The 144,179-nt window shown below is 39.8% G+C and overlaps 1 protein-coding gene across 1 annotated transcript; it reads right to left on the bottom strand.

The window, feature by feature from the left end:
- Positions 1–36,443: 36,443 nt before the first annotated feature.
- KLHL14 (kelch like family member 14) lies at positions 36,444–134,406 on the bottom strand. Its single transcript, XM_060121001.1, has 8 exons — positions 133,478–134,406; positions 106,426–106,547; positions 58,068–58,157; positions 50,043–50,121; positions 42,621–42,811; positions 42,381–42,539; positions 39,229–39,386; positions 36,444–36,680 (listed from the first exon to the last, which is right to left on the bottom strand). Exons 1-8 carry the CDS (start codon positions 134,404–134,406, stop codon positions 36,540–36,542), a joined length of 1,869 nt encoding a protein of 622 aa, XP_059976984.1. The 3' UTR covers positions 36,444–36,539.
- Between the last annotated feature and the right edge of the window lie 9,773 nt (positions 134,407–144,179).

Below are 144,179 nucleotides of genomic sequence, written 5' to 3'. Positions count from 1 at the left end.
TGAGCAGGAAGTCACAGTCAAGGGCAGAGATTGGATCGTCAAAGATGGAGAATTGGTGGTCTCCCCAGTTCTCCTCCAGTGTTCATTTCCAGTACACTATGTGGTCTGTAATAGCTACTTGGTGGAGGAGAATCAAAGGCTTTAGGCTTCTCCACAGGTGCGAGTGTGCACGCACACACGTGGACAGCAATCTTTTATGGGCAAATGCACGTACTCAATTACTTCAGGGTCTACGGATGTTTACCTTTCTGATTCATATATATATGAGCACACACACACGATATCCTGTTACCAGACTTCTCTGTACAGGTAGAACACCTTGTATGTTTTCTTCTGTTTTCACCTTTGTAGATGACTTGTTTCATTAATGAACTATCTCCATCAGCTTAATATGCACCAGGACAACAGAGCCAAGAATCCTCTCAAACAACTTCTATTAGTGTTTAGAATGTACTATAAAAGTGATGGTGAAAATTCATTTATATTTCCTGAGCACAGTACCAGCTGAAGTTGAAGGAAGGTGGTCCAGGATTGTATTGAGTGCAAAGGGAAAATGAGGTGGAGAAAAACTTGCCTTGGATAGGAATTTCCTTTTTTGTGTGGTGGTAGAATGGGGATTAAGGAGGACGGTGAGCACATTGATAACTTACTTTTTTATTACAAAAATTTATCCACCTGATTTTTTATTATAGGAACATTCACAACTTATTTTTTTATTAGAAAAGTAGGGACTTCCTTGGTGGTGCAGTGGTTAAGAATCCACCTACCAATGCAGGTGACATGGGTTCCAGCCCTGGTCTGGGAAGATCCCACATGCCGCGGAGCAACTAAGTCCGGGAGCCACAACTACTGAAGCCCGCGCGCCTAGAGCCCGTGCTCCGCCACAAGAGAGGCCACCGCAGTGAGAAGCCCGCACACCGCAACGAAGAGTAACCTCCTCTCATCGCAACTAGGGAAAGCCCGGGCCCAGCAACGAAGACCCAACGCAGCCAAAAATAAATAAAATTTTTAAAAAAAAGAATAGTAAAACATACTTTATAGGAAAAAGAAATACAAATCAGCACACCCCAAAATTCACCTCAGTTTAAAAATACATTGGGATTAGATCTGCACTGAAGGATCTGTGCCACCTATTAAGAGCAGTTATCGTTGGGGAGGGATTGCTAGTTCAGTAATTTCATTTTTATGGTTCGTTTGGAGAGAACCAGAGAGTTGCTTTAAAAATGCTGTTAAATTAGACCTGTGTGAGAGACAACTGTAAACTACTTGAAAAAGAAGAAAAACAGCAAAAAATCTGTGAAAACCTAGAAATGTGAAAACCTAGAAATTAGAGAAAATGCTAATCATGTCCCAAGTTCTGTAAGCTTCTTTTTCCCTTTAAAGAGCCAGACTGGAATGGTAGACAGCACTACATAGACATGTGCAGGCGCACGCAGCGCTACTGGCATTTGATAATCAAAGAGGAGCCTATGGCTTTATAGCAGCAGATTATCAAATACATGTGCATTTGTATATTTTAAATTGTGAAAAAATCTTTAAGGTACTTTGTATCTTTTTTTTTAAAACTTAATTGACTGTTGGACCACTTGTCCTACTCTTTCTTTCCACCTTTCATTCTATAGAATAGTAAAAAACATAATCTAGTCAACCCGGGCAAACTTCATCACTTCTGGTTTTCTTAGACTTTCAGACTTTTTTTTTAAGACTTTCAAATTTTTTTAAATTAGATTTTTTAAGGTAAGGTAACGTAGATTTACATGCAGTTGTAAGAAATAATGCAGGTAGGTCCTGCGTCCTCTTTATCCAGTTTCCTGCCACGGTAACATCTCGGAAAACTAGAGTAAAATATCACACAGGATACTCATGATGATACAGTCAAGAAACAGAACATTTCATCCCCACAAGATCCCCTCTGTTGCTGCTTCTCTCCCACCCCACCCCCTCCTTAATTCCTGACAACCACTAATCTGTTCTCCATTCTTTTATTTTGTCATTTTAAGAATGTTATATAAATGGATTCACATAGTACGTAACCTTTTGGGATTGGTGTTTTTTCACTCAGCCCAATTCTCTGGAGAGTCATTCAGGTTGGGGCATGTATCAAGAGTTCCTTCCTTCTTATTCCTGGGCAGTATTCCATGGCATGGATGTACTGCACTTTGTTTATCATTCACCTATTGAGAGATATTTATTTTGGCTATTTCCAGTACTGAGTTATTATGAATAAAGCTGCTGTAAGCATCAAATACAGGTGTTCATGTGAACATAATTTTTCAGTTCTCTGGGATAAATGTCCAGGAGTATACTTGTTGTATTGTATGGTAGTTGATCACTTAGTTTTTCAGAAAGTGCTGAACTGTTTTCTAGAGTGGCTGTGCCTTTTCCCATTCCCACCAGTAAGGGATGAGTAATCCACACCCTTGCTAGCATTTGGTGATGCTGCTATTTTTACATTTTAGCTGTTCTGATAGATGTGTAATGCTATCATTGTGGTTTTAATTTGTGTTTCTTTCATCGTTAATGATGTTGAGCATCTTTTCATGTGCTTATTTGCTATCCGTATGTCTATTTGTGCCTTTTGCCCATTTTCTAATTGGGTTGTTTATGTTTTTACTGTTGAGTTTTGAGAGTTCTTTATCCTGGATACTAGTCCTTTGTCAGATATGTGCTTTGTAAATATTTTTTCCCAACCTATACCTTGTCTTATCATTCTCTGAACAGGGTCTTTTATGAAGAAAAGTTTTAAATTTTGATGAAGTCCAACTTAGCAATTTTTCTGTTTATATGTCATGCTTTTGGTGTCACATCTATGAACTCTTTACTTAATCCTGGATCCAAATATTTTCTCTTGTTTTTTTCCTAAAAGTTTTATTTTCTATTTAAGACCAGGATTCATTTTAGGTTAATTTTTATAGAAACTGTAAAACTTAGGTTGAGTTTCTTTCTTTCTTTCTTTTTTTCTGTGGATGTCCAATTGCTCCAGCACCATTTGTTGAAAAGGTGGTTTTTCCTCTATTTTTGCTTTTGTCCCTTTGTCAAGAATCAGTTGGGTGTATCTGTGTGAGTTACTTCTGGTTTCTCTGCTCTGTTCCACTCACCTATGTGTCTATACCTCAGCCAGTACCACACAGTATTCATTACTGTAGCTATATAATACATCTTGAGATTGGGTACATTCTTGCCTCCCTAAAATGGAAAAACTCAGTATTTTTTTCCTATGTAGGAAAAAAATCCCAATTCTTCCCTGTGAGTCTTCTTTACTACTTACATAAACCCCTTTACTTGTGCTCATTGAATGTGTATTTCCCCACACCAAGCAATTCTCTGAAACACCAGCTGTTGTGTTCTATGACCTTGCAGAACACATTTATATATTCCAAAAATTTTTTCTTGTAGATTTTTGGAATTTTATACGTGGACAATCATGTTTGGTACAAATAAGGACAATTGTATTTCCTCCATTCAGATCTATATGCCTTTTCCCCCCCTTTTTTGTCTTACTGCATTAGTTACAAATTTCAGCACTATGTTGAATAACAGTGGTGAGAGTTGAAATCCTTGCATTGTTCTCAGTCTTAGGAGGGAAGCATTCAGTTTTTCACCATTAGTGTTTTTTTTGTTTTTGGTGTATTTTTTTTTTGGTAGCTGTTCTTTTTCTTTTTTTTTTTTTTTTTTGCGGTATGCGGGCCTCTCACTGCTGTGGCCTCTCCCGTTGCAGAGCACAGGCTCTGGACGTGCAGGCTCAGCGGCCATGACTCACGGGCCCAGCCGCTCCGTGGCACGTGGGATCCTCCCAGACCGGGGCACGAACCCGTGTCCCCTGCATCGGCAGGCGGACTCTCAACCACTGCGCCACTAGGGAAGCACGGTAGCTGTTCTTTCTTAAATTGAAGTTCTACTATGTCTATTTTTCTGAGAGTTTTTATTATTAATGATTGTTAAATTTTGTCAAATTCCTTTTCAGTTTCAGTTGATATGATCACATGTAGGATTATTGGTTGTTCTTCACTCTCCACTACTGAGAAGGAATTCATTCTTTAGGACCATGACATATATGGCTACTGCTATCTGCCCTGAAGCCAACGGTCCTGCAATATTGTCTGGTTATCAGGTCCTTGCAGGTCATTCTACATCTTTCTCAGGACACTTGCTATTCAGTTCTAACAGTGTTCTTTCAACTCCTTTTGCTTTTTAAGCTCGCTTGGGAGTATAGAAAAATCTAGAGGCTCTCCTATACGACTATGGGGCTAGGACTCTTGGGTGTTTATTGGGGTAGCATGGTAAGGGTGGAGAAACCAAAATTCTATTAAGAAGTCTCAATTCAGGCCTGTCCTTGTTATGTGTGGGATATGAAGGCCTCATATTATAAGTCCAACTATACAGAAGCTATTAAAGCAACTATCAAATTCTTAAAGATATGTCCAACCTTCTTACCTTAATAAAATAACTCTATAATGACAAAAAATAAAAATATGCATAAAAATATGTTTTGTATATGACTGAAAGTCAGCAAAATATCTAAGGTGGCTGAATTTAATTATTATTTTGCATATATGTGCATTTTATTGATGGGCCAATGAGGTTTACATAAGTAATAAGATAAAGGTACACACAGTTCATATATTAGTATATCTCTATTTCATAAAATTTGTTTTTTGTGTACTCATTTCAGCAAAATCACTAGTTATGTTGTTATTACCAAGGTTTTCACATAATTTGTATTCTATTGATAACAAGGCTAAATGTTACAGTCTTTTCAAATGCATAGTGCTTCTTATGTAGTTTTCATTAATTTCAATTTGGATAAACTTTCTTCTGCTGAGACAATAGTAAATGAATTTATCAATAAAAAATTTTAAGGATGTATCTATATTTATATTTCCACATTTCAGTGGAACCCTACCTTATATGCTGACAAAATAATAATTTGTAATATGCAATATTATTGCCATGTTTAAAGGTGATATATAAAATCTGTGTTTACTGCCTAACTGGATTGTTTTGCCCCTTGAAGTTTTGCCCCTTGAAGATACATATATATGCCTTCAAGGGGCAAAACTTCAAGAATTGAGTGTCAATCCTCTTTACACAAAGGGGAAAAAACATATATATATTTTATACACATAAAATATAAAATCACGAAGGATTATTTCTGCAATTGTGGGAGTTGCTAGGCAAGTCTGAAATCCATATAGTAGGCTGTCAAGAAGAGCAGGCTGGAACTCTCCTGCACCAGCTGAAGATGAAATCCATAGGTGGAATTTCTTATTTTTCTTCTTCCTTCTTCTTTTCTTATGGCATTTCAGCTGATTGAATCAAGTCCAGTCCAATATCTTACTTAAAATAAATTGATTATAGACTTTAATTACATCTACAAGATACCTTCACAACAACACAGAGATTAGTGGTGGGATAACTGGGGTCTTCTTGTCCTCCATAATTTCATGAGCCAATTTCTGTAATAAGTCTTCTCATATATATATTTCTCCTCTTGGCTCTGTTTCTCTGGAGGACTCCAGCTAGTACAGCACTTTTAAGAAAGTATACATATTACATTTACTCTATAAAGTTTCTATGGAGTTATAGAGGACATTGCATCAAAACCTAACTCTGGGAGTAAATTCTATTAGTCCCATTCATCCACCTTCTCTGCCAATCTCTGAGCGCTACAAGGGAGACCCTGAGTCTTATTCACTTTTGTACTCCAAAGCTCAGCACAGTCTTGCTGATAGACGATGAATTCAAATTTCAATAAAAGAAAATGACCATAGTTAACATTTACTGAATGCCTAAAATATTCCAGGCAAAGTTCTAGGAACTTCATATATAGCCAACCCAGTGTCTTGGTTTGCTGGGACTGAGGGGTTTCTGAGATATGACACTTTGAGTGGTAAAACTGTAAAGGTCCGAGGCAAATTGGGATGGTTCATCATTCTGTCACATGTAATAACTCAAAGCAAACTGTAGAGTAGTTTACAGTCTTTAAACAATAAAACATTGTGGACTTATTATTGTCCTCAAATTACAAGAATACTGAGAAAAGCTCATTAGCTGTTCTTAGTCCCACTGAATCTTCAGGTTTTCAGTAAATTCCTTACAGGCAGCAAGTTCTTTAAAAGTGCTTTTTTAAAAAAAAAACCCAAAACTTTATTTTATATTGGAGTAGAGTTGATTAACAATGTTGTGTTAGTTTCAGTTGTACAACAAAGTGATTCAGTTATACATATACGTGTATCTATTCTTCTTCAAATTCTTTTCCCAATTAGGTTGTTACATGATATTGAGCGTTCCCTGTGCTACAGTAGAAATATGATATCGCTTATGTGCGGAATCTAAAAAAAATTATAGAAATGAACTTATTTACAAAACAGTAACAGACTCACAATCTTAGAGAATGAACTTATGGTTAGGGGGGTGGGGTAGAGTGGGGGGGCAGGCGGGAGGGATAGTTAGGGAGTTTGGGATTGACATGTGCACACTGCTATATTTAACTCAGTGCTTTGTGATGACCTAGATGGGTGGGATGGAGGGGGTGGGTGGGAGGGAGGTTTAAGAGGGAGGAGATATATGTATACATATAGCTTATTCACTATGTTGTACAGCAGAAATGAACAAAACATTGGAAAGCAATTATACTCCAACAAAAAAAATATTTTTTAAAGGATAACCAACAAACACCTACCGTAAAAGTACTTTTTTTTTTAAATTACAAAATCTGTGTTTTCCTCAAAATGTACAATAGGACAGGATTACAGAGCACTCTATTTCTATATTTGGGAATATATTTACTATTGGTAGAGGTTTTTTGGGCTGTTTCATACATTATCTCATTTAACTCTGACAACAAATTCTGGGGGTAGAAATTACTATTCTCTTTTATAGATGAGGAAATGGAGGCTCAGAAGAGTAAAATAATCTACTTCAAGTCACAGGCAAGTGGCAAGACAATGAACAGTGCAATTGCAGCTCTTGCCCTTTCTAAGGCTGCACACACTGTCTCTCAAATAGTAGAGAAATCTGATGTGAAGAGGGCATGTCCAAAATGTATATGCCAGTGGTTCTCTAATCAGAATCCCACCTCCAGGCTTCACCAGGATAAAGAAAGGCGCTGCTCTCTGGTCCCTAATTCAGTGGGGGCGCATATTAGGTTTTCCAAGGATGCTCTGGCTTTTTGCTCTGGAAGCAGGACAGGGCAGGCTCGGTGTTCTATAGAATGCACATACCTTTGGGTAGAAAGTAGAGATCTCAGCTTCCATTCAATCAACTGGCTCCAATTTCCATGAGTGTTTGGGGAGAAGTAAAGTGCCCCAGCGCTCTCTACTACAAATTCCCTTTCAAGGTCTCCCCCTAATTAATTCATAGTCTTTGCTTTCACAAGTGTTTGAAGGTTATAAGTCACTGGACCCTTTTGCCTCCTCAGCAAGACCTCTGGGAATATGACCCTCACATAGAGAAGACGTGGTGTAACTGTCATGAAAACGTGCCACTCTGATCTCCTGCTGCAGGGAGCTCACTTGACTGACAGCACCAGAGGCTGTGCTCTGAATCTGTCCCTGTTTGTGCCAAAGTCCTCATGGACTACTCCCAGCCAACGACCGTGTGTGTCAAGGGTACTGAGACAGGCCTATCAGGAGGGGAACTTTTGTGAAGTGTTGTTGGCACCAGAACTTTCGACTGGCCTTCTTCAAACCTTAGAGATTAGCTGGAGGCTGAGAATCTTCCTACCCAGCTTTCCTTTTTCCCTCCCCCCTTTACCATGGTCAGACATGAATTGCATTCTTAAGGTTCCTCCTGTCTCCCCTGCTGCCTTCCCCTTTTCCCTAATAGACCTTTTCCTCAATACATCTCTTTCACGTCTATACCTGTCTTGGTGTTTGCTTCTCAGAGAACCTAAACTAACACATACAGGTACTGAATACCCACTGTCTTCAGTTTTGAGGACTTAGACAAAATTCTAATCTGAGACAATAGGAAAAAATTGCATTTAATATCCTGCTACACATGCCATGGGTTCAAATTTTAGAGTATTTGATTTAATAACAGATACCTGAAAGCAAAGCATTTTTGGCGGTGGGGGGAGGTGAGTGGGATGGAGAGTATATTTGTATCAATAGAACATTTGAGGAAAAATCATTTAGTTTGGACAATTCTCCAGTTTTCCAGCTCGGTTTACTTGTATAAATGGAAACCATATGGACCTAAAGAAAACCGAACAATAATAGAAGATGGTTGTTTTGGGATGGTGAAGGCAGTTATGTGGCTTCTGAATTTATCTCTTTCTCTTACTAATGATGGTGTTGAATACAACCCTTCATCTCTCTGCATTATGCTGTCTTCATCTGAAGAGTGTAAAATATTTTCATTATACCCAAGAGAAAAATATTATCACTCCCATTTTGCAGATAATGAAACTAAGGCTGAGAGAGAAGAATTGAACTTGCCCAAGTTAACCCAGCTAGGAAATAATAGAATCAAGATTTGGATAGAAGGGTTGGTGGCTATAGTCTTTGCTCTTTTCATCCATTTAAAACCGTATTCAGTAATCTTTAATGTGTTTGCAATGATTAATTTATGGATTTATACACTTGAAATTAAAAGATAACACTTTGCCTAAAAGCACATTTTAACTGTGCATGGATTTTCCGTCAGTGAAAGGAACTACCTTATTGGACAATTGTAGTTTATTTTTCATTGGCTGCTTTACTGAGCCTCATCAAATGTATTTGCTTCGCAGAGCTGCAGTGGATTAATCCTGAATAAGTAATTTGGAAATGTTTTTATTCATTTCTATGGAAACCATCTATCTGGATTTTCATATATCAAGATCATAGAGATTTGTCCCAGTCCAACTGCAATCTTAGTTACAGCAGTGTCGGCTTACATATGAAGGGTATAGTTTTGCTCTGATGGCCCTTCAGAAATCTGTAATTGGTGTGGAACACTGACACTAACAGAATGTGTCTTATGAGGTCCTGTGAGTTAGGCTGCTGCAGATTAGTGGAATCTTTCTTGATGGAACAAGTCCTTTGGAATTTATTAACACTCTCTGCCTCGTCCATTAACTACTCACTTCTCACACACTCCATCTGGTCTTCCTTTGCTAGCGTTTTAAAGAGTCAAACCTGAATCTGAGACTTAATTGACATCCATGGTGATATATACCAGACATATTCCTTGGCTTTTTATCCCCAAACAGGACGTTTGTTTTTCACTTTGGGATAACAGTACTACTTTTATATATTTTACTTCTACAGAGTAAGCTCCTATCTCTTTATTCTCAGAATACCTCATCTTGCCTCCAGTGTTACTTTACTCCCTACCCGCCCCCCCCCCCAATGGTTTTAGGGCTTTTGGAGCCAGTGTCTCTTTTCTTCTTCAGATTGCTGAGAGAGTTGTGTGTTTGTGTGGGGGTGGAGACTGGGGCTGTGCAAGTGCAGACCACCTGGAGATTATGAACCTTGTTTAAAGAAACAATACTGTGAGGGAGGGCCTATAGGTCTAAGAATTACGTTAGAATTTTAAGCCACAGATATGAATCCTGGGAGAGTGTAAAATGAATATGCAAGAAGACATGTCTATTATCTATTTATCTATCTATGTATCTTTTTATCTATCATCTATCATGTCCATTTGCCTATTTATCTATCATCTCTCTTTTTTCCTTTTTTCTTTCATGTGCAATAATTTCTTAAAACATTGATTAGCTACAACAGATTTATAATTTGTAAAACAGCATCTAATATGCCAAAATATTATCAACCCAGAAATACTAGGCTTTTAATGTAGAAAGAACTCATGCCCATTTACATGAACTTTGTTTATTCTGTTTTTTGTTTTTTTTAATTTTTATTACACCTACTGGTAGTATAGCTACATCACCTTTCTTCTGGTATATCCTTATATTAAAATTTGTCTCCTGTTAGGATCATAAAATGAGGTTTTTTTTTTGCGGTATGCGGGCCTCTCACTGTTGTGGCCTCTCCCGTTGCGGAGCACAGGCTCTGGACACGCAGGCTCAGTGGCCATGGCTCACGGGCCCAGCCGCTCCATGGCATGTGGGATCTTCCCAGACCGGGGCACGAACCCATGTCCCCTGCATCGGCAGGCGGACTCTCAACCACCACGCCACCAGGGAAGCCCAAAATGAGTTATTTTTAAACCAGTCTGACAATCTTATTCTTTTACTTGGTGTATTTAGTCCATTTATCTTTAATGAAATTACTGATATATTTGGTTTTATATCTCTCATCTTACTATTTGCTTTTAATTTGGTCTGCTTTATATTTTCTTTTCCCTCCTTTCTTGCTTTTTATAGAATTGATTAAATATTTTCAGTATTCCATTTTCCTCCTATTCATTCGTTAATTTTACAGTTATTATTATTATCATTAGTAGTTGTATAATGGTTAACCTAGAGATCACAACATGCCTTGATTTATTAAAATTATATTTTATCTCTTTCCTAATACTGCTGGAAATTTAGAACATTGAACTCTATTTACCACTCCCTCCTGTCTTTTGAATTATTCTTTTTATACATTTTAATTATATATATATTTTAAATTTCACAATTTTTTTTGTATGGTCAATACTCATTTATAGTTACCCACATATGTATCCTTTTCTGGATTCTTAATTCTTGTTTTTTTCCATGTTTCCATCTGTGATCATTTTTTTCTCCTGAAAATCTCTCTGGTATTTTTTTTAGTGCAGACCCACTATTAATAAACGTCCTCAGTTTTTATTTGTCTGAAATTATCTATTGTTATTTTCAATTTTGAGGGAATTTTTTTTTTTTAAGAGAGATAGAAATCTGAGTTGGCTTTTGTTTTCTTTCAGCACTTTAACAATGTTATTATAGGAGCTTTCCTGGTGGTGCAGGGGTTAAGAATCTGCCTGCTAATGCAGGGGACATGGGTTCAAGCCCTGGTCCGGAAAGATCCCACATGATGCATAGCAACTAAGCCCGTGTGCCACAACTAATGAGCCTGTGCTCTAGGGCCTGTGAGCCAAAACTACTGAGCCCGCATGCCACAACTACTGAGGCCTGCATGCCTATAGCCTGTGTTCTGCAACAAGAGAAGCCACCACAATCAGAAGCCCACGCACTGCAACAAAGAGTAGCCCCTGCTCACCACAACTAGAGAAAGCCCGTGTGCAGCAAAGAAGACCCAACACAGCCAAAAATAAATAAATTTATTTAAAAAAATGTTATTATAAAATCTTTTGGTTTCCATCATTTCTGTCGAGAACTAAGTTGAAAGTCTCATTGTTGATACTTTGAAAACAATATAACTCTCTTCTCTAGCTGTTTTTAAGATACTTTGTCTTGGAGATCTTCAAGATAGTGGAGGAGTAAGATGTGGAGATCACCTTCCTCCCCACAAATACATCAGAAATACATCTGCATGTGGAACAATTCCTACAGAACACCTACTGAATGCTGGCAGAAGACATCAGACTTCCCAAAAGGCAAGAAACTCCCCACGTACCTGGGTAGGGCAAAAGAAAAAGGAAAAAACAGAGACAAAAGAATAGGGATGGGACGTGCACCTCTGGGAGGGAGCTGTGAAGGAGGAAAAGTTCCCACACACTAGGAAGCCCCTTCACAAGCAGAGACGGCAGGTGGGAAACTTCAGAGCCACGGAGGAGAGCGCAGCAACAGGGGAGCAGAGGGCAAAGGGGAGAGATTCCTGCACAGCAGATCAGTGCTGATCAGAACTCACCAGACTGAGAGGCTTGTCTGCTCACCCGGTGGGGCAGGTAAGGGCTGGGAGCTGAGGCTCAGGCTTTGGAGGTCAGATGCCAGGGAGAGGACTGGGGTTGGCTGCATAAAGACAGTCTGAAGGGGGCTAGTTTGCCCCAACTAGCCAGGAGGGAGTCTGGGATAGAGTCTGGAACTGCCGAAGAGGCAAGAGACCATTGTTTTGGGGTGCATGAGGAGAGGGAATTCAGAGCACTGCCTAAATGAGCTCCAGAGATGGGAGTGAGCCATGGCTATCAGCGTGGACACCAGAGACGGTCATGAGAAGCTAAGGCTGTTGCTGCAGCCACCATGAAGCCTGTGTGCAAACACAGGTCACTATCCACGCCTCCCCTCCTGGGAGCCTGTGCAGCCCGCCACTGCCAGGGTCCCGGGATCCAGGGACAACTTCCCCGGGAGAACACACGGCGCGCCTCAGGCTGGCGCAACATCACGCCAGCCTCTGCAGCACGCAGGCTCACCCTGCATTCCATACTCCTCCCTCCCCCCGGCCTCAGTGAGCTAGAGCCCCCTAATCGGCTGCTACTTTAACCCCATCCTGTCTGGGCAGGGAACAGACGCCCACAGGCAAACTACACATAAAGGCGGGGTCAAACCAAAAGCTGAACCCCAGGAGCTGTGCCAACAAAGAAGAGAAAGGGAAATCTCTCCCAGCAGCCTCAGGAGCAGCGGATTAAATTTCCACAATCAACTTGATGTACCCTGCATCTGTGGAATACATGAACACAACGAATCATCCCAAAATTGAGGCAGTGGACTTTGGGAGCAACTGTAGACTTGGGGTTTGCTTTCTGCATCTAATTTGTTTCTGGTATTATGTTTATCTTACTTTAGTATTTAGAGTTTATTATCATTGGTAGATTTGTTTATTCATTTGGTTGCTCTCTTCCTCCTTTTTTTAATATATACGTATATATATATATTTTTTTCTTTTTCTCTTTTTCTGAGTGTGTATGTGTATGCTTCTTTGTGTGATTTTGTCTGTATAGCTTTGCTTTTACCATTTGTCCTAGGGTTCTCTCTGTCTGTTTTTTGCTTGTTTTTTTTGTTTGTTTGTTTTGTTTTTAGTATAATTTTCAGTGCTTGCTGTCACTGGCAGATTTGTTTTTTGGTTTGGTTGCTCTCTTCTTTCTTTTCTTTTTTTAATACTTTTTAATTTAAAAAATTTTTAATAATTATTTTTTATTTTAATAACTTTCTTTCTTTCTTTCTTTCTTTCCTTTTTTCTCCCTTTTCTTCTAGCTGTGTGGCTGACAGGGTCTTGATGCTCTGGCTGGATGTCAGGCCTGTGCCTCTGTGGTGGGAGATCTGAGTTCAGGACATTGGTCCACCACAGACCTCCTGGCTCCAAGTCATATCAAACAGCGAAGCTCTCCCAGCGATCTCCACCTCAACGGTAAGACCCAGTTCTACTCAATGACCAGCAAGCTACAGTGCTGGACATCCTATGCCAAACAACTAGCAAGACAGGAACACAACCCCACCCGTTAGCAGACAGGCTGCCTAAAATCATAATAAGGTCACACACACCCCCAAAACACACCACCGGATGCAGTCCTGCCCACCAGAATGACAAGATCCAGCCTCACCCACCAGAACACAGGCACCAGTCCCCTCCACGAGGAAGCCTACACAACCCACCGAACCAACATTTGGTGTCTGGGGGCAGACACCAAAAACAACGGGAATGATGAACATGCAGCCTGAGAAAAGGAGACTCCCAAACACAGTAAGTTAAGCAAAATGAGAAGACAGAGAAACACAGAGCAGATGAAGGAGCAAGGTAAAAACCCACCAGACCAAAGAAATGAAGAGGAAATAGGCAGTCTACCTGAAAAAGAATTCAGAGTGATGATAGTAAAGGTGATCCCAAATCTTGGAAATGGAATGGAGAAAATACAAGAAACGTTTAACAAGGACCTGGAAAAACTAAAGAGCAAACAAACAATGATGAGCAACACTATAAATGAAATAAAAAATTCTCTAGAAGGAATCAACAGCAGAATAACTGAGGCAGAAGAATGGATAAGTGACCTGGAAGATAAAATAGTGGGAATAACAACAGCAGAGCAGAATAAAGAAAAAAGAATGAAAAGAATTGAGGACAGTCTTAGAGACATTTAGGACAACATTAAATGCACCAACATTCGAATTACAGGGGCCCCAGAGGAAGAATAGAAAAAGAAAGGGAGTGAGAACATATTTGAAGAGATTATAGTTGAAAATTTCCCTAATATGGGACAGGAAATAGTCAATCAAGTCCAGGAAGTGCAGAGAGTCCCGTACAGGACAGGAGAAATCCAAGGAGAAACATGGCAAGAAACATATTAATCAAACTATCAAAAATTAAATACAAAGAAAAAATATTAAAAGCAGCAAGGGAAAACAACAAATAACATACAAGGGAATCCCCATAAGGTTAACAGCTGATCTTTCAGCAGAAACTCTGCAAGCCAGAGGGAGTGGCAGGACATATTTAAAGTGATGAAAGGGAAACATCTACAACCAAGTTTACTCACCCAGCAAGGATCTCATTCAGATTCAACAGAGAAATTAAAACCTTTACAGACAAGCAAAAGCTAAGAGAATTCAGCACCACTAAACCCGCTTTACAACAAATGCTAAAGGAACTTCTCTAGGCAAGAAATACAGGAGAAGGAAAAGACTTATGGTAACAAACCCAAAACAATGAAGAAAATGGTAATAGGAACATACATATCGATAACTACCTTAAATGTAAATGGATTAAAGCTCCAACCAAAAGACATAGACTGGCTGAATGGATACAAAAACAAGACCCATAATACGCAGTCTCCAAGAGACCACTTCAAACCTAGGGACACATACAAACTGAAAGTGAGGGGATGGAAAAAGATATTCCATGCAAATGGAAATCAAAAGAAAGCTGGAGTAGCAATTCTCATATCAGACAAAATAGACTTTAAAATAAAGACTATTACAAGAGGCAAAGAAGGACACTACATACTGATCAAGGGACCGATCCAAGAAGAAGGTATAACAATTGTAAATATTTATGCACCCAACATAGGAGCACCTCAATACATAAGGTAAATGCTAACAGCCATAAAAGGAGAAATCGACAGTAACACAATCATAGTAGGGGACTTTAACATCCTACTTGCACCAATGGACAGATCATCCAAAATGAAAATAAATAAGGAAACACAAGCTTTAAATGAAACATTAAACAAGATGGACTTAATTGATATTTATAGGACATTCCATCCAAAAACAACAGAATACACTTTCTTCTCAAGGGCTCATGGAGCATTTTCCAGAATAGATCATATCTTGGGTCACAAATCAAGCCTTGGTAAATTTAAGAAAATTGAAATCATATCAAGTATCTTTTCCAACCACAATGCTATGAGACTAGATATCAATTACAGGAAAAAATCTGTAAAAAATACAAACACATGGAGGCTAAACAATACACTACTAAATAACCAAGAGATCACTGAAGAAATCAAAGAGGAAATATAAAACACCTAGAAACAAATGACAATGAAAACACTACGACACAAAGCCTATGGGATGCAGCAAAAGCAGTTCTAAGAGGGAAATTTATAGCAATAAAATCCTACCTCAAGAAACAAGAATCATCACAAATAAACAACCTAACCTTACACCTAAAACAATTAGAGAAAGAAGAACAAAAAAGCCCCAAAGTTAGCAGAAGGAAACAAGTCATAAAAATCAGTTCAGATATAAATGAAAAAGAAATGAAGGAAACAATAGCAAAGATCAATAAAACTAAAAAGTGGTTCTTTGAGAAGATAAGAAAATGGATGAACCATTAGCCAGACTCATCAGGAAAAAATGGGAGAAGACTCAAATCAATAGAATTAGAAAAAAAAATAGAATTAGAAATGAAAAAGGAGAAGTAACAACTGACACTGCAGAAATACAAAGGATCATGAGATTACTACAAGCAACTCCATGCCAATAAAATGGACAACCTGGAATAAATGGGCAAATTCTTAGAAAAGGACAGCCTTCCGAGACTGAGCCAGGAAGAAATAGAAAATATAAACAGACCAATGAGAAGCACTGAAATGGAGACTGTGATTAAAAATCTTCCAACAAACAAAAGCCCAAGACCAGATGGCTTCACAGGCAAATTCAATCAAACATTTAGTGAAGAGCTAACACCTATCCTTCTCAAACTCTTCCAAACTATAGCAGAGGGAGGAACACTCCCAAACTCATTCTACGAGGTCACCATCACCCTGATACCAAGACCAGGCAGAGATGCCACAAAGAAAGAAAATTACAGACCAATATCCCTGATGAACATAGTTGCAAAAATCCTCAACAAAATACTAGCAAACAGAATCCAACAGCACATTAAGAGGATCATACACCATGACCAAGTGGGGTTTATCCCAGGAATGCAAGGATTCTTCAATATATGGAAATCAGTCAATGTGATAAACCAAATTAACAAATTGAAGGAGAAAAACCATATGATCATCTCAATAGATGCAGAAAAAGCTTTTGACAAAATTCAACACTATTTATGATAAAAAGCCTCCAGAAAGTAGGCATAGAGGGAACTTACCTCAATATAATAAAGGCCATATATGACAAACCCACAGCCAACATCGTTCTAAATGGTGAAAAACTGAAACCATTTCCACTAAGATCACGAACAAGACAAGGTTGTCCATTCTCACTATTATTCAACATAGTCTTGGAAGTTTTGGCCACAACAATCAGAGAAGAAAAATAAAAAAGGAATCCAAATCGGAAAAAATGAAGTAAAGCTGTCACTGTTTGCAGATGACATGATAACATACATAGAGAATCTTAAAGATGCCAACAGAGCTAATCAATGAATTTGTTAAAGTGGCAGGACACAAAATTAATGCACAGAAATCTCTTGCATTTCTATACACTAATGATGAAAAATCTGAAAGAGAAATCAAGAAAACACTCCCATTTACCACTGCAACAAAAAGAATAAAATACCTAGGAATAAACCTACCTAAGGAGACAAAATTCCTCTATGCAGAAAACTATAAGATACTGATGAAAGAAATTAAAGATGATGCAAATAGATGGAGAGATATACCATGTACGTGGATTGCAAGAATCAACATTGTGAAAATGAGTATACTACACAAAGCAATCTACAGATTCAATGCAATCCCCATCAGTGGCATTGCAATTGGCATCAATGACTTCCCTGGTGGCATAGTGGTAAAAATCTGCCTGCCAATGCAGGGAACACAGGTTCGAGCCCTGGTCTGGGAAGATGCCACATGCTGCGGATCAACTAAGCTTGTGCACCACAACTACTGAGCCTGCTCTCTAGAGCCTGCAATCCGCAAGTACTGAGCCTGTGGGTCACACTACTGAAGCCTGCATGCCTAGATCCCATGCTCGGCAACAAGAGAAGCCACTGCAATGAGAAGCCCGTGCACTGCAATGAAGAGTAGCCCCTGCCCTCCACAACTAGAGAAAGCCCACACAGAGCAACGAAGACCCAGCACAGCCAAAAATAAATAAATTTATAAAAAGGAAAAAAAAAAACTACCAATGGCATTTTTCACAGAACTAGAACAAAAAATTTCACAATTTGTATAGAAACACAAAAGACCCCGAATAGCCAAAGCAATCTTGAGAAAGGAAAATGGAGCTGGAGGAATCAAGCTCCCAGGCTTCAGACTCTACTACAAAGCTACAGTAATCAAGACAGTACGGTACTGGCACAAAAACAGAAATATAGATCAATGGAACAGGATAAAAGCCCAGAGATAAACCCACGCACATATGGTCACCTTATTTTTGATAAAGGAGGCAAGAATATACAATGGAGAAAAGACAGCCTCTTCAATAAGTGGCCCTGGGAAAACTGGAGACCTACTTGTAAAAGAATGAAATTAGAACACTCCCTAGCATCATACACAAAAATAAACTCAAAATCGATCAAAGACCTAAAGGTAAAGCCAGACACTATCAAACTCTTAGAGGAAAACATAGGCAAAACACTCTATGACATAAATCACAGCAAGATCCTTTTTGACCCACCTCCTAGAGAAATGGAAATAAAAACAAAAATAAACAAATGGAACCTAATGAAACTTAAAGGCTTTTGCACAGCAAAGGAAAACATAAAGAAGACAAAACGACAACCCTCAGAATGGGAGAAAATATTTGCAAATGAAACAATTGGCAAAGGATTAATCTCCAAAATTTACAAGTAGCTCATGCAGCTCAATATCAGAAAAACAAACAACCCAATCCAAAAATGGGCACAAGACCTAAACAGACATTTCTCCACAGAAGATATACAGATTGCCAACAAACACATGAAAGGATGCTCAACATCACTAATCGTTGCAGAAATGCCAATCAAAACTACAATGAGGTATCATCTCACACAAGTCAGAATGGCCATCATCAAAAAATCTACAAAGAATAAATGCTGGAGAGGGTGTGGAGAAAAGGGAACCCTCTTGCACTGTTGGTGGGAATGTAAATTGATACAGCCACTGTGGAGAACACTATGGAGGTTCCTTAAGAAACTAAAAATAGAACTACCATACGACCCATCCATCCCTCTACTGGGCATATACCCTGAGAAAACCATAATTCAAAAAGAGTCTTGTACCACAATGTTCATTGCAGCTCTATTTACAATAGCCAGGACATGGAAGCCACCTAAGTGTCCGTCGATAGATGAATGGATAAAGAAGATGTGGCACATATATACAATGAATATTATTCAGCCATAAAAAGAAATGAAATTGAGTTATTTGTAGTGAGGTGGATGGACCTAGAGTTTGTCATAGAGTGAAGTAAGTCAGAAAGAGAAAAACAAATACCGTACGCTAACATATATATATGGAATCTAAAAAAAAAAAAAAAGGGTTCTGAAGAACCTAGGGGTAGGACAGGAATAAAGACTCAGACGTAGAGAATGGACTTGAGGACATGGGGAGGCGGAAGGGTAAGCTGGGATGAAGTGAGAGAGTGACATGCACTTATGTATACTACCAAGTGTAAAATAGATAGCTAGTGGGAAGCAGCCTCATAGCACAGGGAGATCCGCTTGGTGCTTTGTGACCACCTAAAGGAGTGGGATAGGGAGGGTGGGACGGAGGGAGACGCAAGAGGGAGGAGATATGGGGATATATGTATATGTATAGCTCATTCACTTTGTTATAAAGCAGAAACTAACACAGCATTGTAAAGCAGTTACACTCCGATAAAAATGTTTAAAAAAAAATAGAATGTGAAAACACTTTGCACCTTGTAAACCCTGAAGGAAAATACACATTCAGGTATTATGATGAAATGAGTAAATCCAACATCTAGCCTGGCAAAGATACATTAATATCTGGCCTCAGCCTCACTTTCAAGTCACATTTTTCTTTGCTACTCTGTTCATTGAGCAATATGAATCTTTGCTTTTCCAAAAAACAGCTATTCTTTTCCATCTTTGCCCTTTTGCTTGCACAGTTTCTCCACAGAGAATGCCATTTCATGCTCAACACAATCTATTAAAATCCTGTCCTTCAAGGTCGCGTTCAAACTTCACTGCCTTCATTAAGCCTTCATGATCACGACAGTCCTACGTGATGTTTTTCATCTGACTTCCTATGGCTCTCCTACTTTATGTATTCCACACTACTTGTAAGATTTTATGTCTTACTCCCTTACTAGATTCAGTGTTCTTTGAGGTTAGAGATAATAAACAATATGTCTTTGAAAAAACCATGAAATATTTATTGAATAAAGGTACTGTGTTTTTAAATTACTAAAATAATATAATCAAGTTATGGACATTTTAGGAAATACAAGGGGATGAAAGAAAATTACCTTTACTCCATCATGCAGCACAATAGCTTGTCTTTTGGGGTCCAAACTCTTCCCAGTCTTTTTCACTTGCACTTTTGCATTCTGTACCTCTGAACTTATATCTTTATCTCTTAAATTTTTAGCATTTCATGAACATGTTTCCACGTGACTAGGTAGTCTCTATGGTCATTTTTAATAACTTCATAGTATGCTAAACAAACATTCAAAGATTGGCAAATTTTGATTTATGTACTGGTGACACATACAATCGTCAGACAGCATTCTTCTGTGTTCTTTCTGATTCCCTCCCACTAATTTCACTCCACAGTTCGTGTTCTCCTCAACTATTAATATGGCTTCACCATAGCAAACTCTCTGAAATACATGAAAGCCCCTGGCTCTCCAGAGATATTGTTTATTTAGTCATCTCTGGTCCTTTTCCTCATTTAACATTTCTAGTGAGATTTCTGCAACTCCTCCCCACAGACCTCTAAGCTCTGCCAGAATAGTTGTGGTACATTGTACTCTCCTTGTGAAAGGACTTAGACCACCACCAAGATCTCACTTCAGGCCAGATGGCATTCATATAGTTTGGCAGGAAGTTCTTTACTTGTTCTTACAAGTTTGTCTTAAAAGCAATTCAGACTATTAAAACCAGCTGGGGTTGGATGCCATATTAAATTTATTCATTTATTTTCCAACATGATTGGCCATGTTAAACCAACTCTTAGGAAAGAAAGAAAAGGAAAGAACTTTAAAGCCAAAGGCCCTTGAGGCTATGTGTCTGATGAGAAAATGTAATCCAAGTCTCCCTAGACCATCCCTAGGGTGGTCATCATCTTTTCTAAATCCTTAGAATTTTTACTATCTATACTGTTCACATAGCACCTATCACATATTTTATTATATTGATGATGTTGTATAATATATTTATGGATAGTTTTAAATAATCCCCTTGGTGTAGAATAGACAATGCCTGAAATGGGATGTTTCCCACAATGCTTTGCCCACTGTGGAGCTCAGTAAATGAGTAGTGGTTGATTTTAGAAGTATTAGAATCCCTGGAGTAGCAGAGTCATTTTTGACTCAGGAATTTTATGCTCATATTCTTGAAAATGTAAGTTGTACATGGATTTTCTCAAGGACTACTCTGACCGCTGCCAATATGACAGACCCTGCAAATAGCCTTTGACTGTGTGTGCAAGCTAGTTGCCTTTGTCATGTTAACCATGTTTCCCCTATTTAATGACTGTGAAAGCAAGAATTTGTATGAAGAAACCCTTGTTTCTTTGTATAAAGACCTCACTCTTATGAAATTCTTTGTCCCAGTACACAAATGGGATAATACTGGTGTAATTCTGGCCCCCAGCTCAGAAAACATATACAAATATTGCTTCCTGGGTGATCTCTTCACAAGCAACAAGGATGAGTATGTAAGAACTCTCTTGGTATCCCCAGAGCGTTATTACGTTTTATACTGTCAGTCTTTTGTTCATTTATTCCTTCCACTGTGGACAAAGCTCTATGATGTTCCCTGTGAAGGATATAAATATACGTAAGTAACTATAATGCAAGGTGGAAGTACAATAATGACATACAAATAAGGTGATGTGGGAACTCCAGAAAGGAAGAATTTATGTCCAACTAGGGAAATCAGGGAGTCAGACTGCGGCAGAGGAAGTATATAAAGTCAGTCCTGAAGAATAAGTAGAAAATAAATGGATTTGTTTTCAATTAATGTTTGTAAGATAATCCTTGAAAATGCAGTAAATAACAACTAAGCCAATTTCATATGGAAAACTACTAGATAAAAGATTTTATAATCATCTCTAGATTAGTGTATTGAATGGTGGTATAATTGATGAAGAAAATGAAAAACTGTGAGGGCAAGGACTTTATATGTTTAGAGAGAATGACTTAGTCCACAGCAGGCCAAGACTTCCATATTTTTCAAGGCGTTAGAGAGCTATAAAAGCAATTAGGACTAGGTGAACTAAAGATCTAGAGAGGGAAGCAGAATTCTAAGGTGAGCTGATGATGGCCAGTATTTTTTTCTCTGGGGACATTTTCAAGTCCTGGCCACGCGTTGATCAACCTTGGCCCAGGCGGAGGACCAATCCTGTGGGAAAGAGAAGCCAGCTAACTTTAGCTATCACACAGAACTGGGGTGATACAATGAAAACTTGAGGAGCCCTAAACACACAGCCAACTTTCCCTGGAGGGAAATTTCTGGAGTTCTGGTGTTGTACAGGAGGATGGGGAACTAGGTCAAAACTTCTAGAAAACAGGAAATTGTTCCCACAATCTCACAGCACTTAGGAATTCAAGACTTGCCAGGTAAAGAGAATTGCTTCAAATACATGACTGCCCACCCCCTTAAGACATTTGAAAATTTTAAAGTTGTATGAGTTGGAATGATAAAAAGTTAAGTTGAAAAGTGCTAAAGGGAAGAGTTGAATTTTCTTTGGACTTCAGGGCCGAGGAGACAAAGAGCAGAGTCTCAGCCAAAAGCCTAGGAAGACCTGCACTAGGAAGATGGACCACAGCCAAGCTCGGTCCATATTGAATTGAGATAGTCACCTCCGCATTCTTCCTGCATAAAAGAAAAGGAGGAAGCCTGCTCTAATGGAACATAAAATTATATCCAGTCACTACAGTACATTATTTAATACACAAAACAGTGTATTCAGTCAAAAATTCTTAGACTTGAAAAAAATACTGCACCATATGCTTTATAACCAATAGAATAAAAGACAATAGAAATAGACCTTCTATTGATCCAGATTTTTGAGTTAGCAAACAAATTACTATGATCAATACGTTAAATAAAATATAGGAAAAGTGAACAAAATAAATGAAATAATGGAGAATTTCACCAAAGTACTAGAATCTATTTTTTTAAATTTATGCTTACCAGGAATTTCCTGGCTGTCCAGTGGTTAGGGCTCCGTGCTTCCACTGCAGGGGGCATGGGTTCGATCCCTGGTTGGGGAACTAAGATCCTGCATGCTGTGCAGCACAGCCAAAAAAATAAATAAATAAAAAATTTAAATGTTTTAAAAAATAGATAAACTATGGTTATCAAAGGGAACATGTTGGGGGGAGGGATAAATTAGGAGCTTGGGATTAACATATACATACTACTATACATAAAATAGATAATCAACTAGAACCTACTGTATAGCACAGGGAACTCTATTCAATACTCTGTAATAACCTACATGGGAAAAGAAAGTGAAAAAGAAATGATATATGTATATGTATAACTAAATCACTTTGCTGTACACCTGAAACTAACACAACATTGTAAATCAACTATATTCCAATATAAAGTAAATATTTAAAAAAAAGAATCAAAAGTTTATTCTAAAACTAAAAAAATATTAATATCTTAAAATATGAACTCAGTGAATGGAGTTGACAGAAAATTAGACACAGCAGAACACAGGACTGAAAAACCTGAAGAGAGATTAACAGAAAATATTCAAAAGGAAGCACAAAGAGAAAAAAGAATAGGAAGAACATACATATAATAAAGTGAAAGAGACTTCTGGTACATGCTTACAAGGTCTAACATATGTATCATTACAGTCCCAGAAAGAAAGAGAGATGACGGAAAAGCCATATAGGGCTTCCCTGGGGGCGCAGTGTTTGAGAGTCTGCCTGCCGATTCAGGGGACACGGGTTCGTGCCCTGGTCCGGGAAGATCCCACATGCTGCGGAGTGGCTGGGCCCGTGAGCCATGGCTGCTGAGCCTGTGCGTCCGGAGTCTGTGCTTCACAATGGGAGAGACCACAACAGTAAGAGGCCCGCGTACTGCAAAAAAAGAAAAAAGAAAAGCCATATAATAAGGTATATTGGCCAAAAATTTTCCAAAACTGTTAAACAATGTCAACCCACAGTTTCAAGAAGCTCAACAAACCCCAAGCAGGAAAAATAAAAAGAAAATCACACCGTACATTATACTAAAATTCCTGAAAACCAAAGGAAAAAAAATCCTTTTTTTCATTGTATGATTTTCTTTTTCAAATTTCTTTTTCATTGAAGTATAGTTAATTTACAATGTTGCATTAGTTTTAGGTGTAAGCAAAGTGATTCAGTTTTACATACATGTATATCTATTTTTTTCAGATTCTTTTCCCTTATATGTTATTACAAAGTACTGCGTCTAGTTCCCTGTGCTACATAGTAGATCCTTGTTAGTTATCTATTTTATACAAAGACAAAAGTATCCACTTTTTTAAACATCTTTATTGGAGTATAATTGCTTTACAATTGTGTGTTAGTTTCTGCTTTATAACAAAGTGAATCAGCTATACATATACATATATCCCCATATCTCCTCCCTCTTGCGTCTCCCTCCGTCCCACCCTCCCTATTTCACCCCTCTAGTTGGTCACAAAGCACCAAGCTGATCTCCCTGTGCTATGTGGCTTCTTCCCACTAGCTACCTATTTTACACTTGGTAGTATACATAAGTGCATGCCACTCTCTCACTTCATCCCAGGTTACCCTTCCCCTTCCCCATGTCCTCAAGTCCATTCTCTACGTTTGCATCTTTATTCCTGTCCTGCCCCTAGGTTCTCCAGAACCCTTTTTTTTTCTTTTTTCTAGATTCCATATATATGTGTTAGCATACGGTATTTGTTTTTCTCTTTCTGACTTACTTCACTCTGTATGACAGACTCTAGGTCTATCCACCTCACTACAAATAACTTAATTTCGTTTCTTTTTATGGCTGAATAATACTCCATTGTATATATGTGCCACATCTTCTTTATCTGTTCATCTATCAGTGGACACTTAGGTGGCCTCCATGTTCTGGCTATTGTAAATGAAGCTGCAATGAACATTGTGGTACATGACTCTTTTTGAATTATGGTTTTCTCAGGGTATATGCCCAGTAGTGGGATTGCTGGGTCGTAAGGTAGTTTTATTTTTAGTTTCTTAAGGAACCTTCATACTGTTCTCCACAGTGGCTGTATCAATTTACATTCCCACCAACAGTGCAAGAGGGTTCCCTTTTCTCCACACCCTCTCCAGCATTTATTCTTTGTAGATTTTTTGATGATGGCCATTCTGACTGGTGTGAGCTGATACCTCATTGTAGTTTTGATTTGCATTTCTGCAACGATTAGTGATGTTGAGCATCCTTTCATGTGTTTGTTGGCAATCTGTATATCTTCTGTGGAGAAATGTCTGTTTAGGTCTTGTGCCCATTTTTGGATTGGGTTGTTTGTTTTTCTGATATTGAGCTGCATGAGCTACTTGTAAATTTTGGAGATTAATCCTTTGCCAATTGTTTCATTTGCAAATATTTTCTCCCATTCTGAGGGTTGTCGTTTTGTCTTCTTTATGTTTTCCTTTGCTGTGCAAAAGCCTTTAAGTTTCATTAGGTCCCATTTGTTTATTTTTGTTTTATTTCCATTTCTCTAGGAGGTGGGTCAAAAAGGATCTTGCTGTGATTTATGTCATAGAGTATTCTGCCTATGTTTTCCTCTAAAAGTTTTATAGTGTCTGGCTTTACATTTAAGTCTTTGATCAGTTTTGAGTTTATTTTTGTGTATGGTGTTAGGGAGTGTTCTAATTTCATTCCTTCACATGTAGCTGTCCAGTTTTCCCAGCGCCACTTATTGAAGAGGCTGTCTTTTCTCCATTGTATATTCTTGCCTCCTTTATCAAAAATAAGGTGACCATATGTGCGTGGGTTTATCTCTGGGCTTTTATCCTGTTCCATTGATTTATATTTCTGTTTTTGTGCCAGTACCATACTGTCTTGATTACTGTAGCTTTGTAGTAGAATCTGAAGTCTGGGAGCTTGATTCCTCCAGCTCCGTTTTCCTTTCTCAAGATTGCTTTGGCTATTCGGGGTCTTTTGTGTTTCCATACAGATTGTGAAATTTTTTGTTCTAGTTCTGTGAAAAATGCCATTGGTAGTTTTTAAATCTTTTTTATAAATTTATTTATTTTTGGCTGTGCTGGGTCTTCGTTGCTCTGTGTGGGCTTTCTCTAGTTGTGGAGGGCAGGGGCTACTCTTCGTTGCAGTGCATGGGCTTCTCATTGCAGTGGCTTCTCTTGTTGCCGAGCATGGGATCTAGGCATGCAGGCTTCGGTAGTTGTGCCCCGTGGGCTCAGTAGTTGCAGATTGCAGGCTCTAGAGAGCAGGCTCAGTAGTTGTGGTGCACGGGTTTAGGTGCTCCGCAGCATGTGGCATCTTCCCAGACCAGGGCTCGAATCCGTGTTCCATGCATTGGCAGGTGGATTTTTACCACTATGCCACCAGGGAAGACATTGATGCCAATTGCAATGCATCAGTGGGGATTGATGGGGATTGCACTGAACATGTAGATTGCTTTGGCTAGTATAGTCATTTCCACAATGTTGATTCTTGCAATCCACGAACATGGTATATCTCTCCAACTATTTGCGTCATCTTTAATTTTTTTCATCAGTGTCTTATAGTTTTCTGCAAAGAGGACTTTTGTCTCCTTAGGTAGGTTTATTCCTAGGTATTTTATTCTTTTTGTTGCAGTGGTAAATGGGAGTGTTTCCTGAATTTCTCTTTGAGATTTTTCATCATTAGTGTATAGGAATGCAAGAGATTTCTGTGCATTAATTTTGTATCCTGCTACTTTACCAAACTCATTGATTAGCTCTGGTAGCATCTTTAGGATTCTCGATGTATAGTATCATGTCATCTGCAAACAATGACAGCTTTACTTCATTTTTTGGACTCCTTTTATTTCTTTTTCTTCTCTGATTGCTGTGGCCAAAACTTCCAAGACTATGTTGGATAATAGTGGTGAGAATGGACAACCTTGTCTTGTTCCTGATCTTAGTGGAAATGGTTTCAGTTTTTCACCATTTAGAATGATGTTGGCTGTGGGTTTGTCATATATGGCCTTTATTATGTTGAGGTAAGTTCCCTCTATGCCTACTTTCTGGAGGCTTTTTATCATAAATGGTGTTGAATTTTGTCGAAAGCTTTTTGTGCATCCATTATGATGATCATATGGTTTTTCTCCTTCAATTTGTTCATATGGTGTATCACATTGACTGATTTGTGTATATTGAAGAATCCTTGCATTCCTGGGATAAACCCCACTTGATCATTGTGTATGCTTCTTTTAATGTGCTATTGGATTCTGTTTGCTAGTATTTTGTTGAGGATTTTTGCATCTATGTTCATCAGTGATATTGGCCTGTAATTTTCTTTCTTTGTGACATCTTTGTCTGGTCTTGGTATCAGGGTGATGGTGACCTCACAGAATGAGTTTGGGAGTGTTCCTCCCTCTGCTATGTTTTGGAAGAGTTTGAGAAGGATAGGTGTTAGCTCTTCTCTAAATGTTTGATTGAATTTGCCTGTGAAGCCATCTGGTCCTGGGCTTTTGTTTGTTGGAAGATTTTTAATCACAGTCTCCATTTCAGTGCTTCTCATTGGTCGGTTTATATTTTCTATTTCTTCCTGGTTCAGTCTCGGAAGGCTGTGCTTTTCTAAGAATTTGTCCATTTCTTCCAGGTTGTCCATTTTATTGGCATATAGTTGCTTGTAGTAATCTCTCATGATCCTTTGTATTTCTGCAGTGTCAGTTGTTACTTCTCCTTTTTCACTTCTAATTCTATTGATTTGAGTCTTCTCCCATTTTTTCTTGATGAGTCTGGCTAATGGTTCATCAATTTTTTATCTTCTCAAAGAACCAGCTTTTAGTTTTATTGATCTTTGCTATTGTTTCCTTCATTTCTTTTTCAATTATTTCTGAGCTGATTTTTATGACTTCTTTCCTTCTGCTAACTTTGGGGCTTTTTTGTTCTTCTTTCTCTAATTGCTTTAGGTGTAAGGTTAGGTTGTTTATTTGTGATGTTTCTTGTTTCTTGAGGTAGGACTGTATTACTATAAACTTCCCTCTTAGAACTGCATTTGCTGCATCCCATAGGTTTTGGGTCATCGTGTTTACATTGTCATTTGTTTCTAGGTATTTTTTAATTTCCTCTTTGATTTCTTCAGTGATCTCTTGGTTATTTAGTAGTGTATTGTTTAGCTTCCATGTGTTTGTATTTTTTACAGATTTTTTTCCTATAATTGATATGTAGTCTCATAGTGTTGTGGTCGGAAAAGATACTTGATATGATTTCAATTTTCTTAAATTTACCAAGGCTTGACTTTGTGACCCAAGATATGACCTATCCTGGAAAATGCTCCATGAGCCCTTGAGAATAAAGTGTATTCTGTTGTGTTTGGATGGAATGTCCTATAAATATCAATTAAGTCCATCTTGTTTAATGTTTCATTTAAAGCTTGTGTTTCCTTATTTATTTTCATTTTGGATGATCTGTCCATTGGTGCAGGTAGGGTGTTAAAGTCCCCTACTATGATTGTGTTACTGTCGATTTCCCCTTTTATGGCTGTTAGCATTTACCTTATGTATTGAGGTGCTCCTATGTTGGGTGCATAAATATTTACAATAGTTATACCTTCTTCTTGGATCAGTCCCTTGATCAGTATGTAGTGTCCTTCTTTGTCTCTTGTAATAGTCTTTATTTTAAAGTCTATTTTGTCTGATATGAGAATTGCTACTCCAGCTTTCTTTTGATTTTCACTTGCATGGATTATCTTTTTCCATCCCCTCACTTTCAGTTTGTATGTGTCCCTAGGTTTGAAGTGGGTCTCTTGGAGACTGCATATATATGGGTCTTGTTTTTATATCCATTCAGCCAGTCTATGTCTTTTGGTTGGAGCTTTAATCCATTTACATTTAAGGTAGTTATCGATATGTATGTTCCTATTACCATTTTCTTCATTGTTTTGGGTTTGTTACCATAGGTCTTTTCCTTCTCTTGTATTTCTTGCCAAGAGAAGTTCCTTTAGCATTTGTTTTAAAGCTGGTTTGGTGGTGCTGAATTCTCTTAGCTTTTGCTTGTCTGTAAAGGTTTTAATTTCTCTGTTGAATTTGAATGAGATCCTTGCTGGGAAATTTTTGTTGTAGATGTTTCCCTTTCATCACTTTAAATATGTCCTGCCACTCCCTCTGGCTTGCAGAGTTTCTGCTGAAAGATCAGCAGTTAACCTTATGGGGATTCCCTTGTATGTTATTTGTTGTTTTCTCTTGCTGCTTTTAATATTTTTTCTTTGTATTTAATTTTTGATAGTTTGATTAATATGTGTCTTGGCATGTTTCTCCTTGGATTTCTCCTCTCCTGTATGGGACTCTGCACTTCCTGGACTTGATTGACTATTTCCTGTCCCATATTAGGGAAATTTTCAACTATAATCTCTTCAAATATGTTCTCAGTCCCTTTCTTTTTCTCTTCTTCTTCTGGGGCCCCTGTAATTCGAATGTTGGTGCATTTAATGTTGTCCTAGAGGTCTCTAAGACTGCCCTCAATTCTTTTCATTCTTTTTTCTTTATTCTGCTCTGCAGTTGTTATTCCCACTATTTTATCTTCCAGGTTACTTATCTGTTCTTCTGCCTCAGTTATTCTGCTCTTGTTTCCTTCTAGAGAGTTTTTTATTTCATTTATAGTGTTGTTCATCATTGTTTGTTTGCTCTTTAGTTTTTCTAGGTCCTTGTTAAACGTTTCTTGTATTTTCTCCATTCCATTTCCAAGATTTGGGATCACCTTTACTATCGTTACTCTGAATTCTTTTTCAGGTAGACTGCCTATTTCCTCTTCATTTTTTTGGTCTGGTGGGTTCTTACCTTGCTCCTTCATGTGTTCTGTGTTTCTCTGTCTTCTCATTTTGCTTAACTTACTGTGTTTGGGGTCTCCTTTTCACAGGCTGTAGGTTCGTCATTCCCGTTGTTTTTGGTGTCTATCCCCAGACACCAAAATTTGGTTCGGTGGGTTGTGTAGGCTTCCTCGTGGAGGGGACTGGTGCCTGTGTTCTGGTGGGTGAGGCTGGATCTTGTCATTCTGGTGGGCAAGACTGTGTCCGGTGGTGTGTTTGGGGGTGTCTGTGACCTTAGTATGATTTTAGGCAGCCTCTCTGCTAATGGGTGGGGTTGTGTTCCTGTCTTGTTAGTTGTTTGGCATAGGATGTCCAGCACTGTCGGTTGCTGGTCGTTGAGTGGAGCTGGGTGTTAGCGTTGAGATGGAGATCTCTGGGAGAGCTTCGCTGTTTGATATGACTTGGAGCCGGGAGGTCTGTGGTGGACCAATGTCCTGAACTCAGATCTCCCACCACAGAGGCACAGGCCTGACGCCCGGCCAGAGCACCAAGACCCTGTCAGCCACACAGCTCAGAAGAAAAGGGAGAAAAAGAGAAAGAAAGAAAGAAAAAAATAAAGTTTTTAAAATAAAAAAATAATTATTAAAAATTAAATAAAAATTAAAAAGTAATAAAAAAAGAAGAGAGCAACCAAACCAAAAAACAAATCCAGCAGTGACAGCAAGCACTGAAAATTATATTAAAAACAAAACAAACAAACAAAAAAAACAAGCAAAAAACAGACAGACAGAACCTAGGACAAATGGTAAAAGCAAAGCTATACAGACAAAATCACACAAAGAAGCATGCACATACACACTCACAAAAAGAGAAAAAGGAAAAAAAATATATGTCTTTATATAAAAAAAGAGGGAAGAGAGCAACCAAATGAATAAACAAATCTACCAATGATAATAAATACTAAACTAAGATAAACATAATAGCAGAAACAAATTAGATGCAGAAAGCCAACCCCAGGTCTACAGTTGCTCCCAAAGTCCACTGCCTCAATTTTGGGATGATTCGTTGTATATTCAGGTATTCCACAGATGCAGGGTACATCAAGTTGATTGTGGAGATTTAATCCACTGGTCCTGAGGCTGCTGGGAGAGATTTCCCTTTCTCTTCTTTGCTCGAACAGCTCCTGGGATTCAGCTTTGGATTTGGCCCCGCCTCTGTGTGTAAGTCGCCTCAGGGTATCTGTTCCCACCCAGACAGGACAGGGTTAAAGGAGCAGCTGATTAGGGGACTCTGGCTCACTCAGGTGGGGGGAGGGAGGGAGGGGTACGGAATGCGGGGCAAGCCTGTGGGCAGCGGAGGCCAGCATGATGTTGCACCAGCCTGAGGTGCGCCATATGTTCTCCCAGGGTACCCTGGAAGTGGGATCCCGGGACCCTGGTTCCCGGGACCCTGGCAGTGGCGGGCTGCACAGGCTCCCGGGAGGGGAGGTGTGGCTAGTGACCTGTGCTTGCACACAGGCTTCATGGTGGCGGCAGCAGCAGCCTTAGCTTCTCATGATCGTCTCTGATGTCCACGCTGATAGCCATGGCTTGCTCCCATCTCTGGAGCCTGTTTAGGTGGTGCTCTGAATTCCCTCTCCTCATGCACCCTGAAACAATGATCTCTTGCCTCCTTGGCAGTTCCAGACTTTTTCCCAGACTCCCTCCTGGCTAGTTGTGGCACACTAGCCCCCTTCAGGCTGTCTTCATGTAGCCAACCCCAGTCCTCTCCCTGGCATCTGACCTCCAAAGTCTGAGCCTCAGCTCCCAGCCCCTACCCGCCCCAGTGGGTGAGCAGACAAGCCTCTCAGGCTGGTAAGTGCTGGTCAGCACCAATCCTCTGTGTGGGAATCTCTCCCCTTTGCCCTCTGCTCCCCTGTTGCTGCGCTCTCCTCCATGGCTCCGAAGTTTCCTGCCGGCCCACCTGCCATCTCTGCCAGTGAAGGGGCTTCCTAGTGTGTGGGAACTTTTCCTCCTTCACAGCTCCCTCCCAGAAGTGCACGTCCCATCCCTATTCTTTTGTCTCTGATTTTTGTTTTTTCCTTTGCCCTCTCCAGGTAAGTGGGGAGTTTCTTGCCTTTTGGTAGGTCAGAGGTCTTCTGCCAGTGTTCAGTAGGTGTTCTGTAGGAGTTGTTCCACATGTAGATGTATTTCTGACGTATCTGTGGGGAGGAAGGTGATCTCCACGTCTTACTCCTCTGCCAACTTGAAGGTCTCATCTCCACATTCTTTACATACGATTTTCCCAGTAATGTTTTGAAGATGAGATTATCACTCCATATACAGATGACAAAACTGAAGTTGGAGAGACTAAATGATTTCCCAGGGTCACAGAGCAAGTTCCTTCCCCTAGTCACTCTTTCCAGTGGTTCATTCAGAACAACAATATAGCATTTGCCATAATGCACCATCATTAATTGTTCACTTTCCCCTCCAACACATCCTATTTGCATTTGGAAAAATCAGTCAATCTACCAGGAATTCCTATGAGACTTCAAATGATTAAGAAATTTATTTTGTGAGCAGGAGAGTATGGTGGTTTGAGGTGGCCTAAGATTAAAGCCTTAGTTTGAAACCTTGTTCTGTTACCTATGAGCTGTTTAACTTTATCAGATAGTTTACCCTTTCTGAGCATGTGTCCTTACCTTTCACATACAACTAACATTTACTTTATAGAGCTGTTTAGAGGAGTAAATAAGAAAACATGTATAAAATGCCTAGTAGAATGCCTGGCCCATAACAAACGTGAAGTTAGTGGAAGTGTTATGTTTGTTATAATATTGCTGATATAACTTTGAATTCATAACTAAACGCTATTCTATTCCTTTTCCCTAATTTAGTTCAATCACTTCCCAAATGGCCCAGATCTGAGGGACTTGATGGGAAGCCAGGAGCCTGCCTTCTCTGTAAATGTAGGATGCCTCCGTCCTGCAGCCAAATGTTCACCTTCCCTCCTGCCTATTGCCATATGTCATTTTTTTGTGCGTAGGGGATTTGGAAGGTCACAGAGGAAGAGTCCACTTAATAAGTGAAAAAATGGAAGGAGAGGTCACAATCAAGGATCACTTTGCCTGAAGTGATATAATTCCCCTGAGCCTGAATAGACAGTCTTAAATGTCAACTGACTGCAGCCATCTTGTTTTGAACATCTTCAGTGAGCTGAAAACACTAAGGTAATGCTGCTCCTCGTGTTAGTGTTAAGAACTGACATTTACCAAGTCCTTAATATATGCTAGGCAACAGCCTGGAATAGAATGGAATAAGCCACTCAAGTTTCAATTTGTAGAAGACTTTTTCCTTAGTCCTATCCCCTTGTGCTGCATTCTTGAAGCACATTATCAGGACCTATCTCTAGAACTGAACCCTGTGTTTTTGCACCAAATAGAGCCAGCCAATAACGCCATTAAGAAACCCCACCCAATATGTGGCCCATATTTAATGCTTGATGCAGAGCAGCCCTTTACAGCTATACAAATCAAACAGACTAACTACTTGGATATTTTCTTCTTTTTTTTTAATATAAATTTATTTATTTATTTTTGGCTGCATTGGGTCTTGGTTGCTGTGTGTGGGCTTTTCTCTAGTTGTGGTGAGCGGGGCCTACTCTGTTGTGGTGTGCGGGCTTCTCATTGCGGCGGCTTCTCTTGTTGTGGAGCACAGTCTCTAGGTGCGTGGGCTTCAGTAGTCGTGGCACACGGGCTCAGTAGTTGTGGCTTGAGGGCTCTAGAGCACAGGATCAGTAGTTGTGGCGCACGGGCTTAGTTGCTCCGTGGCATGTGGGATCTTCCCTGACCAGGGCTCGAACCCGTGTCCCCTGCATTGGCAGGTGGCTTCTTAACCACTATGCCACCAGAGAAGTCCTATTTTCTTCTTATATGGACCTTTCTGCTGCTTCTTATTGCCATTTTATTTTCCATCAAAGTTCCAATGTCCTCTAGGTCAGGCGCTTCTAGAAAGTCAGGCTTGATCAGTCATGGTCTTCCTCCTACCTCATCTATGGGAACTCAGTCTGTTAAGATACCCAGCAGTGTGTATTAATTGGCTTTGGTATGCTTTACCAACCTTATTTTAGCTGGTTTGCTTGTTCATTTAAAAATATTTTAACCTAGAGAACCAGGTTTAATCAGAAGCCTGGCATTTACAGTGATGCCTCTTGGGATATGTTCAATAAATACTTGGTATTACAATGTTGATAATGATGAGTTTGTTAAGTGATGTAAGTGTCAAGCAGCTAGGAAAATAGAAATTTGGCCCTTACAGGGGAGAACAAACACAGGTACTAATTTTAAGACCACAGACACAGCCTAAGTAATTAAAAAATCTGGTCCTATACTCACTCCTCCAAGTTTAGCCAGTTTTAGTTTAGTTATGAACTTAAAATAGGTGATTCCTTGGGATTAGGAAAAGGCCAAGTATATTTGCTTAACTGATCATGATAACTGGTCAGCACTATAGCTTTTGGGGCTTCACAGTATATGAAAGAAGTTCTGCAACAACTAGCCATTGGTTCAGGATAAGAAGCTACTATAGAGAAGGGCCTTTTCTGCTATGCTACACTAGCATGGAGAGCTGAAGATTCAGTGGGCAAAAGAAACTCCATTACTCTTGCTTCTGTAGAATACTACAGAGGGTCAAATGACCCTCTAATTATCAGTTCAATCATTAATAATGGAATATTTGGCTGGGAAGCATTAAATTCTTTCTAGCTTTCAGGCTCTTTACCTGGAAGCTTGCCCAAACCTGTAGCCACGTGCCTCAGTTACTCCTATTGTCTTCCATAGCCCAGTCCTTTCCTTGCCCTGCACAGCCTCTTTTCCAGATTTCTAAAAAGAAAGTAAAATGGAACACTATATTTTTAGATAATTGACCTAATTAAATATGGGATTCATTTATCCTAAGGGTGCAAGTATTGTTTAATGCATATGGTGCTTCTAACAATTTCTGTCTTGGTTACCAGATCTTAAGTATGCCTTATTGCAACACTCTTACAGTGGAAAAACCAGATTCAATTCATGATTTTTAACTCACGACACTTTTCTCTGAAACATTCCGTAATTTTTAACATTGTTCGTACTACATACATACTACATACTGCCAGGAAGCTGAATAAACTTGTAAAGTATATCTGCAGAATAAAAATATTTATGCATTTACCTATTACAAACCTTCAAACAAGTTAATGTGTAGATTTATAAACATGCTTTGTAAGTCAGAATGGGAGAGACAGTTGAATTAGTACATAAAGTTTTTATTTAAAGTTTTCCCCTTCCAAGCAAGCTTCATTTACACATTCTAATACTGTACAAAATTTACATTCTCTGTGACTTATTTATTCACTTTTCACTTTCTAATAGTTTGTGCCTTTCTGAAATACAGAAAGCTTTACTTATAGTTCTCATAAATGCTTTTATTTATTTTGGCTAGAAATAAAAATTAAATGAACAAATCCAAGGAAAGCAAATACCCTTGTATAAATGGTGACTTTCAGAAGAAATGGGGACCGTTGACGATAAAAGGTTTTGAAGGAGACCTTGTATTCCTCATGACGTCAGATGGGATTTTCTCACAAAGTACTGTAACTTTTCTTTTTTTCTATATACTCATATGCGATCAAGGAAAAAAGAAATGAAAGTTGATTGCACTGGATATATATATATTTATATATATTTTTACAATGGATCCTTTGGATCTGAACATACAAATAAATACAAAAACAACAAAGATTGCACTTTACTGTAGAAACGGCATTGGATTCTAGTACACCCATCCATCTGGACATGCTCCACGGTGAAAACTTATCACCAAGACATTTTTAACCTGTGGCTTCCCTGTGAGGTTGTTTTTGAAAGACACACTTGTTGAGGGATTCAACAACATCTCTGGGTGATTCACAAAATATTTTAGGCTTTGATTTATTCCTAACTATTGTTGTGTCAGCTCTGAAGAGCTTGAAAAGTAAATCCGTGTTCCTGCTAGTTTTTCTGTTTTGATGGGCCGCATGGACACTGTCTCATGCTCTCCTGACCTTCTGCTCTTAAATTCCTCATGCTTCTCAAGACAGCTAGCTATTGCTCGCTTAACTGAGCCCAGGCGTCTCTGGTGATAACAAAGAAATGTGATGAGTTGCGGGAAAGAAGGAGGGTCCGTCATGGGCTTTTCTAGAGCCATATCTAGAGCGTTTTTTAGAGCCGAAGGTGAGGAAGAGGGAGAGGTATTTTGTTAGGAGCTATGGTTTGCTCCTGAGGCTCTTCAAGTTGTGTGTTTTAGGGACAGAGAGAAAAGGGGACAGTTCTTCAGAGAAATCTGTCTTTTCGTCCCTGAATTTCCGAAAGCAATCTCTCAGTTTTCATTAGGGGTTAAGTTTGGGCCAGATGTGCTATTTACAGAATATTCAATATTGCATGACTGTCTTTGTCAGTCCTATATTTTCGAAGCAAAGACCAGGTGTATTCATGACTTAATATGCTGCTCCAAATGAGAAAGAGTGAGCCTCTATAAACTGAATGGTGACACACCGTATTTTGTCTTAATCTTTCGGATAAAACTGAGGACACAGAAATTATGACTCTGGCTAGCCTGGAACCTACAGGGCAGAAAGCAATTGCTACAAGAGCCAATATCTTTCTCTTCTACATTCCCACGAGGTGCTGTAAGGGGCAAAAGGTATATGAAATGAAGTTATATGGAAACAAAAATGTTCCTCTTTAATCTTTTATGATTTTCTATAACTGTGTTGCCTACGGAATCTGTGAAGTCGCCACAGGTTAGGAATACAGAATCAAGCGGCAATTTCTGTAATGCAGTGTGAGTCTTTTGGTGGGTCAAATTTTGAATCATTCATGAACACAATATCCCCAAAACTTCAACATAGATCACATGCAGGTAGACTACAATGCACAATACTGATCTTAGGTCTCTCTGGGGGGCACGCTCCTGTATTTTATCTTTCTCCTTTTGAAAGTTGAGATCCATGTGAGGAGTTTTTATAAAGCTGGGACAAGTTAAAACCAGTCTGAAACGGAAGAGTCTATCACCACAGGAAGTTCGGTGTAATCTGAGTTACAGACAGAGTACCTGTTCAAGGACAGGTCTTCTTCTTTTGTAGCTTCTTGTAAATCATCAGAAACCAAGAATGGAGTTTCGGCAGTTGTACCATTAGGATGTATTGTTCCTATTATAACAGGGATGTCACCTGTCATTGCTTCCTAGAATGCGATACTGTTCATTCCAGGGTTTCCTGGTGTTATTTGTTGTAAGGTACACAGGCAGGCAGGATAACCGTTGCACAGGCTGGGCCTGCCAGTGGTTCTGCTACGTCTCCTTCAAGTTCTGTCCAGCTGCCTTTTTCTGGACAATAGCATATTGTAGATGACTTGTAGGCTCCCTGGAATGGCAGAGAAGACAGCCTTTAGAGAATTACCACAGCAAGCTTATTTATCACATTTACATTAAGAAGACAATATTTTTTCTCTGCTCTTGCTAAAAAAATTCCAAATGAAAGCAATGGATCTTAAACCATTGTACTCTAAGGAAAAATTTGGGATTGGCAAGATTTCAAAATCTGGGTTTTTGTATGGGTGTGTGGCTAATAATAAAAGTCAAGCACCTACAACACCCTAGATGATTTATAAATCCCTTATGATAACTTACCTCAAGTTGGAAATTATCCCTCTGGTTTAAGTTTTTAAAAAAATTTATCTTTTATATTCTGGTTTTTTTTTTTTTTTTTGCGGTACGCGGGCCTCTCATTGTTGTGGCCTCTCCCGTTGCGGAGCACATGCTCCAGACGCGCAGGCTCAGCGGCCATGGCTCACGGGCCCAGCCGCTCCGCGGCATGTGGGATCTTCCCGGACCGGGGCACGAACCTGTGTCCCCTGCATCGGCAGGCGGACTCTCAACCACTGCGCCACCAGGGAAGCCCTATCTTAAATATTCAAATAAAAGAAGTAAATTGGATTTTAGATTGTCACCTCACTTTTCCATTTTTATCTTATTACTATAGAGAATCAGAGATGGGGTTCAAAACCAGTTTAAAATAAACTGGAAATGAAGACGTGCCAACTTCTTCACACATTGACTTACTTATTTTGAAAAGGCCACATGAGAAATAAAAAATGTCTTTAATCTTGTTTCCTTTGTCAACCTCTGAGGCTAGTGCTTGTATAATATTTCCCTTCCTAAACCAAAGCAGCTTTGTTTTTACCATAGGCAAGAAACAAACAAAAATCCCAACCAACATAGTCGTTTTCTGAAAGTGTATTCCTGGTGTCTGGTTCTAAACATACATACTCTTGCAGCTATCAATTTCCACTAGCGAAAGAGCACATGTACCAATATCTAGTGATATATGTCAATACACATTCACTTCCAAATAACTAATAGCTTTTTAAAGCTCCTCCAAACTTTATATAACAATCTTGTTGGATGCAAAAGAAATAAAACTAATTAATATTATTAAAATCCCAAATTAATCTTATAAAACCAACACACATAAATAGGAAAATATAGGAACGGTCATCATTTAAAAAGTGACTGTGTAGACCATTAGACCCTATGTGTCTTCTGATGTGATGTTATTTGAATTACACAGCCACCTCCTTACGTGTTCTCGCTAAAATAAATAAATAGACAAATAAATAAATAGATAAATAAATAAATGGTACATAAATAACAAAAAAATTTAAAAAACAGAGAAAAGCTGAACTTAAGCCCTTATCTCTAGCTTCCAGTCTATAGGAAATAGGGAGACAGAGGACTATTTTTAAATGACAACATAGGAAATCATTAGGCAATTCGAGAGTATCAGATATTCTATAAGATAACTGACCTTGCTTTTTCAACAAGACAATGGCATGGGACAGGAAGAGGGGCAGGAGCAATCCTCCAGATTGTAAGAGATGTATGAGATATAATAACCAAATACAAGTGAGACTTTTTTTTTTTTTTTTTTTTTTGCAGTACGCGGGCCTCTCATTGTTGGGGCCTCTCATTGTTGGGGCCTCTCCCGTTGCGGAGCACAGGCTCCAGACGCACAGGCCCAGCGGCCACGGCTCACGGGCCCAGCTGCTCCGCGGCACGTGGGATCTTCCCGGACCGGGGCACGAACCCGTGTCCCCTGCATCGGCAGGCGGACTCTCAACCACTGGACCACCAGGGAAGCCCCCAAGTGAGACTTCTTGGATCCTGATTTGAACATATCAATTTGAAAAATACATTTTTATTCAAGTCAATGGGATAAACTTGAAAATGGATTGCATATAAAGGAATTATTGTTAATTTTACTGAGTGTGATAATGATAGTGTGGTTACATAAACAAGTGATTTTTTTTTTTAGAGGAATACTGAAGCATTTAGGGTGAAATAACATGTCTAGAATTTGCTTCAAATTGCTTCAACCAAAATTTTTCAAAGGGAGGGTAGATGAAGTAAGTACTGCAAAGCACTGATGGATGTCAAAGTTGGATGGTGCGTTAACAAGGGCCCATTGAACCCTCAGTTTTTGTGTATGTTTAGAAATTTTCATCATAAAGCGAGGGGAAAGTGGAAAGCAATGGCAAATTACATAATCCTAAATAGAATTTGTGGGTAACTGAACAATTAATTTCCATTTTTTATGCTTAGCTGGTCAGAAACTTTTCACTCTCCCAGTCAAACAGTTTTAATAGAACATTTGTAAAAACCACTTCAGTCCAACTTTTAGTTGGAGAGCATGGGGGTGGGAGGGAAGCAGAGAGCTACCGGATACAATTGACCAGATAGCAAGACAGCTCTACAGCGACCGCACTGAGTTTATTTTACAGCTTAAAGCAATTTACTGCGTGCGTATAAACATGTTACTCTTAAAAGGTACTTGTGTGGGTGGTAACACATTTGGAGAGAAACAAAAAGGAAGCACAAATAAAAAGGAGGAGGAGGTAAATGTGGTCACTTACCATACTCCAGCTGTATCCTCCCACAAGGTAAATGCTGTCATCTAGCACTGCACAGCCAGGACCACTGCGACCCTCCAAAATGGGAGTCTGGAGAATATTCCACTGGTCACCTTTTGGGTCATAGCATTCCACGAGCATTACATCGAGGTGGGAGAAACCTAAGTGACATAGCAAAATGGAGTCACCAAAGAATAAACTCTCAGGGTCCCAATTTAAGGCTAGGGCTTCTTTTTGCAAAAGGACTAGGGCCAAGAAGTAGACAATTGCGTCTTTGAAGACACATGTATAAGCTGACTGGTGAAATTGGGAGACATGTCGGAAAGACCTAAGAAACAAACAGACAACCCTCCCGCCCCCGCCACTCCACCTCGCCACTGACACTCCAACCCTGATGCTCTGGATTTCTTCAAAGCAAAAATGCCTGGCTAGATGTCATTGGTAGAAGCTGATTTACCTTGGAGTATCAATAAAGGTTTATTTAAACCTTATTTAAAAAGATTTAAAATAGTAATAGCTAAAGCAAGCATTTTATAGACTGCTTACAATAAGCTGTTGTTTTCTAAGTGCTTTGTATAAAGGAGCTCATTTAACCCCCTCAAGCATCCTATAGATACCATTATATTCATTTTATAGAGGAGAAACTGAGGAACAGAGGGAGTTAATGACCTGAGTTAGTCATACAGCCATTAGATAGGCTGAGATTTGAATCCGGGTGAACAGGCTTCAAAGGTCACACTTTTACAGACTAAACTTTATTGCTTTTCTTAAGTGAATATTCAGTTCTCTCAAAATCTTTTACTTTTTTCCTTTTTTTTACAGTCTGACTATATGTGTAAACAGCTGTGATGATGTGAATGGTTTCCAGTATCTACTAAGGATCCAGGTTTAGAGTAGGGGGCTATCGTCCTCTGAAAGACTCTTCCCACTTTTGATAAAATTTCTCAGTGGCTGGAGCAGTAACTAGGTTGCAGAGAACAACTCATTTCCCCAGACTCCACTGAAGCCCTGCCTTTCATTTAGGGAGTGAAAAATCCTTAATGGGAGCTTCAGGGTCACCGAGCAGGCCAAACCCTTAAGGATTTTTTTTTTTTAATGGTTAAACACATGCTATGAATGTTGGCTAGCTGACAATCACAACACATATGGTAAATTAGTCAACATACCGGTCTCTTCAAAGTAATTAAAGAGATAGGCCAAAAATCAGAAACATGTTCACTCTTGAAGTGGTGGACAGACTATTTCAGGCCACTAACTTTTTTTTTTTTTTAACATCTTTATTGGAGTATAATTGCTTTACAATGGTGTGCTAGCTTGTGCTTTACAACAAAATGAATCAGTTATACATATACATATGTTCCCATATCACTTCCCTCTTGCGTCTCCCTCCCTCCCACCCTCCCTATCTCACCCCTCCAGGCGGTCACAAAGCACCGAGCTGATCTCCCTGTGCTATGCGCAGGCCACTAACTTTTTACATAAAATAAATCGCATAAGGGAGCAACAGAGCAATGTGCTTACTGCGACCCTGTGATGTAATCCTTTCCTTTAACATTAAGAGTTTGATGATAATTGTTGAAGCATTTATATGAAATGGGGATTTGGGCAAGTTTCCCTAGTGGCATCTATGAGGATATGTGTGCCTTCTCTGTACCGAGTACATACGTTGACTATAACCCTCACAATTACCAAGGAAAGGATAATTACTCCTTTTTTACAGACATGAGGTAAATGTCTAGAGTAAGATCACACAACTCTAAGTACATAACCAGGATTCAGACCCAGGCTTAGATGCAAAATCCATACTCTTTCCCCCTTTCACAATGTCTTCCTGAGCTAACCTAATTCTGATGTGCATGTGCTATTTTTCATTTAGGTTGTCATTACCTAAGTCTTTTCTGTCCAAGTATAACCTTAAATACTAAAAGTTCCTAAAATATGAGGCATTCTTTGTGCAAAAGAAGTTAGTAGAAGTCATATTTTAATGCAGAAAGCTACAAAGTTAATATAAAATACTTTGATGTAAAGGAATGAATGGAGTATGGATTGAAATGAAAGAGCACCAGTGAAAGCAAAAAAGAATGAAATGGGAAGCGTCTGAAGCAGTAAAGATAAATTCCCTTCCACTGAGGAGACCTCTAAGGTGAGAAGCAGATCTAGACCAGAATATTGTCATTTCTGATTGAATAGGAACTTGGAAATACTTATTTAAAAATTATACTTGTCCAGTATTTATTACATTTAGGGGTAAATATGTATTATGAAAAAGAGAAAAAATGTCTATATCTAACTCATGGTTTAAGATGGGTATATGACTGGAAAATAAATGCACAGAATCGCCTTATGTGCCATACCCAGATGGCCTGTTTCTCACTTTGTTCAATTTCAAAGATCATGGACAGTCAGAGCTGGAAGAGATTTTAGAGAACAACTTGACCACCTTCTTCATTTTCAGATGAGAAAATGGAAGCTCAAAGCAGTTCAATGATGTTCTCAGTATCACAGGTCTCTCCGCTTTCCTGTCAAATTCAGTGTTACACACATGCACACAAACTACAAAAAAGTTGCAGTCACATACATACACGAGGAGGGAAACAAGCCAAAATATGGCCCTAAAAAGACTCTGCTTTAAATGTTACTGATTAAAAAAGCAAATGGAAAGAATTGAGAATCATAGATGGCTCGATATTCAACCCTTCAAAGAAATAATTCTAAATTTAGACATGAAATTCTACTGTTTTCTTTAAGAAAAATCACATACACGCTTCTTTGTGCTTCTCTGACTAAAGTTCTTTATGATTATTACAAAAACAATTTTCTGGAAAAAATCCATTACTATAATTTTGGTGATAAGGAATAATTTATTTTACTGAATTCATTGTTACAAAAAATTGTGCTTTTCAGTTATTAATGCTCTAGTTTTTTAAATTTTCTGTAGACATCATTATTCATTTCTTTAATGTATGTGGTAACTTCAAAATAATCCTATCTGCAGGAGAGCCAAAATAAGTGCTTGCCCAAGGGTACTGCTAATTTGCAAAGAGTAGATTTCATTTGGTCAACCTTTTTACTTGGTAAACTATGATTATCTAACGAGAAACCCCCTTAGCAAGAAACATGAGATGCAAATGTTATTGTGATTAAAAAAAAAAGACCTTTCAAATGATTTCCTCCAATTGCATACAAGCGATCATTCATTACAGCCAAAGTGTGGATGGCCCGTTTTGTGTTCATATCTTGTTTTCGAGCCCAGACGTCCATGACGGGGTCATAGCAATATAGCCATGGGACATATTCTCCATTGTGTACACCCCCTGTGAATTAAGCATAGACACACAAGTCAAGAAAATGCCTTGGAACTGAACTTTGTAACACAAAGTGGATGAATGACTTGCCTGAAATGTATATTTTCCCATTGTGCACTGCTCCTGCATGAGCTGCCAGAGGCTGTGGCAAGGGGGACACATAACGCCATTCATTTGTTTCTAGGTTATAGCACTCCACGCTGGACAAGTAGCCAGTTTCATTCCGTCCACCAATAACGTATAAATGTTTGTCCAACCGACATGCATAGAAACTGGCTCTTCTACAATGAAAAAAAACCAAAAAACAAAACAACCCAATGTAAATCACAAAAGGAGCCCAGTCAGTCACGGGAAGCGAGGACAGCCTGCTTCAGAAAGGGGTGCAGACCTTTGGAAATTACACGTATAGCTCCCTTCTAAATCTGAGACCTTGTACAGCAACCATCTGCAGTGCCCATGCTGGTTAAGATTATGGATACTAAAGTCACAGTAGAGGAGAAATTCACGAGCTCTTTGTTTCAGCTCTTTTATCTTGCTTTTTATACACTGTTAAAGTGTTCACTAATGTTTGGGATATTTGGTACCTTGTAAGGATATCACAGCTCAGTAAGACAAAGTGAAAAATGAGGTAGATAATGCAACAATAATAAATTATCTTGACATTCACTTTCTTTATGGTCCTTCAAGGGTCATTGTTCCCAATTTATAAGAGAACTACATCATCAAAATTTTTCTTCAATTATCATTTTTTCTTTTTTCCTCCCAGTATGACTGCAAATAGAGAAACTTTTTCAACTGAATATAGTGTTGAAATCTTGCTCTTATATAACCCATATTAGGAACTTCATCTATGTAGCTTTTGGTGTTGATTCTCACGAACCTCTAAGGATATTTTAAAGTCTCTTTGCAAGAGAGACTATTTATTAAGTTATCCCACCTGCCATCAAAGGCAAAAGACATGCATGCTGTGTTGAAAGGACTGGAGACAGGGAGGCCAGTTCTGAGGGAGAAAATAATCTAGGAGTAAGAGATTGAGGACCTGAATTAGAATTTTAGTAGAAGACATGAAAAGAGGTGATGCAAGATATTTTAAAGGAGGATGTAAGGCTTAGTTACTAATAATATATGAGAGCTGAGGGAGAAAAGAGGTTGGAAGAGGACTCAAAGATTTGGAGTTAGAATGACTAGGTTGAAATTTTAAGCAAGTCCTTGACCTTTTGCTTCTTTTTTTCTCATTCACGCTACTGGAATAATATACTTCATAAGGATAACATATGGTTCAATACTGAAAAAGTACAATCGTAAAGTGCCAAGCACCTCAGAGAACATAATTTATATTTATTGAACTAATGGTCTTTATAAAAATTGATGCCAAGACTCTTGGGCCACGTCAACAGCAAAATGAGGAGCCCTAGAGGTTTTAAATCAGGTAAACCTATATTGTTTGGAGATTTTCCAAGTTGTGTTTCCTAAGTGTCAAAACCTCTGGGAAGCAGTATATAGCATCTTGATGAACAGTTTGTTCTCTGGAATCAGACTGCCTGGTTGTACGACTTATTGGGTGTGTGGGCTTTGACATGTTACTTAACCCCCTCAGCCTCAGATTACTCATCTGTAACATAGAGATTATGATGGTACCTTCCTCATGGGGTTATTTGTGAACACATGCGTAAAGTATTTGTCATAGTGTCCAACGGTTTGTTCATACTCAGGAGCTATCGGTTGATATTATTTGGATAAAAAGGTTTTAAAAATCAGCTATCAAGATGCTTGCATATAAACTTTTCCGAATAGTATTTTAAGTGATGACTAAATTCTTCAGTGTTTTTATATAATTTATACCATAAATGTATGGCATAAGTTATGGATGGTGATCTATGCAGTTTTATTTTATTTTTTCCAGCTTTCCTGAGGCATAATTGACAAAACTGTAATACACGTAAAGGGTACAAGGTAATGATTTGATTTGCACATTCACTGTAAAATGATTTTCACAATCAAATTAATGAACACATCCACCAGCTCATGTAGTAACTTTTTTTCTTGTGAGAACACTTAAGATCTACTCTCTCAGCAAATTTCAAGTAACAATACAGTATTATTAACTGTAGTTACCATGCTGTACATTAGATCCTCAGAATTTACTTATAATTGAAAGTTTGTACCCTTTGACCAATCTCTCCCCATTTTCCCCACCCTTATCCCCTGGCAACCACCATTCTAGTCTGTTTCTTTAAGTCTGACTTTTAAAATAAGATTCCACGTATAAGTGATATCATACAGTGTTTGTCTTTCTCAGTCTGGCATTTCACTTAGCACGATCACCTTCAGTTTCATCCATGTTTGTCATGCAAATGGCAGGATTTCCTTCTTTTCTATGGCAGAATAATATTCCATTCTATATATTCACCACATTTTCTTTATCTGTTTATCTGTCAGCAGACACTTGGGTTGTTTCCATATCTTGGCTCTTGTGAATAATGCTGCAGTGAACATGGGAGCGCAGATATCTCTTCAAGTTACTGATTTTGGTTCCTTTGGATACAGTATATGCGAAAGTGGGATCGCTAGATCGTAAGGTTCAGTTTTTCTGGATAGTCCTAGAATTGTTAGCATCATTGATAGCTTGAGAGTAATATTTTGGCTATGTTTTTTTTCCCTATATTTTCTTGATGGTTTTGAAAGAAATACGTGCTGTGCAGAACACAGAAAGATGATGAAAGGAAAATGAGAGAAGGATAAAAGTAGGAAGGAGAATAAAGAGCAAGTGAGATAGATTTCATTAAATAAGGGTTGTTGTTATCCTGGGCCCATGTCTTCTGAGGGATATATGAAGCTCTGAAATTGTAAAAAGAATTTTTTAATAAAATGTCATATATTATATATATATATATATGTATATATGTGCATTTTTGGAATATGTTTGGAGAAAGACTTTGGGGGGAAGTTTTTAATCATATTATCAAGGGGATTAACAACCTAAAAAATTTGGGATTTCCTGGTGTAAAGAAGTAAAAACTCATCTAAATATAAAATTAGGTTTAATAACAATAGCAAAATTAAGTGCACACAGATGGACCACTGGTTCCTTCCATTTCTCTAACCAGATTTCAATTGCTCTCTTATTGAATATGATAGGTCAAGGTTATTTTACTAGCGCTTTTACCTTCTCAAGTTAAACTATTTGATTGAAAAGACCGACTCATGTCTACAAAAATTTGTACTAAAGTAACACAGATATTTCTTTGCATCATTGACACCAGGGTAGGTCAGTATCCCTCTTCCATATGATTCTATGACAGGTTTTGGAGTGTCTGAAATAATTAATTTACTAATTTTACTAATAGGCTATCTTTAGTGGGCCAATCCCATAGTTTGGACCATGTGGGTAACATACTATATTCTGAGTTCTTCTATGTATTATGTACTATATTCCGGTTTAGAAGAGAAAAATGTTAGTCATGACAAGTATGAAAATCCTCTATTTAATGAAGTTTAGATAGTGGAGAATAAGAGAAAGATCTTCTTTTGGCAGTGTGAAGTCCTTTTATCTTGTCTAAAGTTCAGTTTTCTCACTCTTTCTGTTCTGGTTCCTTCCTTCCTCTCTTAACCCGAGGGAGCCTGTCGGAATGCTCAATTTTTAGCCCAGGCGTTCTTAATCTGATGCTCCGTGTACTCCTAGCTTTATCCACACAGTGTCACTGTTAGGTTCTGAACGGGGGAAAAAAAAAATCAGTAGGTTTCACTTCCTGACTAAAAGTGCATTTTTATGCAGAAATTTTAATAGCGAAGGTTCTGAGTCTCTGACTTATTCCCTTGCATGCCCAAAGTGAGAATTCACGAAATGCATTATAGAAACACTGGATAGTTAATGGTCTATCAGCAACTGTGAACATTTGCTCGAGGCTAAAATTTTACCATACCAGGTCTCTCCTGGGAATGCTTCCTGCCCCACCTACCCACATGAAGAGCACACCTGATTAGGTTGTTTTATTTCGGGGGAAAAAGGAAGCTCAAGATTATTGAAGATTTTTTAATGGAATTACACTATTTGTATTACAAATTGTTCTTCTCTCCCTCCTCCACCCCTCCGCCCCCTGTCCCAATGCCAGAAAGGATATTCAATGAATTGAGATAAGTTTAAAAAGACTACCAATGACCTCTACAAATATACTTTAAACCTGTGTTTAAAGAACTTTAAAAGTTCTTTCTGACCCTTAGGTCAGAAAACTGAGATTGTATCTCAGTTTCAACTTTTGACTTCTACCATCAGGTTAAAAACAACAGATTTTAAAAAACACAATATTGTCTCCCATTGTTTCTTGTAAGGCTGCTAGAAACATAGTATTTAAATTTGGAAACATCTTTGTTGTATTTGCTTCCAGGTTTTCACCTAGTCTGTGAAACTTAAGCTTTGTTACTGGTGCTCTCCAAATGGCTTTTTCTCTCCCTCCCTCCCTCCCTTCTTTTTCTTTTCTGTTTCCAAGACTAGCTAGGGGGTAATATCTCCACAAGAATAATACCTAAAATGTCTACTTTTTTTTAAAACAACATTAAAGTCACCAAAGCATTTTTATTGATCCAAGTGTTCATTTTTGCCCTCTTCTTACTGAAGAATCAAATCCTAGATCTGAGAGCAAAACAACTCATAGCTTTACATTTATCTTTGTACTTTTGTCTAATCACTTCTGTCAGTAACCCCATAGGCAGCAGGCATACAACTCTTGAGTTGACCTATGGTTGAGTGAGGCTGGAGGTCACGTGCCCATTTCTCTGCTGAACTGGGAGGGTGTTCTGCACTTTTATTATATTCTTCTGGAAGCTCTGATTAGGTAAGATAATCCTAGGAATTTGCCCAGCCAGCTCTGTGAGAGTGGGTGATCCCAGAGGTGGCTTTCAATGTGTTTCTATTATTCTCAATCAGTTTGGTAACTTCTCAGCAGTTAGGCAGCAGCTAATGGAAGGAGGGAGGTGGGAAACTTCTGGTGAGTTTGACTAATGGTCCAGACAATGCAAAATTAACTCAATTAAATGTCTCAAGAAACCTCTTTTCTGATCTGAAGAGTATTTCATATATTTTAGTATTTTTTCCCTTCTTTGTTGAATCACCAATTAAACCATGCTGGTAGCTAACTGTACTTGCTATGTTGAATGGAAGCTCGGCGATGACAGAAAAATTTCATTTTCAGTTATGGATTGCTGCCTAGGTCAACCAACCCCTAGGAGATATGGAGCTAGAAGATTGACTGGGCATTTGTGAGATCTGCCTTTTCCCATTCAGCTCTGGAAGGAGCTCTTTATTTGGTCTATCGAGTTGATTGTTCTAAATCTAAAAAAAAACTTCTTTTACTAGGGACCTGACATGATGTACCATAATGACTTCGAAAGAAACGTTAAACAGTCCATCCTGTCAACGGTGGCTGCCAGGCGCCGACAGACCATGGCAGGTCTTTTTATCAGGTCAATGAGCTGCTAAAAATTGTCTAAGTAGGACCCTGCCATGATAGGCCATAATGCCTCAGAGGAAGTCATTATAGAATATCAAGTAAACAATACACATTTTAAAAAATTACTAATTAGGTTTTGCAGCAATACTTCTCATCCTTAGGGGCTCTACAGTGAGATAATTGACCGTGACGTGAGTTATGCCTCCCAAACCCAAGGCGTGAAGGTTAATTATCGTGGTGAACAGCCCCCAGCAAAGGCGACCATAGTGATGAGATGCTGACATTTCAAACATGTTATTGATGTGTATTTTTAAAATGTTTTTTTAACAAAATTTTTTGGAATGGTTTTGATGAAAGGGTAAAGTGATGCAGCTACAATAACAGCAACTAGAAAATAACCCCAAAAGGAGAGAAACAAGGTACTTTGGAGAAAGACATCAGGAGAGGCTTTTATATATACATGTATACACAACAGGAGGATTGAGAAGTTTGTCAGGGTACTAATTGACTCAGAATAATTTCTTGAGGTACCTTGCAGCTAGACATTCCTAACAGTGTCTATGGTCCTTAGACTACATTGTGCCTCATCATTTTCAATGTATAGCTTTTAGTCTCCTGAAAGAGAGTTTTAATATGCTTATATGGAATGGGAAGTTAGATATTGTTTCTTTATAGCAGAGATTCATACTCTCTTTTTGTAGTAATGTACCTTTTTGAGGAATGGTATGATTGGAAAATTTCTTTTTAACTTTGAATTTATGATTAAGGATTTAACTTGATCTCAGGGTAATCTGATTAAATGTTTAAAGAAGGAGATGTTAAGGTTAGGAAGGAAATAAGAAAGAAAATTATTTCTTAGTCCAATCGAGAAGAGGAAACAGGTTGCAGCTTATCCTTACTATTATATTGGAAAATTTGCTCAAGAGGATGTTGAGATATTATTTGAAAAGAACCAAGTGTTCAAACTTTAGTATGTGAATTTACATGTGCCTATTAAGACATGGTGTCCTGCCTAAGTAACAGTCAGGAGAACTGAATATGTATAAACATAGTTGCCTTATTGTCCTTTGATACTAGGAGAACTGGCTGAGATAAACACTGCATACATTAAAAATGAGAGGACACTTGGCAAAACTCTTTTATTTCTAAGCTAACAAATCAACTGTTTTTGAATGTATGATGGGGAGATATTTGAGGAGGTAAATGCAATGAATTTGAGATTGTGAGACCTAAAAACATCAATATTGAAATTTCTGCATCAAAGTATATACATATCATTGTGAGAATGGTGTTTTATATTTCAATGATAAGATTTAAATATATTATAACTAAGAAGAGTGGAATAGCCAGTGAAATTGTAGCTCTGTTTGTTAAAAAAAAAAAAAAAGCAAAAACCAATTCAACGTGGAAAAGGAAGACAAGTCATGGAGAGCATTATGCTAAGTGAAATAAGTCAGACAGAGAAAGACAAATACTGTATGATATCACGTATATGTGGAATCCAAAAAATACAACAAACTATTGAATATAACAAAAAAGCAGCAGACTCACAGATACAGAGAACCAACTAGTGGTTACCAATTGGGAGAGGGAGGGGGAGGGGCAAGATAGGGGTACGGGATTAAGAGGTACAAACTATTAGGTATAAAATAAGTTACAAGAATATATTGTACAACACAGGGAATACAGCCAATATTTTATAACTATACATGGAGTATAACCTTTAAAAATTGTGAATAATGATTCACACTTATATATTGTGCACTTATATTGTATAGAAACTATACTTCAATAAAAAAGTGAACTTTAACTAGTAACAAAAAAAGGAAGACAAGTCATACAAATTTTTTCTTCCTCCATTGGGACAAATAATTGACTTATTTGATTATTTTTTCCATTGAGTTAATAAGGCAGTTAGTCTAAGTTGGCCAGGCCAGGTTTTGTATTTGACTCCTGTGACTTTCACTGGCTCTGTTTAGCGTACCTTATCATGGAAAACCATTCAGCATCCTTGCTTCCAGTAAAGCAGCCACAAATGTTTCAGACCTAAGAAATAGACACTTACCTTTCTTGCATGGGCGGAAGTTGTATCCAGCTATTAAATCGGGGATCATATCTGCTGACAAAATTTGTACTGTGTTTTCCTGTAAAAATATATTTGAGACACTTAAAACTTAAATTCCTTTGTTGTTTTGCACATTTAAAAGTATTTTATAAGATGCCTCTGTTCTCAGGTTTAAGAAACAGATGAATTAAGTAGAGGGACTAACTAACACAGTATGAGAAGTGATAAGTCAGAAGAAAAATTTATGTGCCTCTTCAAACGTTTTTCCTTTTTTTCTTCTTTTCTCCTCCACTTTTTCTGTGGGGTGGGGATGAGTTGGAATAAAAATAATTCAACCATAATAATAAAAGCAAGTATGTTTATCAGACTACCAAAGTTAGGGTAAAATTTCTGTATTTTGGTGTTTATAGGTTTTAAAAACATGAAGTTATTGTCTATACATAATCAGTTCCAGAGACTAACTTGTGTGATATCTCTGGATAGAACCTTTTTCTAAATGATCCAAGAATTCTAGCAGTGGAAGAGTCCACTCTGTCTCCAGGGAAACAATAGCAATCACTACCATAAGAGTTTGCATTAGGAAGTCAGTTGTAGGCTATGACCGTCATGCAAGTTCTGTTTGTGCATTTGGGGAAAGCACAGTTGCTGTGATGTATCACAAGTACATTTACTGAAATGGGAAACATGCGTCCTCAGAGCTGGTTAACCAGCTTATCTCCTCTGTTGAGCCTAAGAAACACAGTAATGCCTCCAAGGTATGAAAATGATTCTTGTTTTACATACAGATTGACACCAAAGCAAGAAATAGGAGCAAAAGTGTGTATTCCATTTTCTGTGTAGCAACTGAGATGATAGTCATCTAAAGCGCCTGAAGTCTTAACTCTAAAAGTATGTTTTTCATTAATGTATGTGTAACTAACCATTGAAATATAGGTACCAAACTTCACCACGGGAATAAACAGATAGGATTGTGTGTGTGTGTGTGTGTGTGTGTACACGCACTCACACGGGCATGTATACACAACACAATTATTAATTGCAAGAATATATATTGAGCGCTCACTATGTGTCTTATGTGTTCTAGGTTCTGGGAATATGCTGGTAAACGAGAAAGACAAAGTCCTCGTTCTTGTAAATAAATAAACACAGACTTGTAAATAAATACATATATAATAATGCTATATATTCTTTACCAAATGCCAGAAAGAAAAATAAAGCAGGGATTGATAGAGGGGAAGCCAGTTTCAGTAGGGTGGTCACCTGCTCACAGATATCTTCTGCAAGCCACGCAAATATCTGCAGAATTAGCGTCTCAGGCAGTGGGGAAGGTGAGTATAAAGTCCCTGGGCTGGCCATGCATTCAAAACCAGCAAGAATGCTGGGGTGACTTGGACAGAAGTCGAAGTATATCAAGGTCCAGACACGGTGTGTCTTGTGGACTGGTGTCAAATTTCGTCTTTTGTCATAAGAACATTAGGAAGTCACTGGAAAGTTTTGAGCAAATGAGAAACATGGCCTAATTTACCTCTTATCATGATCACTCTGGCTGTTGTGTAAAAAACTAGACCGTACAAGGGCTGCTCTGGAAGTGGGGGACCTGTCACGAGGCCATCACAACAGTCAAGGCAAGAGTGGCTTGAGTGGAGGTGGAAGCAAGATATGGTCGAGTTTGGGATCTATTCTGTGGGCACAGCCAATACAATTTTCTGATAGATTGAGCACTGGTATAAGAAAAAGTGAGTAATTAAAGACGACTGCTAGGTTTTTAGCCAGCGGAACTGGATGGAATGTCGTGCAATTTGCCGAGGTGGGGAAGACCAGGCAGGGGTAGTTGGGGGGTTAGGGAGAGAAGCCATGAGTTCTGTTTTGGATTTAACCTTGAGAGGACTATCGGATCTCAAAGCATAAGTGGCTGGTAGGCCACTGGCTAAATGAGGCCGCAGGTGCAAATTTTGGAGTCATTAGTCAAGAGATACTGTTTAAAATCAAAGAACAAGATGAAACTCTTTAGGGAAAGGGTATGGAAATGGAAGATAATGAGTGCTGGAAATGAGCCCTGGGGGAGAAGAAGAAAAACTAGCAAAGAAAAGGAATTGTCAGAAGCAGGAGGAAAAGAGGAGTGAGCGACGGAGAACGGACCATAGGATTTGGAAACATGGGGGTTGGTGGTGACCATGACAAGCATTGTTTCAGTGGACAGGAGGGCATGAAAGCCTGAGTGGGGACTCCTCAGGAGAGACGAAGATGTAAGAAAGCAGAGGCAAGAGGATAAGCAATGCTTCTTAGGACTTTTGACATGAAAAGAAGATTATAGCAGGAAAATGCAGCATCGAGAGAAAATTTTATTTAGTTCTTGGTTGTGTTTTTCAATTCAGAAGTACCCCAAAGTCCTTGAGTAGGCAAAAGGGAATGAGGAATAGGCTTTAAGTTGGAGCAGAAACAGTAAGAAGAGAGATATGTTTTATCTAAAATATACGGGTAGCAATGGATTTGGTAGTAGCAAGATGCAGATTTTATCTTTTGATTGCTTCTGTCCTCATTGGACTAAAAAGCAAGGCTATCAGCTGAGAGTGAGGAGGGAGGCTTTGGAGAAAGGTATTTGAGGAGAGAGAAGGTGTGAAATAATTAACTCAGAGGGTGGAAGAGTGCATTGACCAGGGAAACTTAGTGGAGTTGGCTAGTAGCCAGCATGGTTCATTAGTAGCCAGTAGCCAGCCGTATGGTTTTCTATGTCCAGACTTAGTTGCTCAGGGGGAGGGGAGAGGTGGAAGAAAGTTGGGTTTAACCAGGACCAGGGCTTTACCAGGCAAGTATCATAGGAGAGAAGGACACGAGGGCTGCAGGTGTATGCACTAATGTGATTATAAGGATGGGCAACAGAATATAAGCTCAGTAAGGAGGGAAGTAAGGGCATGAGGGGATGATGGACAATGAAAAAGTGGTAGGGTAGAGTGAAGGAGGTGGCATTTGCAGGATAACAGTGGGTAGCTGCCACATAAAGGGGCAGCAGGTGGTAAAATCTGAAGACATCCTTTAAAGTGGTGAGTTTTAAGGATGTGGGAGTGGCAATGAAGAAGAAGTAGAAAAGCTATCAGCCTCCAATAATGTGAAATATAAGGGCGGGGGTGGGGAAGAGAACCTAGTCCCCATTGAAGAGGGTGGCTGGGAAAACAGTCCTCTCAGAGAATAGCCAGGCTTTGATTAGAAAAGAAGCTGAAGGGACCATTTAGGGAAGAGTTTAAGGATTATAGGGATCTTGTTGATGTGAGATCATCAGTTCCAAGGATTGCATGGGAGGGTTTGGATGGCCTGGTTGGGTGGTAAGTCAAGTTTTATTTGGGGATTACAGTAAGAGTTGGGGATTGCAGAAGGAGTTAAGAGTGCCAGGAGTGAGTATGACCCAAAAGACTTGGATCCCACAAAGGGAGGCTCCAACCCAAGGAAGGATTATGTCTAGAGTTGGTTTATAAGTAAGCCTTTGTAGAATTTGCAATCATCTCCCTGTAGAAAAAAGCCATTCTTGATAGTCAGGTTTCAAGGTTAATTCCCAAATGTATCTGAAGATCAGTGTTGTTAAGAGGAATGTAGAATATACACGCCATTTAGAAGAGTGTTTCTCTGTGAAGTCTGGTTTAGAATTTCCATTTGGAGGAAGACATCTGCCTCCTTTCAGCTATGGGACAGATGCCGTCACATGCTGAGCACTGGTGGTGGAAATCAGCTATTTGCTTTGCTTATTGGTGGGAATGCCAGTGGCCTTCACTCAGAGAAAAGGCTAAGCAGGGACTGGTGTGATTTCGATGGAAGATGAAGAAAGGGTTTCCAGAGGCAGAGTCAATGGTGTGAAAAAAGGGCAAGGATGGAGGATGGGAAGATAAAAAGAAGAAAAATGTTCTAAAGTTGGCAAAGGATGTGCAGAGGGGATAATAAATGTCAGAAGGAATGAGTGTGGTAGAGTGAGGAAACTGAGATAAAATGGGGATATTCATTTCTTCCTTGTGGCTTTCGTCGACACTACTTAGAAGCTTGAGAGGGGTAGCCACATGCAATAGAATTTTGGATTACTCTTCACTCCTTTGGTTTCTTCTCATCTTTTCCATTTTCTTCTAACCCTTCCTCCACTTCTTCCCTTTTTTTGATGATGTCCTGTCACCAGACCCTGTTGTTGACTATCATTTGGGAGACAGGTAAAATGGGGCAGGGGCGGCAGTTTTCAGCCAGTGGTGGAGGGGAAGGAAGCAGGATGAAAAGGAAATCACCTGCAGGCAGTTTTTTTGGGAGTCAATCATCAGTAAGTGACAAATGTAAATTGGTTCTCTGTAAGTTGGAGCACTGAAGGAATATATGCATGTATATTAGCATATTACAACGCAGTCTATCACTAATGACATGAAGGGAGTTAATAGGAGTTAATATCTATAGCTGAGTAGAAACAAAATGTATGTATCCTGCTTATATTTCCAGTAACTCATATGTTTTATGATTTCAAATTTTGGTCCTGTAATCAAGATAATCAGTAAATAAAATGATATTTGTATTTTATGAGTACATATTTGTGTTTTATGAGCATGTGTTGAAATGTACATTTTTGTATTTCATTCAAAGACATGCATCTCAGGCACCATTTTCATAAGAACTAAAGTTTAACTTAAGATTTCATCTTTGGAACTGATGTATACATAACATTTAAACTCATGGATTTTAAATTCTTCCTCCCTGTCAGTAGTGAAATTAAAGCATGTTGTATATTATTATAGGATTGCTGTTCTTTCTTTTTTTTTTTTACGGTACGCGGGCCTTTCATTGTTGTGGCCTCTCCCGTTGCGGAGCACAGGCTCCGGACGCGCAGGCTCAGCGGCCATGGCTCACGGGCCCAGCCGCTCTGCGGCATGTGGGATCTTCCCGGACCGGGCCACGAACCCGTGTCCCCTGCATCGGCAGGTGGACGCTCAACCACTGCGCCACCAGGGAAGCCCAGGATTGCTGTTCTTTATAAGCTTTGGTATCAACTGCTTCCTTTTTAGTTGTATGAGGTATTATAAAATGAAAATCCTATAGTTTTGAGATGATGGTGTCCCTTCATGGTTTTCTAAATGGGAAATAATGAAGAGGTCTTTGGGAGCCAGTAAGAGCCACTGTCCATGGTGATACAATACTGATTTAATTTCACAAGATCAAAGGCAAATGCACAATTGTTGTTTAATATCTAACTAAATACATATGTTTATGTGAGGTGGCGCGTGTGATACACTGGTTAAAGGCTGAGGCCCTGGAGTCACACAGACCTACGTTGGAATCACTCATCTTCTTGCAAGCTGTGTGTCCTGGACAGTTGTTTAAACTCTTAGGGCTTAGACTCCTCATAGTAAAGCTAGAGCAATCATGCAACAGGCCTCATAGGATGGTTGTGAGGATTAAGTGAAATGATGCAGATGAGTGCTTAGCAAAGTTCCTGGGAAATAATGACTACTCAATAAATACTACGACTAATACCGAAACGGTCAGCTGTGGTTGACCAGATGGATGGAATATGAAAGTCCATGGAAACCATTTAAGGGATGGTGGTGGATGTGTGTTTTGGTACCTAGCTGAGATACTTTTACCAGTTCCCTAGCTGATGGTTGTTGGTTGTTCATGGTCACAGCTGCTCCCTCTCTAGAGAACTGCCCTCAGCTGAACAGGCCACTTCACTGCCCACCCTCACCCCCACCTGGGGGAAGGCCTCAGCCAATGACTGATTGGTTGACATGAGGTACAAAAGACTGGCCTGCTTGCCTCACAGTGTGACCAATTATCCTGTGCTTAGGAGATGCTAATCAGTGGCTCATCAGCACTTACCCCGATCTATACTAAATGACCTCAAAGGCGAAACAAGTCAGGGACGGAATGACTCAGATTTGCAGGTGGAACTCCCAAAGTTCTAAATAAGGGTCTTACAGAGAGAGAGAGTTGTGAGCTGCTAGGCCCGTATGGAGACTAAAAGTAAACAAAATATAGTAATTAAAGTTTTACTAAAGTTCAATTTTGAGCCTCCTGGCGGCTAAAGCAAAAGAGACACATTAAATCATATGATTGGCGTTAGAAGTAATTGTTCAAAGCACACCATGCCTCAGTACTTTGGTTTGACAAGGACTTGTCACGCAGGTCTTCACATAGAGCACGCTGAGTGGTGGCAGTGAAAGGTGCCCCCACAGGAAATGCAATGCTGTGCTTTCTGTAGTCTTTTCTCACAGCATATTTGTTGAGGGATTTAAACTGAATCACTGCTCCTCTCAGGAGTCGGGGGGAGGTAAATCAGTGAGGTCCAATGGTGTAGTTTTATGGGAATCTGAATTAGCTCAATGATAAAATCTCGATTCTCTAGACTAGAGGAAGGAATATGTCCCTTATACTCGCCCCTAATCCCCCCACCCATCCTCTCGGTTGTGTGTCTGATAGAAGTTGAACAGTAAGCAGTGGCAGGTTATTTTGGGCAGGGGTGGGGGGCAGGGGTAAACCCAGGGAGTGGGTTTTCTGTGTTGCTGATTAAGGTCTGTCTCACAGGAATGGGAGGTTCATAGTGATTTGTGAAAACTGAGTTGTCGCCCCAAGACTGGTCTTTTAGCAGAGGCTTATCCCACGTGGGAACGGAGGTGGGCTGAGAAAGGACCATCATTAGAAACAGGACTTTCCATGGGACTTTCCTGGTGGTCCAGTGGTTAAGACTCTGCGCTTCCACTGCAAAGAAACAGGACTTTCCAGCCTCGTCTTGTCATGTGTTAGTCTTCATTTGGCCTTCAAGAAAACAAACAAACAAAACCCCCAAAACGAAGTTCTGCAGATTCTTTTTTAGATAAACCTGCTGGCTGTGTACTGTTTCCTTACAAACGCTCTATTCTGTTCAAATCACTTCCTCGGAAGAAGAGGTTAAACAGGAAATGGAGAGTTTACAGTGGGTTGTATATGGGCCAGGGTTTTTGTTTTGTTTTGTTTTAACATATCAAATCAGTCATTGCAAAGATAAGTTAGAGGAGAGATACTAAATATTTTAGTTCCAAATCTGTTTCTCCCAAAGCCCTGGAACCATCTTTCCAAAACTGAAAGATATGAACCAACAAAGCTGATCTGGAGAAAGAATGTCCCTTTCCCTTCAAAGAAATGTTCTTGGAGGGTGGCCTGGGTTGTTTTCCTTTAAGATTTTCTAGAGTGAACAGATGTAACAATTTTCTATAATTTACCTTTGTGCAGATGCTGAAAGAGAACATTCACCATAAAATATATGCAGTATATGTAATTTCAGCTGACTGTTCTGGGGTTTTAAAGCAAAAATGTGTACCTGCAAGCTGTTTTATGGTTTCTCACTCATAATGATCTCTGTTACACAGAAGGCTACAACTGCAACCCCTCCTTCACGTGCAAGATTTCCAAAAATATCTTGATAATTTTGCGTGTTCTGCAAGGCGCAGTGTACTCCCTACATTAGACTTGGGAAGTGTATTCAAATGTTGACTTTCTCTTTGTGATACAATTATGAAGTAATCGCATCAACAGGGAAGATGGTGGATAATCTGTGGACGAAGCCCTTGCAGAAGATGCAGCAGCCAGAACAGGTGTCAAGTAATAAACGCTGCAAAGGCACTTCAGCTCAGGTCATGTACAGCGTGACAGCAGATAACGCTTATGTATTGAAACTGCATATTATTATCCTGATACAATGGGAGAAAAGTGGTGGAGAAGGTGGTGAGAATTCTTAATAGTTGCCGCTTGCTACCTCCCTTGAGGGAGTCTGGGCTTACACTGGTGGCACTCCTCAGGGGATGGATCAGGAGAGGGGCTGGGCATCACGGTGGAGCCAAATCCCCAGATAGTCCATGAGTGAATGCACTGCTGCGTGTGTCCTCTGCCAGCCCACTTCACCGACTACTTCGTTTGTCCCTGCTGCACAGAAATATGTTTTCCACGGTAATTACAAAATGGACTGCCGCTGGTACCCCTCATCACACACAGGCGTGTCGAGCACCTACTGTTAAGTGGTTCAATAGTTACCATTAGGGTTCCATTGGTCCTCTCCGCCCAACACAAACAGGAAGTTTTCCACCTCCACAACGCAGTGATGGGCACTGTTGTATGGCATAACTGGAATTGAGAAAAAAAAAAAAAGACGTATAAAATTTTCCATCTTAGGACTTGATACCTTGGCTCACTAGTTATGTGCTTTCACCAAAATGTATAAAACGTGAGACTAAGTCAGAAGGAAGAAAAGCACGTAGACAAGCAGAGTGGGGCACCCACCAATCCACAGTAGCTCAGCGGTGTGTTCCCAGCAATTGCCAACCCCACCCCTTTTGATTAATTTTACATAATGTTATTCTGCAAATTAGTCAAGAACAACCTGTCGGGCTGCTTTCAATTCTTAAGTCCTCCTCACCTGCCTGATGATGGGGATCGTGCAGTCTACAACCATGACTGACACTCCCAAATGGTCAGGGCTGGGGCTGGGGTTATTGCTTGGAAGAAATAACCCAGCATCCACTTGGAGCCATTAAGCTGCTCTGCCCAAACTTGGCTCGCTGGCAATCTTTCCACAAACAGACTCAGGGTGCTTGGTTGCTTTCTATTCCACAGCAACAAGCAAGCTGAATTTCCATACAGTGTTAAGTTTTTAAATTAAGGTCCTGCTGATTTAATGCCTTCTCCAAATGTATACGCTTAATTTCCTGTACAATGTCATTAGCAGCACAATCACACATTTTCTATCTATCTGCTTAAGAGCTCTTCTGGAACAAAGATAAAAACTGTCAGGAACATCATAAATACCCATTCCCCTCGTCCTGCCCTGCTCTGCCCCAAATGTGGTGGCTGTGAGGAGGGCGGAGTGATTCAGAAACCCACCAAAGGTTTCGCTGCATCTGTTCTCATTTACATTTTCTTTGGGGACACACACAACAAGAATAGGACACCCCCGTCACCCCGTGTGCAGTGCAGTGTCAGTCTCTGCTATTATTATATCATATGGTGAATGTAAACTTACACAGCGTTCGTTATCATATCACAGGCAGTGGTTTGGGCCCAGTGACACCAGTAGGAAAAATGATGTCCTTGTTCAGCTCATCATATGGGCACCTTAAATCTAGGTGAGGACAAATGGGGAGGTGATATGCATGTTCAGGCAGGGAACTTATTGCTTGACACGGATCAACAGAGCACTTAAGAAACCAGTGCAGTGGGAAATCAATATGAGTCAGGGCCAGCTTATACTCTGTACTCTTTTGCCAATGGAGAGAGAGAGAGAGAGAAAGAGCCTATCTTATACCCAATTTACTTTGGATGATATATATCTCATTTCACTTTGTTTTTATTATCTTTTTTCTCAGAATGCGCTTATGCTGGCTAAGATATGTAAACAAAAATAAGGAGAAACAGGCATAGCTTTGAAACCTGTAACACAGCTTCTGAAAGAGCAAATCAGGTCGTTTAAGCTTCATATTAAAAGATTTTAGGAATTTTCATTATTTTATTATGTATTCACTTTTACTGTGAATATTCACTATTTTCGAACTTATAGCCACAAGGGAGAAGACATTGGAAACCCTGGATTTCTGGGATCATGTAGAAATTGGGTGTGCCATGGATTTGTGTGGCCCATGAATGAGGTCAACTGATTTAGGGAGTCACCTCAGCAACATCCTTCTGCCCCTCAACCCTTAGTTATCTCTTTGGAAAATGCTTTTAACCATATAGCTCCTGCAGGCATCACTTCTCAGAGTCCATTGGGGCAGAGTATGTGTTGAGTTCACGCAGCAACTAAAATTGGGTGACTGGATATGTTTGGAACATCTTTTTTTCTTTTCTTAAATTAACTCATCATTGTTTGGATTATACCAAACACAAAACTATGCTACCCATATATTATGTATATTGTGCATTTTGTGAACAGCCTGGTGCTACTCTGGTTTATCACAATGCCATCTGGGCAGTAAACTTACAGCATTGTCACCTGTAAGCGTATACTCATGAGACATGCGTGTAAGAACAGCGGCCACTGATACAACCAACTTACTTTATGACTACCAGTCTTCCAATATTTACTTAAAATTTTTGGTCAGTTCAATGCCCACATTTTATAAGTAATAAAAAATCGTATTATCTTCTTTTTAACCGGAAGTCCAGCTTTATAATAAAGCACAGACTCTGAAAATAGAACAACAGTTGTGTTTGTCCATTTACTTGCTCCCATTCAGGCAGAAATTAAGTGAAGGAAAGAATACATAATGTATTCTTAAGCCTCTTTCTCATTTGATTACCTCTATTGTTATGCTTTATGCAAACAAACGAAATTATTGCACTAAACTAACTATTGAAACCTTCAAAATACGAGAAGGTCTTTGAAATGCTAACATAAAGGCTGCTTGAAGATATTCTCATTTATCTACCCATTTTTACTCGTTTTAAAACCTTGTATGCTATATTTCTTGGCTCTTTCAGCATTTTCATTCCTGAACTGTTGTCTCTTCTGATTTATTATTTACTCAACTCTTCTGAATTGAGAGGCTACAAATACACACAGATAACTTTTGGGGATTATCCTGAATGTAAAATGCTCCAAATCTATTAGAAAAAAAATCGATGTGAAATCAATGTTCGAGTTTTGCAAAAGACCTCATTTCTTTGACTTCTGATTAAACCTGAACGAAAGCAAAATAAAGGGCAGTGATCAAGAGAAAACATCTGCTTAAAATGGCACTGGGTACCGCAATTATTGATTATCTTTTAAATAACAAGGAAGACATGCCCTCTCCCTTCCAGATTTCTCTAGGGATGCTCGCCGGCCTCGCCCTCACAAGCAGGTACCGGAGGAGAAGTTTGTACTCCCTGTTCATATACAGCCCGGTGTGAGTTTTTAGCGTGTCAGTCAGTGAGTTAGAGGGAAAGGGTAAAGAGAAGCTAATCAGGATGAAATGAGATTAAAGGCTGTCTAATTTTACAGCAACTGTGATCCATCAGCCACTGTGAAAGTGACAGTGGAAATGAATGATGGAGACAGACAGGTGGGGCTGTACATTTCACTGATTTATCCTCAAATGCACTGGGACTTATTTTATTGAGTGAACATGACCGCATTTATCATGACTGTCATCTAAACCCACTTCCCTCCATTTAAAAAGGTCACTTTACTCACAGGGAGGAGGAGAGAGGCACTTTCAAATCAGATTGAAAATCTAATAACACGTGTTCATAAGGCCCTTTGTGAAAATTCTCAACTTTATTAAACAAACTCGAAGTGCTAGAAGGAAAGGGGGAAAAAAGCCAGAAAACTGAAAAGGAAGAAACCTTTGGTCATCCGAGGGAGCACGTTCATTTAGTCTCTAAGTTTGAAGCAATTTGTACCATTTTTGCCTTTCCCACTCCAAATACCTGCTATTCTATTCTAGTCTGGGAAATTCAATAAAACATTTACATTTAATATTTTTAATTAAGAAAGTAGGAAGCAGGCCATCCTTGGAGAGGATACTAAGTCACAGTATTTACTCTGCAGAATGACTAATCATCACACACTCAATAGATGTTAGCCATTTTACAAGTTGAATCTCTGCCACAATTCACTTACATACCTGTTAAATGTTTTCCCATAATGTTAAGGCCACAAAAATCTCAGTGACACAAATTCTTTTGCCCCTCCCTGTACAGTGACATGAAATGTACTGGCATGTGGTACACAAAATTGGTCTTTGTGGATATGAAAATGAAGAGTCAAACTCTCAGAGTATTTTGTGTTACTTTTCACAATAGGAACCACCATTTACCAAACATTTACTATGTGCCAGGCATTGTGCAGGTGTTATATACTTAAGCGTATATGTAATTATATTTATATATAGTTACCTATATTATATCTCTGAAAATAGAACAGCACTTATGATTCATTCTTACTTGCTCCTAATCAGGCAGAAATTACATGAAGGAAATAATATATGATATTATAATACATGATAAAATATATCTATATTTTATTTGCCTATATCTTTCATTTAATATAACGAACTATTAGGGAGGCATTGGTCATTCATTTTATTTCTGTAAGAAATCCTGAGGCCTTGAGAGGTTAAGTCACTTGTTGAAGGTCAGACTCAGCTAATGAATGGCAGAGATAGAATCCAAACACAGGGATATCTGGATCCCAACCCATGCTCTCATCCATTTCACTCTACTGATTTTCAATAGGTATGTTCATCCAACCAGCAAGTAATTACCGAGTACCTGTGTGTTCAATGATGGTGTTCCTGAAATTTCTGTATAATTTTTTGTTATTGAATCACTTTTAAATGTTTCTTATTTTCATATTTGAAAGAATCCATAATAAAGCAAGTGGACCTTCCTTTACATTTTTTTTCTATAAAAACACATATTCAAATAGTGGATTTTCTTAAAGTAAGACACATTTACATGTATTTGATGGAGCCAGAAAAACACTGACCAAATCAGCTAGTTAAGGATGGGTAGAGTCTATTGGCAGAGGGTTTCTATTTATTTGTTGAACAGCGAGGGCATATTTCAACCTTGCAAGCAGATTCAAAGTATCTTGGGCACAGAGGCCCTTTTCCTGGCATATAAAATGTGCAGGGGTCTTGCTGCACTTACGAAGGCCTTGTTCTGCTTAAGATTCACACTCCTGTTTCCTCCCATATTTTATATCTGAGGAATATATATACCCCTTCCAACAGAAAGTATAGGTATCTTTTGCAACCGCAGATGTGCACGAACATCCAAACGAGATTGCATAGGGCTATGACAAGTTTATAGCATTGTTAAATACATGGCTGTTGAATGTTTATCATTTCAAGTAACATTTATGAGGTCCTTGATTTCCTTTTGGCTTCAAATACATAAACTTACAAAACTGTCAAATATGACATAATTTTTTGGAAAAAGTAATTAATGCCCATGTTTTGTAAAAATACAATCTTATAAAAAATAATGATATACAGGAACAATAAGTTTTCCTCTTATGCCTCTCAGCCTTGCAGTTCCCTACTGCAGAAGCTACCCCTGTTATTGTGTTCTTGGATTTTTCTTCCAGAGAGATTATATATACGGGTCATTTTTTAAAAATACAATTGACACAGCATTCTATGAGCACACTGTTTAGTACCTTGCTTTTTTGCACTCAAGAATACATTCATTTATTCATTCCTCACCAATCAAAGACCTGTTCAGCTGCTACTGTATGTCAGGCAAGGTTCTACCTGCTGGGGAGGTCATGACAGCATCAAGGAACGTTCTAGTCAGGGGAAGCATGTAATAAACATGGACACAAATAAATAGGCACTTTTGTTTCAAATGATAAGTGCAATGAAGAAAAGTAAAGCTGGGTCCAAGGAGGGGAAGGGACAGGGTGAGGAATTTTGAGAGTAGTCAGGGAGGGCTTTCTGAACAGATGACTTTTGAGCAGAGGACTGACAGAAGTGAGCAAGGGAGCCATGCAGGGGTAGTGGTAGGCATAGATGCGGGAAAAGCAAGTGCCAAGGCCCTGGGGCACAGGTGTGGAGTGTAGCAAGAACAGCAAGAAGACCAAGAACAGAAGCATCTGAGAGGAGGTCTCGGAGGGAGACCGAGGCCGGATCTGTGCGGTGTGCAGTCTTGGTCGGAGGACGACACTTGGATCGTCTACCGGCCCATTCTTTTCAACAGCCATACACTGTTTCACCCGGTGGGTGTCCTATAATGTGTCCCAGCCCCTTCTGATGGCCATTGATTAATTCACTCAGCAAACATTTACTAAACACTCATTATGTGCAGATACTTTTCTGGTTGGTAATAAAGCAACGAATGAAGCTGACAGCATCCCTGCTCAACGAGACCTAAATGACAGGGAAAAGAAGAATGTAAACTAATACACAGTGGAATGCACAGGAACACAGCCAGGCGATGACAGACAATGTAAAAAGGAAAAAAAATAGGACAGTGTGTTACAGAGTGAGTGCCTGGCTAACGCTCTAGCTGAGGTGGTCAGGGAAGGTCTCTCTGGGGACTGGCGTTGAAGGTAAATTTTGAAGGTTGAGAAAGGGCCATTGCAAGAAAATAAGGGGAAGGGATCCATGCAGAGACCCTGAAGCACGAATGAGCTGGATGTGCCTGAGCAGCCCAGAGAAAGCCTCTGTGTCTAGAGCACCGAGGGTGAGGGCTAGAGAGGCATGAGAGAAGTCAGGAGGCAGGCAGAGGCTGGGTAGATGGGTGTTTAGAAGCCAGGATAAGGGGTGTTGATTTTATTCTTAGCATGATGGAAAGGCATTGGAGGGGTTTTAGCAGCAGCAGGACATGATCTGATTTATGTTTTAAAAATATCACTCTGGCTCCTAGGGATGTTGTAGGAGTGAAAGAGGGAAAAGAGGAAGATCAAGCAGGGCGCCCCTCCTGTGGTCCAGATGAAGGATGATGGAGGCTGGATGAGGTAGGGGCGCTAGGGCTGGAGGGAAGGGGATGTGTTGAAGGTTGCTGCTATTACAAACAGTGCTCTGCCGAGTGTCCTCATGGGTCGACCACACACACACACGTGCATTTATCTGTAGGATTAATTCCTCCAAGTGAAATTTCTGGGCCAAAGGATTGGGTGCGTTTTACATTTTAATGGATGTCATCACATCGTACCCCTTTTTATATTTGTACCTTTGCCAACACGGTAGGTGAACAATTGGTGTCTAGTTAAAATTTAAATCTCCACTCATTTGTGATAGAGGTTGAGCATCTTTCCATATGTTTCAAATCCATTTGTATGGTATACATTTTTCTGTTGGTTTTTGACTTCTTGATATCATAAGTTGCCTATAGTTACGTGATTTCTGTTCTTAAAGTGTTCTTTTCTATAGAATTATCTAAACTGGCAAAATAAATGATATTTTGGAAGCATGGTATTGCTAGAATATATATTTGTGCAATATTTACTCATTAAAGCAAATTCAAATAGTAATTACATGCTGTTGAAAACAAATATAACCTGAAAGAAAGGTGCCTCCGTCTAATGACATTGAAAGAGTATTTCTTGCATAGGATTGTAGAGAAATTTTTTTCTTACATCTTCTTCAATTTTATAGTAAGTATAATTGAGAAACATAAATGTTTAAAAATTTACTAGTTTAGGGCTTCCCTGGTGGCACAGTGGTTGGGAGTCTGCCTGCCGATGCAGGGGACACGGGTTCGTGCTCCGGTCCGGGAAGATCCCACATGCCGCGGAGCGGCTGGGCCCGTGAGCCATGGCCGCTGAGCCTGCGCGTCCGGAGCCTGTGCTCCGCAACGGGAGGGGCCACAGCGGTGGAAGGCCCACGTACCGCAAAAAAAAAAAAAAAAAAAAAAATCACTAGTTTAATCCTACCATCCTGTCTTTCTGCAAAGATCTAGAAATTTGGCCATTGCTTCTCTGGAGGTAGAAACACACACATAGTCAAACATCTTACATGAAGCACGCGCTTGATACATATTATTGAATAAATAATGCATAGAAAAGGCTCTGTTACTTTTTTTTCTGTTGTATATGGATGGTTACTATCCCTGTAAGCTGCAAATAAATGGAAATGTTTTGTGCATTTGGGAATGACTTGATCATTATGGACAGTGAGTCTGGAAAACCAAATCCCGTAAGAAATTCACATGGTCTGAATCCTGTGAAGAGTTGGTGAAGGTTCTGAATTAACCCAAAGGTGGCCAACACTTTCTCCTCACTCCCAACTTATTCTGCACACACAGAGCTGGGTTCCCACAGTCCCACTGGAGACAAAGTTGTTGAAGTGAGTTCGAAATGTATAAATCTGAATAGAAGTGCCTATGCGTTAGGTTTTGGAGGCTATGCAAGAACAAGAGAGTTGGCTTCTCTTTCATAATACAAAATTGTATCTAAGGGAGAGTTTTCCTGACAATGAAAACTTGCTTTGTGACTCTCTCCTCTGTGCCACTATTGTAGTAAATGCATGCCTTTACCCTATACCTGCCAAGTCATGATACAGTGTATTACAGTCATCTCTGTCTTTTGTGTGTCCCACCCTAAAGAATCTGTAAGCTCCTTGAGGCCAGACTGTGTCATTTCTATAGCTTTATGACCACCACAATGCCCAGTACATAGGATAGTAGAGCCTTAGGCATGGCTACAGATTTTATGCCTAATACAGTAATTAGAAATATTAATGAATCAATAAATGTTAGTAGCATGAATGAGTGAATGCTATAACTAAGAGAGACTGTGGCATTTACTTCTTTGGAAGGTGTAAAAAACGTATGGGTACCAGAAGATGTGAAGGAGGGAAGAAGTGAAAGAAAGGGAAGAAAGGGAAGAAAGAGAGAAAGATATATGCCTTAGATCAGGATTCTGTGGCATCTAGGATGGATGTCACCCTATATGCAATACATGTGTTAAACAAAGGAGGTTTGTAAGTTCTTCAAAGACTGTGACATAGTTCTTTAGGATCTGTCATAGGCCTAATTGTGCCAAGGTCAAAGGTTTTCAGTAAATCCTTGTTGATTTACAGTTTTAGCTCTGAGCACTTAAATGGAGGGAAAGGCTAACAACCAGCAGAAGCTGAGGGGACTTAAAATAAGACTTCTATTAGCTGTTCAAGCAAAACTCCCTTTTCAAATTATGACTCTATTATTACAACGTGGTGTACCAACTGTTTTATTTTGTTTAGTTCTTGATATGATCGTTAGAATTTTAAAATAGTTTTATTTTCACTTTGGGAAAGTAAAACATCTTTAGGAATGAACACTGCAATTTCTTCCAAATGCTAGGTGTTTTTTTTTTTTCCTGTTTTTTAACGTGTGTTTTCAGAGACACATTGATGAAACATGCTAGTGCTTTGATGTTTGTCCTTTCCTAAGTGTCAGTACAGTGTCTTCCTGATCATGTCCTGGGGGAGTGAGAAATTGCACTTTTCATTGTTCTACACCTAAAAAGGCTCAGTAAAAAAGAATAGTCAACTCTGTAAATGAATTAAAGTAGAAGATCAACTCATATTATTTAAACGTGTGAAAATAAGATCCTTGACAATGGTCGAAGGAGCCAGGACTATTTATACTGTGAATGATATGCCAACAGGATAGCAAAAATGATCGTAAAACAGCTTAAATTCTCTTACATGATGGCCCCATAGTTACTGATGGCGGGAAGAAGGAAATGGATATGGTGCGTAGAATGAGGATGTGTAAAGAAGCATTTTCTGATGTAGATCACACATACTCAGGATTGGAAAGTGAACTCTAGTGGTTCACTTTAAAATCCAGGAGACAGCAAAAGAATCTACTGACCTCTTCATTCATTTTTTCATTCAAAAATTTGTATTGAGGAATTAGTTATTGTGCTAAACTCTGGGACACCATTCCTATATTTCAGAGCTCACAGTGCAGAGAGAATAAACAGAGAAATCGAATACACAGTGTTCTAGAAGAACAACAATGGAAGCACCAGGGAGGAAGTGACTGTAACTTCAGGGAGGAAGTGACTGTAACTTCAGGGAAGAAGCGACTGTAACTTCAGGGAGGAAGTGACTGTAACTTCAGGGAGGAAGCGACTGTAACTTCAGGGAGAAAGTGACACTTAAGATAAATCATAAAACCAAGACGGGATTTTCCAGGTTGTCACAGCAGCAAAAGTCATTATCAGTAAAAGGAACATGGATTCAACAAATACTTATTGAGCTCCTACTATGTGTCAGATCTTAGGCTAAGTTCTAGGGATATATTTTAATTGGATTATTTTTATAAAAATGATTATTAAAATTAGATCAATTTCCAAAATGTCCTTAATACTATGATCACTATACTATATCAGCTATTATGTTCAGGCCAGAGAAAATGTGTTTGGGGAACATGAGAGCAAATAAAAAGGGTGGACTGTTACCTCTGCTGTCCTTTTGGGCAGCCTATTCCTCGACTCAAATTCCCTCTGGAGCACTCTCTCCTTAGACAACAAGCAGTCATGGCCTCTACCCTAATTGAATTTCTCCTGGTATGTGGAGCCACCTGATGGTTCTGGAAGCAGTTGGTAGGATTATCAGAACAGTGAGCAACACCGTCGTTCCTTTCAGACCACCCCTCACGGCATTTGCGCTCGCAGTTTCAGTACGTCGTGCTATTGCACTTATTTGATTTCAAAGGACATTTCATTGCAAAGATCCAGAAAGATTTCTTATATACTCCTCCATGGTCATTTCATGGTGTGTGCATGTGTGCCTTCCCATGAACCCATGTGTATGTGTTGGATCTGGGAAGCACGAGGGCAGGCGGGCTGGGCAATGAAGACTGTACTGAGTCAGTAGCTTATAACACACAGGGGAAGTGATCTCAGGAGATGAGCTCCTGGTCTTGGCTATGACAAGGCCCCTAGAACCATCTCTTGAGAAACTTCTGAAATCTGTATTGCTGGAAAAAGTAGACAACTTTTTGGAGCTCTGCAGATCCAAACAGGGAAACACGTAGGCAATATGATGAATAGTGAAGTTCCATTTTCTCTTTTTTGGGCACCATTTTTTACTGGTAAAGCTAGATAGTCATTGAATGTTAAGTGATATTTACTTATGAATATATTTATGAACGTGCATGAGTATCTGGCACTTTTCTTGTCTTAGAATTTAGGTTGAGACCCTAAGGCTGAAGCTAATCTAAAGAGTTGTGTCGGGCCTTTTGGCGGGTAAGTGCTGCATGAACCAGCCTCTGGGAGACTGACCATCTAAGTTCTTGTTACTCAAAGTATGTTGCATGGACCTGAACCATCAACCTCACCCGGGGGATAATTAGCAGTGCAGAATCTCAAGGACCCCCCTGGACATCCTGAGTCAGACTGTATGTTACAGACCCCATGGGTACTCTAAAGTCTGAGCATCCCTGAGCTAGGACAGGCTGGTCCAGACCACCTGCGCTGGAATCACCTGGGCCCCATCCCAGACTCCTGGGTCCTAGGCCTGACCTTCTGAATCTGAATTTCTAAGGTTAGGTCCAGGAACCTGAAATTTCAGTATGCTTCTGAGATTATTCTTAGGCACATCGACAGTCACACTAATCCCAAAAAGACTTGGTCCAAACAGTCATGTTTAAATTGGGTCAGAAAAACTGAACTCCTTAAACTGTTTTGGTAAATTACTTCCTTCCGTTTCTATGGAAAGCAGCACTTTCGTAAGTCAATGTCTGGTGGATAGTTGGTGCTCAATAAACGTACCTTTGTTGAAAAAAAGAAAAAGGTCTGTGCCAGGCCACTGATGCCAGACTTTCTAAAAGTGGTTCCTAATCTGTGTCTCACTGGTCATGTGACTGTGCGCACGCACGCACGCACACGCACACACACATTTTGTCTACATATACAATGATGTGCAAGACTATTAGTGGGTAGGGATTTTTTTTTTTTTAAGAGAGTGGTTGTGGGAGACTGTGGAACCACTGGGCATTTTCCATCCACGGTGAAACAGAATTCTCCTCCTATCCTCCACCCCAAAAACAAAAGCAAAGGCTGGTGGAAGAATCTTGGGCCAGATGTCTCCGTGCTTCCTGGGGCTTGGCCAGCAAAAGGTGAAGTCTGAAGACAAGAGGCTGGTGGGAGCCGTCTGTGATGGGAGTGTGAAGGGAGAGAGCGGGGGCAGACGTGGCCTGCATTTCTGGGTTTGGTGGAACAATATCACCCAATACCTCCCTGTGGGCTGAGCTGTGGGTCTGTTTGGTTACAACTGCCATGAAAGGACACACACCCCCACCCAAGAAGATTAATTGCTAGTTCAAGGTGACCTTAACAGAAGCTATATGGTAGACAGTGGGAAGTCTTCAGAAAAAGGTTCACAGCAGAGCCCATAAAGACAGCTCATGAGAAAACAAAGTCAGCGTTACCGCATTTACTTCCTGAAAGCCAGGTTCTAAAAACACCAGGCAAATAAGAGCTTTTCTCCCTTTGCCTTCCCCTCCTCCAGCTCTATCTCTGGTTAAACCAGACTACTTGCATGGCTGATTTCCATCCAAGGGTGGGTCAGCCTTTCTTACCCTCATGTCAATGTCAGTGTGCAGGAAAGATTTAACACAGCAGGCCCGAAACCGCTATCCTTAGAAAGGCCTGGCCTTTCCTAGAAAGGTTGGACTTTGGCCGATGTTAGGGAACTTAGATTTCAAGAGTGTTCCCACAACCTTAACTAAGAGTGGCTGTCTGTGCCCAAGTTGTACAAAAAATGGGATTTATGCTGAGCGCCTGCTTCTGGGAGTATGGAGTTTTGGTATGTGCTAGGCAGATGTCTACCTAACCAGCCCTCAATAAAATCTTTGGGTACTTAGCCTCTGATGAACTTCTCTGGTAGATAACATTTCACAGGTGTTGTCACAATCGGACACTGGAGGAAATAAATGCATCCTGCGTGACGCCACTGGGAGAGGACACTTGGAAGTTTGAGCCTGGTTTCCTCTGGACTTTGCTCCATGCACCCTTTCCCTTTGCTGATTTGCCTTATACTTCCCTCCTGTAATAACTCATAGCTGTGAGTATGACGACATTCTCGTCCTGTTGGTTCTCCTAGTAAATCACTGAACTTGGGGGTCAATAGGGGACAGAGAAATTACAAGCGTATTTAGAGAACAAGGTTTCTATTGAACATCCCAAGACACCTGGGGCTGCTTTAAGAACTTCCTGAGGTGTAGCCACAGGGAGAGACGAGACATCCAATAGAGAGGTTTCGGAAAATCTGTGGTTGGAAAAAAAAGAAGTTGTCTTCGGTTGGCCCCATACGTGAAGTTCTTTCAATAAACTGATCGTGGATATACATATGCGTGACATGACTGCTTCTGGACTCTGGGTAAGCATGGGCTCCACATTTCCTCTGGTTGGAATCAATGTGCAAATCGCCTGAAAACCTGCTAATGCTCAACACTGTCTCATCGTAGGTACTAGAGGCTTTATTGGATTATTTGACACTATGGCCCTTTTTATTTTCTTGGGAAATGTGCAGTCACTGTATTACTTGAAACACTAATACAGACACATAGGAGACCATCTGTCAGGAGTATACAGTGGTCCAGGAGCTTTGTGGCAGAGAAATCCGGAGAAAGGAGCAGTCACTGGGCCTGGGCTCCGTCGGGTAGCGATGTACAATCTTCAATCTCTCCCCAGCCATTACATCTTTCTGCTTTCTTCACAGGGTGCTTTGCCTTATCTCTTTTTAAAAAAAAAAAAAAAAAACCAAAACAAAGAAAATGCAAACTTCTTTATCCCACTGCTCCTTCCAGGTATCCTTAGAGCACCCCATCCCCTGGACCATAAATCTGGGCTCATAATCACAGTCCTGGGCACAGTGAGCGCTTGGTCTTGAGATGGTCCCATGACCCAGCCAGGCCCTTCAGCGGGGGTTGCGCCTTGGCGCCGACAAGAAGAAACCTTTCCTTTCTGATCACAGATCCTGGTGGGGCAATGGAGAAGCAGGTCTGAGCAAGGAGAAGTGAGGAGAAATGAGAGGAGAGAAGGAGTGAGGAGAAATGAGACCACAGTTTTGAAATTTTGTTTCTGCATCGTCCATAAGGCCCGTCCCTGCCCTCCTGGTTATGTGGCCCATGTATCTGTTTCCCCACTGGACTTTTATGAAAGCCCCCAACAGTCTCCTTGCTTTCATTCTTGTCCCCTTTTGGCTTAATCTTCACAGAACTCTCAGAATGATCCTTCAAAAACCAAACCAGATGAGGACATTCACTTCTTGTCAGTCCTTTCCTTACTTGCCATCTACCTTAAATAAATGTTAAAGTTTTCAGAATGGCCTACGAGGACCATATGGCCTGGCTGCTGGCCACCTTTCCAGCTGCCTTTCCTACCACTGTCCCCTCCCCAGTGGTGCTCTGGTCATATTCCTTCCTTGGGAATCTCCCCAACATCCCAAACACATTCCTGGTTGAGGGACTTTGCACTTGCTATCCTCTGCCTCATATGTTCTTCCTTTGTGTATTCCCATGGCTAACTCCTTCACTTTATTCAGTGTCTACTAGAAAGGGAGATCTTCTCTGACAATCCCACTTAAAAAGCATCCCTGTACAGCAAAGTAAATCAGTTATACGTATATATATATCCACTCTTTTTTAGATTTCCTTCCCATTTAGGTCACCACAGATCATGGAGTAGAGTTCACTGTGCTATACAGTAGGTTCTCATTAGTTATCTATTTTATACATAGTAGTGTACATATGTCAATCCCAATCTCCCAATTCGTCCAACCGTCCCTTCCCTCCTTGGTAACCGTAAGTTTGTTCTTTACATCTGTGACTCTATTTCTGCTTTACCAGTAAGTTCATCTGTACCATTTTTTCTAGATTTCACATGTAAGCGAAATAGTTAAGCAAGTATACTCCAATAAAAATTAATAAAAAAGAAAAATAAATAAATAAATAACCCTCTAACTCAAAGACCAAGTTGGAGTGGATCTGAGATTTATCTCCCACTCCCTTGCTTGGTGCCCTGAAAATAAATTCTGACTTTGCCACAAAAAAAATAAAAAGCCTGCCCTTTCATTCACCACTCCTTCACCCTGCTGTGTTATTCTTAACAGTTCTTAACTGTCCGACAGATCTTTTGTTTATAAAATATTTTCATACTAATATATTAGCTGCATAGGTAGGCAATATACTAATATATTAGCTGTGTAGGTAGACAATATACTAATATATTAGCTGCGTAGGTATGTAGGCAATATACTAATATATTAGCTGCGTAGGTAGGCAATATACTAATATATTAGCCATGTGGCTGCATGACTGTCTTGTTCACCACTGAACCCCTAGTGCCTAGAAGAATGTCTTGCACACAGAAAGAAGGCTCCCGATAAATATTTGTTAAGTTGATGACAAAATAGTTAAGTTAGATTGAATTGGATTTCTGTAACTTGCAACCAATACTTTTAAATGTCAGATGGAGAAAGTAAAGTAACTTAGTTAAGGTAGACTAACAATGTAATAAGCATGTGGCTTTAGCTCCTAGGTTCAATATTGGAGACTTACGTGCAATTTGCCTTTTAAAATGGAAGACAGTAGAGTGTCATACAGATCTAGGTTTGATATCATTTAACTGTGTGAGTTTAGAAGTCATGGTTTTCTTCATCAGTAAGATGTGGATAATAATATCTACCTCACAGGGCTATTGGAAGAATTCAATTAAATTGGATAACTTATGGAATGCACCAGGCTCATTACAGACAAACTATAAAAGTTAGTTCTTTCATTGTTCCTTTTCCTTCATTCCTCCTTCAAATATTCTTACGTCGTTTTACTTTACAAAGAACAAAAACAATCTGCAAACAAGCAAAATTCCTTCACTTGCAATATTAACAAGTTGACAAAAGCATGAAATTGGTAAAGCATGGATTTGATATGGAATGGACTTTAAAACATAGTTTTGGCTTATTGGGGTAGAAATGTATGGTCCCCAAAAGATTCACATTTGGATTGTGGCTGGGATGAAGTGACACAGGTCCCCATATTATCAAGAGGTATGTTGATGATCCTTATGTGGTTTAAACTAACTTCCTAACAACACATGTTTTGTGAAGATAAGAGATTTCATTTAGTTTTTACTTAATATATATCAGACATCTACTGTGTGCTGTGTATAAAACAGGGAAGAATCCAGGGGCTCATGTCCAATGGAGGAAAACTTTATGTGCACATGAAAATATAATGCAAAGTAGACTGTAGTTAATGACATAAGTCCAAAGTACAGAGAAGGATGAGGCAAATGAAGAGTAATTTTTTTAGTTGTCTTGGAAAATAAGATCTAAAAGGAGATTTGTGATGGGTCCTTGAAGGAAGGATGGGAGATGGACTGATGGAGAGGGGCTCGGGGAATTCCAGTCAATGCCATCTGTGTGCACAGAGGCATGGTGGCTGGGGAACTGTTAGGGAGCTTTGTGGGGCTGGAGTGTAAAGTAAGATTTGAAAAGCAATGGGATGTAAAGTTGGGAAAGTAGTGCGAGACAAGGTCAGGGAGGTCCTTGAATACCAAACAGTAAATGACTCTCAGTAGAGAGGCCGTGAAGGTTTCAGGAGGGCAGTAAAGCCTTAACCAAGTGAACAGGGGCTAGAGCCTGTGCTTAGATGGTGCTAACATTCTTTCATCACCTGCGTATGTTTCTACTAAAATAAAGAAAAGCCGTCATCTTAGAGATCATAAGCGCATCAAAAAAGAGAAAGGTCTAGAGGGAGAAAAAAGCAGAGAATAAGCACCTTTAAGTGTCGACTCAGAAAAGGTAAAACATAACCACATGTAAAGGCTAAGAGGTGAAGACAAGGGAAGAGGGAGACATTGAGAGGGGAAAAAAAGACCGCTAACTAAAACATGCCAATGGATATATGGATTATTTGTGGAGAAGGACTAAGCAAGAACACTTTTATAATAACACAGGGGAAGAAGAGAGGGAGTAGTCCTAATAACTAAAAAATTAGATATTATTGTAAACAAGACTGTCCTTCAAACACAGCGTCCACATCGATGTGGATTCTCCTTCCCTTCCAGTTGATAAAATGGGGAGTAGCGTTACGTCTACCCCACAGAGTGATAACTACTCTAAGCATTGTTACTCTATAATGTATGAACCACTGTTTAGCTCTTACTCTGCAATAAAATAGCCAATGAGCTGTTGTCTTTCCTCAGGAAAAGCATCTGAGCATCAAAGGCTAGTAGTGAGGCCTAAATCCATTACCTTCCTCTTTTCCCCTGTCCCTCATACCCCATAGCCCTCATTTCCTTACTTCCCTCCTGACTCAGCTTAGATTTCAATGTTCACCTTGTAATAATTTCCTGGCACACACTCTCAACTCTCTTGCTCCGTTCTCCGTTCTTCACACTTGTGTAGAAAAACCAAATCTTGGTTATATCCAGCCCCACACAACTGCATGTGGCTGGTGATATTTATACCATCATTTAAAGTTCATGTTATTGTTGCCTGAAGTTCCTACTGTGTTCCCCTACACCATTTATTACCCCACCAAGGGTTAACAAACTACTGTCTAAGGGCCAAATTGGGCCTGCCACATGTTTTTGTAAATAAAGTTTTATTGAAACACAGCCATGGCCATCAGTTTACGTTTTATCTACTGCTGTTTCCTTGCTGCAATGGCAGATTTAAATAGTTGCGACAGAGACCTAAGGGCCTGCAAAGGATGAAATATTTACCACCTTGCCCTTTAAAGAAAAAGGTTTCTGACCTTTGTCCTAAATGACTACTCCATACCTTGTTCTCTCTCCTCAGCTACCTTAACATCTGCTCCCTGATTTACTTTTAGCTGATAACCTTGTTGTCTATTTCACTGAGAATATAGAACATTTAGAAAAGAACTCCCGCAGGCTCCCAGCATTGTGCCAACCAAATTACCTGCATCAGTATTATCTATACTTGCCTTTCCTTTTGCTTCCTTTTGCTATTAAGTATGGATGGACCATCCACGCTTATTTCTAAAGTCAAGCCCTCCGTTTGTGTCCCATTCCCTCTTGACTATTCAAGGATATTTTTCTGAGCAATTTTATCATGTCTCGTGTCTTTAATTTTTTCCCTCTTTATCAGGTCTCTCCTATCAGCAGAGAAACATGCTGATATGTTGCCACCTTAAAAAAAAAAGTTCTTGAATCAATATCCTTGTTTTCCTCCCTATCCCATTTCTCTGTTTTCCCTTACATAAATAATTCTCAGAAGAGTTGTCTTTACTCAAGGTTTCCAATTTTTCCCTTCCCATTTTCACTTAAGCTTTTTCAATTAGGCTTTTAGCTTCATCATTGCATGGAAACAGCCGTTGTCAACGTCCATGTTGCTCAAACCAATGTCATTTCCCAGTGCTCATCTCATGAGATCTCTTCCCAGCATTTAGCACAGATCACTCTCTATCTGTGTCCTTCCGGGAGACCATTCTCTCTGGATCCTCCTCTACCTGACTGCTGTTCTCTAGTTTGACTCATAGCTGGCTGCTTCTCATCAACTCAATCTGTAAACGTTGGCATGCCCCCAGAGCTTGGCCTTGAAATCTTTTCTCACCTCCATCACTCACTGTCTCGGAGATCTTCCAGCCACATGACTTTAAAAACCTCAATACAGCTCCACTTGGGTACCAGATGGATTCTCCAACTCAACATGCCTCCAAACAAACCCCTGGCTTTCCCATCCAAACATTTCCACCTAAGTCAGTGTCAACTCTAACCTTCCACTTGCTCAGGACAAAAACTTTAGTAGAAGAATCCTTGACTCTTTTCTTTCTCTTATATTATGCTTGATAAAAATAAATCATTCATTTCTCATGAGATAAAAGATATCCTTTTAGACTTTTTCTTTGCCTACTCACAAATACATAAAAATGGTATGCATATGATATATATGCTTTCCTAATCTCTTTTCACCTGTAAACGTATGGTATTTTCATTTTCAAAACAGTATAGATTTTCATTGGTCGTTTTTAATAGTGGTATGCTGTATGTTTTGGTATGGATAAACTAAAACTTACTCAGCAACCCCTAATTGTCGAAGACCTGAGTTTGGTTCTTATTAAATGTTCTTATAAACAATACTGATGTGAATATCTTTGAACATGTGAATGATTATTTCCTTAGAACAAATCTTAGAAGTAGCACTGCTGAAGTCAGGACCGTTCTGTTTCTTAAAAGTCTATCTTTTATGTAATTTACATATAACTGTATAAAAATAAATAAATGCATTTTCTGGATTCCTAGATGAGCACGATATGCTAATCTATATAGATGAAAATCACATAACAAACTACTGATAATTTAGTAATGTTCTTTTACCAATTACATTTGAATTGCAGTTGTGAGTCCAGTGTATGTAAAAGACATTGTACATTTGATTTTTAGAAAATGTGCCTTGTGACTGTGGATTCAAGGTTCTTGTGGTAGTTGCATGGCTCCCCAGGAGTCCAGAGACTGGCAACCACAGCTTTGGTTGATGATATAGAGAAGCAATTCACTTAGCATATGATCACAAATGGAACCTATTTCCTCTCCCATCCAAGTTGCTCACTTCTTGACATAACAGTTTTACAGTAGGAATATGAATTCTGGTACTAAACAGGCAAGTAAAAAGTTCTCATTAAAGCAGAGTGATTACAGATATGTAGTCAGAATAGAGTAGGATTGTAACTGTGGGCTATTTAAATTAACTTCCTTGATCGAATCTCTTTGTGTGCTGTGAGGGCTTCCCTCTGGAATTCATGGCAACCCCTTCAGCGTTCCTCAAGCACTTGGAGAAATGTGGAAGTCAGTCTGCTGATTGTCATTGGCTGCATTCTGCTCAAAAGCCTTTCTTGCACTGCTGCAATTTTGAACTAAGCCACTAGATGGTGTACACTGTTCTTTGCTTGCCCCCCAGAAAAAACATCAAGAACTATGCTCAGATATGGCTCTAAGTAAGACCAACGAAACAAAGAGGAAAACTACAATGGTAAGACAAGATTTGGGGGATCTCTTTAAAACTCTGGTGTCCGGTTTTTTTTTTTTTTCTGATGCAGATCATGCTGATTTAGAGAATAATATAAACGTTATTTCCTTTACTCCATTTCTCCTAAGTAATTCCAAATATCTGAGCTGGACAAAATCTCTCTCATTCTCTAGCTATTCATGGTAATCTACTTTTGAACTTCATACTTCAGTGCTGAAAGCAATCTAAATAGTTTATTTTCTCTTTTAGAGACTCATATGGACAAATACTTAGCAGAGACATCCTATGCTGGTATTGTTAAAGACAGATTTTTTAAATAGACCAGATTTTCCAATAACTTAAAAGATCTGCAGGTAAGTCCTTTAATACAGTAAGTTGCTTTCAGTTAAGAAGCAAACATTTTAGTGAAGAAGTTGAAAGAATAAAAAAGTCATCTTCCTTACCTTAAAGTAATCCCCCAGATTTTACAAATAACACATGCATTTAAACTACGGATGATCCTTTTTGGATTAAGTAGTTTCACCACATTTTCTACCCTTTCTTGTCATATTAAGCTAGGTCTTATGTGAATCACAGCCCCTCATCTCAAGTGGTAGTTAACTTTCTGAATCCTTAATAGTCAAAGATGACTGTAGCAAATCAATATGATCATCCTTTGTGGGGAAATATCATTCAAACCAACTGGGGTCTTTGAGCTGACAAAAAGTGTTCCAAGTTCATTTCCACTACACAATAATGAGATGCAAAAATGTCTGTATGCGCACCGTCAGTTGGAAAATCGAAAAAGTCAGTGAAATTACAAAAAGGCTTTAATGGTGCTTCTGAAAACAGACATAATTTTATGTTCTCATTTTTGAATTACATTTCACTTGACATTTAGAAGTAATTTTAATGGAAAATTTTTTATTAACTGAGAAACAAGAATTCTTGGACTCTAATGATAAATGATGACTCTATTTTAAAAATAGAGTCACCTCATGATTATTCAATGACGAGTGGTCTGGTTCCTATATTATTCTAATATTATTATTTCTTCTGTTACCTGCTTGCTGCCTGCTCTTTGGTTATTTAATTCTTCAGAGAGCAGGTAAAGCCAAAGGACAGTGGTAAATACAAATAAATCAATCATGTATCAGCTATGAAAAAACTTTGATTTTTTGTGTGTGTGCGTGTGTGTGGTGGGGAAAGGGGATAATAAGGTTAAAATTTTACAAAGATTTGTAGTTTGCTTGAATTCTAACAATTTTATCCTTTTACTGATACAATTAATATTTAGAAATTGGTTTTTTTACATTACGTTTTGTATCTAGTTTATATTTTTAGTATTTTTCAGATACTGATATAAACCTTTTTCATTAGGACTCCTAAAAGCTTTAGGTTTATTTTCTTATTATTTACATATTCTTATTCACCCTGCTGTCCTCATCTGCTAGTCTAGGCTGCGCCTGTAAGAGAAAGGCCAACTCTGATTGAGACTGAAGTACCCTCTCTTGCCAAACTGGCTTTACTAATTAACGATGGTCAAGGTATTAGACCAATAGCTCCAAAACGTCTCATGCAACATGTTGTATATACGGGTCACGAATGCACTGAGCATTTTGGTTCTATTTGGCCCATTTTTAATACATGAAAAAGTGTTATCAGTTCCTGTCATTGTTGTATTATGGGCAGTCTTAAGGAAAGAATAATTGTTACAACTGCAGTTTGATGATGGATTTAAGTAAATACATTGAACTGGAAAGAAAACGTGTGGAGATGAGAAGGACAAGAAGAAATTCCTCATGGTTGCCTGAAATTTAGGCTATAGAATTCACATTTCCTCATGGGAGCCAGATGATGAACTGTAGAATCAGTCTACAATTCAGACAAACACTTCAGGCAAAACAAAGGGCTACTACAAGACTCCCAGCTGTTCTTCCTTTATCTGCTCCTGAAAAGTTGGTATTCATTCTTTCCTTCATTCATGTACTCAACAAATATTTATTTATTGATCTCTATGCTATGCCAGGCGTTGGACATACATAATCCTATTTTCTTAGAGTCATTAGTTCTTTTTTTTTTTTTTTTTTTTTTTGCGATACGCGGGCCTCTCACTGTTGTGGCCTCTCCCGTTGCGGAGCACAGGCTCCGGACGCGCAGGCTCAGCGGCCATGGCTCACGGGCCCAGTCGCTCAGCGGCATGTGGGATCTTCCTGGACCGGGGCACGAACCCGTGTCCCCTACATCGGCAGGCGGACTCTCAACCACTGCGCCACCAGGGAAGCCTCATTAGTTCTTTTTTTTACTCCATCTCTTCTTCCTTTCAGATCTCAATTTGCTTATATGCTGACTTCAGAATTTGTATTTCCAGTCTTTTCTCCTCTGTCATATAGACCAATATTTTCCAGTCCTTCCTGGATAACTTCCCTTAAATCTCTCTCAGTCTTTAATTCTTCCTTCCTTCATTGATATATTCACCAAATATTTATTGAACAATTACAACGTACCAGGCACAAAGCTGAATATGATGGATAGGGACACCACAACTCAATGTTTAAGACTAAACTTATTCCATCCTTCTCTAAACTTGAATCTTCTTGGTTTCCTCTTTTGAGCAAAGGCATCAACTCAATTTAGCCCATCAAGCCAGACTGTCTCTTACCTCCTAGTGTCCAGCATTACCAAACGAAGTTTAACTCTACTTATGAAATGAGTTTTAATTTTGCCATTCTTTTCATTGTTTTCATAGCCATTGCTGTAAATCAGGCCCTAATTATCCCTTGCCTGGGTTATGTAATAAATGGTTACCCTGTCTCCAACCTCTCCTTTTCTAATTTACCCTAAATTAACTTTTAAAACACAGATTTAATTATGTTATTACCCTGCTCAAAGAGTTTTGGTGACTCCCCACTGACTATAGAATAAGATCTAAATGGTTTTCACCTGACCCTTTATACCTGCTCTCAACCCACTTTTCAGCAGTTCCCAACTCTTTGCAACTTCCTAAGTTTAAAATGCAATGTCACACTCTGCTTTTGTTTATGTTGTTCTCTCTCTGCCTGGAATAATAAGAACTCATCATATTTGTATGTCACTTTCCAGTTTATAAGGATTTTTCCCATGCACTTTCCATGAGGTAGGCAGGGATCATTCCCAGAATTTAAAACTGAAAGAGCCAGGGCTCTGAACATGTAAATAATTTACTGAGGGTCTTATGGTTAGTAGGAGAGCCCAGATACTAAACATCAATGGGCCCTAGCACCAAAAAGCAGACTAGACTGAGGTGTAGCATTTTTACTGAATAAAATGAATTTGAGGCATAGGTTTCCCTCTGTATATGGTGTCATATATTTTATCTAAGAGCAACTTTTACACAGAGAGTCAATTCTTAAATTCCATATATCTTTGGACTTATTATACTTATCAGAGTTTAAAAAATAATTTCAACATTTTATAGTCACTATGGTAAGCGTCATCTTATTTTCAATCTTTGTGTATTTTTAGGGTGATATAAAATATACTCACAGGGGCTTCCCTGGTGGCGCAGTGGTTGGGAGTCTGCCTGCCGATGCAGGGGACACGGGTTCGTGCCCCGGTCCAGGAAGATCCCACATGCCGTGGAGCGGCTGGGCTCGTGAGTCATGGCTGCTGGGCCTGTGCGTCTGGAGCCTGTGCTCCGCAACGGGAGAGGCCACAACAGTGAGAGGCCCGCGTACCGCAAAAAAAAAAAAAAAAAAAAAAAAATATATATATATATATATATATATACTCACAATATTGGTACAGCCTAGCTTTCATGAACATTTTGTAAAGATAGCACCTGCAAGTTTCATCAAAATGTGCTACAATTTGGTGGAAACACACTATTTCAACAGATATTTAGCAGTACCTGTTTTAATAAACACTTCATAAGAAAGAATACATTTTCAAAGCTTGCCCACAATGTTTGAACTTGAACTATAAATAAGACATGTGTATAACCCATAAGTCCACTCTTCGAAGACCAGAATGAATTGGAATTTCTCTCATCATTAACAACTATAAGCACCTTGGGGCCTCACTGTATAACATGTTATGTATATCTCAAATAATTTGATGTAACTCTCATCCAAATTGATCACTGGAGGAATAAGATGTGAAGGTAAACTGGCTTTGATGTCTGTCAGTTTATTGATTTCCAGGGATGCTTAAGCTGCTATTGCAGTTTAGGTACCACTCAGTCATTTCTTCAATGATTATTATATGTAGTTGACACAATGGCTATAAAGAAACATAAGGCACAGTAATTCTTGCTTTCAGCCTAGGAAGGTAGACATTTATTTTATTTATTTATTTTTGTTTCATATTTAGACCTTTTAATTTTGTCTCAAATATATTAATACAAATATTTCCAAAAAAGTCTAATGTATTTTACATCCCCCACTTTTATAGATATTGTTGATTTAACTTTTTTGCTTTTAGAAGAAACTTCATATTAAAATAAATATATGTGGAAGATTAGAAAACACGAAGTATATATATATATACCCTTTGTATATATATATACCATGAGCTGTGTCTCATGACTGGGTTTTCTCTTTTTTTAAAATTTAATTTAATTTTATATTGGAGTATAGTTGATTTACAATGTTGTGTTAGTTTCAAGTGCACAGCAAAGTGATTCACTTATACATATATATATTCTTTTTCAAATTCCTTTCCCATTTAGGTTATTACAGAATATTGAGTAGAGTTCCCTGTGCTATACAGTAGGTCCTTGTTGATTATCTATTCTATATATGGCAGTGTGTATATGTTAATCCCAAACTCCTAATTTATCTCCCTCTCCCCAAGAAGTTAGACATTTAAACAACTACAACACAAACAAACAATAAGCTCTCTAAGGTAGGTCTGGGCAGGGAACTGTGACAACACGGAGGAGAAATCAATTCTTTATTAGAGGTGGGTCAGAAAGCACCTGCTCAGAAGGACATTTATGGCCAGGTTGGTGTACTGCTATGTGCTCCCTTAGCAACCTTTACCTACTTTTATTCTGACCTAGCACATTATATAGAACTGAGTCATGTACGTTTCCTGGGAAAACTGTGGCAACCTTAATAATGTGGGCCATGTCCTATTTGTATCCCAAGTTCCAAGCACAAAGCTTGAAACAGAGCAAGAGCTGCCCAATTGTATGTGCAATTAGAACTGAAGAGCATTCTGTGCAGAAGAAAGGGCACGAGCAATCGCCTAGGTGTCAGAAATGCTACATCTCAGGGATCTGCATGTAGTTTGGAAAAGCTGGAGAAAAGGTGTGGGACAGGACAATGGGCATAAAGTGAATCCAGGGAGGCGGGCTTTAGAAACCCTGCTGACGAGTTGGAGCTCATCTTTTGGGAAGCTACTTTCAGGAATTTGTGAAAGATTTTATGGTAGGGATCGACAAGGTGAATTGAGATGAAGAAATAGATTAAAGTGGATACAGACGATAAAAATCACAACACTTGTTGACAAGATGAAGAAAGGACTGGAGGAGAGGGACAAGTCAGGGATGACACCTGGGTTTTCAGGCTGGGGAGATGAAGGCGCCATTCACCACAATAGAGACCAACAAAGACAATGGGTTCGAAGGCAAGATAACGATTTTAAGGCCAAGTGGAGATGTTCAGGAGGCAGTTGGAAATATAGCAGTTGGTTTCAAGAGAGAGCTCTGGGATGTAAATACAGATTGGGGTTAGGGTTAGTGTTAGGATTAATGGCCCATCATGAACTGTTACAGATGCCATGCTGCAGGAAGGGTGTTCAGGATGAGAAGAGGACTCAGGGTGATGTCCTGCCAAACACTACTACTTACAGAGTAACTAAAAAAAGAAGTATCCAGGATTACTGAGAAAACACATTTTTCACAAAGTTACATTTTCGGAGTAAGAAGATGACTTAACCAGACAGACACAATTTTCATCTAGGTGAAAGGCATATTAGAAGTACTAGAAGTACAGAATGGATGGTCTCTGGACCAGAAGTCATTGCCAAATAAACACTCCCTGATTTCAACACCAGGCCCACCAAGCTTCCTCATGTTCGAACAGCGTTAATAATTGTCATGACTCTCCTCTTCCTCAAGTTCTTCCTCTTCCCCTCCTTTGGAAGCGCATGTGTTTAAAGATATCCCCTTCACATTAGTCTTATTAACTGGAAACATGGGAGAATGGTGAGATGGCACAGTGGCAGGAGGAAGAGTACAGTTGTAGAGAACAAAGCACGCTCTCTAGAGAGAAGGCTCTTTACTCCCGTGTGGGCCAGGAGTGTGTTGCTGCTCTGGGGCTGGTGATTTCCAAACCACTCTAAAAACTATACCCTCTGTTCCATGACTCTGGACACTTAGATGACATGAGGAGGCAGGGGACAACCAAAGTGGCAAAGTCACACTTAAAACCCTGCCGAGAGGAAAGCTGGGCATTTCTTAGTACAGCTGACCCTTGAACAACGCAGAGCATTCATCCAAGTGTAATTTATAGTCGGCCCTTTGTATCCGCGATTCCTCTGCATCTGGGAATTCAACCAAACACTACAACTACTGAAAATTATCCGCATGTAAGTGGATCCATGCAGTTCAAATCCACGTTGTTCAAGGGTCAACTGTAGTCTGCAGAGTGACGCACCCCTTGGGCTTTTAGAGAGGCACAGGGATGCGCCAGTTGTCTGCCAGCCCTGAAGCCCTGGTACCATAAATCATAAGAAACTGTATAGGTAAGAGGTAAACCATATATTTAAGGGATAAAAGAGAGGAAAAAAATGGCTTTCAAACTAGATTTATATTGAAGTTAATAATACTCATTAAAAATCATGCGTTATTGACATCTACATTCCCTGAGCATTTGTTCAGGCTTGACGCCTCTGAAATTTACATTTTCACCTGTTTTCTATTCACTTCAGGGAAGGGAAGGGTTCCTCTCCCCCAACCCTGACACATTTGTTTTAAATGGATTTTTAATCAAACTCTTCTTTTTCGCATGGCTGATCTTCCGCAGTCGCCGACCTGAAACTCTCTGTGTGATGAAAGTGTTAGAACGCTTAGTGCTCCAGTGGACACAAGTTTGGGGACACCTTCTCCAGAAGTCTCCTTCTGCTTTCAGATCTCAAGCACAGTGAACCCACTTGCCTGATTCACCCATTTTAAATTCACAAATACCCATCTGACCTTGAAAAACAGTGTGACTCTCCCACAGGACCCTCCCGACAATGGCTTTTCCTTCAGCATTTAGTGCCAGTCAGAGGCCCCAGCTCAAACCTATGCCATCCCTCAGATATGTAGGGCCTTTTTTTGATCAGAAACAAGGCTCAAGTCTAACGCAATATGACCAACAATGACAAAAAAGAGAGAGAAATGTAACCAAAAGGAACCTGGGACCATGGAGAGAAGCAGTAAGGCAGCAGGGCAGCGCTCTGTACACAAGGAACTCACAGAGCTCAACAGGGATCTATGCTATTGAAGACAGTGATCTGAGTTCTCACCTCAAACACACTTGTGCTTTCTGCTAAAGGTGAGTCAAACCACAGATTTTCACTTCATCACATTAATGTGTGCAAAGCATAACACTGTACCACGGAGACTGTCTTCAACATGGCAAAGAGAATCGCAAGAAAGAAGAAAAGTCATCCATCTTTGAAAAGTCAAACCAATATTCACGGTCATTCTTACTATGGCGGATGGACTTAGGATAATACAGATTACAGGCTTGACCTGTAACTGGTGTGCAGGCCTGGTGGTACCATGTCACTGTCTCCTTGCTACCTGCCTCCACTCCAGTTTGGGCCAGTTTGACCCAGAAGAAAATATAATACAGCTCAGGTTTTAAGGAACTCTGGTAAGCCACACTAAGTATTACAGTTCCAAAGAACTGAAAATATCTGTATTTTGACATTGTCAATCAAAGGGTTTGATGTCTAATAAAAGGTAGCTTATGAATAGCTAATGCTGGGGCTTCCCTGGTGGCGCAGTGGTTGAGAGTCCACCTGCCGATGCAGGGGACATGGGTTCGTGCCCCAGTCCGGGAAGATCCCACATGCTGTGGAGCGGCTGGGCCCATGAGCCATGGCCACTGAGCCTGCGCGTCCGGAGCCTGTGCTCCGCAACGGGAGAGGCCACAGCAGTGAGAGGCCCGCGTACCGCAAAAAAAAAAAAAAAAAAAAAAAAAAAATAGTAAATGCTGAGCATCTTCTGATTGCCCTGCAGATCCACTCTCCACCCCAGTGAGCCTGCTTGGTTCTTCCAGGCGCTGATGCTACTGACCACATCTCAGGGCTCCCTTTTCTCTGGCTTCTGGCTGGATTTGGTTTCAGAAGACAGAGGGAAGGAGAAGAGAAAGGTTAGGGTATTTCTTTCCCTCGCTTGCTTCTGGGTCAGTGTGGGCTGCCTTCCTTGTTTGAATAAAGTGTCTATTAGATGGTCATCTCAACACAGCCCTCTGTCTCTTGTTCTGGAAACTTTTCCCTCCCCTAGCCTTTCAGCCCTAAGAGCGGTGACAGTGCCCCACTGTGTTAGCAATGAGGGACGGGGAAGGAGGTAAACTACTCCTTGAGGTGTTCTTAACCATTGCCCGCATCTCTCTAAGTAACTCACTCATAATCGAACATCTTCTGTTTCCTGTGTGATTCACCAAATGTGCTTCCGCGTTAATATGGCACCCGTGAGTTCTCACTGCCGTTATTTGCAGTCGAGGAATTAATTATTTTTCCATTCAAAACGGTTTGAGTGAATTAAAAGCTTCTGATATACATTTTTCTAAATAATCCAGTGGGAAAAAAAAAAACCATGTTAAAAAGAGTTCAAATAATGTCAGTTACAGGTCAAAGAACTCCTAATAAGGTTTCGTGGAATATGGCTTAATAGAAAGAACACTAAACTAAATTAGGTCAGAACCCACGGGTTTGAGTCACAGATTCATCAATTATGACATGACCTTGACAGGTCACTTAACTGCTCTGAACTTTAGTTTTCTCATATGTCAGACAGTGATAATAATGCCGGTCCTGTTTATCTCACATTGTTATTGTGGGGGACCCAGTGAATGATAGACTTGAAAGTGCTTTCAAGTTGTGAGGACTAGATAGGGATATAACCCAGAGTGGTTATGAGGATATAATTTATCCAATAAACAAGCACATAAAGTTCCATTATCCTAGAAAGCCCTCAACCCATGTCCATTCTTACCCTTAAAATCACAGCGACAAGATAAAAGCAGTGCAATGCCGAGTTTAAGAGGCAGGCCCTGAAGCCAACTGTTTGGGTTCATTAATTGGGCTCCACAACAAACAAGCTTGGACACGCTCCTTGACTAGGTTGCCTCAACGATAAAATGGGGATAATAATGATCTCAACCTTACACTGGTACTGTGAGTATTAAATGAGATAATCCGTGTAGAGCAGCGGTCCCCAACCTTTTTGGCACCAGGGACCAGTTTCATGGAAGACAATTTTTCCACAGACTGGGGTGGGGTGTGGTTTCAGGATGATTCAAGCGCATTACATTTATTGTGCACTTCATTTCTATTATTATTACACTGTACTATATAATGAAAGAATTATACAACTCACCACAATGCTGACTGGAGGCGGTGCTCAGGCAGTAATGGGAGCGACGGGGAGCGGCTGTAAATACAGATAGAGCTTTGCTCGCTCACCTGCCGCTCACCTCCTGCTGTGCGGCCCGGTTCCTAACAGGCCACAGACAAGTGCTGGTCTGTGGCCCGGGAGCTGGGGACCCCAGGTGTAAAGCATGAAGCACAGTGTCTCACACATAGAAGTTCTCCATCTACATTAACCTCAGCCACGAGATGGAGAGAGAGCCAGGGTCAGAGAGGGCGCAGCGTCCAGCTTTTGGAGTCAAAATTTCACGCCTTGGAATATTAACTCAGATATTTACTAACTGCAAGTTTGAACAAGTTATTTAGTCTTTCTAAGCTTTAGTTTTTTAAAATATTCATCAGGATAATTATATCTGCCTTAAAATGGAATCCTGTGAGCACCAAGTAAGAGGTATGTAATGTGCTTAACACAAGTTCTCAATTAAAACGGTCATTATCATTTTGATGTTGCTAAAATCAAAACTCCCCTTCCTTGTCTTTTTATCCCTTACTTCTTTTGCATGAAGAGTCCACAAAGAGGCTTGTTTACATAACAAGTATTTGCAAGTTCAAAGACAGGTAAGCAGAAAAACCTAACTACATATTTAAGGGCTGGACATACCTTTGAAAGGCTGACGTCTCAGTGCAAGCAGTGTACGACCTCCTGGAGGACCCCATAGCTAATGAGCCAAAGTTTAGCTACTTTTGGTACTTGCCTGTGGCCTTGGCAAGTGTGAGTTAATCTCCTGATTTAGCATTTGTCCCGTGTTTGTGGGGCATGTCCTGTGAAATAGGCAGGGGAATGGAGGTAATTAACAAAGTAAATATAATGTCTGCCCCCATGTTGCTGGCTGAGAGAGTGCTTCATTTATGTTCAGAACAGAGTCTGTCTCAAAGTTAAATATAAAGGTCACAAAATATTCCCTGAGGGTCAGTATGGCTTGTGATTTAAGGGCGTGATCTCTGGAGGGAAACGACCTGAGTTCGAATCTTGGCTTTGCTTTTTACTCCTGGTGTTAGACAAGTTATCTTACCTGTTTATGCCATGGTTCCTCCTCTATAAAATGGGAGTCATAGTAGAACTTGCATCATTGGACTGATTGTTGTGAGGATTAAATGAGCTAATATATATAAATGGCTTAGTCAGGACAATAAATGTTAGTCATGCTTACCATGATAAGTATTGTTTTATTACAAAGTGGTGTGATTCGTGAATAAAATAGACATGTCCTTAGATTAGAGGGCAAGTGTTGGCAAACTATGAATGCAGGTCATATCCAGCTCTCCACCTATTTTTATAAATAAAGCTTTATTGGAACACAGCTTCGCTTATTCATTTACTTATTGTCTATGGCTGCTTTCATGCTACATTGGTAGTTGAGTAGTTGCGATGGAAATCTTATGGCTACAAAGCCCCGAATATTTTCTATCTGGCTCTTTATGAAAAAAGTTTGCTGATTCCTGGATAGAAAACTACTACTAACATATTTTTCTCAGAAGGAAAAGTTGGCATAGAAAACATTTATTCTGGGGAAATATGTTTATAGTGTTTGCACTCTGTCAAGTGACATATTATACACCGCAAACAAGTGTAACTCAGAAGACCTCGGAAGGTACTGCTTTGTGCTCTCCCTGCCCCCATCAGTTCTGCTTAAGGAAACAACGTGCATGAGGATGATGCTACTAACCTACTTTCAGCAGAATAAATGTCCTGTTACTTTCCAGTAATGTTAATGGATATGCGCCCTTCCAGCCTCTCTTTTCAATGGGCTTCCATTATCAATAGACATATATGCTTATACAGAGCTGCCTGGGGTGCAGCCTGTGGTTTGGGGAAAAAAATTCCCTCCATACGAACCCAGGTGAACTGTAAAGGGAATTCAACTCTCACCCCTGGCTTTTCTCAGACCTGATAGAATCAGGCATTGGCTATCATATTTGTAAATGACTGAACTTTGTTTGGTAAAAGGAACAAAAGTTGCTTCTTAAAAAGACAAGTATTTTCTGTTTCTTTTTTTTTAAAAAAACAAACAGAATATGTCTACAAATAATAAATGCTAGAGAGGATGTGGAGAAAAAGAAACCCCCTACACTGTTGGTGGGAATGTAAATCGGTGCAGCCACTATGGAGAACAGTATGGAGGTTCCTTAAAAAACTAAAAATAGAACTACCATATGATCCAGCAATCCCACTCCTGGGCATATATCCGGAGAAAACTCTAATTCAAAAAGACACATGCACCCCAATGTTCATAGCAGCACTATTTACAATAGCCAAGACATGGAAGCAACCTAAATGTCCATCGATAGATGAATGGATAAAGATGTGGTACATATATACAATGGAATATTACTCAGCCACAAAAAAGAATGAAATAATTTCATTTGCAGCAACATGGATGGACCTAGAGAGTATCATTCTAAGTGAAGTAAGTCAGACAGAGAAAGACAAATATCATATGATATCGCTTATACGTGGAATCTAAGAAAATGATACAAATGTACTTATTTACAAATCATAAATAGACTCACAGACATAAAAAACAAACTTATGGTTACCAAAGGGGGCAATGGGGGACGGAGGGGTAAATTAGGAGTTTGGGATTAAAATATACAGACTACTATATATAAAATTGATAGCCAACAAGGACCTACTGTATAGCACAGGGAACTATACTCAATAACTTGTAATAACCTATAATGGAAAAGAATCTAAAAAAGAATATATATAAATGTATATATATAACTGAATCACTTTGCTGTATACCTGAAACTAACACAACATTGCAAATCAACTAGATTTCAACAAAAATTAAACAAACAAAATTTCTGTTGGGGAGCAGAAATTATTAACAAATGTTTCATGTTCAAAAGGATGTTGATCTCAGAAGAGGTAATGTGGTTAATTCTGTGAAAAAATTCAAAATAAAAACTTAAAAATAAAAAATTCAAAATAAAAATAAAAATTCAAAAAAAAATAAAATATATTTATTTTAGTTATAAAATAAAATAAATAAAACAGAATATGGAAAATTTAAAAATTTTCCAAAGGCCAAGAAAGGTTATTCCCTCCAATGAAACTGTTGGGTAGTGCCACACTTCTGGCTTCATCTTCTACCCACGTCCACTCAAGCTTTTCAGTTCGGGGCTGAAACTAGCTGGAGTAAGACATGGAAGATGAATCCCCAATGCTGAGATTAGCAAATGAAATGGACGTTAGAGATACACATAAATTATGAGGAACATTGTGGATTATTTTCCGAATTAGATCAGGAAACCTATTTACATGTATATGTGACAAACACAATACAGGATATCCAACCTTGCAAATTTAATAATAAGACTGAAAACAAGTAACCATTACACTTCTCCTTAATTCACCTGCACATACATCTTTTGATTATCACTCAGGTGGGGAAAATGATTTGGGTTTTTGACAAGAATAAAGACAAAAAAGATGCCTTATCATTTTTTTAAAAAATGAAAGCTCTAACGTGGAATAAGTAATTTAATGCTAGGAAATTTTATGCACACACAAAAGCAGCTACCAATATTTGGTAAAGTTAATGATTTCGGTAATGAAAAACTTCAAACAAATTTATGAATGAACAGGAAACGAAGATCTGAGATTTACCAACATATCCAGACTGAGGAATACCTCGGCATCATTAGTTCGAGATAAATCAGACGACCAACCCAAGACAGCAAGATGCACGGCTTTCCCCTCTTTAGGAAACTGAATTTTGCCACACAGCCCTTACAATTGTAATTTTTGCAAGTGAGAAGGTATACACAGAAAGCAATGGAAGGAACTGCAAGGCCCCAGGAAGTGAAAATCACCTCTTTCTAAAATAATTTTCACCTAGAAATAACCCAGCATGTACTGTATTCTTTCTTCAATTTTCAATTAACAACAAAGGGGTAGTGGAAGTTTCAACAAAGAAACATGCATATTTAGGATATTAATATATTCCATTTGTGCAGAGAATATTCCACTTTATCCTGCATAAAATGCTGAAGTCTAGTCTTGCTTCACCTTTAACTATTTCTACGATTTGCTCTCTGTCATTACTATAGTAATGAGAAACAGAAAACGGTGCAGGCTCTGGAGCTCTGTTTGGGTACTCATTTTGGCTCTGCCATTTACCATCTGTGTGACCTTGAGCAAATGACTTAATGTTTCTGTGCCTCCATTTCTGCATCTGAAGTAGAAACAATCATAGCGCCTAATACCATAAAGTGTAAATGCGAGTGACGTGCCTAGAATGTGTGCCTTGCACACAGCAAGTGTTTAATAGCTCTTTGCTTTGTTATATTTTTTCCTGATGTGTGTCATTTCCCAACTATAGTGAGTTGAACTGTGTCCCCCAAAAAGATATGCTTAAGTTCTAACCACCAGAAGCAACCTGTGAATGTAACTTATTTGGAAATAGGGTCTTTGCAGATATAAGCAAGTTAAGATGAGGTCATACTGGATTAGGGTGGACCCTAAAGCCAGTGACAGATGTCTTTATAAGAGAAAGGAGAGGAAGATTTAGACACAGAGACGCAGAGGAGTGACACAGGGAAAAAGGCCAGGTGAAGACAGGGCAGAGATTGCAGTGATGAAACTACAAACCAAAGAAGACCAAAGACTGCCAGGAGCCACCAGAAGCTAAGAAGAAGCGAGGAAGCATTATTCCCCTAGAGTCTCTGGAGGGATCATGGCCCTGCTGACACTTAGATTTTGGAATTCTAGCCTCCAGACCTGTGAGAGAATAAATTTTTATTGTTTTAAGCCATCCAGTTTTTGGTACTTTGTTATGGCAGCCCCAGGAAATGAATATAGCAGGTAACCTCGATGAAAAAGTGGGACTTCCCTGGTGGAATTCAGAGGATGCAGGTTCGATCTCTGGTTGGGGAACTAAGATCCCACATGCCTCAGGGCAACTATGCCCGCACACCGCAACTACTGAGCCTCCGCGCTCTGGAGCCCACACGCCACAACATAGAGAGCCTGTGCACCACAACCAGAGAGCCTGTGTGCCGCAGTGAAAGATCCCGCATGCCGCAACTAAGACCTGACACAGCCAAATAAATAAAATAAATAAATTAAAAAAAAAACCCCATAACTTCTTAAGGAGAACCTTGAACAATTAAAAAACAAAAAGTGGGGATTTCTAGGAAAGAATGAGGTGAAATCCCAGCACCTAGAAGAGAGCTCACAGGTGGTTCACTGGGTGTTCTTTGAATTTAGTTATTTCATGGAGTCACCGATTTTTTTCACCTTGCTTAAAGGGGGATAGGTTTGGGCCAGCAGACAGCTCTCCTAAGTGACTGTGACCACATCACACAACTTCATCTAGAGCTGTGCTGTTGATACAGAAGGCACTTGTCACAAAGAGTTATCTAAATTTAAATTCATCAACATGAACTAAAGTTAGAAATTCAGTTTCTCAGTCGTATGAGCCATATTTAAAGTGCCCTATAGCCACAGGGGGCTAGTGGCTACCATATTGTATTGTGAAGATACAGAACATTTCCATCATTGCATAAAGTTCCATTAGACAGCATTAGATGATATTTGTACTGTAATAGGATTTATTCAGCAGGCAAGTAAAACAAGCAGACAGTTCGTGTAGAAAAAAGCAAGTGCTGTATTCTTATAATACGGGTAAGCAACTCCATTTTTTAAGCAAAAAAGAAAAAGTGAATATGGAATAATTGATACTTGGACAGCTGCTCACAGGAGGTCTCACTTGTTGAATGGCCTATGTTTTCTTCTTAAGGTCACCTACACCACTGCTTTTCTGTAATTTGGACAAAGGATATTGTATTCAGTTTTTGTAGACTGAAAATTAGTACCACAGAAAACTAGTCTATGTCCAATGCCAGGAAAATATGGCTTACTTTACCTGCATCTGGTTGAGATACACCTCGTATAGAATCGGTTAATTTTTTTGTCCCTTAATACTGTGAAGGAGGTAAATGCTACAAAGTGACAAATGAGATCAAGAAATCTGTGAGCTACAATCTCTCTCCTCCTCTTCAGATCTAATCATATAGATGAATAAATTGCTATAAAAAATACCAAAAATAAAACTAAAAACAGTGACTGAATCATTTTTTTAATCTCATGTACTCTGTGCTCAAGTAGCAAGAAATTTAATTCCAGTCCAACCAGTCTCCTGTGATTTTTTTTTCCCCTTTCATCTAAGATATTTTTAATGCTCAGAGGTGTTATAATAGAAAAGCATGTATTTTTGCCTGGTTTATACCCATCATCCTTACCATTACAACAAGACAAAAGCATTAAAGTAAAATTAATCATGTCAAAAGATTTTAGCAAAAACAAGTGAGATCATGCGTAAAGCATCGCTTTGTCTAGTGTGAAGTCACGCTCTGATTAAAAACATATAATGAAAGTGAAAGTGATACATCATTGCCTTAGCAGTAGGATTTTCTGAAAGTGCTTTGTGGTTCTCAACATAAAAATGTGGCAAGATTTTCGTCTTTGAAACTCACAATGATTATTGTTCTAGCTAAATAACTGGAATTCAATCTTAAAATTTTTTCTTTAAAGAAATTAAGACTTAACGACCAAATAAGGCATGTCAGTAGGATTAATAATTAGCACACACTGCAAGCAGTAGTTTGCCTTGACATCCAGACACAGAGATAAGAAAGTATCTGCTCAACACTCCCCTTTTACAAAACCATCTTTAATGCTAGCTAAATACAGACAGGCCCTTCAGGTATCTTCTATGAAGCATAACTGTTTGCTTCATCGAAAGCAATATCATTAATAAATACTAAGGTATGGTCATAGTATGATCATTCCCCAGTAATGGAGTCATTTTTTATATGATACACAAAACCAAAAATTCTAACTGGCCAGATAGTCACAAAATATAGATTTAGTTCCTTGATGCCACCATAGAGTCATGTTGTGAGTCTGAAAAGGAAGTTTGCTTATTTGCACTCTGCCTTAATTACTCCTTTATTTTGATGGAGTTATTTGCATATAATAATCACTACCCTAGGTTTTCCTTTTTTTGTTGTTGTAATTTTGAAAGTCATTTCAATTCCTTTTTTATCATCTCTCTCAATGATAAAAACCATTCTGTTCTATGGGAATTATGTGTATCTATATGATTTATATCTATATTTGTTTTTGTATAACTATATTAGAGATGCATACTAGTTGACATATAATGAACAGTAGAACTAGTAAAAATTACATCAACTAGGACATATTTAAACTATTTGAGAGGAGTCCAAATTAGAAAAATTTCCTCTCAAATGCATTATAATAATATTTGGAGTGTACTTTAAAACTTTGCCTTTAACGTAGAGGCATCTAATCTTCTGTGAATAAAGATCAGTCCCGACAATAATGGCACATTGATAGAGGAAGAGATAGAAAGACGCATGGAGCAGCTATGACCTCTTACTGATAACTGCTCACAGGAGGAGTGAGAATACTTTGCATGAAGAAGAGTGAACCAAATATTTGTTGAACGTAAGGGTGCACTGTTGTAATCATTAGGGCTATTGAACAAATATTTTGATTATCCTTCTGAGAGCTTGGGAGGGTTGCATTTCTCCACCTACTTTGAAGTTAGGTGTGGCCATGTGATTTGTTTTTGCCAATAGAATATGTTAATTCAGGCCAGAAGCTTAAAGAGACAGTGTGAAATTTTTCTCTGTTCTGCCTTGGCAACCGGAATAAGGCAAATAGTGGAATTTCCATCAGTCTGAGTACCAGAGAAGGAGAAATGGAATACAGACCTAGGTAACTTACCATAGACATGTGACATGAAAAGAAATAAATCTTTACTTATATAAGCCACTAAGATTTGGGGATTGTTGTTATGACTGCCTAACCTAGCCTAGCCTCTAAAAGATATAGGCATTGGTTCTAAGAGGGCCCAGGGGCTGATGACAAGGAAACTGATGCTGGAAGGTGGAAAGATGGAAGTGCACGTTATGGTATGGAAAACCACTAGGTAAAAGCTGTTGTTTGCTTTTACTTGGATGGTTCATCAGTTATTTAATAAACTTCCACCTCCAAGGGAAGAGGTCTGAAAACAGAATGTTGATAGTGTATTGGTTGCTGTTGGCTGTGCTTGGCAAGATCTGCAAAGAAGAGGTGATCTCACAAAAAACATTGGCCTATATATAAGTAGGAGTGAAAGAAATAGTCTCAAAATCTAGGAGCGTGCAGCATTGGAAGAAGCAATGTTTTTCAGTCTCATCTGGGAAAAGATGAAATTGAAAAGAATTTTGAGCAAAAAAGGTAAATTAAAACTCAGCTTCTGAGGGCTGGGATGAATTGGGAGATTGGGATTGACATATCCACACTATTAATGTTATGTATAAAATAGATGACTCATGAGAACTTACTGTATTGCACAGGGAACTCTAGTCAGTGCTCTGTGGTGACCTCAATGGGAAGGGAATCCGAAAAAGAGGGGATATATGTATACGTATAGCGGATTCACTTTGCTGTACAGCAGAAACTAACACAACATTATAAAGCAACTATGCTCCAATAAAAATTTAAAAACACAACTCAGCTTTTGTCCATCAACAGAGGAATGGATAAAGAAGATGTGGCACATATATACAATGGAATATTACTCAGCCATCAAAAGAACAAAATAATGCCATTTGCAGCAACATGGATGGACCTAGAGATTGTCATACTGAGTGAAGTAAGTCAGACAGAGAAAGACAACCTATGATATTGCTTATAGTGGAATCTAAATAAGGGGTACAAATGAACTTACCTACAAAACAGAAACAGAGTTATAGATGTAGAAAACAAACTTATGGTTACCAGAGGGTAAGGGTGGGGAGGGACAAATTGGGAGATTGGGATTGACATATACACACTACTGTATATAAAATAGATAACTAATAAGCACCTACTGTATAGCACAGGGAACTCTACTCAATACTCTGTAATGGCCTACATGGGAAAATAATCTAAAAAAGAGTAGATATATGTATAACTGATTCACTTTGCTGTACACCTGAAACTAACACAACATTGTAAATCAACTATACTCCAATAAAAATTTAAAAAAAAACTCAGCTTACTGACAAAGAAAATTAAAAGTACGGCTTTTGGAGTTCAGAGTTTTTGAGCACGAGTCACCAGTTCTCCTTGCTTGGCCCTCCAATAAACCTTTCTCTGCTCCGAACTCCAAAAACAAACAGAAAAAATATTGCTTTCATAGTAATTTTACCACCTTAGAGTATCTTAGAAGAAAGTTTCAATGAAAGGAGAGACACCAAGTAAACTCTTGTAACCCAGGAAAAAGAGTAAAAAGGGAGCTTTCCCAGCAGAGCCAGGTAGATAGACAAATATATAGAGTATTAGGGAGGGAGAGAAAAGAGAGAGAGAGAGAAGAGAAAAATGGCTATAAGAAAACAAAGGAAAAAGCAATATAAGAAGTATATCAGAAAAGTGCATATGGTCACTGGCCATGGAGTAGATGGAAATATAAATATAAGAAGACAGCTAAGTGTTTTAGAGGATGAATTACCAAAAGATTCACCAGTCTGGACTACAAGAGCCTGTGACAATTAGAGACTTAAAATAACCCTTGTCCCCTAAATGTCTTAGACGTGAAGTGTACTTAGAAAACTCTTCCACTCCTAGGAAGTGTACAATCCTCAGGTTCACTTCAGATAAGGAAGATAATGAAAAAAGAAGAATCCTCTGAACAGTGGAACCATGGCCATGGAGAACAAAGGCTGATGAGCAGAATTAGGGAGGACTCTTATCAGGGAACACAAGTTTGGATAGGCACCCTTCCAAATGCCTATTTGGTGGGGTTGCTAAATTGCTATGCTGTTTCTAAATTAAAGAGTTTGCCGTGTTCATACTGTCCCTCATCTATCACTGTGCATTTTGTGTTAGGGAGCCAGATAATTTGTCTCTTTATTTGGTTTCCAGATCAAGAGGAGTCTCCAATGAACCCTGTGACTGAGCAGAAATGACAAATGTCATTTTTAATTGCCAGTGCAAGATGCTTGCAGCTCATTTCTCCCCCTGCTGTGCCGACGGTAGAAATGCCTGTTAAGGTAGAGCCTCATATGCCTGGATCCCTGAATGGCTCAGACATCCTCTGCCAACCCGTGCTGGCATGTAGCGTGAGTTAGAACTAAGTTTTTTGTTGGTTTAAGATTTTGGAGTTGTTTGTTACCACAGCATAATCTAGCCCATCCCAACTGATACACATAGCTTCATGCTAGAAATAGAAATTTCATCCTGAGTCAAAAGTGTGTCTTCTTCAGATGGCCAAGAGGCACATGAAAAGATGCTCAATATTGCTAATTATTAGAGAAATGCAAACAAAACTACAGTGAGGTACCACCTCACACTGGTCAGGATGGCCATCATTAAATGTCTACAAATAATAAATACTGAAGAGGGCGTGGAGAAAAGGGAACCCTCCCTACACTGTTGGTAGGAATGTAGGTTGTTGCAGCCACTATGGAAAACAGTATGGAGGTTCCTAAAAAAGTAAAAATGGAGTTGCCATATGATCCAGCAATCCCACTCCTGGGCATATACCCAGAAAAAGCTATAATTAAAAAATATACATGCACCCCTATGTTCATAGCAGCACTATTTACAATAGCCAAGACAGGGAAACAACCTAAATGTCCATCAACAAATGAATGAATAAAGAAGATGTGGTATATATATACAATGGAATACTGCTCAGCCATAAAAAGAATGAAATAATGCTATTTGCAGCAACATAGATGGACCTACAGATTATCATACTAAGTGAAGTAAGTCAGAAAGAGAAAGACAAATACCATATGATATCACTTACATGTGAAATCTAAAATACAACACAAATGAACATATTTATGAAACAGAAACAGACTCACAGACATAGAGAACAGACTTGTGGTTGCCAAAAAGGAGGTGGGTGAGTAGGGACGGATTGGGAATATGGGATTAGCAGGTGGGAACTATTATATATAGGATGGATAAACAACAAGGTCCTACTGTATAGCACAGGGAACTATATTCAATATCCTGTAATAAACCATAATGGAAAAGAATATGAAAAAGAATATATATATAACTGAGTCACTTTGCTGTACAGCAGAAATGAACACAACAGTGTAAATCAACTATACTTCAATAAAATTAAAAAATATATGTAATTAGATTAAAAAATAAAATGTATAACTGTTACAAAAAGAAAAAAGAAGTGTGTCTCCTTCCTCAAACCTTTGATGATAGGAGCAGAAGACAAGATTCACTTCTTTTTGGTTATAAAACAACACAAAATGGAGTCAAATAGAATAAAAATGTATCAAGGGGCTTCCCTGGTGGCGCAGTGGTTAAGAATCCGCCAGCCAATGCAAGGGACATGGGTTTGAGCCCTGGTCCAGGAAGATACCACATGCCGTGTACCAATTAAGCCCGTGCGCCACAACTACTGAGCCTGCGCTCTAGAGCCCGAGCCACAACTACTGAAGCCCGCATGCCTAGAGCCTGTGCTCTGCAACAAGAGAAGCTGCTGCAGAGAGAAGGCTGCGCACCGCAACAAAGAGTAGCCCCCGCTCGCCGCAACTAGAGAAAAGCCCACATGCAGCAATGAAGACCCAACATAGCCAAAAATAAAATAAATTAAATAAATAAAATTTAAAAAATGTATAAGGAAACAACTATATTACAGATGCTGAGCCCAGAATTTTATTGTATTATTTTATTTAATTTTCACAATAAATCTAAGAGGTGAGTATAATTATATTCACAGTGCAGATGACAAGGATCAGAGACGAAGCAGCATGACCAAAGGCTCACGGTCAACAATGTCTGGGGGTATATTTCCATTTAGACCTGTCTGTCCTGAGAGATGTTGCTCTGTGTGTGTGTGTGTGTGTGTGTGTGTGTGTGTGTGTGTGTGTAGTTTCATTTTTGCCACTGCTTCCAAGGCAGATTTAAAATGTCAAGAAATCTTCATTGAATTATGGCTTGTCAGTAATCTTCCATGCAAATTTCATCACTTACACGTCTTAATTTGCAGTTTAGTTCATAAACCAATATTATATTCTTGACCTCTAGGAATAGGATATTTATTCAATTAACCTGTACTAGTTCTACTCTCTGAACGTGGAACTAATCCAAGTGCACTGGATCCATTTAGATTTTCATGGGTGCAATGGGTTGGCACAGATTAAATCCCATTCATCTGCTTGGAGTCTTGACTAACAGCACTTGGTGAGACAGACTGGTGTGGTACGTGAGGCAGCACTGTTTGAGAGAAACACAGAGACCAGTGTTCTATTCCTCGTCCTGCCACTAAATCATCATGGGACTCTGGGTACGACACCTCTGCTCTTTCAGTCATTTAAAGTAAAAACCAAAATTGTGAATGTGCCATAGAAGTGCTTCCGTGGTCTGGTTCCTGCTGATGTCTTTAGCCATACGTCATATCTTTCTCCCCCTCACTCTTTGAGTTCAGTCATGCACCTTCTTCCTACAGGGTCTTAGGACTTACTTTTAACTAACCTGAAACAATCGTCTCTCGTATCTTTACCTGAGCTACCTATGTCTCATCCTTCAGATCTCAGCTCAAGTGTCACTTCTTTGGTGATATCGTCCATGACTCCTACACTAGATCTGGTCTCTCCATTACACGACTTTATATATTTTATACCCTTCCTTCAGAGCACCACCACATTTTGCTATTCTATATTGCTATCTGGAATTATTTACTAATGCTGATTCCCCCACTAAACTCTAAGCTTGGTGAACACATGATGCTATTTGCTTTGACTCATCATTGTTTCTTCTGTATCTCGGACGATGCCTGCTACATAGAAGGTATCACTTATATTTGTTAAATGAATGAAATTAATGCGTAAAATGAGAGGGTTGGGTAAGAAGATCATTTAATCTTTCAGTGCTCACATTCAACGGTTTGCTGGACTTCGCCTGCAATTTGCCTAGGATTGACACAGAGCAAATCCAAGCAACCCGTATCACTCATACCTCCTTCACGCCAGATTCAGTAGCAAATACCACAGCTAGGGTGTAAAGAAGGCCTCAGAATTATTGGTACCCATGCTGTTCTCTGGAGAAAAAGCATTTGCTGTATTCAAGGGAGGTATATATAAACAAGAAATAAAGTCAACTGGTTTTTCTAGTCACCCAACTTACTTGAAATACAGTATATGGAGTGACCACCACACATTTTTTTTTAAAAATCTATGAAAAATCCACTAATGCACCGGTGCATGAATACACAGAAGCAAATAATTCAAAATATATAGCAATGTGCAGCCATGGATACCAAATTAGAATTGAGCTCATTGAAGGTAAAATTAGATGCTAACATATTTTAAAAGTCCAAACACAATTCTCTCTCCTTCTTCTTTGTCCAATGTCCTGGAAACAATTACTCCATGAATTGAAATTCAAAGTTCCAAGCTAAGAGAGAAGAACTGCCATGCTATATTTTAAAACCTTTAGATCACTGTGTTTTCACTAAAAATAAAAATGAGAGGGGTATGTCTACTCTCAATTCTTAATTCTTGAACCTATCTTAGGAATTCCTTGAAACGGCCCCGTACAATAGGGCTCTTGGTTAACTCTCCAGCCCCACCACATACCTCCCCAACCTCAGGCTCTCCTATAGATACATAAATTCATTTCAGTTTCTAGAAGGCACCAAGTCTCTCTTGCCTTTTGGCACTCCCAGTACTGGACCCTTTTATTAAAATACTTTATCACCCACCTCTTTGCATCAATAATTCCTACCTGTTTTTTTCCAGCTTTACAGAAGGTCACTTTTAGGAAAGCCTCCCTAACCTCCCAGGTTTAGATGAAGGGCCCTTTTTGTGCTCCCATAGCAGCCCAGCTTCCCCTGTCTATCCCTCAGCACACTCTTACTGTCATTGCTTCCTCTGGTTCTTGGAAGGAGAGATGATCACATTCTACTTTACCACCCAACACAGAGTGGGTATGCAATAACTGCTTGCTACATAAAGGAATAAGGTCTGTAGTTAAGTCTAAATTCTTCCCAGGTATTTTGAGTCATTCTGGAAGCATATAGTTGTTTTCTGAGGTTCTCCTGCAACGAGAAGTGCACTATTTACAGACCCTACCTATCTGTCTAGAAATTAAATTAAGTTAAACAATTTGTGGGTTTTGGTTCTTGGTAATAAAGATCATATGAATAGAGGAAACCTACAGGTATAAAACCCTCAATTAAGCTTACTTTTTATTTCTTTCAAAACAAATTATAAGAAATGATTGTTTTCGACTGACTTGCCTTTCCTCTCAATATAACCTCAAAGAACGGAAATGAACTGAAATCAAGAAACAGAGGACCAAGAAAAAAGTCTGATCAAAACTGTCAATGTCGGGCTTCCCTGGTGGCGCAGTGGTTGAGAGTCCGCCTGCCGATGCAGGGGACACGGGTTCGTGCCCCGGTCCGGGAAGATCCTACGTGCCGCCGAGCGGCTGGGCCCGTGAGCCATGGCCGCTGAGCCTGCGCGTCCGGAGCCTGTGCTCCGCAACGGGAAAGGCCACAACAGTGAGAGGCCCGCGTACCGCAAAAAAAAAAAAACCAACCAACCAAACAAAAAAACTGTCAATGTGCAGGTTTATTATTCCCTGAATAACCAGCAATTAAACCATTCTCCATTGCTCAATTATCAGATAAACATCAAATCTATATTTATCTTTTGGAACTGAAGTTCAATGTCTTAGATAAGATGTGTTTTCTCAGTAGTCTTTCTTCAACATTTATGGAAAGTATATTTTTTTTAAAAAAATGAAGAGTCTACCAGCCTCTGATCTTTGTGACTCTCCTAAAAGAAATCGATGATGCCCAGCCCCGGGACCGTTCCTGTGTGGTGGATGGGATCAAGTTCACGGTCCTCCATGAACCAGAGAAGACAACCCAGGAAACCTCTGCACAATGGTTTCTTTTATTTTCTACGAATGAAAAAATCCAAGTCCCCAAATCCTTGCACTACCAAGCAAAGAACAGAATTGTAAATTGAAAGGAAGAGGAAAAAAGGCATTTCCCCCTCCCTCTAATGAATGGAACTGCAAGTGGCCAAAAGAAGGAACACACCTTTCTAACCTAGCTCTTCTAGTTTTTATTCTAACCTTATTAAAGGGAACTCCTCAGCAGCACATGGAGAGATAAATCTATATTTTGAAATCCCTTTTCCTGGTATTGCTCACAGAAAACAATAAGAAGCATCTAATAAGTAGAATCTCTTATCTGAAATGTAGGTAAAAGGAAGTCAATTTCCGGGAAACACGTGGTCAGTGGGGAACCCAAATAGAATAGACAGCCCCTCTGTACTGTCTCCTGGGAAGGAAGGTAAGATGCTTCCACACGAGGGCTTCATAAAAACTTTGATGTGTCAGTCATATGCTATGAAAGTACATAGTAGCCATGGGAACTGTTTTGTTTGATCTTTAAACGAAGGATTTAGGACCTGCAAAGTGCAAGAGGCATGCTTTTTGCATTGGCCATTTTAGTATTCATGTCTCCTGTACTGCTTCCTAATAGGTTAAGAATGAAATGGAAGACTGCGTGCAGGAGTGAGAAATGCAAGAAAAGCAGTACTGTAAAATAAAAATGAACAAAAGTGCATTTCAACTTCCCTTTCATTATTAACAGTCAAGAGAACAACGCCAACACTTAACATTTCACATTTACAAAAGGACCTACCGTCATTTTTACAGGGTATTTCTCAGTACTTTGCTGATAGAGGCTGGGGAATCTGTTACTATTCTTAATATTAATTCTATAATGTTAAATAAGTGATTTTTTTTCCAAAGAGGAGGATAAAAATGAAGGTTGTGTTAGTATGTTACTAAGTCTTTTCAGTGAAAATAATCATCCCCTTTGCTGTCTGGGTAGACCAAGCCACTGGTTAGCTGACTGTTGAATTCTGTTTTCTTTATGTTAGGTAGAACCATTTTTTCACTTCCACTCACCTCCACTCCATTCAATTTCTTGTTATTTGTGGACCCCTTATATAGTGTTTCTAAAACATAAATAACATTAACAGAATAAGAGCTAAAGAAAATTATGACTGACTTTCCTTTTAATTCTTCTTGGTTTTATTACATGTGTAAGTGGTGTGACACCCATAAGTTGGCAGCTGTGCTCCTGCCCGTGGATGGTACCCTTCTAAAAGCAGCACGTCTGTGAGACAGGCTGGAAAATATTTGCTCAAGCCAAGTGGGTAAAGGATTCTAAGATTCAGAGGCTCTAGCTCATCTCAGGTTTTCGGTTTTTGCTGGTTAGCTTATTTGTTAGTTTTTATGGAGAGAGTCATTCAGTAAATGAACAGACGCCACACCAGGAACTGTCTGCTAGCATTAATTGTCATCCTCAACTCCCTGCCAATTAGCTTGGCAGTTCTTTGGGGTCAAAAAAAAAAAAAAAATGACCGTGGAAAGCTCTGCAATCCCTAATGTTTCATTGGATTTGGAGAGAATTTGGATACTTTCTTATTCCAATAAGAAACATTTCTTCATTTATTATGAGATGGGCTAAAGAGTGTGGAAATTGATCAGTTACCTGACTTATTTATTCAGTTTAGCCAAATAAGATGCCTTAATTAAAAAATACAAACCAGCAGCAGAAATCATCCAAATAAACTGTCTATATTTCTCCAATAAACCTAAAAAATATGCTTTCACTTGGGACCATGTAGTCACAGCCCAGCAAGTAATAACTCTATTTTTTAAAGTACAAGCCAAGTGAAATGAAGAGTACAAGTAGAGTAGACATTTATTTCAAAGCTGTGAGCTGCCTGAGTACAGAAAAACGATTCAAGATCTTTGCAAATGTTCCCATTATTTGAACTTTTCTATACATTAATGTCTTTATTTCCTTCCATTTCAAATCTGATGAATGGAGTCAACAGAAACCCATCTATCTTTACTTCTTAGTCTGCAGATGACTACATTCAACATATAAAAACTAGAGAAAATGGTCTCCCTACTGAAGCAGTGGGTCTTTGTGTTGTGTCTGTTAAAATGTAATTTGTCTCCCCTCTTCCTGGAGAGCTTGAGTTGACTGAGGCCTCCAAGGTATAAAGGTACATACAGTTCTTACGCTAATATTGGTAACAGTGTTACAACAATAGCAATAGTATCTGCAATTTACTGAGTTCCTGCTATGTGCTAGATGATTTACAAACACAATTTTATTTTAAAAATACTCAAAGGATGCTGTAGAATGAAGAAACCATGACTCAGGACATGTATATGACTTGCTCAAGGTCACAGATGTGGGTTCGAACCCAGGTCTGACCGACTCAACTTCGTGCTTTCTTACTACATCTCGCTAAGTAAAGAGTTACATCAGGCAATATGAAAAACTGAAGTAGGGTGACCCTATGTTCCAGTCTATACCCGTTGCCCCAGCATAATTAACAGATCCCCATTTCATGCTCTAAAGTCTCCTAGGTTGAACAATAAATTAGATGATCACCCTGTCTCTGAACAAGGCTTGAAATGAGCCTAAGACTTTTCTTAGGTATTATTCATAATGCTTTAATTAATCTTTTTGCCTTTAACGTAGGGCTTCAAACCACTAGAAAATTGGACCTTGCCTGATGTATTTGGGAGAAGAGATGGATTTTTGAGTGAATATCATTTATTGCTTGGGTGTAATACCTCCCTGCCCCTTGGCCTCTGTTTCTCTGTCATCTCCCAACAAGAATCTCTTGTTCTTCCTCTTTCCTCTTTCCTCCTCCCCGTATCCACGTCTACTTCTGTGTAGGCTTTCTCTATTGATCAAGTGTCAGAAAATTGATTCTTTGGTTTTACTTTAGCTTGAGTTTCTGACGAATCTTGAAAATACAGCTTGCTCCACTCACTCAGATGTTTAAACCACTATGAACGGTATTTTTGTCAAAAAGAGAATGAAAATCATTTGAAGGCATCTCTAACTTATTTTTCTTCCTTCCTAATCTGGCTTCTACTCTCCATCACTTTGTTACTACAACCAGAGTGTATAGGTGTCCGGGGAGTTTTCTCATTGCAGTTCCTGGACGACGCTACTGCAGGTTTCGCTGGGGTAAGCCAGCTCCAAAATGTATTATTTCAAGCACCACCTCACATGTCTTTGCTCCTTTCCTGCATTTATGGGCAAACTGTTGTCCTGTTTGTGTTATTTTAAAGGGCTTTCAGTAAGAGGAGAGGAAATGACTTTTTAAAAAATCTGCTAAAATATATAACTGCTTAAAAGACACATGCAATAAGAAAATCTAACTTTCACTTTTGTCGGTTTTAAATGTATGGCTTTGATTTATGGATCAAAATTGCTCACTTATTATTTTATCTATACAGCTCTGGGCAATTTTGACAGTTAAAATTTAGTTTTATTGGGCTTCCCTGGTGGCGCAGTGATTGAGAGTCCGCCTGCCGATGCAGGGGACACGGGTTCGTGCCCCGGTCTGGGAAGATCCCACATGCCGCGGAGCGGCTGGGCCCGTGAGCCATGGCCACTGAGCCTGCGCGTCCGGAGCCTGTGCTCCGCAATGGGAGAGGCCACAACAGTTAGAGGCCCGCGTATCACAAAAAAAAAAAAAAAAAAAAAAAAATTTAGTTTTATTGACCAGTGCAGCCACGGTGTCCACAAGGGGACCAGTGCACACAGTCCCCTGCACTCAAGAAACGATGATTTTTGATTCCATGACTGAGTCAGATTGGGAATCATAACCGATGTAACAATAAGTTCCAAATCTCAGTGCCCAAGGCAAGAGGTTTGCTCTAAAACACAATCACCCTTTAAGGAGGGGAGGAGAAGAATCTTGGGTGGAAGTTTCAAGCACAATTTAATGCAGCAGGGAGAGGTCCTGGGTATATCTGTCCATCTGAACAGTGGAGCAATGGAAGGGGATGGTTCTCTAAAGACCCGGGGCCACAGATTAAAGGTTAATGAGGAAAGATGCCTAAAAAGCAAAATGAACATTAGTTACAGGGACAATGAACATTAGTTACAGAGACAATGAACTAAACAATCATTTTGACATGAGAAAATTTACTAGGGCTATTAACCAAGCTTTCCCTTTTCCAAGAGCAAAACCATAATGGAAGAATTTCTTTTGGAAGATCTCGGTCTTCCCTCCCCCTCTGTGGCAACACACACAGAAACACCAACTCACGTGCACTGATTTTAGGCCACTTTTAATTTAGGCCTCTTCCACTACCAAATCGGCCACTCTGCAATGTTAATTTAGTCTTTGACTTTAAATCCCCTGTGATACATAAACACACCTCCAACAGGTAACGAATCAATAAAATGTCTAATTTGATTAACCATGTTTTCAAATTCATCAAGATAGCTCTAACCTGAAATAAGTAGGTGGGTAAGTAAATAAAGAAAGGCACTCACTTGTGAGGATTTTCCACGTCTTCTTTTCATCATCATAGTACTGAACCAAATTGCTGGGGAGCCGGTCTGGCCCAGGAGGCAATCCACCAACCAACAACAGCATTTTCTTGTTAGAGCGAATTCTTCACCCAAAACAAAAGAGGAGATGAATAACCACATTATTATAGAGCCTCTTTAGTGGCAACAAAATCATAACCATCAAAAGAACGTTCCCTGCTTGCAGATTTCTATTTCATTTTTTTCCTGTTTCTTCTCCCATTCATGTCTCAACAATTTTTTTGAACCAAGCAGAAAAATGATCAGAAGCACGGCATATCCCCATACTCAAGGAATAATAAGCTCCTTTTATGCAATTTGTTAGAGGTTCATTCTAGAACGACCTTTTTCTTATATTATCCCTTTAAATCATCACTCTTTACAGCTGAGTACACATGAAATGCTCTGGAGTTGTACTAAGGTTAAGCATTAAAGTTGCATGTCAAAAATCGTATTAGTCAAAATCATTATTATAAACCATTCTCCACTCAAAGAACCTTGAAAAAATTAAGGTTATGCAGAGACTTTGTGAGCCAACTCTTTAATCACCCAGCGAACTTCAAGTACCAGTTTGGTACAATTAGCACAGGGCTAACTGGGGTGGGTTCACCAGCACGAACAGGACTTTTTGTTGAATTTAGCTGAGACTTCCACCTTCATCCTCTTCCCAGCCCCTCCTCTCCCTCCCCCCATCCCAGGGCACCAGGGGCGACACAGCAGCACCAATCGGTAAAAATGAGACTGTGAGGTTGTTTTGAGCCTCCCCAGAGTGGAGTCCTGCCAACGCTTGCCACTGATCCAGCGGCATGAACTTGCTCAGCTGTGCAAAGTCACTCTAATTCCTTCCCTCTGTTTTTCTACCTTCTCCCCCCAGGGGGCAACCACTGAAAGGAATGACTACCCACCCATCAAGAGCTAGCAATTCGCTGCTATTAAGCGTGACTGTGATTCCCAGTCTGCCCGGCAGTTCCTGAGAACAGGCCTGCAATGTCTCATATGCAGTAAAAGCTGTAAGATGCACCCTGGCCGGCACACTCGACCTGATGGATGTATGACCCTCGGGAACAGTAATGGATTGAGCTCACTTGCGATTGGACGGAGGAGGGGAGACCCAGCCCCCAACAAGGGTCCTGCTGATTTAACGGTTGCTTTACATATAATTGAAACTTTCGTTCACCTGAAAGGCTGAAGGTGGTGGTGGAAGAAACGAAACAACCATGATTGAAGGAAGAAGTCAGTAAATGTAAAAGGGTTCCTCTTAAATATGCTCACCACCCACAGCGTGGCTCAGAATCTGTTATTACATATTCAGCCTGGTCGTTCTGATTCAAGGACGCTTGGCGAAGTACGCCCTAGTGGAGAAGCACTGTTCGTTGGTTAAGAACCTAACTCTCGGAGAGTTAACTGAATACAGTTAATGACATTTTCATGGGAAGGAAGGGAACAAGAGAATTCCTTTAATGAAACTCTGGTGCTATAGAATGCCTCGTATATGCCTCAGCAGAAAAAAATACCTTCTGGAAAACCTCCTATCAGGGACTCATGCGTAGGGGGAGCTGTACTTGTAGAAGAATGTTCAATGTGATATCAGCTTGCAATATTAATTTTGCCACAAACAAAAAAACTCGACTTCTTTGAAGCTGAAGTACTTTGGAACTGTACCCATATGCCTTATAGATCAGTAGTTGGGAAACAAAAACAATACAATGGCAAAGAGCTCCATATTTTGAGGATGTCAACGATTGGGGTGGTTTGTTCACAGGGGTTAAGAAAATTCAGTGCAGTAAGTACCTCTCTTTTTTTCGCAAACAATACATATTCATGCGCCATATAATCTCCTAAATGCCTGGTTACAGGACTAATATAAGACAATTTTTTCCTGTAGGTTTAGCTCAAATAATCAACCACTCTGTGAGTATAAGTTAAGATGAAACCTCTATATTTTTAGATGGCTGTCAGTTTCCACGTGTAGACAGACCTGTTCAACGGGAAGTCACGATTGGCTGTCGTGATTTGACACATGTATGTGCTCTAGACTGAAGGTGGGGAAAGATGGACCGTATCTACCGGTTAGACATAGAGGCAAGGACTCATTGGAATGGTGGTATGACCAAAGCAATGTAATTAAATCTTTGTTTTAATATTTAAATAAATGTACTGCTTTTAAAATGTGTTTCATGAGTGACAAAGGGAGATAAACTCATGGCTCAAATATGTTTGTAAGGGCGTTTCATTCATTGATAAGGCTAGTTTCCCTGGACCAATCCCACTGGTGATTTTCACCACCTCCTTAGATGGACCATCTCTGCAGATGGGGAGCAGATTGAGAGTCTTTGTGCCCAAAGAGCCAGTCATTGCCATCTGTCCCCTAAGAACTGGACTGAGATTACCGATAAATAAACCACTGATCAAATGGCAAATGGTAACAACTTCCACCCTGCCAGCAAAGACACTGTTTAAAGGCTAGCTGGCATAGCAGCTCTGAGAGACTTCACATCAACTAGGACAAGTCTCTAAACCCCCCAGCCCTCCTGAAGAATTACATGGAAGTAAAGGAAACCCCAGCTCCCCTCATTGGCTGTGTGTTTTCTGTAAAGGCGCAGTTCTCCTAGTAGTTCATTACATTTGGCCTTCTTAGTGAGTGAAGACACATTCTAAAGCTTTTGCACTATTATATTTATATCATCATTCATTCAATTTATGGCTTTCTTCCTTGCAGTATTTTGTTTCTAGGGTTTAGTGTTACTCAATGTTCCAACCCACTATTAATATTATTTAATTCTAAATAAAGCTTAAAACGCTACCTTGTGAAGGTGAAGCACACAGAAAGCAAAAACAGGATAAAGCATGTGAGAAGTAGCATAGTACAGAAGAAAGAACACATAAAATAACAAAACACAGTTAAGTGGTTTTCTCACCATTTTCTCCACTGACTCTCAAAACAGCCCTACGTCATAGGTATAGTTCCATTTTATAGGAAAGTGAGAAAGTTCTTAGAGTCAAATAAAGTGGCAGAAACAGTGTTCAGACCTAGCCCTTCTAACTCTACCAGGTCCATGATCTTTTTAAAATTCAAATTTATTTAAAAAATTTTAATTTTACTGTAAATTCTGGTTAAGACCCAGGTGACCTGGATCCTAGGGCTGATTTTGCTATTCAGCAGAGTGACTTTGTATAATTTACTTGGCTTCTTGAAGCCTATGTTTTCTCACCTTTAAATAGAGGAGAAATATCTGATCTGCATCTTCAAAGGATTGTCGTGAGAATGATGTAAAACAATGAGGTGAAAAGTTCTATGTAAACTCTAAGCTAAATTATTATTAATTTATCTTTAGTATTGACAATACAATGTGGGCTTTATTTCATTATGCCAAACCTGAGTAGTTAAAAAAGAAAAGTAGTATTTTTCATAGAGATACTTGCTGAGTTCATATATATAAATACAAGTTAATTAAGAGGGTTTCACTACCTAGCTGTTATCTTATAATTGTATGTTCTTAGAAAATTATCATTTTAATTATATTGGCTATCTTGAGCCTTGTTATAAGAAAGTATACATCAGACATCACATAAAACTGTGAACATTTCTGGATCCAAATAAGGAGACCTAATGGAGATTACTCTACATTTCTTATTTCTTAAGAATAAAACAAATGAGAAAAACCAGCACATATTTTACTTTGATATAAATGCAATGTCAACTATTCAATTACTCCTAGAAACTAATACACGTGAATAATTCCTGTGGAAAAGCTTCCATTCTTTTTACAGTGTGCAATTATAATCGTGACAATGACAATAATGACAGATAATAATGAATGCATATTGGATATTGAAACCTCTGATTATCATGCCATTTATTTGATGTGTGTGAACTTCAATTTGAAAACGCCATGAAAAAAGATACCTTGTGAACTAGAAAAGTAAAATTAGAAGAATCTGAATTAACTTGCTGAAGGGGGTTTCAATTATTCTCTTCTAAACAATTCCAGTGGAGCCTTACAGGTTTAATTTTAGATTAGGCAAAATCTACAATATTGCAATAATTAGAGTTCCTTCATATGGCAACATAGTATACTTTTTAGAAGCTCTTTACACAGGAAGCCAATTTAGCCAGAATTAATCTCTTCTCTTTAAGTCTGTTAATGTTTTACAAATACTCCTTTTTACTCCTCATCTTAGCACCACTTAGACCAAAGTAATATATTTAAGAGTTAAGTAATTAGAGAAAGTTAAAGAGCTGAGTATGTCATGATTAATAATATTATTTAGATGCCTTTGGGTCCCTAGATTCTTGCAAAGAAAAATATAAGGTTAAAAAGGCGATGGAATTTGAAGGTCTCCTTTGTTCCAGCTCAGTAATTGCCCAACATTTACCATGTGTCACATTTGTGCATGTGTGTGCGTGTGTATGCGTGTGCGCTCGCGCGCATAGGTACTTTGGTTCCAGGGATGAATGATTGAAGGATAACCTAAAACCTCCTGGTGTAAACAAATTTTTCATCGTACTGGTGTTATAAGTATGGTAAAGTCTCATTTATTTATATTTCAGTGATTTGGAACTTCAATAATTGGGAAACAGGCCAGATAAAGTTTTCCTTCCCAGGATACATATAAAAATTTTTTATTAACTAGATTACGAGAAGCGTTTTAACCAATTTAAGAAATCAGCTGGCCTGCTGGTACCTTAGAGCCACCCGTGTACATTTAGGCTAAGTTCATTTTGCAGATAACAAATCATTATTTATTTATGAAAGAAAATGTTCTGCAATATTCTTAAGAATCATTAAGTCAGAGAGTTAGAAGAGAACTTTGAGGTCATCTCGTTCAGGGATTTCCAAGTCTGGCAAGTCATCAAGGTCATCTGAGGGGATTAAAAAATTAAGATTCTTGAGATAGATTCTTAGGTCCTAATTCCTGGAGATTATGATTCAGTGGGATGAAGCCTTAAAAATCGATAATGTTTCACAGTTTTCTGGTTGATTCTGACACACAGCCAGACTTGAGGCCACTGATTTGGTCCAGTTCTCTACATAATGTAGAAATCCTTTCAATCGTTTTTTTTTTTATGTAAGTATTCTTATTAATTTGGAAATTTATAATGAAATGGACCTTAGTTTTTCAAATGCACTCTGTTGTGGAAAGTTGTTGGACAGTTGTGTTAGATTGATTTTTTTCTCCTTATGCTGAGCTGAGAATCTGCCAAAGTCTTTCAGAGAAAAAGAGCAAGGTGCTGTCATGGCAGCACCTCCGATAACGGCAGAGAGTTGCTATATGTCTTCTCTTTAGCATGTTGAAAATGTCCATTTCTTTCTGAAAAAATTTCCATTTTCCTTATTAAAAATGTACTCAATGTACCTTATTAGAACTGTACACAATATAACAAATATGATATTGATATGTGATGTGATGTATCTTTTTAAGGCTTTTTAAAAATCACAATGGTCTTTCAGCTGTCACAATGCAGTGCTGGTTCCAGATGACTACAAATACAGATTGTTTTTAAAAAAACCAACCCAGGTTGTCAAGTCAGGCTTTTCCCTATCCTATCTTTCTTCTAGTTAAGTATTTTAAATATCAATGCATTACCCTTTTTAAATGCTTTTATACCCTCTACTGATGGAGACACTTTGTTTCAATTAATTTATCATTTAGCAATTATTAACTGAGTTTCTACTATGTTCCAGTTTCTACTATGTTCTAAACACTAAAGGTCATGGTGCGAACAAGAGGAATAAATTCCCTGTTCTTCGTGGCAGTTACTTCCATTCTAGTGGGGACATCTATTGGAAATATCACGATTCTCCAAGCAGGACAGCCTGGTTGTTAAGAGTGTAGGTCTCACAATTGGGGTGAGACTTTTGGCTTCAGCTGTTCTGAGATGAGTGACCTTGGGCTAGCTTCTTTGTCCTCTTGAATCTCGTGTGTAAAACTGGGATAAGAATAGACCTAAGGCATAGGTTTGTTTAATCTTCAGGCTTAAAAAAAATATATGCAAAGCATTTACAGTGGTGCTAATTAAATGCTATCACCATCCTCCTCTCATCGCCATCATCGTCAGTATAGCTATTCCTTTGTGTAATCTGCAGGTTTGATAAGCGAGTAGCCCATGTCCCCATCCAAATTGTATCACTTAGAAGCAATAGCATCACATTTCCATGGTTTAGATATTTTAGTCATCCCAACTCATTCTCTCTGAAATGATACATAAATACTGGGATTTTTACTCTGTAATTCCCCATATATGGTCTTCAGAGGTGTATCGCCATTTTTTTTTTAAACAAAAATGTAATTGAAAAACTAAGCAGTTTTGAAGGGGCAATGTAAATGGGGGTAGATAATAATTATTCCATCTATTAAAGGCCAAGTTAATTTTAATTTAAGAATCAGCCAGACCTGGATTGAAGTTCTCTTTTTACCACTTCATACGTTTATATACTTGGGCTGGTATTCAACCTCTTGAAGCCTCAGTTGCCTCATCTGTAAAGTGGGAATGTTGTGAGGGTTAAATGAAGTCATTTAAGCATAATTTGGAAAAGAAATGGCTGCAACTCGTAAACAAAATCACCTCCTAGAGCTAGTCTCTTCAACCAACGAAGGGCACTTTGTGCTGCTGTTGCCTTTAAAGATGAATGTCTCTGCACAGTGAGGGGAGACAAAAACTGATGCTCCCAGGACTTCCCTGGTGGTGCAGTGGTTAAGAATCCATCTACCAATGCAGGGGACACGGGTTCAAGCCCTGGCCTGGGAAGATCCCACATGTCGCGGAGCAACTAAGCCCGTGCGCCACAACTACTGAGCCTTCGCTCTAGAACCCTCAAGCCACAACTACTGAAGTCTGCATGCCTAGAGCCTGTGCTCCGCGACAAGAGAAGCCACCACAATGAGAAGCCCGCTCACCACAGCGAAGAGTAGCCCCCGCTCGCCGCAACTAGAGAAAGCCCAAGCCCAGCAAAGAAGACCAAACGCAGCCAAAAATAGATAAATAAAAAATAAATAAATGTATAAAAACAAACAACAACAAAAAAACTGATGCTCCCAACATGATCCAGTAGGGAGAGACTGGAGAAGACTGGAAGAAGTTATGCCTCTTTCCCACGACTTTCCAACTTCAGTGAACTTTGCTAACCCTATGATGGCTTAGCATTTTATACAAGCGGCGAGTGAATGGGCAATTTCACATCTGGTGGTACAGCAGTGGTGTTTGGTAGTGATCCAGAGGCAGGGAAATTCGGGAAGATGTAAAGCCCTGAGGATTCACAGAGACAAAGATTTTGGATTTCCACAGGCCTTTGGATTAAAGGGGTTTGCAACAATTTTACCAGATCTTTACCAGAACTGAAAAGCCACCAGCTGACATCTGAGTTGCATATGGAAAATATGTATGTAGTTCCCATAGTAATCAATCGATAAATGACAATATTATTATGCATAATTATTAAGCTTACAAAGCACTCACTTGAACATCCATCTTTGGAATTTTGGCAGTTTCTTTTATTGTTTAGAAGCCTTTTCAGGTACCATAGGTGCACCGTTTATAAACAGTCAGAATATTTACTGCACAAGCAAGTTTAACAAAAATATAAAACCACTGGGCTTCCTACAATGGCATTGGTCTAGATCTCATTCATAAATTCAACCCACTCATTCTTGGCTGCCATCTCTTTCTGTTAAGGAAGTCCCCAAACCTTATGATATCCAACTCTCCAAATTGTATGGTAATCTTGACTCTTTGCTCAGTTTCCTGCTATAGTCAACGTTGTACCAAATGCTATGGATTCTAGAGCTGTAACATGTACACACTGCTATATTTAAAATAGATAATCAACAAGGACCTACTGTATAGCACAGGGAACTCTGCTCACTATTCCATAACAACCTAATGGGGAAAAGAATTTGAAAAAGAATAGATACATGTATATGTATAACTGAATCACTCTGTGGTACACCTGAACCTAACACAACATTGTTAATCAACTATACTCCAATATAAAAAATATATATCTCTTCATTTCAACCGAACTGCCAGTAGCCTGACTCAGCTAGGTTGACTTTCTCTTGAGCGGTTGTAATAGTGATGTCCTTGCTTTGTGAGCTTCTGCTCCCATCTAATTTACCCTACATGCTTTGTCAAATGAATTTCAGCAAAGCCTGACATTAATGATCGATTACTTAGGTCCTATTTTTATAAACTATCAAAGAATTCCCCACTACTTATCCTCGATAAAATGCACATATCCTCTACGTTATAGCCTCCCTTTTCTCTCTTTGTCTCTGTCTCTGTCTCTCTCAAACACTCTCTCTCTCTTTCTCTGTCATAGGTAATTGCCTTGCTTGAGATTCTTTTCACGGATAAAACAGTTTCTGAGTTAAGATCTGAAAAACTTGAAAGAGGAATTTCAGATGGAAACTGCTTAGACCATGGGGGGAAAGTAAACAGAGAAAGATCCCAAATCAGTAGCCAGGAGGAGACTTTCCAGATCAGCTAGCCTTCCCTAAACTTCCAGCTAGAAGGGTACCCAAAAGTCGCCAGAGGAGAGCTGCTACCCCTTTCTTAAATTTTTCCAGAGAAGTAAACTCCCTGGAGAACTTGTTCCAGCTGATTTGCTGTTGTATTTAGGTTTTTTTTTTTTTTTTTTATCATAGCTGTTCTTGGTAATTACACAGCAGCTTTCATCAGAAGAGCCTTTAAATAGACCTGGTAATGCCTCTCTGAGGTAGGTAAACATAAAGTATCATTATCCCCATTTAACAGATGAAAGAATAGAGGAAAAAGGGTTTGGGCACCTTTTCCAGTGCCTCAGGATGGGTTTTATTTCTTCCATTTCACAGAGGAAATGTCTCTAGGGCTTTCGTACACAACGCTTCTGTGATTCTCAGGAACGGCTGAAAATGGCTTTGCTTCCATCTTCTGACACTTATCTCCCGCCAGGAGTCTGGCTGCGTGGTAACTGGAGAATGGTCAGTCATATACAGTATTTAGTTTTCCTAAAATGGAAGTAACTTTACGATTCGTTTGATCATAAAGACAACACAGGCTCACTGAGAAAAATTCTAAGTATAGTTAAACACAAAAAGGACTTAGTACTACATAGATACTCAGTAAATGCTTGTTGTAGGAATGAAGAAATGATGAATAAAAGAACGAACTGGTGAAAAGAGTCAAAGTCATTTGCAATCCCACTAATCCAGATATATGTCATTACAGATTCTTATCATCCTTTTTTTTCCCCTTATCTGTTCTAAGGTCTAGTCAGTGGGTGTGGTGATGGGGGTGTCAAAAGGCAAAAGGGAAAGAGGAAAAGCCATGTTTCTGAACCAAAATGTGGAAGAGTCAGAGGGTGACATTGGAGAACAGACAGTCTTGTTGATTAACCCCCAAATCTAACCTGCTACCTAGGATCAGTGTTGTCCCCCAGAATGGGGGCTACCCACGATAGAGGGAAGTTTACCCAATTTCAGTTATTAGCACAATACAGGGCTTTAATGATCTTTGCCATATCCGTATATTATTTACTTAATATTTTATTTAAAACTGATCACTTTAAAATGCTTAATCCCTAGTCTGTTCTAGTCTTTCCCAATGGTGGCTGCTCTTTAGAACCACCTGGGAGAGCTTTTATAAACTATTTAGGGTCGGGGTGCCTCTCAGAGATTCTGATTTCATGATCTACTGTGGGACCCAGCATCGGTGTCCTTTAAAAATCTTTTTAAGCTTTCTGTGTGGTTCTAATATACAACCGGTATTGAGAATCATTGTTCTAGCAATTATATTTATGAATCATGGACTTCATGGGTTAACTGTGTTTTACCTCTAACACATGTTAAAATATAGTAATACCTAACGATTAAAATAAATTTAAAAATGGTTTCTCGTGTACCATCTGAAATGGTCTCACATTCTACCAGTGGCAGGTAAACCATAGCTGAGGACACACTAGAGTAAATGCAAGAAACCAGGACTTTAAAATCTTGAACGCTCGTCACATTCTGAAAACCTGTGACTCTGAAAACCTAGTCACATGCCAACTTGGCCCCTTCTTATAGGTTTGACCATGAGAAGCTCAACATGTTGAATGACTGGAGCTTTGCATGTTACAATTGTAATGAACCATCTTCCCACTCCTTCACTTCTCACCCCAGCCCCCGTAGCACACTAGGACATTCTTCCACAATTCTTCACTGACACGTACTGAACTCAGAATGTCACCGGTTCCTCCAGCATGCAGGTGGGGTAGTTTACTGATGTTTTTGCCACATTTCTCTGGACACCAAAGCTGTAGACTGGTTCATGACGGCAGAGGCAGATATGACAGAAGTGTCTTAAGGTCCTCATCTGAATCCATGAAATGTAAATCTCCCCAAGGCTTAGTTCATAAGTCAGAATGGGTCTATCTTTATACTGGACATAGCATTTCACACTTCACTCCTTGTCCTTTGCTTCATGAGGAAAAATGGCTTCCAGCCAACTTTATACTCACTGCATTTCCACCCGCCCCCAACCTCCTAGATGAAAGCTTCCTTTGGTAACTAGAAGTAGTTGCATATCTTCTTTGCTTGATTACCTATATAATCTCTAATTCTAATACCTAGTACATAGTGACTTTCTGAGGAGCATGAATTGCAATGGGAATAGCATCTCATTAATCCTCCCTATTCCTGGGAGGAAGTTGTGTGGCAAGTATGACCTCTTCGACTAATCCTCCTGCCTCCAAGTGGGACTCGGGGTCTCCCTACTCACTAAAACAGATGCCACCCAACACGCTGGCAGGGACACCAATGTTTGTGTCATAGGAAAAAACTCAAGAGAGAAGTGGTTCTGTGCAGCCTGTCACCAAGGAGCTATTCAAGCTCTGTGTAGCCTAGTGATGAAAAGCGATAAAGCATCACTCTCATGCCAGTGATGGACTCCTAAGTAATGCCTGCGTTTAAACCCCTAATAAAGGCCAATTATTAGACTACGCTGCCTCTTGAGAACCAATCTCATTACTGAGACTTCTCTCTCTCTCCCTCCCATCTGGCCGCCTTTCTGAAGAGAAAAGAGTGACTTCCTGACCTGAGGAAATGTTGGTACCTGCTGCACAAGACAAAGTGCAGAAAGACACAAGATCACATGATGACGCTGAAAATCCAAGTTCAGGATGTTACATACCTCCCACTGAAATTACTTGTATCTGACAGTTCCAGACCTAACAGTAAAAATGAATCTTTAACAAAATCACGTTCCCCAAATAGAAGTTCAGCCATTCAGGATGAGGGGACAATGGCCTGACTGACACCTCATGGGTCTAGAGACTGATTTTATCCATTCCTCTAACTCCAGGGAAAGATTTCTCATGGGGAAAGTAGGAAGCTCGTACTGAGTAACAGGAGCCAGCCTCCCGCCAGGCAGGCTGTTGCCAGTTGGAGCATCACTGCAGGAGTGGTCGTGCAGAGAGACAGGGAGCAAAGTTAGTTGGTAACTGAATGTATTACCCCATGCTTCTCTTGGAATATTCATGGCAATAAATAGGTATCCATTTTCAAGAAAAGGGAGTTGTAGCTGATACCCTCTACATGGGCCCAGAATTTATTTTTAGGGGAAGAATAACGTTATGAAATCATCCTGGGATTAAGATAAATGAAAGTTATCCTTATTTTGGGGTAGAGAAGCCGTGAGGGACTGAGGCAGGCCTGGGGTGTGAGATGTGGAGACGATGAGGTGTGGCTTGTGGGATCCAGCTTAGGGACACCCCACTGCCGTGGGTGAAATAGGAATTTCTTATCTTCCTCTTCTTTTCCTCTCCCTCCCTGTGGGAAGCCTGTTCTTTGCTGCTTCACCAACCCTGGAGGGGCTAAGTGATAAAGGAAACCCTGGCTCGAGGGATCTGCAGGATCTGGGAGGCTCTCCAACGTACCCCCAGGAAGGGGAATTTGCAGAAGCCCCTGAGGCTCACCGATCAGCCAATCCCTGACACTGTCCTTTACAATCATCAGATCTCTGACAGGCAGAAACAAATTATTCTGGGAAAATTCACCACATTCTCTGAAGCTGAACTGTGGACTCTATACTGTGTGGCTTGAATTATCCTGAAAATTCTCTAGCACAGTAGGTACCCAAATTTCATCATCCGGAAACAAATCCCCTAGAGTCCGGTAATTCCAATAACTTTCTCTAAGACTCATTTCCCTTTTTCTCATGTCAGTGAATCTGATTTCTTTTAATTTTGCAACAAATTTTCCTTAAACTTATCTTCCAGTAAATCGCAATCAGTATTTTCTTCCATCGTCCATAGATACGTAGCAAATTGGAAAACAGAAGCATCTGTTTAGTCTTGTGATTTTCACAGTGTGGTCCCAAAATCACCCAGGAAGTTGTTAAATATGCAGGTTCCTGGGTCCACGCTCCAGATCAATCTATTTAGAATCTCTGGGTAGGACTAGGGAAGATAGGTTTCAATAAAAAAGCTCTATGGTTGATTCTTCAAAGAACTACTGATCTATGGGCTTCCCTGGTGGCGCAGTGGTTGAGAGTCCGCCTGCCAATTCAGGGGACACGGGTTCGTGCCCCGGTCCGGGAAGATCCCACATGCCGCGGAGCGGCTGGGCCCGTGAGCCATGGCCACTGAGCCTGCGCGTCCGGAGCCTGTGCTCTGCAACGGGATAGGCCACAACAGTGAGAGGCCCGCGTACCACAAAAAAAAAAAAAAAAAGAACTACTGATCTAGGCAAGATTTTATGGGGCTGAGGAAAACAGATCTGTACTTTTTTTTTTCTCTTCTAGGTTTGTATTATTGGAGGATCTATCAACACATTGCTGACTTGGATAATTGCTCATCTGCCTAGATAATTTTGCCTGTATAGATCTAGTTGAAAAGTAACATTTCAGTTAGTGCCTCGAACCTGTTTTATAATTCCTTGTGTTCTATTCTTGGCCCTTGTCTTGGACTGAATGGTGTTGTCTCCAAATTCTTATGTTGAAGTCCTAACTCCCAATGTGACTGTGTTTGGAGATAAGGCTTTTAGGAGGTAGTTAAGGTGAAATGAGGTCATAAGGGTGGGGCCCACATCTAATAGAACTGGTGTCCTTATAAGAAGAGGAAGAGACACCAAAGTTTCCCTTCTTCTTCTCCCCACCCCACCCCCCAGCTCTGCATACAGAGGACAGGCCATGCAAGCACACAGTGAGAAGGCAGCTGTCTAAAAACCAGGAAGAGAGCCCTCACCAGAAACCAGCCCTGCTGGATCTTGATCTTGGACTTCCAGCCTCTAGAACTGTGAGAAAACAAATTTCAGTTGTTTAAGTTACCTAGTCCATATTTATTCTGTTATGGCAGCTCGAGCGGACTAATACAGTCCTTAACAGAACTAACCAGCCAACAGAAACACAGGGCAGAATGATGCCAATGGCTCTCACACTCGTTTTTGGGAATTGACACTTGAGAAGGAGGCTTCAATGGTCAAAACCTGCACGCTGCTTTAAGAAAGGATCGTCTTAATTTCACCACACAACAGCTGTATTTTGTAGCAGCCAACCTCACTGTATGGAGAATTTGAAATATGGGAGGCAGACTCCTTATCTCCTCTTCTGCTTGGTGCTGGCGTACTTACATATGCAGTAAATGTTAATGGTTAACAATGTTCCAATGAAGGGAGGGCGACCAGGAGGGATAGGAACAGATATGGATAAAGGAGAGAAGTGATTCCCATAAGCTTTTGTGGCAGACTCTAATTAGTGTCTGTAAAGCTATAGACATACCTTTCTTTGTGCTTTCAGACACTTTAAACGTTTCTCATGCTCTGAGATTCTAAAGTTTCCTTGCCATAAAAAATGGGAAGCACTCTCCACAAAAATCTTTCTGAGGTGAGATTATTCTTTCTAGGTCAAAAAGACTATCGTGTTCTGGAACTTGGGCTCTCAGTTTGACTAGGCTGATGCAAGACTTGAGGAGCTTCTTCCTGTACAGGGGGTGCCCCTTCCTTGGAATGGATTTTTGCTTGCTGCTGCCTAACTCTGGACCAATCACAGATCTTGAGTTTGAGTGCAACAAAGTCGTGTTTAACTATTTCAGTTTTGCTTTGTCTGCTTTCTCTTTCCAAATTTTGAATATGAGAATGTCTGAGGGCTTCCCTGGTGGCGCAGTGGTTGAGAGTCTGCCTGCTGATGCAGGGGACATGGGTTCGTGCCCTGGTCCGGGAAGATCCCACATGCCACAGAGCGGCTGGGCCCGTGAGCCATGGCCGCTGAGCCTGCGCGTCCGGAGCCTGTGCTCCGCAACGGGAGAGGCCACAACAGTGAGAGGCTCGCGTACCGCAAAAAAATAAATAAATAAATAAAAATAATGTCTGAGTGACAGCTGAAGTTTATTGGGCTTCTCAGGGTTCTGAACTGACTACCTTGAATTAGGTATCTTCTCTATAAATCTGCCGAGGGAAGAAGGTGCCTGCCTTCTAAACACACAAAGTGACTAATTTAGGCAATTATCTGCTTATCTGGGATCTGTTGGTAGTGCTATTAAAACCTATGAAGTTATCACATGCTTTTAATAACACTTGGTCCCTTTGAATAGCTAGATAAGAAATCCATGTTAAAATTTCTACTGCTTTGCACTCAGATCTATGATGGTGGCCTCAAGTCTTCTTTGTCGTGTAATAGACATGTAACTCTTAACAGAAAGCAAGAATTTGATTGTTCAAAGAGATTGATAATCAAAATAGAAATTGTTCCATCTGGAAGCATAAACATTAAGCTTAGGAAATGATTTGCTGAACATTCTGCCACATCCATACACTCAAAGCAAGAGTTAGTGAAGTAACCTATGGGAATTCCTTGGCGGTCCAGTGGTTAGGGCTCCACGCTTCCACCGCCGTGGGCCTGGGTTCAATCCCTGGTCAGGGAACTAAGATCCCACATGCTGCATGGTGCAGCCAAAAATAAGATAAATGAATAAATTAAAAACTTAAAAAAAAAAAGAGTCAGTGAAGTAACCTAACCTACTAAGAGTAGTAAAAGTAATTTCTTGTCAAGAGCAGTCGATATTTTTTGTCCTTAAGGAAAATTGCAAGGACACTGTAGCAAAGGAAGATGAAACCGGACAAGTTATTCTCATGATGAATTTAGCTTTTCCATGTCAAAAACTGCCTTGGTGATACGTATAGGGAAGCCCTCAGCTGAATGTCAGCCATGACTGAAAATCCTGGGCTGTGCTGTTTCCTGCTCACCCCCACAAGGAACACTTTTGCATCCCCTTTCGAATAAGAGCATCTGTTTTTCAGGTTTTATTAAAAAATTTCTTCTTCTTCTTCAGTGGTTCTTATGAGTCATCACTGTCTTGGCAGTCAAAGAATTTTACCTCATTTCCCTAAAATAATTATTGTATAAACATAGTTTGAATAAAACTTTCTGATGTGCCTTTAAGACAATGTAAATAAATAACTTGAGTAATAAATATTTTTTCTTTGAAGAAAAGATTTGCTACACCAAGTGCAACTACCACTTGAGGAATATAATGCCTAAATCAACATAAAGCCAAAATAATCAAATGAAGAAGAAAACAAACACGAACCACAGATAGTTTCCTCTGCCACACTAAAACCCAAGAATTTTAATAAGACATATGTGCCTTATGAAAGTATCTAGAGAATTTTCCACTGTACATGTGCATGCATTTGATTTTCATTTTTGTCAAATGGAATACCCAATTCCTGCAGAAGGTGCCCCCAGCTGTGATCTAGGAACCATAAGAAGCCCTCCTAAAAATGCCAAGAAGACTCTTACGACTCAATAAGAAAAAGAAAATAACCAAACTAAAAAATGGCCAAAGGATTTGAAAAAAACTTTTCTCCAAAAAATATACAAGTGGTTAATAAACACACAAAAAGATGCTTGGCATGATTAGCCATTAGGGAAATGCAAATCACAGTGAGATACCACTTTGCATCCATTAGGATGGCTACAGTCAAAAAGGCAGGTATTAAGTGTGGGCGCAGATGTGGAGAAATGGGAGGCTTTATACACTGCTAGTGAGAATGCAGTGCAGATGCTTTGGAAAACATTCTGACGGTTCCTCAAAAAGTTAAACATCTGTTCAGTGTTAACTGATACCATAAGACCCAGCAAATTCCACTCCTAGGTATGTATCTAAGAGAACTGAAAACATATGTTCACACAAAAACTTGTACATAAATGCTCATAGCAGCATTATTCATAATAGCAAAAAGTGGAAACAAACCAAATGTCCATCCACGAATGGATAAAGTGTGGTTTATCCATACAATGGAATATTATTTAGCCATAAAAAGGAATGCAGTACTGTTACATGCTACAACATAGATGAACTTTGAAAACTTATGCTGCATGGAAGGCGCCACCTCCAAAGACCATATATTGCATGATGCCATATTCCACACGAAATGTCCAGAATAAGGAAATCTATGGAGTTATGGAGACGGAAAGTAGATTAGTGGTTGCCTACACCTGCAAGGGGCAGGGGCAGATGGGTGCTGATTGCTAATAGGTATGGGGTCTTTTTGGAGGGGGTGGTAAAAATGTTCTAAAATTAATTGTGGTGATGGTGGCAAACACTATGAATATACTACAGCTCCTTGGAGTGTACACTTGAAATGGGTAAATTGTGTTGGATGTAAATTACACCTCCAAAAAGCTGTTCAACCTGAATCCACAAAGGCTTTTCTAACTTTTCCAATTGCTGACATGGATAGAACAAGGGAATGGACCAGACTCAGGACTGGCCTCAGCTCTGTAGTTTACTCAAAGGTGGATAAAACGGACACTGTCAGCTAAACCTTATCATGATCAGAGCAGCACTTGGGACCCAGACTGTGAGAATCTGGATCTAGAATGAACATCCTGTATGGAATTAGGAGTCCTAACAAGTGAACAGAAAGGCAAATTGGATATAAACAGAACTATTCCTATAAGAATAAAAGCTATCAATGATTAAGTATTTACCGTCTGGTACTGTGTTAAGTGTGGTACATACATTCTTCCAACGTTCAGAATTGCCCTGATGAGGTGGGTATCATTATCTACATTTCAGAGGTAAGCGATCTGAAAGAAGATTAAGTAAATTCCCCAAAGAGAGCCAGCTTTTAAGTGGTCAGGGTGGGATTTGACCTGCATCTGTCTGAATTTTAGGTTTAATTACTATGCAATAGAACTGTTTAAGATATTTGCACTATAACATAACATTTTATCTGCGCCTCCTATTATGTCATAGTCTCTTTCTCTCCATACCTATATCTCCTAGCTTTATTCTGTAGTCTGTACCTACAGATGTTATTCTGGAGTGAACCCTTGTGAAAACCTTAAGACAGGGAGTTTACAGGAATTGCCACTGACAGTAGTGGTACAGTTGTCATAGTAACCAATCCACCAAATTGGTCCCTGCTAGGAGGCTCACACTTCTGCCTCTACAACACACCAGTATTGGCTGGGATCCCTCACAGTATCCATGGCCCCCTGTTAATGCACATGGGGTAGGAAGTGCTGAGGTCCTGGTGTGCATCCTAAAGCATTAAAGTTCTTCCTTCGAAGTTTCCCTCTCTGACACAGATTTTCCATTCCCTCTCCTAATCCTTTCCATTTGCCCAGGATGTTCCGGTGTGCTTGGTTCTGAGGGGTGCTAAAAATCAGGGCCAGACAGAGTCTGCTGCTTTGTTCTAAGCAGGATTTACAAAATACGACTATTTTCTTTTTGGCAAAAAACTGACCCTCCCAACCCAGTAACTCCTCACTCAGTGCCAGACTGAATCTTTGACTGTCCCGGCCCCACCCACACGCAAAATAGACCTTTAGCTGATAAAAACACCTCTCAGAAGCCACCGTACAGAAAATTTCAAGCTGGCAGCCCGCAGTACGCAGTGTCTGGGGCTACGCACGCAGACACGCAAACACATCCGTCCCTCCGCATCTTTCAACGATGCCTCTACATTTTCAAGGACTCTTCTTTTCTAACCTAGATCTTTCTCTCTTCGTCCTCCTCTCCATTTCACTGGCCTCGTCTGTCTTCAGAGGTACCTGAAGGCACATAAGGCAGGGAAGTGAAACCGACTGTAATTCTTCAGTTCACTTCTCTGCAGCCTCCAGTGAGCCAGTCTCCATACGGTGGCCCAGCTGAGCTCGGAGGAAGCTCCGGTCCCTGCGCAGGTGTAACTTACCAACCCGCTCGCAGGCGCTGTGGGAGCAGAGAGCCAGACGCGGACGCCAGAGGCTCTGCGAGCGGCAGCAAACGAAGCCCTACATCGAATGTATGAGATTAAAAAGAGGAGGGACTCTCCTCTGTGAAAGGAAGAAATGGAGACTTTTATACCTAAAAAGGCCATCATTTTCAGGAATGAAATATAAATTGCTTAGAGCAATCAAAAATTCTGATTTTCCCACGTCCTTCTGTGACCTTGTGTTCACCTTCGAGTCCCTCCAACTTCACTCTTAGGTCCTTAGAAGTCTGACTATTTCTGTGCTATCAGTGAAATCACAAATATGTTCAAGAGTTTTCTAGATGGGCAAAAACGTATTCAGGTAACTTTGCTTAGTGTATCTTTCAAAATTAAAAAGAAATCAATTACAACTAGCACTTTCTGTTTGGAGTTTTTTCACGTTCTGAGCTGATCCTTACCAAAACCCCAGGAAGGTGAACTATAATTCTTAACCCATTTTACTGATTTGGGACTCAGCTAAAGTAGAGCTAAGATACACACTTAGGTTTACAAATTCAAAGGCGGCAGTGTTTCCAATATAGTATTGATCATTTACTCAGTTCAAGTATAAAAGCATGCCGATTTTTCCATATGGAATTCATCCATGCAGTGGATAATCACTGGCAGAGCCCACAACTTCTTCTATGATTTGGACAACCCTCCCTGCACAATCTCTAGCCACACACACCTCCTTTCAGCCCCTGGAAGGTACCGAACCCTTTGCCGCCTAGTGTTCGTGTACGTACTCCTCTCTCAGCTTATGCCTTTCCCACCTGCAGACCCTGCCTTCCCCCAGACCCACTACTCTGGATATCTCATCTCTCAAAGTTCATCTTAAACCTCTTCTGTAGAGAAAGAACTCTTCGGCCACTCCGACAAGGTTACAGCACTGTGTTATACCGTTTCCCAGCAAATGGCACTTTTCCAATCTATAGCATGTATTACCCGTGTGATTAATCTGTGTACTTATTTCTTTTTCCTTATACGGTAAACCACGTGAAGTCACGAATGTGTCTGTCTTCTTCACTCTGTATCTCAGAGCATAGCACAGAGTTTGGTGTGTTATACACGTTCAGCATAAGTTTGGGGGATATTCCGTGGCAGAACTTCTTGTTAGTGGTAAATTCAACGCATCATCCCAAATTCCCACCGTGGGCGTGGCACGGCCATGGGCATGGGTTTAGAAAATCTGCCCAAGGTCATGAAGGTCCCCTTGTTTCTCAGGTCTGCTGCCAGCTCTAATTATACTGAGAATCAAGATTTACAAAGAATACAGTTACATTTTCATCTCCTCCTGTTGGCATAACAGACTGCCCCTTTAAACCCTGATGCTTCTGAAGCTACTGCATTATTTAGCTCAAGAACAAAGAGTTATTTATAAAACATCTTAACTCAGATTACAAATATATAATTATTGAACTGAATCAAATTATAGGAGTGAAGGGTCCATGACTGACCATTTTTTTCTTGTTGAAAGATTTTTTCTTTTGAGGAAAAGAGGTTTTTTTTCCTTTTAGTGGAACTTTGTCTATAACTCTGCAAATTATATGTTCACTATGTAGTGACTTAAATGCTTCTTAATTTGTGCTTATTAGTCCAGCAAATATTGAGCGTCTACTCTCCAAACTCTAGAATTTTCTTGCCCGTCCTCCTTTACTACTAGTTCTCTTTTTCTTTCTTTTTCAGATGGTTTATATCTTAATAATTTCTTTGATTTCCCATATTTCCTTGCATTTTTGTTACTGCTGTTTTTTCTTTTTACTTCCCTTTGATTTATTTTCTCTCTATCACAAATATTCGCTATTTTCATTTCCCAACTACAATAAGCTTTCTCTAGTGCCTTTCTGCTTTACTTCTAATGCTGCAAATAGTTCTAACCTGATTGTCATTAATACTTGCGAGTAAATAAGCCCTTTTGATATTTACAGTAAAATAGACATACTCACTATATGTTACAACCGAGAGTCCTTCCCCTGGTTAACTCACTGTCCTGCCCATATCATAACAGTGCTTATTTGTTTGGTTTTTTTAAGAGAAATCATTAGTAATTCATGCATCAAGAATTAACTTGGATGTTGATGGAAATGACATAGCACTGAATATATTTTCTGAAATTCCAAATGAATGACAGAAGGCATAAACACTACAGTGTAGCGAATGTTAAAATGATTTTCTTGAAACAAAAGATAAGCAGAATAAATTTTCAATTAGACTAATCTTATTTTCTGTTATTAAAACATACGAGTATTTTTATAATTCTGGCTTCTACCTGTTGTATTTATCACCTGTAAGTATCACCAATGTGAAGAGCTTTCTCTTGTCTTCACAGAAACAAAGCTGATAGCTTCTCTAGGACTCCGGTGCACAGAAATCTAGGGGGCTGGGGGCAATCTCTTGGTTCCAATACGAGCTCCAAGGCTTTGTTTTGGTTTGTTTTATTTTCACAATTATTTTTCAAAGTTAAGCTGAAAAGTTTTTATTTTTACTGATTTATTTAAAATATATTGGCTCATCTTATTTTTAGTAAGTCAGTATCATAGTGATAATCTCAGCAATCTCATTATTTAGCCCCTTAATCTCAGAACGAATAATTGAGTATGGTAGACCAGTAGGAAAAAATCTGGGCTTTCTACTATCTTCCTCTCACTCTTCTTCATTGGTTGGGTGGTTTGAAGATGCGTTAGAGGGTTGGAACTTTTAATCACTACTGTGCTGTGGTAAAACAAAGATACGGGAGGTGTAGATTGGAGTTTGCTTTTCATAGAGGCCATATTTACAATATGCACTCATAATAAGAGACTATTCTTCAGGTGATGACAATTGACTCCCAACTCAACATTATTCAGATAATTGGACAACTTACTTATTTTCTCTGAGCCTCAACTGTCTAATATGTTAAAAGATTGAAAGGACTAGAAAGAATGTAAGTAATATGTCAAGCTCACTCATGGTAGGTGCTCAATTAGTGACAGGTACCATTATTACTGGCAAACAGCAGTTGTGTGCGTGTATGTGTGTGTGTATGTAATCATCTTTAAAATTACCTCCATTTTTATCTTTCATTGGCTTTGTCAATTCACATGAAACTGAAACGAATCCTAAGTGTCCACCACAATTATATTTAAGACCAATACGCATTCATACTGAACTCACACTTTGGGGTCAAGTCCAGGCACTTGATACAGTCGGGGAGATAGACACATAAGCCAAACCTACAGCAGCACGCACGCTCCTCCAGCAGTTACCCACTTTGGAGAAGGCAGGGAGGTTCTATAGACATACCCAATCCAGCTGATGCACTCAGAAGTCAGGAATCCTGCCAAGAATGCCCTTTGATCACAGCAGCTGGAGATACAGGTTGGCATTTAGAAGAATAATTGGTCACATGTTCATTCATATGCTTAGATTCGTTTATTCGATATGTACATGTCAGTCTCAGAAAGCAGTGTGTTAAATGTACCTGGCTCCTCTACTTTCCTCCTGGAAATCATTAAAATACCATATCAATGATATTAAAGCCTATTCTGAATAATGACCAATCTATGTTAGTTGGTTCTATATCCAGTATGTTGGAAAAAAATGAGCAACGCATTCACTCTTTTAATTAATCACCATTTACCTTCCTGGGGTTGCTATTCAAATTCTTAAGTCTTACTACAGAAAGTTGAAATTTTAACTTAGCATGATAGAATTATTTAGATTTGAATTCCTTCCAAACAGAAGCAAGAACACCAGAGGGATTCTTTCCACTAGAATAAGGGCAAAATTTTGTGTCCATTTTGTTCACTGATGTATCCCAAGTGCCTAAAATGGGTTTTGGCAAACTATGACTCACAGAACAAATCCAGCTTGCCTCCTGTTTTTATACAGCACCCCCCCAACACAAAATGGTTCTTAGATTTTCAAATGGTGGAAAAGAATCAAAAGAAGAATCATATTTCATAACGTGAAAATTACATGAAATTTCAATGCTCACAAATGAAGTTGTATTGTAACATAGCCATGCTCATTCATTTACATATTGTCCGTGGCTGTGTTTGTGCTACTAAGGAAGAGTGAAGTAGCTGCAACAGAGTTAGTGTGACCCTGAAGCCAAGTATAATTACTATTTGACCTTTTACAGAAACAAAAAAGCTGACCTTCGGTCCAGAATAATACATGTCCTTAACTTCTTTTAAAGTCAGATACATTAAAATTTAACCCTCACAGATGTCTTTCCAAAAAGGAAGTCTTAAACCTACATATAACTCTAGGGTCAATCACCAGATTATATGATAGAATAGAGAGGCTCATAGTAAGAAGCAGAACACCATGGATGAGAACACGGACCCAAGAGCCACAACTGCTTGGGCTCAGACTTGGGCTCTACCACTTACCAGCTGTGCAGCCATGGGCAAAATGCTTAACTTCTCTGTGCATCAGTTTTTCTATGCATAAAATGAAACAAATGATGGTACCCATCCCTTAGGGTTATTGTGAGCATTAAATAACTTAATATTTGTAACAGGCTTAGAATATCACCTGGTATGAAGTAACTGTTGTAAGTAAAGTAACATTTTTCACTGTATTTTTAAGATAAGAAATTTGAGATACTTAGAAATTAGCTAAGGTAATGAGTGAGCCTCAATGTGTTCATAAGTATGGGGAAAAAAAACAAAGATGAGTTAAAATTTGAACATGTCCACTATTGTCAGTAAGTCCTCTGAGCCAATGCAATGCACTAATATCTACTCTAATTGCTTTTTGATTGTAGGATATAACTATTTGGCTCCCATATCTGTGATATAATTTTGTAATCAATGGTCCTGTTTTAGATAATAAACAAATTGTATTCTGAATGGTTGAGTGACTTCTGATACAAAATCTAACTACCTAACAAGTTCTTATCTGAGGGTATCTAATTGACATAAAGGGAAATCACAATTTAGAGGATGCGGGGACACAAGATTAGTTTGCTTTGTTAAGGTTGTTATTCAGGTCTTAGGAAGGGAATCAATAGAAAATATTGTCCTACATTTAAAGAAACATTTTCTAAGCACCAAAACCAGGAATCAAAACTGTGCCTTAAGGAATTCTAATGGCTTTTTAATCATTGCAAGTCATTTTAGCAAATAGATAATTAGTATTTCTGATGTTTAAATAGGTTTTTACATTAATTTATATGAAATCTTTAAATAGACTGTTTTGCAGAAAGTGAAATCTTTATAAGGTAGCCTTTTATCATCTATAAAATATAATCTCTTCAAAATTACACTTCAATACAGGCCTGTATACAGGACTGTAACAGCTGGATAGCTGACAGAGCCAGCAGGCCCCAGCTGGCATGCTAAATCCAGACTAAATCCAGACTAAGGTGGGAAATTTTAAAAATATAATTATATTTATGAATGCTTTTCTATTACAGGTGTTCTGCTGGAGGAGGTTCAATGGACTTTTGTTATGTGCAATAGTAACATAGGTTGAAGAACTTTTGGTAAAATGTAACACTGAGGCTTTCTTATTTTATAATTTTAGTTCCTTCAACTTTCACTAAACATTTATTTAACTGTTACATTGTGGGAGGTGCAATGAAAATGTAAAAGAGAAGTTAATTAAGCCAGTCCAATTTCATTTATTTGGGACAATTACTAAATTATGCATAAAAATTTTTAAAATACAAATAAAAAAACTTTTTGGGTTACTTAAGCTAAACTTACACTACAAGTCTTTTGATATTTACTTTTTAATGCACTAAATGTTGCATGGCATGTCACTCTATTAAGTTTTTTTGCTTTAGAAGCCTTTAATAATGACTTTCCCAGAAACTTTTTCAAAACTTATTTCTTAAGTGTCCCATTTCTTGCAATAAAGCAATATGAAAATAAGAAATAAGACTTCAAAATATTTTAATTTTTGTCCATCCAGGTCCTGTGGTCTTAAATTAGTTATGTATATACTTTAATATAAGATAATAAGTCCATTATTTTTAATATCCTTAATGCTTAGTTTGCTAAAATAAAATATGAATCTGAGTATAAATGTCATAATCAGAAAAACTAAGCAACTAGGATAAAAATTAAATTAATTTGCATATTTATAAAGCCTCTATGCTTGGTTTGCTTTATTTTTCTAGACTTAATAAAAATTCAAAATTACTCAATAATTTAAAAAAATATTTAAAATATTGTTATTATATTAATAGCCCTACATTCTATAGATAACATGTATTCTTAAACAAGTAAATTCCTTCTGAAGTTATTCTATATGCTTGTATTTTGAACTTATTCCAACAGACTGGCCAATTTAAATTTTCCCACTCCTTCTCTGAATTTGAGGAACTCTTTCATATTTAGACTACAGGTGGATAAAAAGTAATAAATACAATGCCCTTCCATTCAATTGTCTTCAATAAAAGTGATGCAATTTCAAAAACAATTGTTTAACACATTTATCCCTCTGTTAGACTACATGTAAGACTGAGAGAACATTTTTATATTGCTCTGATGCTATAACAAATGGGCTGATATCATACTATTGGTTGCAACTTACAACATTTTTGTCTACATTTAAGTTAAGATCTTGGTGGTTATTCTTGCATTCTTTCTGTGAATTAAAATTAGAATAATGTAATTAGTCCCTGAAATTAAAATGCTTCTGTTACTAATAATGGAACAAAGTCTAAATTATATTACTTTGAGATCAACAATAGGTTCACATGAACTATTTTCCGTATCTTCCGCTTTTAAAGGAAAATACAGTTTTCTTCCCATGGCAGAAGTATCAGATTCTTGCAGCATCCATGACACTTGTAAGCATTCAGTGGTCAGACGCCACTACATATCCTTCAAATGATATGGCCCAGTGAAGCTGGACGGTGTCGTCACGGAGCCAGGCAGCCTAGTATCTCAGCCATCCACCAGGACAGAGCCAGCAGGCCCCAGCTGGCATGCTAAATCCAGACTAAGGTGGGAAATGGATTTTGCATTTTGAAAATCAACTCTTCCAACACTGAAACCTAGGACATATTTATCAGGTAAAAGTGCAATGAGGACTTCAAGCTTATTTATTGGATCAAATTTATAATGCTTATTTCCCCAAGTTACTCTTAGAACAAGTTAAATCTTAATTTTATTATCCTTCTGGGTTTCTGAATTTATACTAGATTGTACATTTAAAAAATATGAATAAATGTATGTTCAGGACTATAACTTAATAGTATGATACATGCTAAGTTAAATATATTTGTAAGTCACAAAAGTTAAAATAACAGAATATTGATCACCAATGTTCCTTGGTGTGGTAACATTTGCCTGTCACATTAAGCTTACCATCTTGATTTTTAGGCAAATTGGAACTCTTACAAAACAAAAATACATTCCATGTTATTGTCGCTTGGACTCCTGTGTTCACTATTCAATCACATGTGTTTGGATCCTCGTTTGTGTTATTGTCTTAACTGTCATGTTCTGACACTACAATTCGTTTCTTGAAAATAGTAGAAAAATCAACTTACAAGATTTCTAAGTTCAAGATTTCCCATGCCTCCCGTGGGCCTCACCTGAATACAAGTGCTCCCTAAACTGTAGAGAATATCTTCCAGTTTCCTAAAAGTTTAGTTACCTAGGTCTGGTAGAAACATCATGATGGAAAAAATAAACATTTAATTCCATAAGGCTGCAGAAAGTGGACCCCATGTTTAAGACATCGTTCTGAGTGGGAAAAGGCCATGGTGGATTCTTAAACCGTGTACTTTCTAACATAGCACTTAGGTGGATTAAACTGGGATAGCCTGGCATCTGGAATCATGATGTTTTATCATGAGAAACTGAGAAGATACTGCTTCTCTTTTCTAAAAAGAGAAAGCAACCCTCTGCTAGGGCTCATTAAAAAAGGCGTTTAAAATTGGAGCCAATAAAACATGATTGCCAATTCCAACAGTCTTTTTGTTTCTTTAATCTCAGCAGCATTTTTCAAAGGCATTGTTTCTCTCTCAACTTTGACAGGAAATCCCACGTTCAATACACACAGGGGACACATTCCAAATAGCAACAACAACAACAATAACAACTCTCCAACTTCTTTGTGACTTCAGAGCAGGCGTACAGACCTAACTGCAGCTAGATGACCTTCCCCTCCTCTCAGTTTTCAACTGTGCTTCCCTCTGACATGGGAACTACTAGGCAGGATTCACTCTGACATCCCGAATCCTCTTGCTTTGCTGTAAGGAAAGGTTTTGCTTTTTCATAAGATAGAAAAGTTTGCCTGGGTATGGGATGCCAGAATTTCTAACAGCGACCCTAAAAGACAAAGCCTTTCAGAGCTCTAAGCAAACCCCAGTCGCTGAAAAACAGAAAATGAGTGTCAGAATGAATGAAAGCTTTCCTCCTCGAGCATCGCCTGGCACTTCTGCTTGCCCAAGGCAGGAAAGAGGGGGACTGGGGTGGGGACTTCTCATCACAGAACCCTTTTTCTTAAGTAAGCATATTTTGAGATGTAGAGGGGAGCCTGGATAAAAAGGGCTCCAAGGCTGTACTTCTAACTGCCTGGCCTTTGACCCCACCTGCCTGTCAGTTTCAGCCCGCAAGTCCCACATCTCCGGCTCTGGGGATATTGAGAACGTGGGCTTTCTAGAGCTCGGGGATGCTGTGAGGCCAGTTTCCTGTTGACCTTTCAGGGACTCTGAAATCAACTTTCCCCACACAGTCTGAATTGTTTGTTTTCGTTTGTTTTCAGCCTGCCTGAGCCTCCCGCCCAGCCCACCCCTATCCTCCTCCTGCCTGCCCCCTCCCCTCCCTCCGGCCTCTCGCCTCCCCCCCCCCCCCGCTTTGTTGTCTCATACCTGCTGGCCAGGCTCTGCCTGCAGTGCTGCCTGAAGGGCATCAGGTGGTAGTTCATGGCGTCCAGCAGCAGCTTCTGGCAGACCGGGTCGGTGCGCATGAAATCCACTGACTGGACCCGCTCCACCAGCTCGGGGGCCGGGATGAGCGCGAAGCGGAGGCGCTTCATGAGGTCGGGCGCGTACTGCATGCGGGTCTCGCGGTCGTGCTCCAGCCACAGCACGGACATCTGGAAGAGCGCCAGCTCCGACTCCACGGGGGGCGGCAGCGAGTCCAGCAGGGCGCGCATCTCCTCGAAGTTGAGCAGCAGCACATCCTCCACCAGGTACTTGTTGGCCAGCTTCTTGGTCTCCTCCAGGCCGTGCAGTGCGGCGATCTTGCACACTTGCTTGTAGTTCTGCACCGAGATCTGGTCGTTGAGGAACTGCACGCAGAGCTTGGTGACCTGGGGGATGTGCAAGATCTTGCTGACCGACAGCACCTCCTCCACCGTGTCCAGGGAGAGGGTCACGTTGGCCGTGTAGAGGTACTCGAGCACCAGGCGCAGCCCGATGGACGAGCAGCCCTGCAGCACCAGGTTGTTGATGGCCCGAGGACTGGTCAGCAGCTTGTCGTCGGGGGAGGAGGAAGGAGTCCCCGGCTCCTCCTGCGGCGGCGGCGGCTGTTGCTGCGGCGGCTGCTGGTCCTTGGGGGGCCCCAGACCGTCCTGGCCGCCGACCCCTCCCCCGAGAGGGGGGTGACTGGAGAAAAGCGATCGGAAGTACTGCGAGCAGGAGGCCAGCACGGCCTTGTGGCAGTGGAACTGCTGGCCCTGGGCCGTCAGGGTCACGTCGCAAAACAGCTGCTTCCTCCACAGCAGATTGAGGCCGTGCAGCAGGTTGTCGCTGTGGCTGGGGTCGAAGGTGGAGGTCCGGTCCCCGGATCTGGACATGGCGAGCTGACTCGGCGCACCTGGCTTTAAACCCTCCTCCGACCTGGCAGACAGGGGTGGGGGATGGGAGGGAGGGGAGAAGGGTAGTGGAGGGGGTGGGGTGGGGTCGGCGTGGGGACGGGTGTGGAGGGGAGGGGAGGGGAGGGCGAAGAACCACAATCAGTGCTCAGCTTGGCCTCCGGACCCCGAACCTCGGAGGAGGTCTGAAGGCGCTGGATCCGTGAGCGCCACCAGAAGGGCCCTGTCTGGGGTCCGGGCGCCCGTTCTGCTCCCTACTACGCCTCCCGCCACCACCCACACACTTCGTCCCCCACTTTCTTAAAACCACCCGGGCTCGGCTCTTGGCAGCGACAGCGGTGGCAGCAGCGACGGCAAAGTGGCGGCTGAGGCCGAGACACCCCGTGGGCTCGTGTTCATGCCCGGCCGGGGCGGGGAGAGGCCGGGGAGTGGGGAGCCGGGGGGTGGCCCGAGAGCGCAGAGGCGACCGTCGGCGAAGCTTCCAGGTCAACTCGCGCCCGCAGCTTTGCTTTTCGCAGTTGGTCCAGTTTTGGGGGGTGGGAACGGGGACACGACAGGCGTGCGGGCGGGCAATACTTAGCCCTCCAAAAGCTGGGGACGCCTTCTATTAGCCGTGCTGCCCCGAGAAACTCCTAGACTAATAGTCTGAGGGAGCAGATAAAGCCCTTTCTTCTCCCGGGAAAGTGCAGCGGAGCGCGGTGAGGACCAGCTCAGTGGACTAGGCAGAGGCGGGAGCTGTCCTTATCAATTCTAGCTCATTTCCCTCACCCCGGCCCTGCCTGCTTCCCTGCTTCGCAAACTGTTGGCTTCCCAGTCACCACTCAGTTTTGCTAATTTTCCAGAGACGCCTTTAAACCTGGCAGGAGAATCCCTCCAGCCCCAGACCCCCTCTCCCCCGCCTCCCCCCACCTCCTGCATTTCAAAGCGCGGAAGTTCGGGCGTGTATCTCCCCTTTCCCCGCGGGGCGGCACCGAGGAAGATGAGGAGGAAGGCAGTGGAGCTACTGGGGTGGATTTAGAGCAAGAGCCGGGAGGCCCGGTGGGATTCTTGTGGACGGTTCTCCCTCCCAGGCGCTGGGCGCAGTGGCTTTAACTCCTGTAACTATGAGAAGTTCAAGTTAACCGGCAGGTGTTGGGGGAGGGGCTGGGGGCTATCCGATGGTGGGGGGGCGCGCAGTTCGGCGCGGGATCTCTGGATCCAGCGTTGCCGCCGAAGCCGCAGCTTCCTTCAGAGCCCCTCAGCACAGCCCCCCACCCCGAGCCCCCCAACTCGGGCACCCCGACTCCCCCGGCCCTGGAACTACTTGTGCAAAAAGTCTGAGCCGCCCGCATCCAGGCGGAGGAGGGCAGGATGGGGGGGGGCGCGGCGAGATCGATGCGCCAGGTCCTTAACGTGTAATTGCACCTTCTAGGGCTGAGCAGATAGGGACCCTTTGCCCACACCCGGCCCGCGTGCCCGCCAGCCCGGGAGAACCGCCGCCGCCGCCGCCGCCGCCGCCGCCGCCCGGCTCAGAGGGATCCTGCCGGACCTGCGCCTTCCACTGCGGCTCACTCTGCCCTGCCTGGCGCCAGTCCTGGATCGCCGGCTTCCTATTTCCACCGGACTGGGCTCCTCTCGACTCACTTTATCATCCCGTTCCAGGTGGACCCTAATCTCCCGCGAGCTCCCTCCCCCGGCAGCATCCGCCCCCCCCCCCCGCCCCCAAAGCTCTGGCTCTCCTGAAACATCTCCCAGAGTCTCTCCCTTTAAGTGGACTCGTTCATACCTCCCTCTCGCTCTCCCCGCTTCGTTGTCTTCCCCCCCACCCCATCTTTTCCTATTCCCCTTCCTTCTTGCTCTCCTCCTTTGCCTTCCCCCCTCATCTGCTTATTTCTTGCAATAGGAGTTTTATTCTTTATGAGCGTTTGCCACACAATCACCCCCACCCCTCTGAAAGACTCCCTTCCCGTCCCTCCCCACGCGGCCAACAACCCAAAAGACACAACAAAATACACACACAAGGCAGACACAAGGCCAGAAACTTACCTGCTTTCAACCAGCTGCAAAGTCAAGGCTCACTTAAGCTCCCCCCCAAAATCAATTGTCCTTCCTTTTTAAAGGTTTGCTCTCTCCTTGGGAGGGGGAAAACACCTTCAGGTTCCCAACTCCGGGCAGTCACTCTTTACAATTTATTTTGTCGTACATCATTTGATCACCATGAATTAGCAACAGCAAGAAAATGTAGGAGAAGGAGAAAAGAGAGAAAGAGAGAGGGAGAGAGAGAGGGAGAGAGGGGAGAGAGAGAGAGAGAGAGGGAGCAGAGCTTTCTGCAAGAGAAGAAGAAGAAAAAATGTACGTGTGACAAATTATGCTACCAAGAAACAACACATCATTATCCTTGGGCCTGGGGCTCAGTGAGTCGTAACGAGAGTAATAGGAAATCCACGGTTGGGGAGAGAAACGGTCGTGCTTGGCCAGTAGAGAGAGACCATACAGGGGGATGGATGCTGGAGAGACTCGCAAAATTATGGCTCAAGGCTATTGTAAAAATTGTCGAGCGTAAATGACTGCGATTTCAAACATCTTTGGAAGAAAGAAGGGTAAAAAGCGACCCCCCCCTCCCTCCCTCTCCCTCTCTCTCCCTCTCTCTTCTCTCTCTCTATAAAGAACCGTCAAGTTTTAGTGCGCATTGCTAATTAGTCAATTTCTCTCTGCCTTCACAGGCTGGCGACTTCGCTGCTGAGCTGAAACTGCTAATTTCTGTGACCAGCTTTTTTCTTAGCTGTGATCTGGATGAATGAGTAGCTGTCTCACAGAGATGACAAAAATAAACTCTAATCCCCCCCAAAATTTCCACTACGTCTTTCTCATGCATAGATTTATGATCTTCAAGCGCTCTGTGCAATATGCAAACTTTTTGTGTCTGTGTATGTGCTGTTGTTTCCAGATTTCACTACATTGGTATGCTGCTTTTCCCTTTCACCTCCCCCTCACCCCTCACACTGTGAAATGCAGAAACAATCTGATCTCAAAGTATGCCAAGATGTCACTTTATAGTGTCTTGGTATTTGGGGTTTGAGTCTGACTTGGAAGTCAGGAGCCCTTGCCTAAGAGGTGAGTGGCTAAGTGTACAACGGGGGTGGGGGTGGGGGAAGTAGACAGAATAGAGGACAGCCCTTTGCTTTACATTTGTTTCCCTGCACCATTCAAGCTTTATGATCTTGTTGGAAAACGTATTTTCCCTGGTTATACAACCATCTCTGAACTTCTCTGTCAGCTCTTCAACAGTAAGGATTCAGAACTCACAAATTTTTTTTTTACTGGAAGATTAAGCTTATTGTCAGATGTGCCTTTCAATTAGGAGTCTTTGATTTGCAGGAGCTAGAATCAAGTGCCAGGAAAGCCAGCTGCAATTTCACAAATATAACCTTTAAACTTTGGAGCTTATCTGATATATAAGGTTGGCCACAGAGAGCTCACATTTTTGACCCTGCTTAGCATGCAAAAAGAACCCCAGCATGACTCTGGAATTTTTGCTGTACCAGAGATTCATGTGCATTTTGGTAGAGGACATGTTCTCTAGACTTACCTCATGATGTATTGCACCCTTACATTTATAGCCCTGCATTTTGGTTGTCAATGGGGGCTGGAGGTGTCCGAGAAAGAAGGGGAAAAAAAAGCAGAAAAAAGAAGGTATGCCCTTGAATAAAATGAACATGGAAGAAAGCTGGACTTGAGTTAGATTGAGTTTTGTTTGCTATTAAATGTATGAACATGATTCATTCTAATTGATATGTACTCTGATTAGTAAACTTATTAAAATACACATCAGCTCATTGAAAGCCTGCCTTTTTACCTTCCCCTTTGATTGGTGAGAGATGGAAAGACACCTGCTTAAGGGAGGGGGAAACCTGAAAATTCTTTGGTTCAGAAATCAGGAATTCCCCATTTAAAATGATCAACATTAACATGCATGTGGGATATTTACTCTTGAATAGATGAGGAAGGATCATACCGAAGCGTTTATCCTTCACAAAGGCCTTTCTCTATCAAGGTCCTAGATTATCTGAGGGTAAGACTACTTTATTCAGATCTTGCTGAGATGCTGCATTCTCATATTCATATTTATAATCAAAAGCCCCAATACATGATAAAATAACAGAAAAGGACTTTTTGATTAGAGCAGGGGAAGGAAAGAGAACAGATCTTCCAAATCTTCTGGCCCTTCTATGTTTTTTCTTTTTTTTTTTTAATTTCTCTTATTTAGGTCTTGAACAGGAAGACTGTGTGACTGTAATATAACACCTTTTGGGGTTTCTGTTTCATTAGCAAGTGTGTGAAGTGTCACCAAACTCTCTGCCACGCAAAGTATAATTTTATGGTACGCTTTTGCTGTTGACCTTTTATGAGCTTCCAATGAAGTATTTGGAACTAAACCCAAAGGCGAATAAGAGTATTGATCGCTTAAATTATTGCCATATTTCCATTTTATCATAAAGGAATTAGGGATTAAGGTTGTTTTGTAGACCTCGCAGTATCTTAGTTTTGAATTTATATATATATGTATATATATTTACTGATAGGATATATTGATATTGATATATAACTATGATTACTAGGACCTTTGCTGTTTTCAAACAATATAAAAGCCACATTTCAAAAATTTTAACTACCTACAATTGTAATGCTTATTTAACAACCTGGACGGAAGGGAAGGGGGACCGGTTGGGGGTTGCAATTCTAAAACAGCTGTTAAAATGAAGAGGTTAGGCTGTTTTCTTCTCGATTTTAAAGTTACACTATTTGAGAATGTTTAACATTCAGAGAAAAATTACACTTATGGCTATTTTGTAAGCAGTTAAAAAAAGAATACTGGTAATAAAAAAAATCCGTTCTTAATCTGTGCGTAAACCAGTGTTTATATCATATAAATTACATACCTCCAATATCTTGCCCTGGCTTTGACTGAAATTATCGCAGAACTCACAAATGATATGACACTATTTACAATAAATCCCGTTATGAAAGATTCAATTTTGCAGCAATCGGATGCTAGCTACTAAGCGTTTGTAAGTATTTGAATTTTATCTTACTTCACTGTTCAACGTACAGAAATTGCATCTGTGTGTTTGATCTGTCCTGCTGAGTACTACCAGCAGCTTGCATCTCTGCCACTATTGTTTTTAAAATGGCAGGAAGGATGTGACTAGTCGAGAGTACTCAGCGGGATGGATTTCACATGACATAAGAGGAGCCAGAATTGTCTTATAAAAAAAATTAATTATGATCATGTAGTCATCTAATTCAAACAGTCTTCATACTTTGACAGAATTATCAGATTTATTCATCAGTGAATCTGCATTTAAACTACGTACAGTGGAAAGATGCGGAAACTGCTGGTACTAAGCAGTCTAACAAGAGCTGCCCCCAGCTCTGAGCAGGCTGGTCAGCCTTCAGGGTGACAGGGACCCAGGAGAATCTGTGGTTCAGGTTGCTCCGGACCATCTCACCGGACTGGGTGAACTTAATTTTATCTTCAGAGCAGTTCAAGAAGCATTTTGCTGCCTAACAGGAAGGGACGGCCACGTTGAAACTTTACTTCTCTGGTTCTTGACTTTTCTTTTAAGATTTACGAGTTCTCCTCCAATTATATCAATATCAAAGCCTGGCCTCCGCGTGTGTCTTTCGGTTAGTAAATACTACTTCCCGTGGCCTGACCTTTCAGATTGCCACCATTGTAAAATGGGTGGACGGAGAGAGGTGTTGTTCCATTTTACAATGAAATGGAGGAAGGAGGGACCTGTTGGCTCCCCAAAGCCAGGGAGTGGCAAAACCCAGACAAAACTTGCAGGTTTCTAGTGTTTTATTTTAAATCTTGGGTAGATGTGGCCTGAGAGAGCACAAACCATCAGCATCAAGAAGCTTACTGAAGAACAAAAAATCTGAAATAACAATAAAAGTCAAGAAATAGTGCTATTGAGTAGCACTTAGTCAAAAGCCAATGCTTTGCTATTGCCCTGGGGTCAAATCCAACTCCTTGGCCAGCATCCTGGGTTCCCAGGATCTAGTTCTAATGCTTCTGGGAAGTCTGTTGTTAGCTGTTTTCTGAACACAACCCGCTTTCACAGCACAGTGCCAACGCTTAGGTTGTGTTCTTATCAGAGGCCTTGGTTCTCTACGTATAGAAACCGCACGTAGTTCTCAAGATTGAACTCAGATTTCTTTCCAAGGTGAAACTTCCTGGCAACTTCAAGCAGACTAATAATAGCTAATACTTATTGAGCTTATTACTTGTGTGGTAGACACTAGTCTAAATCATTCAGGTGTTTTATTTTCTTGATCCTCTTGCTAATCCTATGAGAATTTGGTAGATTGTAAGAATGGCCCCAGTCTCATATATATGTGTTAGCATACGGTATTTGTCTTTCTCTTTCTGACTTACTTCTCTCCATCCTTCCCCATAGAAACACCCCATTATAATGTGGCTTGGTTGCCCTTCGCATCAAGAGTGGAGTCTATTTCCCCACCCTTTGAGTGTGAGCTGGTTTTGTGACTTGCTTTGACCAACAGAATCTGCCAGAAATGACTTTGTGCCGGCTCCAAGTCTGAGCCTCGGGAGGCCTTGTCTAATTCAACTCTCCCTCTCTGAACCCTGCCAGGTGCGATGTGCAAAAGCCCAGGTTAGCCTGTGGCGGATGAGATACCACATGGACCAAGCCATTGCCCAGCTGACCTGATAACTGAACTCAGCTGTGTGACTGAACTTAGCCGAGGCGGAAGAACTAACACACCCCGAATTACTGCCCCACAGAACGCTGAGCTAATTAAATGGCTGCCGTTTCAAGCTATTCGTTTTGGGGGTGATATGTTCCATAGTAAAATTAGCTGATAAAGAAAGGTTCTATTACTATCATTTTACCAATGAACAAAATGAGGTGCAGAGAAATCAAGTAAATTTTTCAGGGTCACACAGCATTTCAAAGGTACAGCTGAGATTCAGACCCCACAATCTGACTCTAGAGATGAGCCAGTCTGCTACACTGGCCACAGAAGAAATGCCTGCCTCCTGTGACCTACATTTATTCATTCATCAAGCATATGTCAAGTATTTATTATATACCAGACAATGTGGTAAACACTGAAGATACAATGATGAATAAAACTGCATTCTTGCCCTCGAGGGGCTAACATTCTAATGGAGGAGACAGGCAGGTAAATTACACACAGCAAGTGAATAATTACATTGTGATAATTGCTCTAATAAGGGTATGTGTAATGAACTACTGGAGCAGAAAGGAGCAGGTTCTTAACTTTCTTATAGCACTTATTATCTGTAATATTCTTTTCACATTTATTATTTACTTCTTTGTATTATTAGTTGCTTATTTAGGAAAATATGTTTTATGATCTCAGCTAGATTATAAGTTTCTAGGGTAGAAAGAGCCTAGTGCCTGGTAAAACTTCCCATGGAGCCTGACTCTGTATCTCGCCCATAGTAGTTATTCAATAAATATGTTGATGGACTATAAAAGGTAAATTTTCAAATTTATCAGGGTAACTGCAGAAAGAACAAGGAGGTATGTTATAATCAGAGACTGTGTTTGGCATTTGACTAAAGTGGTATTATTCAATGCTTTGATTATATTGACCTATTATCTAAAAATTAATAAAAGTCTTTACAATATTATGAAGTAAACAATTTACTGTTCACAGCACATAGATAAGAGTTTGATGGGACCTCAGTGAGTGCTTCCCTCAAATCTCACCTATGGCAATCATCACTCAGCAAAGTGCTCTAAATCCTTGAAGAGAGCCGCTACTTGTATGGACATATTAAACTACTAAGCGTACGTAGCACAGAACAATATTTCTAAGCCTGGACTCTGGAAGCAGATCACCTGCATTTGAATCCTAGCTCTGCCTCTTTCCATCTGTGTGACCTTGGGCAAATAATCTCTCTCTGCCCAGTTTCCCTATCTTGAGGATCAGGATAGTTGCAGCATCGCCCTCCTAGGGTTTCATGATGCTTAAATTTTTGTACGTATTTGTAAAAGTGCTTAGAACAGTTCCAGACACATAGTGTCATGTGAATGTTTGTGAAATAAAAAATAAACATATGAAGCTAAAGATTTTTTTCTTTTTCGGCTTCCTTTTTCTTTTCTGCACACTATGTCTAGTGCTCAACAAATACTGGATGGAGTAATGACATCTACTTTTCTCAAGGGTGCAATGATTCATGATGCTGTTCAAGAAGCAACTGCTCACTTTAACGAAAGAACCTCTATTTTTGACTTTTTATTTTAGATATTTTATGTTACAGTTTGTTTACCTATAGTTTTAAAAGTCATCTTTCTTTTATCTTTGGGGACATTTGGCATTTCACATACATGTCTTGAGTAACTGAGATTCTAAAAAAGTAAGGATATTTATTATTAATGATAGTTTAATGATAGATGGCAGAATATATTCCTGATTCTGAAAAGCAGCTCTTTGGCGATAGTTCTTCATGCCAATGACTGAGATGAGAGAGGATGTTGTTGCACTTCAGCTTCTGTCTTTTTTTTTATTTTAATTGGAGTATAGTTGATTTACAATGTTGTGTTACTTTCTGCTGTACAGCAAAGTGAATAAGTCATGCATATACATATTTCCACTCTTTTTTAGATTCTTTTCCCATATAGATCATTACAGAGTATTGAGTAGAGTTTCCTGTGCTATACAGGAGGTCCTTATTATAGCTTCTGTCTTTGATGTTACCTGTGACTCTGGACAAATCACTGCTCTTCTCCAGGTCTCAATTTCCCCATATATGGAGAGAGAGAGCATTTGGAGGGAGGTAGCATTTCCTTCATTTAACTACTGTATAGGTTTGCGCTGAGGGGAAGTGGCTAGAGTGAATGGTCCCGAAGAACAATTGGGAACGTTCTTAGTGACTTGTGGAATGAAATGAAGATTTAGATAATAGAAGAAGAAAAATCTTCTTCGCTCCCTGAAAAGCGCCCAGAGGCTTGGGGCCAGAGGTATCTACCCAGTCATCTTTCTGGAAGTAGTCAAATGCAAACAACAAATCCAAAATTGGAAGTATTTTGAGTGTATCAACAGAAATTATATTAGATACATTCACAAATAAATGCTTTTTTAAAAATTCAAACAGAAAGTCACAAAAATTATAATCATTCTCATCAGTTCACTCAGTCCCATGTAATTAATTTTTTTCATCTTGATCTTTTGTTAGCACTTTTATGAGTTCATCAGTTTTCCATTAGAGTTCTGAAAATGCTTATTCATTCAGTTCAGCAGTATAGTCAGTTACCAGAAACCTGTACTTGTCAGTCTTTTCCATGAATTCCTTGAAGATGAAACCCTTTTATAATAAATGCTTTTATATGCATCAAAATTTTCAAACAGTTGGAGTTTATGGGAAAGTATCTGTTTTACTGTAAAAATGCCCTATTCCAAATGTTCATTAAAGAAAGGCATGGAACTCTTTCCTTATAAGCAAGACAACACACCTTTATCATAAAGAGTTATCATCCAGATTTGCAAATTATCCTAATCACCTTCTCCACCCTCAAATATTTCTTTTATTTGTGGCAATATTTTTTCTTTCTCTTACTGATTCTTAAAAATGAAGGTAAGTATTGCTGTGTTGCAATATTCACCAACCCGTTGAAATTTTTTTTTTTATAGTTAATAGAGAAAAATGACCTAAGTTTTTTAGTCAAATACTTATATGCCTAATCATTAATTATCATTGTATCATTACAAGGACATAC

Source organism: Lagenorhynchus albirostris, chromosome 14, assembly GCF_949774975.1.
Source record: "Lagenorhynchus albirostris chromosome 14, mLagAlb1.1, whole genome shotgun sequence".
NCBI lineage: Eukaryota > Metazoa > Chordata > Mammalia > Artiodactyla > Delphinidae > Lagenorhynchus > Lagenorhynchus albirostris.
The sequence above is the reverse complement of the archived record's forward strand: the minus strand, read 5'-3'. Positions and strand labels throughout refer to the sequence as shown.

Bases quoted from the DNA above. Each gene is read 5' to 3' on its own strand.
- KLHL14 (XM_060121001.1), bottom strand. From the start codon at position 134,406: ATGTCCAGATCCGGGGACCGGACCTCCACCTTCGACCCCAGCCACAGC. The intron at 58,158-106,425 runs GTGAGTGCCTTT...TCTCAATTCCAG, and splicing joins GACGTGGAAAATCCTCACAA to TTATGCCATACAACAGTGCC. The intron at 36,681-39,228 runs GTAAGTGACCAC...CTGCCATTCCAG, and splicing joins GAGGATACAGCTGGAGTATG to GGAGCCTACAAGTCATCTAC.